The 144,179-nt window shown below is 35.7% G+C and overlaps 1 long non-coding RNA gene across 2 annotated transcripts; it reads left to right on the top strand.

Moving 5' to 3' along the window:
• The first annotated feature begins 38,914 nt into the window (after positions 1-38,914).
• On the top strand, positions 38,915-126,746 carry LOC107078269 (uncharacterized). 2 transcript variants are annotated; one of them, XR_001479210.2, is made up of 5 exons: positions 38,915-39,003; positions 43,499-43,671; positions 89,820-89,893; positions 94,951-94,991; positions 95,316-95,612. It is a non-coding gene; the product is annotated as an uncharacterized lncRNA (long non-coding RNA). The 2 variants fall into 2 exon arrangements; XR_011189862.1 differs by lacking the exons at positions 94,951-94,991; positions 95,316-95,612 and adding an exon at positions 125,935-126,746.
• Positions 126,747-144,179: the final 17,433 nt, after the last annotated feature.

Below are 144,179 nucleotides of genomic sequence, written 5' to 3'. Positions count from 1 at the left end.
GCTTCATAAGCTAGATGGTTTAAATGGCCCCTCTTATTTGTTCAAAGTCTAAGAATACAATTGTGAAAAAATACTACTACTACTACTACTACTACTGACTGTTATATTAGTTCACTCTTGCCAAAAACAAGTGCCACCATCCAAATCTTTAGGCATTCAATCATTCTTAGAGCTATGACATTTCTAGCTCCTGGTGATGCATCCAAATCCGAAACACTGCTCTCTTCACTAGTGCATCACTCATTCTCTCAGATCAATTACTTTTTTCTTGACAATACACCTGCTTTTTTCTGTCCAATGTTTCACGGTTCGTAGGACTGTAGTTTCTGATCATGATCCATTATTCATAAAACTAGTTACCTACCAAGACAGCAACTCATAGCTAACGAATGACATCTCAACACCTTAATTTCTGATGAAGCACTCAATAAATTTATAAGGACAGATTTACAATGCAGTGGAATCAAATAAGCATCATACCAAGAGATTATTGTATTGATATGTGTTCTGTCTTTCTCTACTCTTCGTGCTATCTTAGTCTTTTTATCCTATTTTGAGGCCTACTTTTCCTATGTCACATCCCCCATGAAGTCTGAGATTATGATTTATCAGCAGTAGATTAGTCCTGGACAGCATGGTTGTGCAGTAGTTAGCATTGCTCCTCGCATTGCTGAGGCCCGAGTTAATTTCCAGACCTGGGGTACTATCTGCAAGGAGTTTGTATGCTCTCCCATATTTGTTTAGGTTTCCTCTATTTGCTTTGGTTTACCAAAGTCATACTGGTAGATTTATTGGCTTCTGGGAAAACAGTGGTGTGACTGTGCGTCTATCTGTTCTCTGCGATGGGCTGGCGTCCTGATCAGGGTGTACCCTCCCTTGTGCCTTTTGCTTGCCAGGATGAGCTTGGCTCCCCCATGACCCTGTAAAGTAGTTGGAAAATGGATGGATGGTTTAGTCCCAACTAAAAATAGCACAATTGTGTGGTTATCTGGATTTTTAGCTATTGTGTCTCAAGTGTGAAGATTTGACAAGTTGGCAAAGTAAAAACTAAAACAGTTCCCATTTTGTTTAACTTGCAGAATGGGGTGCTACAATTTTACAAGTTTTAAAATTTTGATACCACCATGATGTAATAGCACTTTTTAGCCTGACCTCTGTTAATTTATTGTACCACAGATGATATTTCAACAATCTCAAGTCTCCCCAGCTTTGTTGCTCTCATATACAGAGCAATTGCTCAAATAGATTTTACTTCAGGATATTTGTCATTTTGATGAAATCCAACTATGTTGTTAGCTTGCACAGAAAATTAATAGCTTAAAGCTATTAAGCTTACAAGAATAAGTGTTCCCTTACAAATAGCTTTTGGATTCTTCTTGAATTTCAAACATTTTTGGAATAGTATTTTAACCTTCTGGCATCTGTGTTGGTTTATTCTGTATCTATCAATATTAGCTGTTCAATTTGTATTTTTTGTTAATTTAATAAATCTCACAGATAGCAATCATGTACTAGATTATTAGTTTTCCGAATTGGAAGACATACTGTAACCTTCCCGTTGTTATATTACCTAGATCAGAGTAAAATGGTAGATGGAATCAGTTTTGCCTTCTCCACATATTTGAGGAGACAAGTGTGCTTAATGTGAAGTGAATTGGTACAGGATTTGTAAATAAAACAGTGGCATTAGCAACTGAACAAAGTTTATCTTTTTGTTTTAATTCTACTTTTGTATGTTTGAACTCCTCAGTAATCCATCACTTACAGAATATTTGTTCACTTTGAATTCCCTCCACAAATGGAACTTCATAACTCCAGAAGTTCATAGTGGAGAAAATATGAAGACTATACATTTTATGTAGACCAGAAAATCTCTTGTACCTGGTACTTTTTCATAACATTTTGTAAAAAATCTTTACTCAGCTCTGCACTCAATGTTATTTTGCACCTGTCTGTGAATAATTCTCTACCTGAGTTGTTTCTGCTTAAATTCTTTGATTGCAAGAAAAGATTCTTAGAATGCAGTTCTTAGCCACTGATTCATTTGTAAATGCTGATGTAATGATTCTCCCTATTATACAAATAGTTTTTATTTCGTAGGTCTGAGCTAGATTAATCCAACAAAGACATTTTCTGTCCTGATGCCTCAGTTTAATATTATTTTCAACATATCTATTTTACATTATCAAGAGGCCACTCAACACTGGAGCCTTTTAATGTAAAGTGGGGATGACTTCTTTCTAGCACTTCATAAATTTAGTTTGGACACACTTTCATTCCCTGGGTAAATATTTATATCCATCCCACTGTGATTCAATTTGCGAAAATTATGCTAAGTTTGAATTATTTTCTTTGAGCTAAGGCTTGGGACCAGGCTGTGATCTGTCTCCCTATGCTAGTGTTACAGAAACAACAGTTGTTTTCTATAGAGTAATGTGTGGTCTGTAATAGGAAAGAAACATATGGTCTCTCTTTGGGCAGATGAGATCTTGTATTCTCTTTGACCAAACCTATTTTTTTTTATATTCCTTCAGTCATCATTTAGATAATGTTTCAGAATACAACCCAACTCTTCACAGAAGTGAAGTGTTTCCTTTTAATCTTAACATGCTGTTTTATAATTATGTTGCTCCCTAAATGGAACATGCTGACAAAACTTGACATTCTGGTTTGCTTTGCTTGGCTAATTTAAACAGTAATCTATTTAATTACTTTACAAAACATACTGTATGTGAAAAATGTAATTTATGTCTTATAATGTTGTTTTTTATCCCACTATCAATATTTCTATTCATCAAGAAAATGTTTCTAATACAGTTTCATTAGCAAATAAGACTCCAAGATTCATACTGTATGGCTAAGTTTTCTTTTTAAATATCTGAATATACTTCTTGGAAGGAAACCTCATTACTGCCACTTTTGTGCTCTTCATATTCTCTCTATTATTTTAATCTAACAGTCTCTCAAAATTTGGTCTCAACCCAAACAACACATTGGCTTATGTCTGTATTTACATATGCGTATGTTTATGTGGCTTTCTGTGTTTTGGATATAAAGAGTCTCGGAGATCTCTGTGCTGTACACTCTTCCACTCACCCTGCAGTCCATGTGGGTCTTAGTGCCCCAGTATAGTGACGGGGACACTATACTGTAAACAGGCACCGTCCTTCGGATGAGACATAAAACCGGGGTCCTGACTCTCTGTGGTCATTAAAAATCCCAGGGTGTTTCTCGAAAAGAGTAGGAGTGTAACCCCGGCATCCTGGCCAAATTTCCCATTGGCGTTTATCAATCATGGCCTCCTAATAATCCCCATCTCTGAACTGGCTTCATTACTCTGCTCTCCTCCCCACTGATAGCTGATGTGTGGTGGGCGTTCTGGCGCACTATGGCTGCCGTTGCATCATCTAGGTGGATGCTGCACATTGGTGGTGGTGGAGGGGAGTCCCCATTACCTGTAAAGCGCTTTGAGTTTAGTGTCCAGAAAAGTGCTATATAAGTGTAAGCAATTATTAATCATTATTATTGTTTTCACTTAATTCCAGTTGGCTAAAATGCTCCCACACATCAATCCAACAAGTTAAATATACTGTGCTGTACAAATTCCTGTGCATTATCCCTGCTGGTCATTTGGTTTAGAACCACCCCTTCTGAAAATGGAAACGTTCACAGGTTCCACCAAAATCTAAATCGTAATCCTTTGATTAGGATGTTTTGAAGTTACAGTCTTAACTCTCTGACTTTTGCATCTCTTCAGGCTATACCTCCTGTTTTATGAACCTTTAAAAATGCTCCACCTTCTATTACCGTTCGGTGATTTGCAGTTTTTTTGACACTCAGAAATATTCACCGCATGGACAAACTGGTAATTCCTATTAGCTGTGCTTATCCTCCTGGTGAATGATCATTGCCTCAACCACACATGCCCCTGTGGCCTTTGCTGTACTATACCCTCTCTTTCATTCATTTGTATTCCTCAGTTCTATAAAATCATCTCTGTTTATGTTTTCCTTCCCCTGTATGTGAGTTTTAAAAATTAATTCAAGTTTTGACTTTGAGGAACAATGTATTCACAAATCCTATATAGTTTTAGTTATTCTTAACAGTAGGATTTTTACGTCCTATGATACAGTATGTGGATATTTCAAATATGTTCAGCGATCTAGATTTTCAACAATACATTGAAGCTTTCATTAAGTCACACTTATGACTTCCTAAATTAAAAGCAAAACGGTATCTATTTCTTTCAGACAGCTCTTCTTCTAATTTGTAATAAGAATTCAATGAATAGTACAGATTTCTCAATGTGTGCTACAGTGTGCAATTGATTTCCCAAATATCTGAAAATTTTAAATATAAAAATTTAAACCAAATTTAACAATAAAACATCTTAGACTGTACAGTCAATTTTACTGCATACAGTATAATGCACCTGCATTATAATTACAATACATATTAACAGCACACATTGTATTTTTGGGGTATATGACACCTTTTCTTCAGAATTACTGTACAGTATTTTCATAGCAGTTTTGCATTGTATGTCTTATTACAGTACATGTCGTACTTAGCAAAGATTTATAAAAGGGATCTTATCAACATAGTACTTTCACACATTAAACATTCTCAATTCCTAAGAGGGCAGGTGTTTGAAGAAAAAAAACACACACATTTTTGAAACACTGTTTTGCAGTAAGTACCCATTAACATTTTTTGTCTAAATGTTGTTGAATACATCAATGTTTTAGTCTGAAATATTGTGCCATCTGCTTCATTTTACCTCACATCTCTGAAAAGAGATTTGATATCCTTTTATCTGCTCATGCAGTTCCCTTGATCTTTTACCATACTTTATCAAACAACAACATTCAAAATATATTCAATGTAAATTCAGGTTTTTATTTTTATTTTTATTTTATTATTTGCTTTAATTGTCAACTGTAAATGTATTTTAACTCCTGCACTATTCATTTTTAACTGAGGACTGGACATTAAAATGAAGGAAACTGTTCATTCATTCAAGGCAACAATTCCTCCATCCTTGTAACATTTTCCCTGTGACAAATTTGCCTGATATCCTGCAGCCATTCTTCCAACATTGTTGTGCATAAAAGGAAGACGTGCAGTTATATGCAGTTTTTTAGTGAGTGCAGTATATGTTTATATTTATGAGACACAATTAAACTGATAAGGATTGTTTTATGTTCTTCTGTGTGTGGATTTATTTGCCTTGATAAAATCCACAGTTCCTTTTTTTCCTGAGCAAATAAATCTCAGGGCAGCACAGTGGTGCACAAAATTGGCCGTGGTGTGATGTCTGTCTATGTCTGTGAGTGAGCCCTACCTCCTGACTGGCGTTCTGTCCAGGGAAATCTCGTTTTTCAGCAGGAGCATTTTGTTTATAATGCATTGTTGGGTCACAAAGTAGGATAGCTTCTGCACAATCATTTTAAAAAAAGCAAAGAAATCCTCTTGTGTTAAGAATGTCTTGTGATTCTGGGTTTGACTTCTTTTGTCAACTACTGTATGTTTATACCTTAAATGGGAAAAAAAGCTGATTGAATATAGTAAAGTACATCCTATAGTACAAAGTACATCTCCTTGTACTGGAGGCTATAACATTGTATCACTTCAGTATCCTTTAATTTTTTTTTTCAGATTCAAACTGCAAGAAATTCTTTCTGTGTCCAGATTTGAACTTGCCAATCATGACTGAACTTGTTTTCGCTGCGGTGAATCTCATGCCAGCATGGAATACATTTTTTCCTTTGGAATGTGCAGTCTTAAGTGTTTGCTTCTTATTCACACTGTGAGCTCACGGTCCCTGCAACATCATCACCAGTGGAGGGGAGATGTGACTGACAGCACTGCAAACCCATGGGCACTGGGCAAGCTGCAGGGATTGATTCCCATTCATTTCTGACAATGCTTGAATCTGGCAGGGCCTGGACTATAAAGCTGACTTTAACAAAATGAAGCGTTAATCAATGGAACAAATGGGTAAAAAAAAAACATTTGTTTGCTCCTTCATTCTCTCCATTCTAGTATGTAACAAGGTGATAAATATAAACTACAGTCTGGTTGCCTGTACGAGGAGAAGTTATTGGGTTGTATTGTGTACAGACTTTTTTAAATGGAACAAATTATGTGTTTATTACAGTCTTTTAAATGATTTGTAGTTGTGATACATGTTTTATACTAATGGTCTTATTTTTCTACAGATGCAGAATAAAGATGTTGGAACTATAGGGGGATAAAGAAAAAAAAACATGAAAATAGATTTCAACTTGGAAAAAATATAAGTTTCCAGGAGCACTCTAGCTATTTAAAGTTACATTTTAGAAAATAAAACTATCTTTGTGGAGTTTCTTTGCTCTCCCTACAGTATGCTTGCATGGATTTACTTCTGGTGCTTCAGTTTCCTCCCACAGTCTAAAGACATACTGGCAGGTTAATTGGCTACTGGGAAAACTGGGCCTGGTGTGAATGTGTGCATGTGTTACGCCTACTGGACTGGACTGTACCTTGTGTTGTGCTTATTGTATTTTGACAGCACTTAAAAGAATCTACTATTTGTTTAAGACCAAAATAAAATGCATAAACTTCCAACTAAAATACACAAGTAATGATCATAATAGTAGCAATGTCAAAATTGTAAATGACAGTAATGAAGAGAACAAGACTTTGGCAGAATGTGTTGTTAATTGCGTTGCTGTGGAGGTGAGCCTTTTTAACCTCCCTGACAGGAGCACATTGGATTTAGAATACTGGGAAGGATTAGTGACCTCAATACACAATAAATAACCTTCATAATGTAAATTGCTGTCTTATGTAAGTTTTAATAAATCAACACCTGCTGACTTTTCTTCCTGAGCACTGAAGCACATTCTATTGGTACCCAGCCAAGGTCACACTATTTGCAAGATTAATAACTCCACATTACGCAAGTCTCCAGACCTTTGGTAAATTTGAATGACAATTTTGAAATTTTACCATGGTTTCCATTTATATGTTGCCATGTTCTACGGTCTGCAAGCCCTGCATTCAATGATTAGAACAGGAGTTAGAAAAAATACACTTCTTTATGCTTCCTAGTCACGTGATTGCAGCTGACCATGGGATACTTAAGAAATGTACTGTAGTTAAGGTACTAGCAAGCAAATGAACAACATAGACAGACTGACTTCCAGTCATTTGTAATCTTTTTTTCTGTTCAGTGCCTTTTATTATACTAGACTATTATTAAAAACAAAATAATACGTGTAACTGTTATATATTGTTACAACTTTAGGTGACTGAGAAGTGTCTCTTTGATTTTAGATAAAATTTGTGACAATTGGAAGAGTAAACATATCTAACTTCAAAGAAGAGGGGATGTTTGCTGATGTCTGGGGTGGTCCCTTGAACAGAAACAATTGTATTGTTTACCTTAGTATACCAAGGTAAGTTGTGGATTAATGATGGTCAAGGACCAGTACTAACATACACAGTATAAGATCACATTAAGAGCACAAGAGGGAGGAAGGAAGAAACAAGGAGAAGATGGGAGAAGAGAGAGGAGTCTGGAGGAGTTGGGACTTGAAGCTTGCATCAGACGAGAGCCCCTACTTCATGATCATTTTAATCAAACCTGACAGGAGCTAAGTATTAGAACCTTGTTAGAGAGAGCATGCTATTCTGTGTTTCAGGGGATCTTTGGTTTTCTGAGTAAAAGATACCTCAGTTAGAAACGTCTTTCCTGCATAGGGTGCATTTTTATTGATGGGGATATAGGCTCCCATTTATTTTGTGGCACCCGGTTAGCAGAGAGAGAGATTTAACTGTAAGTTGCATTGTATTTAGTTAGAAGGCAGCTCATCTCTTGTGTGGCCTCTGTAGGCATATTAAGAGTTTAATGCTTTCTAGCAGTCTGGGGTTTCCTGGGTGACCTGAATGTTAGGTCTCTGAAACACCTTGTTTGTAAATACTGTACATAAAGTAACTTTATGTTGTATGAAAGCTGTGACAGAGGACAAAGAATTTGCGTGCTTCTAATTATACCTGCTTCTCGGGTAATATTGCTAGAAATCGCTTAGAAGTCAGGGCTTATGAATATTTATTTTACTTATTGATTAAACCGCTCGGTCAATTCCTGAGTTTCAACATGTTCGTAACCCCCATTTGTAACAATATTATAGCTACCATACAGTATGTACTGTATCGGTAATGTAATTAATTTTAAGATGACTGATATCACCATATCTGCAAAAGCTGAAACCTAACTAAAATGATAATGTTCTATTTATGTTCTCAAGAATTGGCCTGAGAGTTACTGATCAGATTTTCTAATATATTTTAAAAAGATGTGAGAGTAGCCTTATGAGACAAGTGCATGCTGAGCATCAAAAGTGTTCAAAAAGGGAATGAGAACATATTTTTGTAACTGGTGCTCTGGTATTTCTTGAACAAATATGAGATACAGAAATTCAATATTGTGGCATTATGGGGGTGTGTTCAGTGTGGAGGTGGAGCTCTGGATTAAACGGCGATGCATTGCCTTAGCTACCACAGCTGCCAAGCTAATTAAGGATGAGCTGCAGCTGTGGGAGCCCTTTAAGACACACTGAACACCTCCCTGGAGGAATGAGCAAACCCTCACAAGGAGAAACATCCAGCAAGGTGACTGGAGGTGACTGGAGGGTTAAGGCTCTTGTCCTGCTGCGAGGATTCGCTGGGGTAGGTTGAATTTTCTTTTGTTTTGGCCTTGCTCCTTTTCTTCCAGTCTTCCCGCTAAACAGGGACAGTCTAGAGTGGATACCACTGTTCCAAGTAGTCTTTCTTTTTCCCCAGATTGGACCACAATAAATAGGGACAGTCAAGTCTGGAACGCCATTGTGCAAAGGGGTGTGCTTTTTTTCTTTTTAGCCTCACACTGGTGCCTTCACCCCCTCGGATGAGTCGTCGGCATTTACTTGTGTTCGTCATGACTCCTTCCACTCCCACACTGTTATGTAACATTTAGTAAAAACAGGGCTGATGGGAAAATGTGAAACTGACTGGTTTTGTGTGGCCAGTGTTGGAAGCAAGCTTTGTATAGCTAGCGGCCATATCACCCTGCAACTCACAACTGGCAACCCACTGAAGCTCAGCAGGTGTGAGCCTGGTCAGTACCTGGATGGGAGACCTCCTGGGAAAAACTAAGGTTGCTGCTGGAAGAGGTGTTAGTGGGGCCAGCAAGGGGCGCTAATCCGAGACTCATGTGGGTCCTAATGCCCCAGTGTAGTGACGGGGACACTATACTGTAAAAACAGGCGCCGTCCTTCGGATGAGACGTAAAACCGAGGTCCTGACTCTCTGTGGTCATTAAAAATGGACAAATTTCCCATCGGCCTTTATCAATCATGGCCTCCTAACAATCCCCCTCTATGAATTGGCTTCATTACTCTGCTCTCCTCCCCACTGATAGCTGATGTGTGGTGAGCACTATGGCTGCCGTCGCATCATCCAGGTAGATGCTGCACATTGGTGGGGGTGGAGGGGAGTCCCCATTACCTGTAAAGCGCTTTGAGTGGAGTGTCCAGAAAAAGCGCTATATAAGTATAAGCAATTATTATTACCAGGTATCAGATGGGTGGTTTGCATGTGTTGTACCAGGTATTAGAGACTACTGAACAGACAAATGTTTGCCCCACTCCTCTTGTAGAGCCTAGACAAACGTTTGTCTGCTCACTAAGTCTCTCAGCCCCAGATGACTCAGGTTGATGGTTGTACAGGTCTTACCATTGCTGCCTTGCAATGGGGCTGTGTTGAATTCTGGACCTGTGGTGTTATCGCAGGTATGTTCTCCCTGTTTTCAGGTGAGTTTCCTCCAAATGCTCCGTTTTCCTCCCACAGTCCAAAGGCATATTGTACTGGTAGATCAATTGCTTCTCAGAAAAGTGGATCTGGTGTGTGTGTTTTTGTTTCCTGTGTTGTCTGTTGCTGACCGGGATAGACATTAGCTCCTCCATTACCCTGTATTAGATTAAGTGATTAGTGTTAAACCTGTGTACTGTAAATTCCATTTCTTACCTTCATGCTGCTATGATAACTACTTGCATCTCTATGCGAGCTCAAACTGCTACTGGATCATCTGTACACGGTAAAGGCAATTATCAGTGCCCCATGCCTCTAATTAATATATATTTACGTCGTTATCCATCTGGTTTTTATGCCTCATCCTCTCTGTTCTCAGTCTTCCTGGTTGTTGCCCTGAGTCTCTTGTGTGTCCTCCAATACAGCCTTCCTTTCCCTTGAGTGCTTCCAAGATTCGCTTGTGACCTAAGTTTATTTACCTGCTTCGACCAATTGTGTATAGACCCATATTTGTACCCTTGACCGTGTTTTTGGATTTTCTTGTTGCCTCATTAACCAGTATTTCTGGATCTTCTTTTGGACTACAGACCGTCGCAGCACCCATGCTCACCTACTGTAAAATGGGGTGATGGAACACAAAATGTGGTCCATTGATAACCTGAAATACTAAATGCTTTTAAAAGATGTGTTCTCTTTTCTTTTCACTCTTGTCTTAAGAATGGCCTAGCAATTGGCACACGTTACTGGAGTTTCCTGTGTTAAGCAATTAAATAATTTAATTCTTGGAGTGAAGTGTTTATGGGTTGGGATTTTTATTTGAACCAGAGTTGCTATATTATAGTTATATATTATATTTAAGTGGTTGTCCACTGGTGTGGGGGGGTTAAAACATTCCTCTGGGTACTTTTTTTATTGGTACCAGTGGTTGTATTATTGTACAAAGTGTAAAGTGTACAAAGCTCTTAATCCATGTGGAAAAACCACTGAAAATATTATGCAAGAAAGTACTTTTTTTCTCCAGCTGCCCTTTATCCTTCCTGCATGATCAAAGACATGATGGAGGTTTAAGTATGTCTGAAACCCATCATGTCATGCAGAAATGAAATGCCATGATTTGCACTGAAAATGCAAAGCTGCTTCACTCTTTTAGACTACTTGTCCAGTGAGATGGCTGGTACATTGTGCAGCTGCGAAGCTTGTTTAAAGAGTGTACCCAGTGGTATTGACAAGCTTAGAGGAAGCAGCAGAATGGATGACTTCAGAAAATCCTTCTTGCGCCAATGGTTTACTCATAGGATTTTGAATCACATCAGTACTATTTAGGTTGCACATGGCAGTGCCGATTTCAGAGCAGCTGGAAAATCATAGCAGATGCCTACAAAATTGATGTGTTTGTACTATTGGGATTTAGGAAGCAGATGATTCTGTACAACTGGAAATGGTACTTGGTAATCAGGTTTTAAATGGATGTTTGAGAAAGTCAATACAACTCAGCTGACAATTTCTTGGAACTCCAACAAGGTACACAAAACTGCTATGGTTCAATATACAGTACCTCCACTAACCTGGACACTAGTGACTACTGGATTTTAAATTAATTACTTCTGAAAACAAATCTGAACTATCAAAATTACTTACAGCACTTATAGATGTGTAGTCATAAGCATTTAAAACTAAGCTCCACAATGCTGAAAAAATACAATGACTCAAAATAAGAACATAGCTGTGACAAAATAGTTTTTTAATTGCAAATAAGTCCTGTAAACCATTTGACTACTGCCTCTCAACCACAATCTCTTAATTGGAAACTTTGATCTGTAGAGTGCAAACATCTGCGAATGGATGAGACAGCCACGGGTGTTCATATCCTTAATTTTGTTTAAAAGCTGTTTTGTGCTGCTTAAGGAACTGAGTTAAACAGAAGGTCATAATTTTACAGAACACTTTAACAACACTTACTGTATTCTTGAGAATAAAGTATTAATTGCACCACTGCCCTCAATTTATATTCTGGTTGCTCTTCACTCCTTATCAAGGTTCTGTCAGTTTTTATCTGCATCACCGGTACAGGCTGTCTGAGGTAATTCGCATAAATTCTACTGTTCTATCAGCAAGACGTGGACTTTCTTACAGTATGTAGGCCGTTAACTATAAAACATGTGTCAGAAACATCCAGGTCCTTTCACAAGTACATCTTTAATGTTCACAGTGGAGGCCAGACATGCTGTTGGTGATTTTCCCTTAGGCATTTTTCTTAGTTAAATAGTATTTTTAGCACCAAGGTCTCCAGATTTCATTATGAAATACTTAAGTTGCTGCCATAACTGCATGTTACTCCAACCTCAAAGAGCTTGTGGAATAAATGACGTTTCAAGAACTCTGCAATCTGAAGGAAGCCTCCATTTTATGCAGAGTCAGCCCTAGCTGTCTGGGGGCCGTAGAAGATCTTGCAAAGGGGTCCCCCCAGATCATAAATTGCACATACTGTACACTACTATTATTGTCTCCCACCAAAACCAATTTTACTGTTTTTATCAAGTATGTAAATGAATTAGATAACTAGAAGACTTTCATTAATCAGCTTTGAAGAACAATCAAAGCTTACAACACGAACAAGAAGCACAAATTTTACAAAGATAATGTATTTTTTAACATTGAAATAATAACATTTGCTAGTTATATGGATCTATAAGACTTTAAACCTCATGAAATACAAATGCATTATTACAGTGACTCGATTTGGCATACCTCTGCTTTGAGATTGCTTATCCTACTCTTCTTTTATGTGCTTCCTTCTTCTCAGTACCCACTACGTCCTTTTGGAGGATGATGTGTTTTTAACAGTTGCAGCTACATGAGTTTAAATGTAAACCAAGCATTTACTACTTCACGCAATTAAACGATCAGCATTCGGTGTAGCGACAGCAAGTTATAACTTATAACAGCCTAAATTGTAGGGTTTTGTGAATTTACTGGGACAACTTATTTAAGGAGGTGATGTGTTAAGGCTATTAGAAAATCAATCGATGACCGATGCACGCACAAACATGGATTCAATACACAAGATACATAAATTGTGCATATAAAACCTGGATACAGATTACTGTGAGGGTTATCAAACTGCAAGGTATATAGTCATGAAGAGATGCAAAACACAGATACTGTACAAAACAAAGAATACGCTCCAGTATACTGTTTGGCTATACTATCGTTAATCAGTCTACATTAGCTACTCAAAAGAAAATTGATTACTCATATGAATCGAATTGATAAGCATACAATAGCAACAACAGAACGACCAACTGGAGGGAATTTTGGTCAGAGGGAGGCAGTTACCTCATTCACCTAAGCCAGGACCCCAGGCCCACATTTTGGTAAAGCGTGGGAGCAGTAGTTCCATTTTTGTTGAAACGGGTTGGATTTTGATGTCTGGTCTGCCGAGAATTCAGACCACTACAATTGTGCAGCTTCAAAATAAACTTTACCTGTCTGCAGAGAGAAAGTACTGAATGCAGCCTAAATCAGTCAAACTCAGTTTGACTCCTCTGGCATAGAAGTAGGGCATTTGGGGAAGAATCAGGTGAGCACCCCTGCTAGGACTTGGAACAGCAGATTCTTTACATTAGGCTGGCTCTGCTGGGTAGATCATGGTACTAGAAGCAACTTTTATTATTGGTTCATTACTGACTTCAGCCATGAGAAACCAGGAAATGAACATTAGTTCTTAACATGGGCATAACTGGTCTATACCTATTGCATCCACAGGATATTTGAGCAACACAAGATACAAGAAGATACAGTACAAGATACAGTTTTTAAATGTGTTTTCAATGTATGTTAACTTGATATAAAAAGTGAGTGTTCACCATGATGAAAGTAAAAAAAAAAAATGATTAAAAAATTAATTATATATAATAGTCTATGGAAAAAAATATTTTCCTTTCCACAGTTAAAAATGTTTTAAGTTAACTTCAATTACAAAGTAATTACAAGTCATTTATTTGCCAGACAAGACTATTAAGTAAAGCTAAAAGAAAATTAAATGAGATTTTGCTCCACTATAATTTAGTCTAAAAATCAAAATGATTATCTAGTTAAGTGTAGCAATTATAAAATATTTCCTGGAAAAGAGAGAAAATAATGGGAACATGAAATAGGTTGAAGCTGTGAAACTGAAATTCATAAACAGGCACTTAGGTAAACAATTTAAAGTAATTGAATTACAGAGAAAAAATAACAGTAAAATAGACTACTGTGTATTAATAACAACTAAGAAGACAAATCTATGGAGATCTCAACCCTGAAATTTCCAAATCATCAGAGACATGTAGTCAATGAATTATCCATGGTGCTACCAGCATGTGATGTTTGTCTCCTGAACTTTCTTGTCTTCAAATGCCTCTCATGCTGACTAAACAAAGCCATTAACAACAAAATTGGCTTCACTCTGCCTCTTTTCATAGTATAAAAAATGTATCACAATTACACATAGAAAATTGGGGGAAATACATCTTATGAATAAAAGAATGTGTCCATCCAAGCTGACCATTTTTACATGGGTACAATGACATCCACTTGTAACTTGTCTCCTTATGAACAATTTCTGCAAGTGAATGCATGCCACACCATTCAACGGCACTGTGTTTCAGTCTCCACCCAAACTGACAGAATAGGTTTTTAGCTGCATTTAGGCCTGCCAGCAAAAAAAATGTCATACCAGATGATTGATGGTTACCTGGGACTAGTCAGTGAGAAGGTGCAGTTGAGAACTCAATGGCACTCCCACACCAGTCACATCCAACAGCACATTACTCGCATACACCTAGAAATGCTGTTTCACGGGGCACTGCCACAACATGTGTACAGTAGGTAGCTGCCATGCCCTGATTGTATACTGTATGTGGCAGAGAGTTGGGGGGAAAAATATCTGATATCGGACAGTATGGATTCTATGTGCAAGTTTAAAAATAATGATCTACTACATTTTTAGAGAAAGAAAAAGTATTGTCCCAGACTACAGTCTTGTCGAAACATCCATGTCCTTGTTTAGCTCTCCATTACATTTAAAAATAACAGGGAGGGTGGATGGTTGTATAGATCTGGGACTAATGACCAAGTAGTCACTACAGATAAACTTAGATCAGCCATTGGATGGAAGAGTATAGTTGTGTCTTATGGCACTGCATAGGTAATAAGGTATAAGAAGTGTCTAAGGTGTGGAGTTTATAACAAAAGTTTGGGAGAGATAACAATAGCCAAGTTCAAACAGCCTCAGCTCTCAGTAATTTGTAATAATTTCCTGATCTAATTTCCTCACATAAAAATTAGAAATACTATACATAGTCCTCTTCAGAGTCCAAGGTTGTACTCCCTATTTACTCACGACTGCACAGCAAGACACAGCAATAACCGCATCATCGTTTGCCGATGACACCACTATAATAGGACTGATCAGTGATGATGACGAGTCCACTTACAGGGATGAAGTTGTACAGCTGCTTAGGTGGTGTCATAGCAATAACCTGGACTTGAACATGAAAACGAAAGAGCTAATAGTGGACTTTCGGAGACACAGGCCACACACTCACAGCCCACTCAGTATTGATGGAACGGAAGTGGAAACAGTCACCAGCTTTAGGTTTTTGGGAATTCACATCTCTAAAGATCTAACCTGGACTGTGAACACTGACTCTATCATGAAGAATGCTCAGCAGCGCCTTTATTTCTTGAGGTGCCTCAAGCGATGGGGGATGCCAATACATGTGTTGGTGAACTTCTATCGCTGCACTATCGAGAGCGTGCGTCCTCACCAACGGGATCACCGTGTGGTATGGCAACACCTCTTCGCGAGAAAGAAAGGCACTGCAGAGAATGGTCAATATGGCCCAGAAGATCATCGGCTGCAGTCTCACCGAGATTAAACAGCTCTATGAGGACCGCTGCCGTGGTAGAATTCTGGCCATCACAGAGAACAGTCACCACCCAGGGCATGAGCTCTTCACCCCTGCCCTCAGGCAAGAGATATAAGAGCATACGGACACTTACCACTAGATTCTTCAATAGCTTCTATCCACAAGCAGTGAGACTGGCGAACACATTTAGCCATCCCCCTCGGACCACACCCACACCATCACCATCTACCTCATTGTAATTTATTTATTGTACGTCTCCAGTCATTGTTTACACGTCTGTATTGTTTACATTCAAACTGCCTGCATGTTTATTTGCACATTGTCTATTGTTTGTTTGTACATTGTCTTGATGCACTGTTTGCACTTTGTTTTGTTTTTTTACACTTGTTTTACAATCGAGAGACTTTCTGTAAGTAAGAATTCCATTGTACCAGTACCGGTTACATATGGCAATAAAGTTCACATTCAAGTTCAAGTTCTCTCCCTCACTTCGGTCTTTTGCATTCCTCCTCTTTCCCATCTCCACCTCTGCACCTGCCCCTTGGTAACTCTTCACTCCCCCTGGGGGTCCCAGCCTCCTTAAGACTGGCCCTCAATCAAGTGGGTTAATCCAGATTTACTGCAACTAAAAAACTCAAACTTTTCTACATGTTTCATGTTTGAGTGAAACAGAATAAGAAAATACTGGGAGTAAACCATGCTCTTTCAGATCTTGAAATGCCATTTGTTGCCATTGCCACAAGCCATTGTCTTCAATGCAATTTGTTTTAGAAAGTGAAATACACCTTGTATGTTAGCAGAAGTAAATCAAAAATCCTATCTAATCTTGATAGACTAGATGAGAAATATAAGTTTCCATCTGCTTAGGAAGGCAATACCAGGCTACCAGACCATTAATTGATTTGGACACATTTATTCAATCTCTAGAGACTTAGAAGGACTGTATGGTGTAAATAGTGTATGCATTGGAGGAATATATAGGTTCAGAAATTAATCTGGCTTAAAAAAGATACTGTCCAGAATTTCCTCCAGCCAAGCCATTAGATTAAATGATTTACTTTTGGCTTAAAAATGGCTTGTTGCTAGAGCATTCTAGTGGGTCTTTGCCTTTTTCAAGAAGAAGCAAGAAATCAGAGCTAATTTTTGATCTCTTTGAAAAGAGCCAGTCTCCAATGAAAAATTAGTATAATATACTATCAAAGGGCCAACTTGATCCTACGCCAGAGATGTCAGCCTTCAGAGAGGCCCTGAGGCAGCTCACAAAAAAAGTCCTTCAGGAAAGGGAGCTTTGAGTCAGAAAGCCAAGGCAGTTCCCCTTGTGAGTCATTACTGAAAAGATTGGTGTCTACACTTGTAGTCTGCTGAGTAAAGCATTTCAAAACTGTTTTATCTTTGGCTTTGTGATGGAGGTAACGCACGTCTTGAAGACATGCATATTAAATTCACATGAAAAGCTGCATGAAACATTATTTAGACTTAATTTAAGAAGAAAAAGAAAAGTAGGCAATGGTCTACGAGATACTGTATGCAAGCATCTCAGCTCCCCTTCAATTCTAGCTGGGAAGCTACCAGAAATTACTTTCATGCATTTGTAAATTGTAACTGAAAGCTTCAAGGATATTTTAGTTACAAAGCCCTCATTCATCACCTCTTGGTGTCCCATCCTTAAAGTCTAAATCGGAGTTTACCAGGGAGAGTCAATCTTAACTGTAAGATATATAAAAAATGATGGGTTATCTCCTGTATATGAAAGATAACTACAGGAGTTTCCTATGGAAGAATGCGGGCTTTTTATCTGTAAGAGGAGAATTATCTGCCCAGCTCAATAAATTGACTTGTACTGGATACAGTAAATAAAATAAAAAACAGCCAAAAAAAGCGCTCTGCTATTTTCCTGTAGTTTTTGAACAGGCTGGAGGCACCTCCAAGGGAGTTGATTGAGTGGTTGTCTTAGAATGCAGCCACATTCGTATGCTGGTCAATTACTCAATCAGACTTCCTGTCAGGTCACCTCACTGCCTGATTAAATCCAGGTGTGGCTGATGGGCTCATCAAGCATACAGTACCTTATCGCTGTGCAATCCTAGACGTTCTGCGTGGATAGATGGACAATTCATGCCAGACAGAGCAGAAGTGGCATTTGACTTCTTACTGACATCTCTCCGTAGTGACATGCTGAATTGCTGAGCCAGACACTTTATAAATCCTTATTTAGAAGTAGGAAATAATATATTGCACAATTGTAAAAACATGTGGCAACTGATAGAAGTATTATTTTCCCTCCAATTAGGTAGTCACCAGGCCATTCATTTATTTGTGCAAATATATTCAATCTCTAGAAGGACTGTATGGAGTAAATAGTGTATGAATTGTAGGAATATGTAGGTTCAGAAAATAATCTGGTTTAAAAAAGAAAGTGCCAGTGAATTTCCTCCAGCCAAGCCATTAGATTAAATCATCAAAAGAAGTCTTCTTCCCTAAAATATTTTTAAAAATAACAAAAAATAAACATTTTAAATTTTCCAGAACCTCATGTTTATTTGAATTTGATGTTAAGATCAATATTTTATAGGCCTTTGAAACTGCCTTTGAAATTTTATCTTTGTTGACCACATACAGTCATTTGATATTCTCCCCAACACCAATCAATGCAGCCTTCATAATGATCATATTCTGCTTCAAACTACACATACATTAAAAAGAAACGCTTTTGATTTGCCGCAAGGGTTTCAATTAAAACTTTCTTGTTAGAGGCTATAAGTCGCTAGTGCTTGCTCTGTATTTTGTGATTGTTGAGCTTCAGAAACAATTAACTTCCATTAACTCCATTTCGCTTTGTCGTGTCTTTACATTTCTTTCCGCTGGTGTTATGACCCAATTGGATAAACAGCATTATTTTGATGCTTCAACACCTAAGGTGCAAAGTTCTTTCCCTCTGGATTTTGTCAGCTTTTGTGTGAAAGGGAAACCAATGTATGAAAAAATACATCACTATTTTGAAAACTGTTCTCTTCTGTTCTCATCTTTCACTTTGTACAGTATAACCCATTGTCTTCCTTTTTATTTGCAGTACAGTGCTGTATCTGAATAAGGAACAAGTAGTAGATTTATTCCATGCTGAAAAAAAGAAGAAAGAAAACACAACTTTTCGGCCATGGAGCCTTCTACCTGAAGAAGGCTCCACGGCCGAAACATTGTTTACTTTCTTCTTTTTTTCAGCATGGAATAAACCTATTACTTGTTCCTTTGCAGCTTACACATGCTGACACAGCTACCCACCTGAACTATCAGAATAAAATGAATCATGTATATAGTATATGATGTTAATTTTCAAGGTTATTATTGAACATTTCATATTTGTCTGAAAAAAGGAGTGACTGTGCCTCAGAATAGACCTAGATATTTAGTGATCATGGCATGGCAGAGGAGTAAATTAGGTGGTAAAAACATGCCCCCACCATGCAGTATTGTTGAGCAATGGCTGGAGTCGTATGTTATGAAAGCTGAGAGAGGCCTGACTGACTAGTTCTACTGTACCTAGTTTGGATAATTCAAGTCACAATCAGTTAGTAACATGACTCAGGCTAATACTAATAACAGAGCTTAGTCTGTGCTCCAGTGAACAGATGTACTAGTTGAGCCACTTGGGAGACCCCCAAATGATAGTACCTAAGAACATGTGTGGTCACAAAATCAGAGAAGGCCATTCAGTCTGTTAGGGGGATTAGGAAGTTAGTTGCTAATTGATAATATTTAAAAAAGAACTTTGTCCGTCTTTTGCCTGAGGCATATTGTTGACTTCTTCCTTAGTGAACACTTGGGTGAAATCCTCAGTCCACCAGCCAATTTCTTTCCTAGTAATTTTATTTGAGAATATTAGAAAAAAGGTAAGATGTGTGATGAAGACGTGTCCTTATTTACAAATCCTGGATCAATACGTTTACTCCCAAAAAAGAAGGACAACACCTCAGAAAGTTTTGACACATTTGCTTATTGCTGCTTATCTACAGAATCTTCATAGAAGTACGCATTAACTCATCTACCATCAGCATCACAGACATTCACAAGCAGCACATACAGTACAATCTTATATAAATGTTTTAACAAGAACAGAATATTACAATGCCCTAAATTAAAATGTGATTGATGCAAGCTAATGCTATACTGAACTTAAGAATGGAAAAATGTTACAGTGAGGAGGCCATGATGCCCCTACTTAACCCATGTGATAGTTATTAGTTAATTGTAATAGATTGACCAAAATTCTACTACTTTTGGTATTACTATTGCATTCTGGAATTGTAACATTACTTGTTTAAAATTCTATGGTTCTAACTATATATTCTGTTCTTATTTCACTTCTTTACTGCTTTCTAACATTGTGATGTCATTTTAAATAAAGTATCAATATAAACACTTGTTTAAAATTCTATTATTTTAATCTGAGGCCCAAGTGTAGTTTACTTCATGGAAAGCCAAAAAGAAAACAGTTCTCCCAGATTGTTATTTAACTAAGAATAGCCTTTCCCCCTCCATGAAGATAAATTAAATGTACATAGTATTAAAAAAAGATGAGCAAGGCAGTTAATTTTAAAAATATTTCCTGATTAATAGCCGCATTAGGAAGATTGCATACTGTAATTGCGTACAATTAAAATTTACCATACAGCAAATAAGCTTTAGGCTTTCTGGTTTCATGTACACCAGAACACAGTCGAACACCATTCAGTGTGGCTGACGTGTAAATGAAATCTGTATTTTTATATTTTTATTCAGAAACGGATGATTTTTAGACTGCAGAAAAAGAGACAGGTTTGTACTTTCCAAAAAACTTAAGTTACATATTCAATTAAAGTTGATTCACATTTTTAATTTATTTAAAATGTTTTTAATGCATTACTTGATTTCTTATTTACTTTCCTGAAAACAATTTTCTCTTTCTGTTATTAAAGATCAAAGTCAGACTTGGGTAGAAAGTGACTTTCATTTAATATTTGAAAAAGAATGATATAAGAATACATGCAGCTTTAGGCTATTTTTGGAAGAGACCCTGATTATTTAAAAAGCTATAAAATCAGCTTTCACAGCTTTGACACATGGGTGCTTTTTATATGGATTATTATTTGTATGTGGAGTTGTCTTTATTAAATACAGCACACATGAACATTATATAAATTTGATTTTGGTGAATCCCAGCTTATTTTTTATTCTGTTAAGCCTGTGAATTAATGAGTCAAATCAGGAACATCCAAAGGTTCTGAATGTGACTTTGATAATTCTGCATTAACACTGGCACATCAAAGCTGTGCAGTGTCAGATATGAATCTTTTACATCATGGCCTTCAAATAAGTTTTTTACCACAGCCCATGTGTCACGATAGGGGTGTCAGAAAGTAAAAGGTGTTAAATCAGCGATGGAAAAAAATATAAATACAAATCTGCACATTTTAACCCTTAAAAGTTCTCTCTGATTTTTATTCAATATCTAAATCTTGTACTGTACGTATGGGATGTCGCCTTCACACCCTTCCTTGAAAGGGGTGGCTCTGTGGCTAACAATGTGCGCCTGTGGCTGGAAGATTGCTGGTTCAAATCCCACAGCCAGCAGAGGATTCCTACTCTGTTGTGCCCTTAACCCCAATTGCTCCAGGGGTGCTGTACAATGTCTGACCCAAACATTCTTTACCTGTCTGTGTGTCTCATGGAGAGAAAGTTGGGGTTATGGCTAATAAAGTGATCTTATCTTAGTAAGAATATTACTGTATGTGTTTCAGGTGGGTAGCTGCGTCAGCATGCGTAGGCTGCAAAGGAACAAGTAATAGGTTTATTCCATGCTGAAAAAAAGAAAAAAGAGAACACAACGTTTCGGCCGTGGAGCCTTCTTCAGGTGTGAGGACCTGAAGAAGGCTCCACGGCCGAAACGTTGTGTTCTCTTTTTTCTTTTTTTCAGCATGGAATAAACCTATTACTTGTTCCATATTACTGTATGGTTTATAATCAGGAGGGCTTGTTATTAGGCTGGACAATTCAAATCCCTGTTGCCAGTAAATGTCACAACAACAATGATACTAAATACATCTGCGTATTTTATTTTTATATGCCAGATTATGGTATATTTTCCAATAAAAGCAGTTTTCAGTACAAAGTATTAAACTTAAATACAATAATATTCTCATGAGAAAACTGAGTTTGGTAAAGCAAAAAGAATTAAGTACAATAAAAATAACCAATCCTCAACCCACATGAACCCCCACACCCACCCACTGCCTCAGTGGTGCTCCCTTCCAGGTTCCTACCTAAGGGCTACTAAAATCCAGTCAAATGACTACAATGGAACCTCTAAGTAAGAATGTTTTGACTGCATCAGCAACAGGACTCTGAACCTCCACTGTTCCTCCACTGACACCATGGATTCTGGCTTTGAAAGGTTCTTTTTATACTTATTATGAGACAGGCCAGGACCCAGCTGAGCCTGGAGGCTCCCAACAAAGCACCGACAATTTTTTAGCTGATGTCAGACCAGCCTGTCAGAAACGCTTCTCTGCCAGAGTCCTAGATTAGTGCCATCATCCAGCACAAACGTGAAATAGAACACTTGGGCACGTCCAAAACATGCACTAAAATGTGCCCTTTGTTCCTTGCAGGCAAAACTTACACATGTGATAAAAAATCCTCATTTGATGGTTAAGCTAATCTTTATGTACATTTGTAGTTTGTTTCCTTAAAGTAGTCTTTTTTTTTGTTTTTTAATATATACTCTTGTGATTTAGAATAGTCAATTAATTCACATGGCTTGCCATGGCATCATAATTGACATTGCAGTGAGGGAGTGTGCAATTTCCTCTGACAGGCACAATTATCCATGCCATTTTCCAATTCGTGCTCTTTGAGTCCAACAGTACTTAAAAAGGAGAGTTACTGTTAATTGGCTGAGTGATTCAGCTCTCTGGGAAAACAGTGAGGGTTCACATGTGCCGGCAAGTCACAAGGGTCACTTTTACAGAGCAGACTAAACATACACTGGAACAAGTAACATACGCTGGGCCAACTAGAACTGACTTAGCCCCACTGGCACTTGTCTGTTTGCTGAATCATGTCTAATGAACCCTGGTCACAGATGGCTAGCAACATAGCCCGGGTTGAAAACTAGTGATATTTGGATTGTAGAGCTCAACCCGCATTACAAATGTCTTTACCGACTAAGCCACTTGGGATGCCATTGACTATTTACTTTTTGCTCTAAAAGTCCAGCACTTTTCATCTACTTTATATTGTACAATTTCTGAGAGAGCTGTTAGATAAAGAATAAATTATACCAGTTGCTAAAAATAGAAAACAAAGGCTATAATACAGCTGAGATTTTATGGGCCAAAATTTTGGAAACAGAAATGCTAATTTAATATGATTTAACTAACATTTAACATGGGACCAATTTTCAAACATGAAAGCTGGAAATATTATGCATAGTTGAATAAACCATTTTTCGTTTTCCTCAATTGAACTGGTGTTTTCCAAACACCTCTCGGTGCTCCAAAAATGTGCAGACTGCTCCCCATGGACAGAGATGTCAACCAGATCCCTGCTGTCGCCCTGTTGTCTGCTCTTCTTTCCTGACTTCCTCTGATATTGTCACCCCTAACTCATGCTCCGGCACAACCATTGTCCCTGGGGTAGCTTTTGTCCCTACCCTTGTGCTCTCTCCTTGTTGCGATTCCTACTTTGTGAATATTCTCCCTCCTTCTCTCCTTCTGCTCCATTTCATGATCAAGTGTCCAAACCACCACACCTATAGCCCCTAGTCTTGTCTTTGATGTTGTCATTTCTTCCTTTAGAACAGTCCTCCTTTTGTACTGTCCCTCTAGATGCCTTCCCAATCTCTGATTCTCCCAATGTAGTCCGTGCCTCATTCACAGTCCTCACCCCCCCAGGTGCATAGTTAGTTTCCCACCCTGTTGGCATCTAGCTGAGTGTGGTGTCAAACCCCAACTATCTCTCACAACCATGACCATCCACTTGCAGCCCCAGTGGAGACCCCATCCATCATTCTGGGCTCCCACTTGTCCTCAAAATTAATCTATTTTTCTGGTATTTTCCAGGGGTTCTGACTGGAAATAAAAATCAAGTAAACAGTTATGTCAGGGTCCTTACACTCAATACTGAAAGTTTTTTGTCAGCACCTCTGAGTCTCTTTATGATTATTACTCCTCTGAACTGATTACTTTAGGGCCATATCAAACCCTATGTCCATGGCCCTCTAAAGCCTACCTAACCCATATCTCTATATTTGAATCAACCACATCAATCAAAAACGTGTGTATCGTAAGCTTTGTCATTGACTAACTCTGCATTAAATGTCATGGGGTTCCTTGATCACTTCTGGTCCTGGCAGTCTTGTCCTTCCAGTCAAGTTGCCATTTCCTCAGCCACATGAGTTATAATAATAATTGCTTACACTTATATAGTGCTTTTCTGGACACTCCACTCAAAGCGCTTTACAGGTAATGGGGACTCCCCTCCACCACCACCAATGTGCAGCATCCACCTGGATGATGGGACGGCAGCCATAGTGCGCCAGAACGCTCACCACACATCAGCTATCAGTGGGGAGGAGAGCAAAGTGATGAAGCCAATTCATAGATGGGGATTATTAGGAGGCCATGATAGTAAGTAAGGGCCAATGGGAAATTTGGCCAGGACACTGGGGTTACACCCCTACTCTTTTCGAGAAACACCCTGGGATTTTTAATGACCACAGAGAGTCAGGACCTCAGTTTTACATCCCATCCGAAGGACGGCGCCTGTTTACAGTATAGTGTCCTCGTAACTATACTAGGGCATTAGGACCCACATGGACCGCAGGGTGAGCACCCCCTGCTGGCCCCACTAACACCTCTTCCAGCAGCAACCTTAGTTTTTCCCAGGAGGTCTCCCATCCAGGTACTGACCAGGCTCACACCTGCTTAGCTTCAGTGGGTTCCAGTTGTGAGTTGCAGGGTGATATGGCAGCTGGCCAAATATGCCAAATATACTTTTAATACACTATCCCAATAAACACTGCTGCCACTATGTACTAACCAAATAAACTTTATGCCACACAACTGTAATTGGGGTTTAACCAATTACCAATTTAACATTTAGAGAAGGGTACTAATACTTTCCCCTGCCGCTGTCTGTAAACATACATACAGTACTGTACATACATTTGCCCTAAGACAAATGGTACTTATATAACAGGTTAAAATAATATCAGACTATTTAGCATTATAAAACAGCAGCAAAGTGAAGGCATTTTATTATTGTGAAAGTACTATGCATTGATTCATAGAGATTTTAAAAAGTTTGAAAAATCGTCAGTTTTGCACACCACTAATACAGTAACATTGCTGAATGTGTGGGGTTTTTGGAAGCAAATATATGCTTATATGCATATATATATGCTTTTAGAAAATAAATTTGGGAAATTATACAATTACATTACTTTTATTGTTGCATAAGCTCTAAGTCAATGTGTTAGTGAGAGAGGTGGTTGAGAACAGGCTATGATGTGATTTAATCTGCTGAATGTCAAGGCTGGTGAAAGTCATGGGAAAAAAACACAAAGCAACCAATATGCTCCACTTGTTAACAGAACAATGCCTTTGTACCAATTGTATTCTGGAGGCTGGACTAAGCCAGCACACTGTTGCTTGCAGTCTGGGGATTTCACAGCCAGCAGTTTCTATTTTGGTAAGACGTTACAGTCAAACACTTTTTGTATCATTGTATGATTTGGGAGATTAAAAATCACGATAGCATATCTAGATTGAAAGGGATATCCAAGTGTTGTACTGTAGTCTGGGCAGGAGTGTCTAATTGCTGCAGAGTTCCATCTCTAGTGATTGACAGCAAAATGAGTACATGTCACTACCTTAATTAAATCCTGGGACCTCACTCGTGGGCATTTCTGTGGACTCTTGTTCGTGTAACAATATTACAGTATGACAGCGCACATCCTCATCCTCTTCACAGTTATGCTGTGGATGCCCTGTGCACCAGACTAGACCCCATTGAATATCTGTGGGATAACATTTGGCATCTAGGTCCCAAAGGCAAGTGAACAGGCAATAACTTATCCTGTTGGTTCTACAAGAGGAATGGGACATCATTCTGCAAGACATCATCTGATACCTGAAGAAAACCATGGAGAGCAAATACAAATTGTATTACTTCCAATGGTAGCCATTTACACTACTAGCCCATGACTTTCACAGTAGACCTATTGATCAGCCCTTTTGATGAGAAAGTTTATTTATCATAAATGTATCTGTATCGGGTCTTATTTAATATTAAGTAGTGTCTGGGCACCTGCTTTAAAAAAATATTTTCTTGATTTTGGAGTAATAACTATATTGTAGTTAAAAGATATTTAATTTATTAATATATTTTTTAAATATTTGCATGCTTAGTTGATTTGTAGTGACTGAGGTTTTGAAATAAAAAATATTTCTTAAAATAAAACAAAACCACTGACTTCTGTATACAATTGATAACTTAGAGGAGTTTGATACATTCAGAGAAACTATTGTATAATAGTGTCATTAATCTTTTTAACACATTTGCATAAAGATAAGAGTAAATAAGGTTTTTACTGTATGTACATAAGACATCTTAGCTGCTTTGCGTTTTCAAACTTATCAAATATATTATTTCCATTCAATATTATACTGTAGTTAGATGACTCATAGAAATGTTTCTCTAGCCTAGGAATAACTGGACCTTCACTTTAGCCAAGAATGATCTGAATTCCCCAACAACATTGCACAACTGACAGGGGTATCCTTGTCTTGCCAGGATTTCAGATTTTAGATTTCAAAGCAAAATGTGCATTTTACACATTCCTCTTTGTTGAGATGAGAGCTGTCTGAAGTATGCCATTGATGAAGAATTCTGGAATCCAATTTGCGGGAGCCTCAGAATAAATAAAATGGGTTGCAAACTAAGAAAAGAAAATGAAACCTGAGACTTTTATGTTTAGCACATCATCATGGTTTGTTAAATCCATGAGACTCAGAAAGCAGATGGAATGCATTTAACACCAGGGAAAACAAAATTCCTAATGTAATTTCTAACTTGCCCTTTTCTTGTTGATTTCTTGATGCCTAATGTGAATGATTGTAGGTTTTTATAATAGAGTAGCGTTTTCAAGACGAAATGCACTTTTAATGGACAGATCTGTTTAAATGAGTAGTTTAAATATAAAATATATAAAAAATATTATAAAACAGATATTAAAACAAAATAAATTTAACAAAACGGGTATCTGCTTTACGCAGCTTGAAGCAAATCAAATGTACTGCTAGAAAATAAAAAAAACATTTAAATTGAAAAATATATACAGTAGGATAGACAGTGAATGTTCACCATCACAACACTGTTGGACAAATCTGTTGCTAAGTAGAGATACTGTAGCATATACAGCCACATAGTGTAATGTTTTCATTTTTACGAGGTTAATTGGAAATGCGGTGAATAGTATAAATTCTATATTTGAATTAATTACAGAGTTTTTTTTCAGACACCCACAACTATTTTTTTTTGAAGAACTATCTACTATTTTCATTGGTGTGCTGCTTGCAGCCCTTCATTTTTCATGCCCTTCTTGGAATTTGTCTTTTGACCGTAACTACATAGAACATTCTACACAACGTTTTCCTAATTCTAATCTACTAATTCTAAATAAATGTTCATTTATTTTATCTTCAGAAAATCTAGAGATGGACAATAAATGGTGACCTAAATCATTTTCAAAGGGTTATTTCTTACACATGAATGTATTGGGGTTTATTTTATATTGAAAGAAATAGGAACTGTTCAGACAGGTGTGGTATGTTTCAACAGTGCCACAAAAATTAGTGAACACCTTAAATTGGTCCGTATTCTAGTTCATTTTAGACCTAAATGTGTATTAGATTAAATCTTCACGAATGTCTTAAAAAGATACCTTTTTAAATGTATAACAAAAAGATATAAGATTTATTTGGATTATGTAATTAAAAAAATTATCCAACAGTAAATGCTAATAAGTATGTGAATCTGTAGATATTGTAACTTATGACACCTCCTTCAGAAGCAATTACTTGTTGTTTCTTGTAACTGTTAATAAGACTTCGCATTAGCTTGTAAAAATTTTGTTGGTAACATGTAAGGGTTTCCGTGCATGAAGAGCTCATTTCATGTCTTGCCAAAACATTTAGATGGAATTGAGGTCTGGACTTTGATATGGCAAATCCACGCTCCACAAATTCTTTTTCATCTGACAAATTGATGCCCTAGGATTCTCCTCTTGAATGTGCTGATATAGGTCTAAGTTCATGGTTCTGTTAATAATTGCACTCAGAATCCCGAGGCAGCAAATCGGCCCCAAACTATGATATTCCTGCTATGACACGCCTCCGGAGGACTCGGCATTCCATCTCGCATTCCAACACGGTTCCCAATTAGCCTTTTACCCCAGCCTATTTAATGCTGCTTCACACTTTTCCCGGTGCAGTATTAGGTTTTCCTGGCTAGAGCTACTCCATCTTCTTGTGTCTTGGTTTTTGGCTTCCTGACCCTGGTTTGTTCTCCGACTACGTCTCCTGCTCCTGGTTTTGTTTTGTTTCTTTGATTATCGCTCTGGCTTAGACTCTTGGCTTCCTCACGGCTCACGGCTCCGCTTCTGATTTTGTACTTTTTCATCGGTTTGTTTTCCTTCGGTTTTCTGGCCTCGGACTGTTGAATCGACTATGCCTCTGAAGTTTATCCTGATTATTCTGCTCAGGGTCCTCATTAATATTCTGTAACAATTCCCACTGGGATAAGATTATTCTGTTGGGAGGCAGTGTTTGGTTTTCATCACATAAACATTTTTGAGGTCAAAAGGTTAAACTTTTTACTTTTGTCCAGAGAACGATCTTCCAGCAGTATTGTGGATTATGCAGGCTCTCTTTCATGAACTTGACATTGAATGTCACTGTTCTTTTTAGAGAGCATTGGTTTCTTCCTGACTAACCATCCATGCTCAGTCTTTTCCTGAAAGCTGACACTTGGCACAGGCTACAAGACAGGCCTTAATTTCTCTTTTGTGTTTTATGACTTTCTGGATGATTTTCTGAGATGTTTTGGGGGGGATCCTAGTAGATCTCGGCATGGAATCATCATGGGTTTGAATATTTACCATTTGTAGACTTACCGTCACTATCTGATAAATGGGTATAGATAGAGCTTCAAATGGTAGGAAATTGTTTTGTAACCCTCTCCAGACTGATTAGCATCAACAACTCTTTTTGTGAGGTTCTCTGAAAATGTTTTTGATCATGGCATGACATTTTTCCAATTAATGTACATGTATGATGAAGACAAAACTCACAAAGTTTCTGACTATTATTTATTTGTCATTCTACAGTGCTGGGCTTCCCAAACTCTTTGTTTACTAGTTACTAGTTTAACCACCACATTCTAATTATCCACTTAATTAAATGAAATGTTTACTTATTATTTCACACTCACTTCGACTTATTCATTGTTACTTTTTCATGCAGCGTTGTGTATCAAAAAACATTAAATTTTAAAAATGTAAACCCTTTCGATTAGTTAAAGACTAATTTTAATTAGATGTGTATCATGGTAAAGAAATTGTATTTCCCATAATTATGTTGGGAGGTTCATAAACTTTTTTTCTGTGTTCTGTGCATGTCTACTCAGCTTGCAGTTCTATTATCCTACTCAGCTGCTGTTAAAGCTGAAAGCCAAATTACACTTGGAAACTCAGTAATTTATAAAGTCTTTCTTTCACATCAATCAAAAGCTCAAAATTTAGAGTCCATGTCAAATTGCACTCGATAAGCAGGATAGAGAGTGCATACAGTCTAGGTCTGAGTGAGCTGGTAATGAGACTCATTTCTGACAATGAGCATTCACCTTCACAAACTGTTATCAATAGTATTAAAAACCAGAACAACTGCCACATATAATGAATGCTGATTCCACCAGCTGGTGCTGTTTCATTTATGCCTAATGTACTGGATAGAACACATCATTGGATATGGGTCTTAGTTAAGGTTTTAAAAAAATGATTACTAATTTTATATAAAAATAGTTATAGGTTAATTATCTGATTGTTAATTATCTCATGCATGACATTTGTTTCATACATTATTTATGTCTGAAGTTACTTACCAGGACTCGCATACAGTACTTAAACCTCAATGTGGGTATGAATGTTTTATTTCTGTATCCTCCACCTGCCTTTGAAGATTGATTTATATTTTCTCATTTCAATTTTATTGAAAACAGACAGGGTGTGAAAATCTGCATTCCCACTTTGTAGCCTGATCTTGACAGATCTGAGATACTAAGCAAAGCTGACTGGGGATGCTGTATTGTGGTAGGTGCCATTCTTTGAAATTAGACATTAAACTGAGATCCTGATTTCATGGTCATTAGAGGTCCCATGGCACCTTTTGAAACACTAGAGGTGTTAACCTGATGGCCCTGCTAAATCTCAATCTCGCTGTAGGCTTGCAAAATCTGACCTTCTTAATGTCGATCAGTGAAGCAATTTCTTATTTATCTACCTAATCTGTTGCATAGAGGCTGTTAGGGCATAATGACTTCTATGCTTCACACAGGTTGTGGCTGTATTTTTTTGGGATTCATTGAGAAAAGAAAGTATTATATAATCACAAGACATTAATGAAACAGGCTCTGTTAATTTTGTAAAGAGTATGTGATACTTTTATAATGTTCTATGAAGAAAAGAAGACTGAAAACATACCTTATTTAGTTTAGCAAATCAACATAAATTTAGATGTTTAGAAATATCAGAGATATAGAATATAAGATGCACATTTCATTAAGGAAGAAAGTTTAGTAATGTCATTAAAACGTTTCATTTATGAGTTTAATTAAGAAAAAAATAGATCAACAGTGGATATAACATTTAAGAAAAACAGGTCTACTATACAAGCAAAAATAAACTACAGTACAGTGTGAGCCTGGTCAGTACCTGGATGGGAGACCTCCTGGGAAAAACTAAGGTTTCTGCTGGTTAGTGGGGCCAGCAGGGGGTGCTCACCCTGCTGTCCATGTGGGTCCTAATGACCCAGTATTGTGATGGGGACACTATACCATAAAACAGGCGCCGTCCTTCGGATGAGACGTAAAACAAAAAGGTTGGCACTTGGCCCTTACCAATCATGGCCTCCTAATGATCCCCATCTATGAATTGGCTTCATTACTCTGCTGCCGTCACATCACCCAGGTGGATGCTGCACATTGGTGGTGGTGGAGGGGAGTCCCCATTACCTGTAAAGTGCTTTGAGTGGAGTATCCAGAAAAGCGCTATATAAGTGTAAGTAATTATTATTATTATTATTATTATTATTATTATTATTATTATTACATACTGCTCTGTTTGAGCAATTTACTCCAATTCCATAACATTCTTATACCAAATCAAGTCAACTGTCTTTATTGAATATTGCAATTCATAGATATACAGATTAAATTGTTGTAGCTTTTGAAATGATCATTAAGGACAAATAAAAAACATTTCAGATGGTGATTGACCTATTTGCAACAAGTGATAAACAAGAGCCAATCAAAATCTGGCAGCCTCTCCTGACCATCAAGTTAAATGTGGTATTTTGGAGCTTGGAATGAAGTATAGGAACTATTCAGCTTACCAGACAACTAAACCATTTATGTAACTGAGAGGTTTATTTAAAATGAAGGCCAGAAGACACTGCAGCGCTCCAGCAATAGCCTATAGTGCAGACACACCATTCCAGCGGTGATCATTTTAAATTTGAAATTGAGAAGGCCAGAAGGGTTTTGGAGTGGTCTCTGGTGCTGCTGCCTCACAAATCCTGGGTCCTGGTTTTGACTCTGGTTTGGACTACCTCCAATGTACAGTAGTTTACATGTTCTCCCCATGTCTGTGTGGGTTTTTGCTGGGTGTTCCCAGTTGTCAGCACTACCCTTACCAGTAGTAAGGGGCTTTTTGAAAATGAGTAGACATACAAATAGCATATACAGCACAGTACTTGTCTTTTAGTATATTTGAAGATCATTTTCAGAATAAAAAGATGGAATCATTCAGTTTAAAGATGACACTGTATTTTCTTAATTGTATTTATCTTTTAAGCACATGTGAATCTTCAAAGTGCTGTGTTGCATAAAATAGGTGGTGCACAAGCAATTAAATTGAATCTGGTTTCAGCTGCTTGGGAAATATTAATGCACTATAATAGACATGCTGGTTACAGTTTTAGACAGAGTTAAACTGTTCCATCCTCATTCTTGTCTGCAAATTGTGTATTTGCTTAAGTCCTCCTATGCCTTACCAACCTATTCAAAGCGCACTGTGAAAGCCCTTAATCAACCCTACTGACACTGAGTCACGACCTTGCTATGGCAGTGTGAAAAGGATTTGCACTCTAGATACTGAACAGTCTGGGAACATTATCTTTCACATCATCCTTTAGTGTACTGTATACAGTATATACGCTATCTGTGTGGGACTGAAAGAGGGAAAGTACAGTTCAAGCCATTCTGTTCACAAGATTTGTTTTTTTCATTTTACCTCACCTCTTTCACATTACCTCTAAGACTTTGACAGCTCTTTACATTTCATTCTACTTTAGAGCTTTTCATGCAGACAAATCCCAAAGCACTTTACATATAAAAGAGGAGTCACTTGTTAGAAACTGAAGTATAACACCACTCTTTAGGGTAGCACACAGCAGTCATCCCGAGCCAGCAGCTTGGCACACAACAGATGTTGTACAGTTGTTTCATTTGTGAGAAGTGCTCTAACAGCATTTTTAGGAACTGATGAATTTTTTCCATCTCCATGTCTATCATGACTCATTTCAACAAATTTCTATTGCTTTTCAATATATTTTCTGTTTTTAAAATACGAGGGGTGCACCATGCCTATGAGAAAAATAAAAATAAAAATTAAATTCTGCTGTGATTTTTAACTTTAAAGCCCAACTTCAACAAGAACCAGCTTCACCATTTTTTATGTAAACAGTGTATATGATTACATATAAACGTATGATTATATGGGAACAGCCCAATCATAATACTGTACTGTGTGTGGTATGTTGCAATGTGGAATAGTTCCAATGACTCCAATGGTTTCAATAGATGATACCGTATAACCACCTTCTAACATTTTCAGTAACCTTTAATATATTTTTGGATTTTATTCACAAATCATAGCTAATTAGTTTTCACTTAGAACAGCTTGTGTCATAAACAATTTTTTGGCATTTGAAAATGTCAGCAAAAATTTCCAAAAAGTTCCACAAATCTTTTTTTTTTCTCAAAATAATACATTTTTTCTTACAAATAGCCCAGTTCTGGAATGCTTCCCTTTCTTTTGTCTCCTGGTCTTTTGCCATAGCCTCGCAATGCAATACTAATCTAGCCAGATAAAGCAGCAAAATGTAATCTTTGTAGCATATTGTTTTCACATACCGGCAGTTTCTGAGAATTTGATAGCATGATTCTTTGGAACTTGTTTTCTTTCATCAGGTGAACAAATGCCTCCTTAAACAACATTGATTGCAGGTGTGAGTTTTTGAGATTTCTGAAAATTTTCCATTAGATTGTCCTCTCCCATTACTTCATTGTTAGTTCTTTTGAACTACAGGAAGCTCCTGCAAGGCAAGCAGAAAACATCTGCCTGCTTTCTGAATACATACTGTAAGTGACTGCATTCTAGTGAAAAGGCACAGAATTGCATGTGGAAAAGCGTTTTAGAGTAACAAAGTGACTTGGTACGTTGCAGTGTCACCAAGAACCAAAATCAGAATTTTCTTCTGACTCTTGAAGGAACCTTTCTTCCCATAGATGTGACCTATGAAGGAGAAAACACACAAAACAGAGTAGTTGTATTCAAATGGATGCGATTGTTATTTTTATGAACAGCTTTATCTTGCTCTGTAGTTACAGCTCCACCATGACTATTTGGCAGGAGAAAGAAATCGAGTGTGAAGTTTTTGATAAGACAAACAGGTGTTTAAAATGACCTTTGTAGTAATTTGATGGTTTAAACCCAGTTACATAATCAGAAATTAGGACAACAAATTCAGACAGCAGTTAATGGCTAGGTGAAATCAGTCAATTAGAACATTGAAATATAAACGAATATTCAAAAAATCAATAAACATTCTTATCAATACAATACAATAAAATATAGAAATACAAGAGTATACTATGGAAGTGCAATGATGCCACCAAGGAAAAACAATTTCTGAGTTATCTTGTAATTACATATTTTCAGTGTATGAATAACCTATTGCATTTGCAAGGACAGTGACAATGTAAAACGCTGTGAAATACGCACAGACTGACTTTCCTTTTGTTTTTTTTTGTAATTAAATGTTACAGTTTGCACCTCATGTGAACAGTTTTAACCATGAGGACACTCACAAATATCCTCAAACAAGAACAAGTGTACTCTGGAATCGATTCTACTGCTTAAAACAAAGGCTGATAATCATGATGTGGGTGTAGTATGACAATTTGTGCTATCACGTGATCACATTAAGTACGTGGATCTCGTAATATCAAGATAATCTGTTTACTCACAATAATGAGATAATCTACTAACAAATACTGTATGTAATCACACATTAACACAATTTTCATTACTTTCCTGAATTAATTTTTTATTTAAATAGTCTTTATTGGAAAAAGCCCACAGAGAGAGAAAGTCTTCATCCAGTGACTTTGAGCTAAGAGCTCATCATGCTGAAGACAGCTTCCACAGGAAGATGCAAACAGTCTCAGGACAGGTAAACTGGCGACACGTGAGATTTAGATTGGAAGAATATGTTCTTGTCTATAGTTTGTATTTGTTTTTATTTACTCGTGTCTAGCAAAAGTCTAACTGCAATATTTTGGCAATCAGGAGGCAAAATTAAATTTGGGAAGATGTCACAAAACCTTACTTGTTGCAATGAAAGTCTTCGGAAAACTTTTTGTTTATGAATGGTCTTTCATTCCAACAGTTCATTTTTTTTGTTGCAATTGCAGTTCAGGCAGTGCTGGTATCACTGTGATTAGTAATGTGATTCATTTGCTGTCAATTTGCCAGGTGGTGATCGGTCATGTCATCATTAGGTGCACTGAGGATCTTCATGTGGCATGTTCTTCAATCTGACCCTGTCAGGGCATTTATGGCCGGTGTCCACTAGCTGGGGTATAAGTCCAGATGTGCTTCTCTTTTGGCTGAGAGTTGTCTCCGTCACTGGAGGTAACAGGATCATCCCAATTTGTGTTGTGTTGTTTCATGTTGGCCTGGCTTGTGTTACTGAGTGACGGCAACCAGTTTATCAGCAACATTCCTTAGGATCTGATTCAAAGGAGCTAAGTAAGTCCAGGGTTTTATTTCAAGGCAATATACAAAGATTATTACTAAAACATTCCTAAATGATTAATTGCAAACATAATCACAACTTTGATGCTACACCTCAATATGGAAACATGATTTAATTTCAGGCTTATTTTAACATATATTCATATTTCATCCATTCATTACATACAGTATATCATCCAAAACTAACATTCTGAAAAGCAGTTAATGAGTAAAATAATCTACTTGTTATCTTTCTGACAAGCTGACTGTCACGTGGTTCTTGTAAGGAATTGGTTCTTATACCGTTTTGAGTAAATGAAACTATGCTTCCTCCTTTTTATCATTTATGATTTAGAAATGCAAAGATATGCATAGGAATGCACGCATTTTCATGGGAAAGCTGACACTGAAGCATATTTCAGTAATTGCATTACTGGTCTAGCTGAGCAGAGAACATTTCTATTTCATATGGCCTTACATTAATTGAGACAAACAGGGAGAGATTTTTTTTATTCATAATATTCTCTGTTATCCTAGTGTAAAATGATGAGGATGATGATCGCATTTTCTGATCTGTGTTGTGATTATCTTTCAGCAGGTGGATAACAAATTGTCAAATTTTAAGTACTGGAGTGTGCTGGAGAGTTAATAGGTTTAAAAGTACAATTTAATGGGTGGTGTTTCACCAGATTAACTATAAGGTATGAAAATGATCAAAACATCCAGAATGGAGTAAACATCTGGTTCTAGAGATAGTCATCCAGGAAAACTGGTTTTCCACAACTTTGCAAGTTTCTGGTAGGGTTGGGTTGTAAGAACAAAAACACAAGATGTGCTTGGATTCCTATTACAGGCGATCTCTTGACCTTATTTGGCATGATCCTAAATAGTTCAAGAAGTACTACTTTTAAGAGATCAACATATTTGCCCTGTTATTAGAGTTGTAGTAACCCCAAGAAGAACGGAGTCTTTAACATTGTCCTCTGCTTTAACTGACACGGGTCAGAATTTTGTAAAGGAAAGGCGAAATATTATGTGTCTTTGAACAATCTGATCTGTGTAAAAATGAAACAGCAGTATTTGAAAGTTTTGTCATGAGTTACAATGATGCAAACATGAGTGTGAAATCAATTACTGTCACAGAGTCAATTGCTGTGCTCATATAAAGCTTGTGAACCCCCTAGATTAGTCCATCTTTTTGTATATTTTGAAGATAAAACATAATTAGGTCTTCCTGAAAATTTTAATAAAACATGAAAACCATCTTCAGCATAATGAACCCTATTAAACATGTAACACAAAGACATAAGATATATTTGCGAGTGTGTATGTGAACTTGCTGTGTACCATGGTTTGTCGGTTGCCATAGACTGGAGGGTAGTATTATGGGACAGTCAGTCATATTGTGTTGTTGTGCATAAAATAAAACAAAGGTTGGTTTTTGTTACTCCAGCTCTTTCTTCAATGATTTCTGATTCCCCTTAAGGCTAAGCATTATAAATAAAACAGAACCCAACAAACACTTCCTTTAACAGTTATCAGTCACTTGCATCGTCATTTAAGAATTGTGGCCAATTTTTCCTTATAGAACTGCTTCACATCTGTGACATTTCCTCGCACGAATGGCTTCCTTTGCTTGCTCTCCTTGCACAGACTTTGACTTGGCCAATTAAAGCAGCAAATTTAATTTTGTTTCAACCATTCTATTGTACATCTGCTTCTGTGTTTAGGATCATTTTGCTGCCTGTCCCACTTTTAGCTTATTTAGAGCTTAAAATTAGACGGCCTGACATTTACCTCCAGAATTTGCTAATACAGTGCCAAATTAGCAGTTCCAAGAATTATGGCAAGGCGTTTAGGTCCTGAGGCAGCAAAGCAGCCCCAGACTATTATATTCTCACCAGCATGGTTGATGGTCATGATATGAGTGTTCTGTTGGTACTACATTACTCTAGTACTGTTGACATTACCTACATCTGCATTACTGTGTATATATGATGCATATTCTGACCTATACAAGAGGTCAATCTTTACCAAACCTCTTTGAACATCAGCCTCTCGAGAATGAGCATGCAGTGATGCATTGGTAGATAATTCTTGTAAATTTTTTAAAAGCACAACGAACCATGTAACATATTTAAAAAAAAATATTCCAGTGCTTTGAAAGACACTGCTAGTGACTTAAACTTACAGTGAGATAAATTGGTGGCCTTGATGGCTTTAACTACAGATGGTACCCCAAATATGCATGGAGAGATCAATGGCTTTATTGATCACTTAAGAAGATACATCGGGGTATGTATTGCTTATGCAGTACCATACCACTGTGTTACTGTGAAGCTGTGTGCCTGCCTGTCAACAACAGGAAATGCAGAAAAACGGTAGTACTGTATTTGCACAGTTGCAGTGACTATGTGGCATCATGGGTCAGTTTTGATTTACTGTTCTGAGAATTTGCTCTTGTATTATTCTCCAGGGGGTCTTGTGTGGACAGTATTTAAAATTCAAAGAAATAATGGACTTTTAGCAATCATCAATGGACTTCATTCATGCACTGTGAATAACCAGGAGTTTTTTTTTTTTAGAAACCATCAGCGTATCACAGGTCGATGTCCTTTATCATACTGATGTCAAGTAGCTTAGATGAGAAAACATTTTGAAAATAGTTTTTGCCCAGCAAATGAAATCATATCCTCTCTACAGGAAAAGAGAATAAAAGCAATTGTGATGGAAGACTGCATCTGGGTCTGTGACTTACAGTAGCACATCACAAAGAGTTTCCTGATATGCAGGACTGGAGCTGCCAAGCATTAGTTGTAGAAGAACTGCAGGAGACTTTTTGTACAGATTCATAATTTCAGGATGATAAAACAACATTTAAATTATTAGCCAACCTATTCTCTGTGAATGTAGGGAATGCACCTGACTATGGTCAGCTGTACGGCGATAAATATAAATGATTTAATATAAAATACTCTACAGTACAGTATGTGTATATCTTACTGCCCCTTTGTATTTTCATGCAGGACCAGTCCCTCTGAAAAAAAGGTATACACCCCAGCATTGTATGACTAAAGGAAAGGCTACACCTGTCTAACATGTCAATGTCTAACATGACAGCTTCAAGAGTAGTGGTTGATGAATAAAAATATAACATCAAGAGGTCCCATGATGCTACTGAATCAAAGGAAAACAGATGATTTAATATCTTGTGAGCAGAAACAGACTGTTAAATCAAAAAGAAAAGTTGAGCACTGGTAGGGATATACTTCAGTTTATCGGAGTGTACCTGAAAAACGTTAAAAGCCATGTGCCATGAACTGCAGAAGCATGAGCATTTGAAGTACAGAAGAAATCCACAAACCACTTTAAATAATAAAACGCACCGTCTGCTTCTTCGTTTCACCCCGTTAGTGGTTCTGTGCAAGACAAATTTCTTGTTTCACTGTTTCACTGATGAAAGAGCCAAGTTATGAAGCAATATCTAGACTCACTAGAATATGTGTCCATGTTTATGGCACTAGTTGACATGTCAATACTGAAATACTGTATGTTCTGCTGGTATTTGATAAGGTGTCTGATTATTTTGAACAGAATGTTTCTATGCTGAGAAACACAGCAGTGTCAGCAAAAACCAGGGCCACTCAATAATATTCAAAACTTATCCATATAGTGATTAACCTTGATTCCAATGTTACAGTGTCACTGCAACCTTGGAAATAAGCCATCACCGTATACACAATTCCTGGAAGTGCCTTGTTCTGAAATGCTGCAGGTCGCTACTTCTCATCTCATACAGATTTATGAATGGACATATTTGAACACCCAGTGAAAGTGCTACTAGAGCTGGACCAACTCGCATTACTGGTATGCTTCATATTATTTAATAATGATGCGTATAAAAATGTACTAGAGTGTATGTTAGTATACTTTATCATTAAATAAATGTTTTTTGTATGAAGTAGAATGTTTTCAAAGTAAGTACTGCTATTATGTTTATCGTTTCATTTTTCCCATATTTCTCTGTTTCACTTTTTTTGTTTGCAGTTACTGCATATTGTATTGATTTCTGGTTAATGAATCTTATGAAGAGCATAAAATGATTTTACAATACAAACCAAACAAGGAGTTCCAAATCTAACACAGTTTCTTACTACCAAGTAACACTACAGTATATAAAACAAACACAGGTTTACTAGTTTGTGCACATAAGAGCTTAAATGTGCCATTAACATCCTGACTGAGAACAATAATTCAAGAGGCTCTTCAACACACTTCTCTTTAGGAGGTCCATGTTACTGCATAAAACCATTATTTATTAAAATTAGCTCACCTAAATCAACAAGTTCCCACTAAAGCTAATGAACCTTTGGTATAAATTGTGTTTTCTGCATAAGAATCTGCATACTGTACATCCAATAATATCGCATAATTTGTGTCTGTATGGAAAAGAGCAACTGTTAAGGACTGAGCTGGAGTAAATCCAGTGTCTTTCAAGGACAGTGTCTTTTAAGGCAACCATTTTCTATTACTAAAAGGCACTCATGAGGAACACTCCCTCAAATATGGTATACAATATTTATCTGAGGCTTTCACGAGAGAATTAGCAGCCAAGTAAATGTGGCAACACCTTCCATTTGTAGTACTCAAAGTAGACCATATCTTGGTAAAAGAATGGTGAGTGTTCTCCTGTACAAACACATCCACTTGACTTATCACCTTAGAGGAAAAAAATCATAAAGATGCAAACTTATCTTAACCAGGCAATTCTTTTATGTTTGATTCATTTATAGTCACTCATTGCAGAGGCAGTAATTACTAGTTACTTAACATATGTACAAAGTTTCTTTGATTAACATTGATGTACAGTATTATTGCAATCATTTCATTATTTTAGGACACTGCTCTGATTTTTTTTTTTGAAAATCATGAAAAGCTTTTTATAAGATGAACAGAATTCTTGACATTTGTGTCTAAAATTAAGCATACTGGCAGAGCAGGCTCTATAGTAATGTGAGAAGCATGGTTTCCTTGAGGATATGGCTGTCAAAGTAAGAAAGCAATTAAATCTATCATTATACAAGGCACAAATTAACATTGACTTCTAAATATTCTTTCAAAATGGTAGGTGTGAACTTATAAGTACCTTCAGGGAAAATATGACAAAAACATACAACTATGATTGCCTATTTTGGAACATATCTTTGGTGTCTGGGGAACTGAAATTGATTTATAAGAGTTTGAGATATATATTGTTGGATAGAATAATAATCTCCAAACAATAATAAAAAAATGTCTTATTTATACCCCAGAAATGAAAGTGTAAATTGTTATTAAAGCTATGAAAACCAAATCTTGAAGTTCTACTCATATTGAAAGCAATATTACTGTCCTGCACTCTGTCTTTTTCAAACTTAATCCTTGATGTGAACTGAAGTATTTGTAATGAATCTTTAAGGTGGATCAAGGTGCTTTGAGAGACAAGAATAGCTTAGCAATTCGCAGTGAAAACTTAAGGAAAAGCTGGTACCTGAATTGGGCCAAACAAGAACAGTTTTTTCTGTCATTCTTTAGATTTTACTTTTCTAATGTGTGTATTTTTAAAGCAGTTTTAAAGCCATGATGAAGCTTTTCTTTCTGTGGAAAGACCTGACAATAGCTCACCATACTGTAAGTGGTCATCAAGCAACTTGAGAGATCTTGAGCAAATCGTCCAAGAGGAATGGACAAGGTTGCACCAAGCTGGTGTGCAAAGTTTGTAGAGACTTACCCAAAAAGATTTGTGGCTGGAATTGCTGGCAAAGGCGTTTCCACCAAATATTGAATTCAGTTGTTTATGTAATCAGTATATTTCATTTCATATTTCATTTTTTTTTTGCTTTTGACATATCCTGTAACTTGTCTTTACTTTGAGCATTCAATGTTGAATAAAATATTATAGTTTTAAAATGTGTATGCATCATTCTGTAATTTCACAAAATGTTACACCATAGGAAGAGCCTGGTTATTTTTTGTGAGGCTCTCTCTCTATATATATATTTCATGTGATCAGATCTCACAGTATATGCATAATATTTATACTTAATCATAAAAGAGGGTTTTGAAAAATCTATTGGGTAGCTACCAAAAAAAATGATCTATACTTGTTAAATGGAAAATATTTGTCTTATAAGTGTTCAGTAAAGCTAACAGAATCAAACTGAATTTAATTAAATTAAGTTGAATTAAATTAGTCACAATATACATTATAATCAGCTAAGTATTATATGTATTTCCGTCTCACAGCTGTAGTGTGAAGGGCATTTGTCTTTCTTTCCTCATTTAAGATCTTGCACTTCAATTAATTTCTACATCTGCTGTATTTTATTTCACTGTTATATACAGTATGTTCCATGCTCTTTATTCTGTATGCTGTATATTACTGTGACAATGAGCTGTTCCATGCATTTCAAGCAGGCCTCTTGTGATGCTTTGAATGTATACAAACATTGTTTATCCAACTGTATAAGAACAGTAACAGTACCTTATTAGCATATGCATCTCCCTTGTTGTTATTATTATTGTTATTTTTACATGTATACTGGCTGTTGTCTTTTGTCTTAATTATTTCTTATGTACTACTTGTTGTCCTTGTGGATCCACAATAATTCTACATTGTAGAGTTTGTTGCTTTTTTGCCCTTTCTGCCATTTTGTGTCAGGTTACAGACTGGTTAAAATGGATTTTTACTTCTCTATCGGGGGTAGGTGCGGAGTTGAGCTTAGGCTATTTAACCTGACGGTGACTGGGTAACTCATAGTTTAGTTCTGGTAACTTTACCTTGTCTGTCTTCTAAAGGCATGAATTTAAACTGCAAGTGTTAGTTTCCTTGTAAAGACAGTATCAATGTGTTTATTGTCTAGGATTTGTAGAATGTAGAACTATTAAATTGACGCTTGTTCTGCACCTCCTTTTGACTTACAGTAGGAGGCAGTACTTTATGACTGCTGTGACTACTCCTTGACTTGCATCAGTGCAATTTTGTTCTCAGTTTTATTTATTATAGTAATAAATGACATATTCAATTTTATTTCTATGTATTCCTATTCACCTTATCACATTAGGCCTTTGTCATTATGTAAAGCAAAGCCTTACTTGTAACTTAAACTTGTAGCCTCTGATTGTTTAGGTATTCCAATGAAAAGGAAAGAGACACAGACCTTATTTTTATGCATGTTAAAATAATAACTTTAACAAAATTCTCAAATTAACAGCTTCAATGTAGTATAGCAGATTATGTTGTTGGATGTGAATAGAAAACAAACTGAAAATCTTCATACTTCATTGTGGGTGTTATGCAAAAACATTTTTTTTTTTGCAATATGCAAACTCAGGACATTTATATAGAGACCTATAGGCCAACTTTATACTGTTTTGTGTTACTTGTATTCCTGAAAATATTATTTCATATTCTTTTGGAACACATGCAGTACAATCTTGCACATACTGTACATTTACTGTGCTTCTTTCATAAACAGAACTGGCATTTCAATCAAAAATCCTTCTAAAGGCTTATATTTAACAAAGATGAAATATAACAAATGATTTATATTGTCATACTTCTTTATTAAGTTTGATATTCAGCTCATTGGAAAACCTTAAACTGTCAGGAAGAAGAAATAATGTAGAGGACAATTTCCAACAGAAATTAAATTTGTTTATGTAATATATAGACTAAATGTGCTTTAACAGTGCAGCTGTTTCAGTAAAAAGTGGATCATCCCTCAATGTAAAATAATCGCAAAAGATTAGAGCTGAGCATTTATGAACTTTTTCATACAGTAACTGACAGAATATGAATCTCATGATATGTTTCAGAATTATCATCCATGTCACGGGTTTGAATTACATAAGGACCTCACAGATACAGTATATCTATTAGAAAAACAGTTTCTAGATTAATCAAAAAGAGGAGTGGAAATGCATTATAGTGTTGTATCTAAAAGGTATTCCCACTCACTTCCATTTCAAGGTCGATGTTAGCAAAAATCCTTCATAACTCCTATTTAGTCTAAATCACATGATCCTTCTGAAAACAGAATTATATCCTATTTGGAAAACCAGCCAAGACTTAATTCAATGGCCAGCTTTATCACTTACCCTAGCAGGTTATTCTAAGTCTCTTAATATTGTGAATATTCCCCAAGATCTTTCCGCATCCTCTAATTTGTATTGCAAACTGATTCTTTAATTCTTAAGATTGACAATTTTTTGCTTTAAATAACATCTATATCTCTTCCAACGACTCAGATTAATGGAGGCCCAGGTCAAGTGTGCCATTCCTTCCAGTCTCCTTATTTTCGTTCCTGTTCCTCTCTTCCAGGTCTGGGACCTGCCTGCTCAGCACCCCTAAACATCAAATGTGTCACCTCTGACTGTGTGCCAATTGACAGGTGTCTAAGCAAACAGTGTGCCACTCCATCTGTGATGACTGCCTTCTGTTGTGTTTGGACAGCAGGCCAAGCTTAAGTGGAAAGGGAAGTAGACACCAAAGAGGTAAAATAAACACACAACACACTCAACAAAACACTGGCTATTATATGCATAACTCTGTCACTATAAATTATTGCAAACATTGTTTTTGGTGTCAATAATCTGCATTCCAAAAGTAAAACTTTTAAATGTGTTCCTATAGTAACAAAGTTTGTTTCTCATTAGTAGAAAATAGAAACATGTAGAGATCTATAGAATTAAATTATGTAGAAGTTATTTAAAATATCTGGTACGAAAATCTTATTTTACATATAATAAATGCAACATATAAAATAGTGTGAGAATCAGTAATACTAAAATTGAGATGCTGTATACAATCAGTCAAAAAATGGGCATTATTAAAATGGGAAATATTAATTCTTTATGTCTCATTTTAATTGCATAAAGAAAACAGTGGGACATATTTGTGGGAATGCAACCTGGACAATCAGTATAACCCTCCAAATTAAATGGAGTAATCTTTGATCATAACCTATACATTTCTGAGCTAATGTCTATACCACTAATTAAATATACAGTAAATAGAAAGTATCTTGAAGACTGAACACACTTCATTTATTCAACTTGTGCTTGCAAGAATATTAACTGGAATTGGTACTAATGTTGTTCCTTATGTCTGCCAACATGCTGTAGTTTAAATTGCATGGAGAATAAATTCCGCAACATACATGTACTAGCATACAAAGTAAACGGTTATTTTCTTTTAAAATTGTAATTATTAATTACCTACAAGGTATGGTATATTCCTTATATATATCAAAATCATTTGTTTTGTGGTTCAAAGAATCTGTTCTGTCAAGAATGTCTTCCAATTTATTTTTATAAGGAGTACAGTAAACATTGGTATATTTTTTAAAACATTTTTACGAATAACATCTGTAAATATTATGTGATAGTGTTTTTCTTTGTGTAGTGAAAGATCACACTTTTCTATTTGGAGAACATATTAACACATTGCACTTAAATAATAAATATTTATCTTTGGACACTTTCTATAAGTAATCTTGAACACAATCTGCAAACAATGTTTCTGAAATTTTCAATTTGAAGTGTCAGAAAATGTCCATAAGGAAGTTTCTTTAATGTTGTCATCTTTTTACGTTTCCAATTCAAGACTAAAAATCAACAAGCAATTCTATCAAGCTTTATTTGTATTTATTTGTAAAATGTTTCTATTTCTAAGACGGAAAATATTGAAAAACTGTACACCAAATACTAACTAAAGTAATAATCAGGATTCTTAAAGGATCTTGACTTTTATCTCTTATTCACCGGTGTGGATTCTGTTGTTGTAACCTTGTGTAAGGTACTTAGCCCAGATGATCCAGTTATATAAATAGATACCCCCATTTTTATGTAAAAACATCAGTAATTGTACTGTAACTTCTCCAAGTTCCTTAAATAACAGCATCATTCAGATAAATTAATAATAATAATCTATCATTTATAAGTCCTTGCTAAGAAAAGCTACCATCCATTTTGTTTCTGAATTATTCAAAAGTGACATGGAAAGCTTGATACTCAGCAATATATAATTATATTCACTGCATGGCAAAATGAGGAAGACAAGAATGCCCTTGAGTTATGAAATAATTTCTAAAAACACACTCCAATGCGAATGTCATTAAAATGATTTAAAGGAACTTCTAGAACATTCTCTCAGAGTGACTAAGGAGCAACACAGATGTGAAGGATACTGTGTTTTTATGTATGAACACATATTGTACATTTCCATACACAAACATTTTAATTTTCATTTAGAGTGTTGATTCAAGATATTAACCAGTTTTGTTCCCAGTGCATTCTGACAACATCACTGCAAAACTTGCTCTTAAGAGGGAGATCCTTGCTTCTGTTTCACAGTGCTTCAGGTTTTAAACAGAACGACGGTGCTTACTTTCATTACCTTAAGGGTATTTCTGGGGGGAGCTTCTTTTCAGAACCCACAAGACTTGCTGTTGCCAAATAAAAGCATTCTCAGACCCTGCGTTTGTTGTTGAAATGCTTTGTGTGAGTGTGAGTAATACCCGAGAAGGTGCATGTACTGTATAAGATTGTGTGGTACCTGCTTAAATATTTCAATCATGATAGCAATAATTGAACAGATTTAACAGGGAAATCCACTTAACATCTGTCTAATGGAACTTTAAAGATAGACAGGTCTTTTATTATTTATGAAATATCATCAATGAACCTGTTTCAGCGCAATATGCATGTACAAAACTGCTCATAGCCTCTAATTGTTTTATCTCCTGAGTATGAAGTAACAGATATGGAAATAACACATGTGAGAATGTGTGCACATTCAAAGGTTTACACATGAAAAGGTGATTTGTGCATATTTGCCACATAGAACAGTCATATTTGTGGTCTATCTGTTCACTGTGACTTGACTAGAGCACTTACTATTAACTTAGACCCCATCTAAAAAACAAATCCTATTGTATACTATATATAGCCTGAAGACAGAAATACAGAACAGCTAAAAATGTTAAGAGACCATTGAACCCAATTTGAATCTAATTTAGTCATGTAGCCAGTTCTGCTCATACTGTAAATGCCCCCTTAGCTGTACTAAGAACAACATCTAACCCTGGGTTGAATTAAATGGAGGCAATTGTAACCAATCAAATGCCATTTGAGAGATTGAAGGACACTGGGCTGCCTTCCAAAAACCCATGCAAACAGAGGGGAGTATGAAAAATCCAGGTGCCTGAAGCTTCAATTAAAGCCAGGACCCTGGATCTATAAGATAGTGCTACCAGTAATCACCATGTAGATGTCCTCCCCAGTGATGCCACTACACAGGATCATCAGAATTGGAAAGGAACTGCCTGAAGGAATGCCTATATACTGTACACATACTGATTTCAATGACATTATCAAGTATTAATGGTTTGTTGGCAATCATGTTCAACATATTCATAAGTTTCTAGGTCAATAAAAAAATTGTATTTGGGTGCTTATCCACATTGTGGTCTATCTGTTAAGACAGATACCAAGAGGATATGGAAATATGGAAAACATCCATTTAAATAGACTTTATATGAACTACAAATTGCTGTAATAACAACGGAATGCAGCATTTCCTATGACATTGAAAACTTGCCAGACTATCTCTGTAAGCATAAAGGAAGAGTGACAGGCTTTTCCAACTGTATATCATGCAGATATACAATAGTCTCCCTGAAAGTAAATACAATGTTACAAAATAAAATATAACTTTACCTTCTTTGCATAATTTGCTTTATTTGAATTAATTTTTATTTTTATATTAACTGCATTGTTCTTATCGATTTAGATGTTAATTTGAATTTGAAGTACTGTACCTAAATTACATTTAATTGGAAGTCTGCTATTGACCAACGATAGTATGTTTTTGTTGATCATTGTAAAAAAATCAAATTGTAAGCAGAATAAGATAAGAATAAGCAACTAAGAGAGCCATGTCCAAAGTTTCGCAAACCAACTTTCCTAGAAAGACATACTGTAATTCATACTGTATTCCATAATTTGATAATTTTGTTACTGGTTGTATAATTAAATTAAACTAAATTAGTATTGCAGAATATTGTGTTGCTTATGCATTCAAATGATAAAAGACTATGCTTTTCAAATTTCTTGTCCTATCTTTTTGTAGTTTTATCATCCTTTGCTCTAGTTTACTGCTCCGCAAACTTTACCACCCCACAGTGTACTGACATGAAAATAAAAAAATGTGGCACACAGCCCCCCCCACACAAACCCAGGTCACCAGCTAGAAAGTTTGCTTCCCAGTGCATCTCCTCAACCTGACAGGAACTGATGACAGTTAAACACAGAATCTTTTGCTCAGCAGCTCTCAGATGCCTTTGGTTTTTTATTTTTATGTCCATCAAATTTGAAAAACCTGATATTCGCACCACACACAATTTCCACATGACCAGTCTCAGTATGAGGCCTCTATCTTATGTGAACACCAAATGTGAAAGGTGGGTCTTTGGTTACTCAAGAAAAAAAATGATACATAGACAATATTTAATTAAGTCATTATTCTGCAATAAACTGGTGTCCCATCCAGATCGTGTCCTGTTGATAGGTTTTGGTGTCTTCACAACCCTGTTTTGGATAAAGTGGTTAGATAATGAATGGAAAGATGGATTGTTTTATTTTTGTTAAGTGACCAAAATTCTGAGGCATACCTCTCAATGGCTGAAGGTTCCAGTATGTACTGTAGCTTTTCTTAAAATACTGTTGAAATGATATTCAACTTTAGATAGAACATTGTTAAGTTTAATGCTGTGGTACAATGCAGGGAGTGTTTGGTGTGGATTAAGGAAGACGCTTTGCCGTGGAAACCACACCTGACGTGAATAAGGGAATGAACGGCAGGTGTAGAAGTGGTTTAAAGAGCGGGAAAGATCTAGAAGGACCTCAGTCTTGCTGTAGCTGCAGTGGAGTATAATTGCGGAGGCTCTGCAGTGAGAGAGCTGGGCTGAAGCATGACAGTAGCGGGTGTGAGACACTCGTAGTCAGGGCGATGTTAGAAGAGCATGCCGCTGTGTATGAGTGAACAAAGACTTGATTAGCCGCTGTAGTAACCCCGTGCGAGGGTGGAGAAGAATGACAATTCCGGAGGGGATTGTGAGGAACAGGCTGCAAGGAAGAAAGTGAAAATGTCAGTCTGTGAGGAGACTGACAAAAGAAACGGAGCTTTATGAGATCATCGAAAGATTTCAAGGGACGGCATCCTGCTAGGGTGTGACAGCAGGGCTGTCGTGTCCGCTGTATGAGTGAGTTAATGAGTGGGGACCAGAGTGGGTTGTGTGGTAGAGGGACCCTCCCCCGGGCAATACATGGTATCAGAGAAGTGAGGAGGATCTATCTAGCTGAACCTTCTGGGAGATAGTGAGGTGCGCTGGCGGGTGCAGGATGTAACGCATTGGTGGCTGGGCATGATGTGATGTGTGCTGGCAGCTGTGAGTTCACAATCTAAGGGCGCGAGAGTGAGGTGTGTGAGTGTGTGTGAGTGTGTCGGGTCTTGGCACGGTGTGTAGTGCTGAAGAGACTCTGTGATGTAGGTAGTTTGTGTAACCCAACCTGGTGGCTTAGGGAGAGGATGTCGGGGCTGGAGGCAGACCTGGGAGCCCGGGGCACTGGCTGTGTGTGAAACAGTGTCCTAATGGAGTATGAGAAGGAAGCTCCTAGCAGTGAGGACAACAGGATGAACCTTAGACTCTGAAGTCAAAGGGCCCGGAAGTAATGGAATGTGGAGTCATATATCCTGTTGCCCCGATGAGGGGGTCATTGTGATTACCACTCTTGGAGGAAAGTGCGTCTAAGATAAAGGAGAAAACGAACCCAAAAGAGTTTATAAAGGGGCATGATGGGGGAGAATGAGAGCCTGACCATGCCCAATGTGGTGTCAGCTACCCCCATGGCACCACATTGCATAGAAAACAATTAAAATATCACACAAAAAAAAATCAAAGAATTCTTAAGTTCTCATTGAATTATTTAAAACTACACCTTTACACTTTGCTTTGTAACTGTTAAGTTACATGCATATATTATACATGTATGTTTTAAAATTTGAGTCTTTAATTTCAGTGTACAATATTCCAAATTGCATGAAACTCATAAGATGCATATCAATGACATGAGCTATTGAAGACATTTTATATTTTAATTTAGTTTCCATATATAATATTTGCTATTAAACCTTTTCAAATACTGTTAAAATGTCACTAATATTACAGTAGTTAGTAGAAACTCTTGAGATTAATAATGCTACTTTATCCAAGAGTAAAATACCTTCTTTTTCAGGTACTGTAGGTCTGATAGCATTGTTCGGAATTAAATTTGTACAGTAGTCCTATTTTGAGTAACCTGTGAATAAGAGTAATCTCAATGAATAAAACAAATATATAAGACTTGTCTGTAGGTATTTCCTAACAACACCAAAAAATATGTAAGTCTTATGAGCAGTAAAAGCAATTCTGGGGATTGAGGTGGGGATAATCAAGAGATTTTTACATACAGGTGATGAAATGAACCATTTTATATCGTGCATGTATATTGTACTATTATAGGGTTTCTGGAAAAAACATTCTAACTTGAAACTTCTGTATTTCAGGAGCTACTACACATACAGTATCTCACTCAGTTTGCTGATACACTGTATGTCCAGATGCAAATCAATACTATTTCTTCTATGGAATGATGGGGATGTACAGTTGGCTTGAACTCTCCTTGGCAGTATGGTAGTATTTATTAAAGTGTAACAGAATAGCAGGCCCTTCTTCTGCTAGAATACTACAACTCACATATATTCCATTTTCACTGCATTAGATCATCTGCTATGCGAATTAATCCAAGTACACACTAACAGAGGGATTTTGCATAAAAAAACATTGTTTTATATTGTGGACATATTGGTCCTGTTATTATGTATTAGGTCTGTAATGTACTGTCTACATTGTGTGGTGGTGTCTGTTGTACTGTGTACAGTATGTCTCGAGAGATCAGCACGATTAAGAATTCCAATGTGTGTGTACTGTACTACTCATTAGAAGAAAAAATAGAATATTTTTGTCTAACAAAAAAGCAAGGGATTCAGACTATCAACTTAACATTTCTGTTCCAAAGTTGTAAGATCAGTCTACTGTATATAATATAATATAATAATAATAAACTTTATTTTATATAGCGCCTTTAAAGGTGGCTTCTCAAAGCGCTTTACAGGATGACAATAACAATAAATAAGAAGACTACAACAATAAATAAGAAAATTTCACAAGACAGGACACAATTATAATTACAACAATACAACAATAACAATAGAGGAGACCGTGGAAGATGGTATTAAGAAGAGCAGAGGGGTGAAGAATGGAAGCAGTTAAGTAAAGGCTTTTCTGAAAAGGAGGGTTTTGAGTCTGGATTTGAAGGAGTTTAGAGAAGGTGACTCTCTAATATCCTTGGGCAAGGAGTTCCAGAGCTTGGGGGCATAGCAGGAGAAGGCCCTGTCGCCCATACAATGTAGACGGGCTTGGGGGACAGTAAGGAGGGCAGAATTTGAAGAGCGGAGGTTGCGAGGTGGGGAGTAGGGCGATAAAAGTTCAGACAGGTATTGAGGTGCCAAGCCATGTAAAGCCTTGTAGGTGAGCATGAGGATTTTAAAGTCTACGCGGAATTTGACCGGAAGCCAGTGCAAGGACTCCAGGATAGGAGTAATGTGAACACTTGCACTAGATCTGGTCAGGATTCTGGCTGCTGAATTTTGGACATACTGCAGCTTGTTCAGAGTAGATTTAGATACCCCAGGGAGCAGAGCATTGCAGTAGTCAATTCGAGAGAATACAAATATGTTGATCAGCTTTTCAGCCACAGTTAATGATAGCATAGGGCGTAGTCTTGCGATATTTCTAAGGTGAAAAAAAGATGTTTTGACAGTATGCTGTACATGTGGGTCGAATGTTAAGCCAGAATCGAATATAACCCCAAGGTTTTTCAATTTTGATTGGAGCTCAAGTACAGAGCCATCTACAGACAGGGTTACAGGACTGGCTTTACGAAGTTGATGGGGGGTACCAATAAGCATGACTTCAGTCTTGTCACAGTCTTGTATATGCTTTGTTACATCAGACAGACTGGATAGTGGATGATTAATATCCAACATATAGATGATCAATTGCTATTATCAACAGATCCACTGAGTGAGATTAAGAGATTACTGAGACTGATGAAGTTTTGAAAACAATCGAAGGCAAATGAATGGTAAGCATTTATTCTGCACTTTTTTTCATTCTCACAATCATTTTGGCATTACTTGCAGCTTGAGCTTAATTTCAGCAAATATGCCATGGAAGTAGGTAATCTTTACTGACAGGAATATTTTAACTCATCTGATTTTTAAACGACAGCCAAGCCCTTCGTAGTTAAATTCTAAACTTACAATTCAGTCAGTGCACAATGATATATACACTACTCATTTTGAGATAATTTTTAAAATATAAAATGTTTCAGACTGTAATATCCATCCTTCCTTTTTCTAACTGCTTTAACTAATACGGGGTCACAGTGAAGCTAGAGCCTAAACATGGCACGCAATTAGTACAAGGCTCGATACACCCTGGGTGGGACACCAGTCCACTGCAAGGTACACAGACACAAATACATACACACTAACACCAGGGGCAATTTAATCTACCAGTAAATCATTGGACTGTGAGAGGAACATCTGGAGGAAACCCATGAGAATATGAGGAGAACATACAGTCCACACAGATAACACCTCATGTCTGGAATTGAACCCAGGGCAGATGTGTTGTGCCTTATATTCACAATATTCTTAGCACTTACCATGTGCTACTTGTACTGCATATCTGAAATACCATTGTATGTTCTTATTTATGTGTATTTTATGCTAGCCTCCATTGCTTAGAACACCTGTAGTAATGTGCAACAATGTATGTAATTCTGCAGAGCTCTGAGTTTGTCAGGACCTCCTGCTGTTATTGCTATTTTCTCACATTTCCAACACCCTATAATTGACAGGCTCTGCTGTATTGGGTAATTCTTCACTGCAATTGGCACAAAAAAACATAGACAAAGTCAAAGTTTAGAGGCACATTTTTTGCATGAATAGTATAGAATGTGGGATTGTGCAGAACAGTTTAACAAATTATATTGAAGAAAAAGCTGTTAGGAAGGGCCCTCCATTATGCAATGGTGTGGCATCTCCTGGGGATATTAGTTGTATCCAGTAGTTTTTCAAAATGACAGACAAGGATATGGTAGGATTTGTATTTGGCCAAGTCCATCAGTTTTGTACACACAGCAATCAATTTTGGATGAGCTTTTCCACATGAGACACAGAAAGCAAATTTCATAACCAATATTAATTAAATGGAAAAAAGGAGCCCCAGCAACACTTCACACATGGTACTTAGCCTAACATGTAGTTCATAACTAATAATATGGTAATCAATTACTTATCTAAACTATGAGGCTGGTATACATACAGGAATAAGGAGAACTAAGTAACAGGACAGACGTTTCACAACTTAACTTTAAAATGTTGTCTTGCATCTGCATTTTAATGCCCGTGGAAGTACAGAACAGCTGAATCAGTTCTTTGTTTAGTCAGTAAATAAAACTGAGCTCTGAATTTTGAATCCAGGGCTAGCCTCCAAGGCCAGCACAAAGGTCTTTGAAACCTGATTACGGCAGTGCTATGTCAGTGGAAATTTGTAGTGTACTGTAATTTAACTGAATTTTGGGAACATGTTAAGGTCTTGCTTAACTCTTGGGGTTGGAGGTTCATCACCATTTGCATTGAATTAATTTCTATGATGGCACACAGGCTAAGACCAGGAAAATTGTGTTCTTGTTTAACTGCCTGACAAAGAATGTTCACATAATTTCACTTTGGATTAAATGTAAAACACAGTTTAACACATTTGCCAGTTTATACAGTCTTGAGTTTGACACTACAAATTAACAGTGAAGTGCTATTTTTTTCATTTCTGTTGAAGAAACTTGGCTTATAACATATCAGTTAGATGTGCTGTATGATGCAATTCAAGGACATTTTAGTTAACCAGAAGTGTTTTATGGAGTTCTTAATGGAATACACAAAAGAAATGCAGCACTCACATCCAAGGGCTTAATCAATACTTTAAACATACCGTACATGTCAAACAAAAACACACATGAACAAGAAAGCAGATTGAAGAATCATTATAAGTGTCTGTATACCATTATTTATAAAATTAAAACATTGATTATGTTAACACAATCCAAATAGGATTTCTGCGGAGCCCTGATCAACTTTCTAATAAAGTGCTTTGAAATGTTCTGTGCTACTTTCAGTTGTGCTGTTGGTTGGTGTCACTTCTTGATGGCATTGCAGATTTGGTGCTATTGATGTTCTACTGAACTAAAATCGGGACATAAAGTTGGAGAAGCTAAGACCTCATTGTTTTTCTGAAGTTGTACCATTATAATTCTGAACTGTGTCATCTCACATTGTCCAGCTGCAAAAAGTATATCTGAACTGATTTGTGCAACTAATTAAACTGTTAATGCAAGGTCTTTGTGCATGCATCACTGAACAGTACAGTTGCGCTCAATATGCCTTTTTATGTAAAGAACTTTCTTCCCCACTTAATCATACTTTCAATGCCATAATAATTGACCAGAACAATGGGTAAAACACTCACTGTGATGCCTATTATGCAGATGTCTTAATCTACCGATGACCAATTGTGGTGACCATTGTGTTAACTTTCTGTCTTCTCAAATGAGGCCTTTCTCTGAAAGAGCTGTGTTTCTGGTGTCTTTGGACTAAACAACATATTGTCAAAGAATGTTGCATACTCTGGCAAGTACTCTCGCAGTCTAGCATCTTGAAATAAGGCAGGTTATCATTGTCCACAACTTGGCAGGTTAACATTTTCCATATGCCCACAATACTTTGCATAAAGTGTCTCCTGTTTTTAGTTTTAATTATGTTTCTTCATACTGTAGTTTTCACTTGTGTCTCTAGGTAGGGCTTCATTGTTGATTCTGAACTCAAGTTCACTTTGTCAATGCCTTTGAGGATTTTAAACTCTTGAATCAAGTGCTTTCATAGTATGTGCAAGGTTAAAAAGATTTTATTTTTTGTCTACATTGTCTATGTTACAGTAAATACCACCTGACAGGTACTTGTCCAGACTTGAAATTGTAATAAACTGCTACTTAAGATGAAAGTGTAATAGTGGTTTGTGGATCGAAGGGTGAATCCTTGGAAAAGAATAAGTAGATGATCAACAGGCGAGGCAAACATGCAAAACACAGTTCAGAATCGATGGTCATAGTAGGCAGGGACCCAAGATGGGTGACATGAATCAAAAGGGAAAACAACAAGCCAAGGTCAAAAGGAAGCAGAAACGTTCGTAGCACAGGCAATACACAGTTTGAGGAAAATCCGAGAGAAGAGGTCAAAGCACAGCAGTGTTGAGGCAGGAGGGAAGGAAGCTAGGGAAACAGGGAACTTAGAACTTAAGAGGCTCAGAGATAAGTATGTGACAGCCCTGAGCACTGCTTGGGCCAGCCTTAAATAGCTTGCTTCACCAGGACACAGGGGTGAAGGGGAATAGTTGCCCATAGTTGAAGCTGAGTTTCTGTCTAAATGTATTTTTGAGCCTTCCAGACTGACAGGTGGAAGAGGTGTGACCAGCTGCTGTGGTAGGACTAGGCTATTCAGCAGAGCTCCCACAAACAGGTCTGGCAGAAATCTATTGAAATCCTTGCAAATTTCCTTTTCTGCTTCTCCACTGTTTGTTAATTCACCTATTCTAGCACAATTTCTGATCCTAACTAGCATGCCAACTATACCAGAATCTAGATCATTAATATAATTAGGAAGAGCAATGCAACTAATACAGATTATTGTGGTATTTCACTAACTACGATTTGAGTGTTAATCTCTACTCTTATTTTAATTAATCAATTCAAATGCATGCATGTCCTTACTGCTTATAATTTGAGATTTTAATCTTTTATGAATAACTACTGTATCAAAAGTCTTTTGACAATCTGAATATAATGCATCATATGCTTATGCCTGAGAACCTACAGTATGATCGCTGATCTAAACACAACAAAACACGTTAGATCGGTTGAATACTGTAGGTATTCTCAACTTTCCCTATGTTCTTATGTTCTATAATATTATAATGCAAACTTCACTCCGCCTCATGAGAGTAAGCTATCAAACAGCATTTACTTGGCAAAAAACATTTTATTTCACTAAGGCTACTGTACATATTGTGACGCCAATCATCTTTCACATAATTAGCAAGGTTGTCAAGGGTGCTCAAGTGACAAGCAGACAACAATCACTTTTGATACATTGGATCAATCAACCTTAGAACTATTTCATCATAGTAATAATCACCATATGCCAATCAATAGTTATCACTATAAGACTCACTGTCACTACTGTCATCTTTCATACCATGACGTTCATTACTGCATTCAAATGACAAAATTCTTGATTGCCAATTTCTCCTTTTATTTGAATTCTTCTGATGACCCCTTATTGTGCTTATTTTTCCACAGTTTTTTTTCAGACTTGGATATTTTTTTGGCAGATTTCAGTCCTCATATTGTCTTGAGGGTGATGTCATCACTTCAGCATGTTATGGTGTAACAATACTGTAACTGGGCCCAGAAATGGCAAAGATTGGATAGAGATTTTCAAACAATATTGATTTGACCTCCTTTGTGGGAGCACTGGCTTATTGTTTCAAAGTTGCCTGAAATCAATTTGGATTTGAGAGTTTGGGGGGACTCAACAGCAGTGAATGCATGATCTGTGATTTTATCTCAGTTGCAAGGACCTGTTCAACAAGCATCCAATCCAGGGCCTCTTTTGTGCCTCTTTTTTATACTGTATGAAGTGGTCTAAATTCCAGGCTGGCTTTGGAGACATTGCCACAGCTGAATGAGGCATGCAGTTACTGTATACAGCTCTTTTTTTTTTCTCTCTTGATAAGATGGCAAACAATTTCCTTCAGAACTGAAGAAGATCACTATGTGCTGTTTTTCCCATTTCTACATCCTTTATATGAAATGAGTATATAATGATTATTATTAAATTGTTATTCATATCATAGTTTAGAATATAAACTTGTCTTCAAGTGGTAACTTGAAATATTCATCCACATCTGCTTCATAAATCCCTAGCACTCATGCAGTAGAAACCCCTTTTCAATGGAAATGCACGTGCAGAGTGGATGTTTCTTCATTAACAGGACTTAATAGTATTTTATACAGTAAGTTACATTTTAACCAGTGATTCCCATTTAAAATCCATTTTATGAGGGAGTGCATCATAAAGGGCCATTCTAACAGGATCGCTGCTGTAAAGTGGGTGCATTATTCAGAGTAAGTGGGTGAATCAGAAGTAGAGAAGTAATAACAATAATAGGAGTAGTAGTTTTCTCTAGTGAGTCAAAATGCTATCTTTTCACTAAAAAAAGATAGCCTCCGAAGTATGACTGACATCATTGTTTGAATCCACAGCCGATTGAACAAGGTACATTTTTGCTTTGCCTCTTTTCTGACAATATTAAATATTTTCTCTTTTTTTTTGTAGTTCCTCGGAAGAACCATAAGCAAATGAAGAAGTGATGAGTGTAATTACTGTATTTTTTCCATTCGTTGTTTCATTGTTTTGGCTTTGATAATTTGTTGTGGCCTATGTTACTGATCTTCAAGATTCCATGTCTCTGATTAGCTTTACTTTCTGATATGTAGTGTTGCCTTCGCTGACTCTCAGACACTTACTCTATGACATTGTAAACTGAAACTGAGAAAAATTGCAAATGCTTGGCAGAAAACAGATATGAAACCATAAGCTTTGACCAATTGCTTTGTGTCACATAAATAGGATTTGAATCAACAACAGACATGTATGAGATAGCAAAACAAATGTTCAGATGGTTCAAAAGGGTATCGTGATTAATGTGAATATGAAAATTGGCTTTAAAATCCTAGAGAGCAAGAATGGATAAAAAACTAATGATGTGCAAAGATGGTAATGACTTACTGGTAATTCCTTACACTTACATAGCGCTCTCAAAGTGCTTTACGGGTAATTGGGACTTCCCTACCCTCCACCAATTTGCAGTGATGCAATCTGATGCAATGGCATCAGTGTGCCACTATGCTCACCACACACTAATGGCTTTAATTTCTGCCAAATCTGCCTCTACCAAATATTGACTCAAGAGGGGTAAATACGTATGCAATCAGTTATTTTCTGTTCTATATTTATATTTACTTTATGAAGATCTGTAGGTTCTGCCTTTATTTTATCGATTAATGGCAAACACTCCCAAATAAATACACTATAATTCTGTATTGTAACATAATAAGATATGAAAAAGTTTAAGGAGGGTAAATAGGTTTGATTTCAATACAAGTACACTCTAGTTATTAATAACATGGTAATTTTGCTTCATAAAGAAAATAGTTTACTAGTGGAAATGAATCTGCAACACAAACAGATAACAACACAAGAAGAAGATACTTAAGTCCATTTTTATAGTCTCCGGGACCTTCAAGTGAGTTGAAGAATACTAATTTTAGTTTATGTTCACCTTTTCATAAGTTAAAGGGACTTCTAGCCAGCATGGGAGACATATAGTTATTCTGCTGGCTGGTTTTACCACAAGCTGTATACTGTATAAAGAGCAGAGAGAACTTCAGAATCCCTTTGTAATGTAAACATCTACCATTCTGGTCAGCACTGAGTACCTGGAAGGGTCAGACAGCATGGCAAGATATTAGAGCAGAAATACAAAAAGATAGAAACTTTGAAGAATATATCCCAACCTGTGACAAACTTTTACAAGTTTGCTCTGCAGCAAAAGGCAAGACATTCTAGAAAAGACAATCTACAGTTGATATTTTTCAAATTTTTTTATCTCCCAATTTGAAAGCGCAAATCAAGCTGGCTCCATGCTGTAACGGTTGTGGTTACACTTGAATAAATACCACAGTGTTCTCCAACGTACACAAAGTTAGAAACACTCACAATGAATCTCAAACAAGGAAGATAAACACAAATAAAACAGTAATGTCTAAGATTTAGGTGCTGAGTATTTAATTTTATAATTGTGTGTAATGCAATCTATTAATACTCAGATATGCATTATTAAAGCTTTTATAAAAGCAAATAGCTACTTAATACTTTTGCAATTAATCACCAGTAGATGGCAGTTATCAATTCTGTTAAAGCTCTGTAATGTTACACTTAATAAAAGGATTTCACAGCCTAAGCAAATCAATCTTGCAGTAGCATCTTTAACAACAAATTAACATACTACTACTACTTATAAAAATAAAATTACACCTACTTTAAATATTGTAATGTAATTTCAAAAGGCAGATAAATTTGAACAAAAATTGGTTTAGTGGAGCCGCCAGGCAGTTTTCAGGGGCCTTAAAGTATGTCTAAACTATTCTCCTTTCAGATGTATTCACCCATCCTTCATTGCACATTACTGAAGTTCTTTTTTTCTCAACCCATGGATACCACGATGATTGGATTTTGACATGTGTTGGAATACATCTGAGCATATGCATTAAACCATATGATTGTGAAGCTTTTTTAAATTTAAATTTCTGTTCATCTCCAACTGCTCAGACTGGATTTCTTGATCAATAATTGCACATCCAAATAACAGATGCAGACAGGAGATGTATCTATTAAAACATGCAGTTATACAGTAAGTCTACAAATGATTTTCTGATTTGATGATAAAGGTAAAGCTTTCTTCAATGAACTGCAAGCCACAGTGGTTGGTGCTGCAGAGCAGACTGAGGCTAACCCAGCTGGCTCCAGCCAGGAAATGCATAAGTGACCACTAAGAATTGTGGCTATCATTGGTCAATTAAGAAGAATTTAAATTAGGAAGAAGCAGAACAACAAGAAGAATAACACAAAATGCTGCTCTTGTGGATGCAAAACAATAGCTGGTCCCCAGCAACAGGTAAATAAGTCAGAAAGTACCTTACCATTACCAAACAGAAATGATAAGGCACACATGCACTTAATTGTGCAGTTAAAAAGGCTTCACCTTTAAAAATACCTTTTCAAACAATGGTAAAATGTAATGTTTATGTGTAGACACTCCACAATGTGAATGTACTACAAGGAGAAATATGTTGGTCTATTCACACTGCTATAGTATACAGTATATGTGTTTTGTGCTATTAAAGGTTAAGTGATAATATTCATTATACTTAATGTTATTTGGATCCAATAAATTGTTTAGTTGATTTTTCTGGCTTGTAAACTCTGACAAATGCAAAAAACAGAGTTTTATTAGGAAAATAAATGGGCCGTTTGTACATATACAAGTTTGGTAAATTCTACAACTTGTGATGAGACTAATGCTTTTTCACTATGATTGAAATTTGTGTTTCAGGTCATTTAAAAACTGATTAAATGGGTAATTTTAACACTGATTGAACATCTACTGTGTAGCTTAACAATGTTGAATAAGATCCAAATAAAGGAGATGGCCAGAGTTATGACAATGTTTAAAAACATAACCGAGCAGTTATGACAATGTTCAAAAAACAGATTTTAGAAATATTGAAAGTCAGATAAAACAAAAGGTATGCCTTTTGATTATTTTATTTAAAAAGATGTATGGAGTGACTTGTAATAAAGATAGTTAGAGACATTATAACAATGGGTGAATCATTTTACATTGAATCCAATCTTATCATATACAGTAGCAAGCATATTGATTATATGTTGGCTGCTAATTGACTTAGACTTAATGTGCTGTATAGGACTAAATGTTGTCTTATTCCTGAATCTAGAAAACAAGTTGTTACACAATATCTCTCTTACCACTTACTAATAATTAGGATGTCATATGTTCCACTGCTGTTACGTCATTGACACACACTGTATGTTGGAGGTTACAGTAAATGTAACAAATTATGTAGGTAAAGTACTCATTATTAAGTAACGTTGGTTGCAGCCAGCAATGGAAAGGAAGTTTAATTCTTGTTCTGTGCCTGAAAAATATTGGTTTAAGTAATTTATTTCATTGATTGTTTACATATTACTAGAATTCAACACAAAAAATGAACAAAACATTTTCCTGTACATATTGACAACAGGTCCTTTGATATCCCTCCCTCCTAAGATATTACTTTTTTGCAGATTATTACAGGAACATTTTCTCCTTTTAATGTGTTTGATTATAGTTTGTTGGTTAATGAAGCTGACTTCCTGGCAGTCCTCCATACCAGTGTATGGAATTTGACTTTTGTTCTGTTCATTGTTTTCGACGGCTGTTACTTTCCTCTCAGCCATATGTTTTATATCCACCATTATAAGAAATGTACCCCAGGCAAGTAAAAAGCATGTGCAAAAGCAAGATAACAAAACTGTCCTCCATTAAGCTTGTTGAGGCATGAACTTTCCTTTCTCATGTAATCTCTAAAGTGCCTTTTTTTTTCAAAAAGAATTCTCCTTCAAGAAAGAAACAGGTTTTGTAATTTACTTAAGCTTTTCTTTAAACCAGAACATGTTGAAGAGCACATCAGTTGCTGGAGTTCTGGATTTTTTTGCTTATTTTTCAAATTGAGCATTTCACCTGAGACCCAGTACAAACACACACAGTGACAGACACATACAGTTCATCAATACTATACTGAAAAGTGGTCACTTGGGAAAATTAATGCAAAGACTGAACTGCGGAATTTATTATAGAATGAAAGCAACAGTTGACAATACCATAAAGTCTAACTCACAGTCCTGAATTAGACTTCCTTTTGGGAAATGGTTTCTCACTTGGTCATTTTATTATGCTGAAGAGCTAAAGAAGCACTATTTATTTATGATCTGTGAAACCTGAATCTTACAAAGAACACAAACTCTAAGGATAACTTTGTGAATACTCTCAACTCTGGATCTCAGTCACATTAAGTTTCTTTGAGCTGGATGTGAATGACAAACTGCTAATCAAACCACACATCCTACAGTATCTCTCTGGATAAATACATGACGCATTCCAGAGACTTTCAGAGCTGACAACACAATTTGTCAATACAGAGTTTCAAGAAAGGGACCGCATATTACCAGGAATTCAAGTGTTCATACAAATGGTCAGTGGCTTTCAAGAATATTTCCTCCATATTTCAATATTAAATGTCACTTATTTTCATTGTTTTGTGTATCAAAGCTCAATCTTGAAAAACAGAGCACATTTTGTACAGCATACTTTGGCAGTGTATATGCATGCAGCAGAAACAAAATAAGGAGACCATTCCCCCTACAGTTATGCATTCCCTGGGAATATAGTAGACATCTGTGTAAAAAAAGATATTAATGTACTTAACTTTGAATTAACATATGGGAAATTTTAATGCCTTTTCAATTCACCCCTTAGACTGAAGAACCAGGTGTTGATGCAATTTTAGTGGAATCAATATGAATATGAAAATTAATATTCATTACACTTTAATGTCCAACATTTCACAGATTACTTGGGCAGTCTAGGAAATAGCTTTAGGCATATTACATAGCACGTAAACATGCATTAGTGGTATGGTATGTTCTTATGCATTATTTATTGAAGCATCCATGTGTTCATTTTCTTATCAATTTTCTGTTCTCCTGGCTTTCAGTTAATTTTTTTTTTCATTTGACTACTTTCAGGAAAAAAAATAAATTAGCTTTTCAGTTTTTTTACCTCCTGAAAATATTTTTTTCATTTGCTCATTTTGTTGGAAGATACAACATGGAAACTTCAGGAACACTAGTTCTTCAATTTCATTTATAGAAACCAGCGATAGGTTTATCAATCATAAGCTGATCTGTATCAATGTTCTTCTACAGTATTTGTATATATGAAGATTGGGCTAAAACTTACAGATACTTTCAAGTATAATGAACACCAGTGGCCCTACAGTACATCATTGATTAACAGTCTCACCCTGCAAACAATTATTATACTGAGTAATAAAACAAACTTATAACTGCTAGTTATTGCTAGTAAAATGACAAAAAGACATTTTGACATGATGTGGTGTAATGGAAAGTTACTGAGAAAAAGTGTTTTTTCCTAAAAATGTTGTTTACGGACAGAGCTGTGCTGCAGAAATAGCTGGATACTTAGAACAAAGTGTGATAGCACCCAACTCGTCAGGGGCATGGGATGTTTTAATAATGTTTATCACTGCTGCTTGAAAAAGGGAGTATGAGAAACTATTTGAATAACTGCTCTTCTTTGCTTAAAGCAAAAACCTATAAGGAATGGAAAATTACTGCTTTGCCTGTCCTTGAAGCTTAAAAAACAGATATAAAACAAGGGCTCTCCCTGCTTGCTTTTGAATCAGCTTTCACTTCTCTGCACAGACGGGTGACGGCTTTTTCCCATATTGCAATATGAATAAAGACCTTACTGAGTGAATGAGAACACCTCTCCTGGCTCTTCTTTGATAAAATTCCACGACAGTGGGCACATCCATTATGTTAATTAATATACTGTATGCAATCAACAGGGGGGTGACTGTGAAAGTGTAATGGCCACTGATGGAAGGGATACAAGCTGTACATCTACAATACTTGTGTTTCACGAGGTCATACATGCTGACTTGTTGAAATCTGTGGAGTTTCACTGGTACAGCCTGGGCAAGTACTGTATGTGCCTGTTCATTGGCTTCTGAGTCCTAGATACAGTCCGGCCTGTTGACACAAGGTCATCTTGGTAATTAACAATGTGGCTTAAGTCTGATGAGTAGGGCGTTCACTGTATAACTATCACATTCTCATCTTGCAAAAAAGCCATTGTTTCACTGGTAGCATGATGATTTGCATTGTTAAGCTGAAGTATGGAAACCCAATTGGAATGGCAGCAAGTCAAGTCCTAGCTGGCCCTAGGATCTGTAGCATCAGACAGTCACATTGCCATTAACCACTACCAGCAGAGTTCTGTAGCTACTCCCCATTGATCTTGGTAAGATGTTGTGTCTCCTATAGTCTCCCAGTGCATGAAGAATTATTTAAGGACTTTGTCCTAAATTAGAAATGGCTTGCTGTGAGCACCCTAGATGGAGAGCAACAGTGCATTGTCTGTCCTCTAACATACAGCCGTATGAAGGCATTGTTCTCTATATAAGAAAGGCTTCTTGGTTCCTTTCTGTATTTTTTTCTCTTGATTTTCCCTATGGATGATATTCAATAAGTGAAATCATTCCACCACCTCTGACCAATCAACCCTCTCACAAATTAGGTGATTTACATTAAAGTCACTCGAGCTTATCACACTCAGTCCTGAAGAATTAATTATTCAGAAAATGTCAAAAGCATATCATCATTATAGAAAGATTAGTATGCTTTGTATAGTATTGTGTTTATTTAAATTTGAGCAGGAATTACTTCAGCATGCACGCATCAAAGGATCAAATAGAGGTTAATTCCATGCAAAAAAGTAAGAACGAGCAAAATACACAAAGATTTTACAGATGTGTAAGTGGGAGAAGAACAGATCAGAAGTAGGATTAGGATGAAAATGCATAGAGAAGGAAGGACATGTAAATGATCTGTAAATGAGAGACAAGATGAGAAATAGATTAGTTGAGGTCGATTGTTTAGAATATGTGTGAACCAATTTTAATGATAATTTTAGCTTCACCGTAATCAAGACAATGAGAGGTAAAATGGGGAACTATTATCTTAGAGAGATCTGCAATCCTCACTGCTCTGTAATGTTTCCCAAATTGGTTGGCTATGATTCTTTCCTGCCTTTTACAAGGGACTCTGTAAATACTGTGAAATTAATATACAATATTGAGAAAAATATACAATGTTTGAGGGCTTGACTTTACAGTACATACTCATTATTGTATAAACAAAAAGAAAAGTAGAAACTGCGAGGATGGAACAATAGTTTTAATATACACTATTTGCAACGACAGGAACTGTAAAGGAGATACAGTAACTAGCTGAATTAATAGATTTGTAAGCATTGAGGAAGGATAATGCAGATAATGTATAAAGAAATTACATGAACGATCACTTTGTATGCATAGGTGTTCAACTGCAATTAACAAGGTTCATTAACAGTCTGAAAATTAAAACCTTTAGAGTGATTCTCTACCACCTTTACACACAGGAATGGTGCACTTTTTATCAATTCATTTTTGCTAATGAGCTCATTATTAGTTTTGTTGGGTGGGGATTGTTGATGGACAGTAATTTTTATGTCAAGCCAGATTTTCTATCAGATTCAGTCCAAATCACTTTGGGTCTCTCAAGGACATTGGCTTTCTTCTTGGTCAACCACTTTGCATTTATACAAAAAAGGTTTTGGTTTTGTCGTGTCTGACCACAAATCCTTTTGCTACTTGTTTGTAGTATCACTTAATAGCTTTATGGCAAATTCCATATGGAATGGAAGTGGGTTTTCCACAAATGGCTTTCTTCAGCTTTGTGGAGTAATTTGAATATCATGACTCACAGATAGTGTATTTTTGCCATCTCAGCAATTGAACTCTTAAAGTCTTTCAAAATTGCCTTTGGCCACTCAGTGGCACCCAGCCTGCTTCCTCTTTGCTGCTCAGTTTGGAGGAACAGCCTGATCTAGGCAGTGTCTAGGTATAGTAGAATGATAAACCTTCCATTTCTAACTGATTTTCACAGTGTTCAAAAAGATACTGTACATGTACTGTATTAGTGTCTTTGAAGTTGTTATACTCTTCTCCTAATCTATGCCCTTCTACAACTTTATCCCTGTGATGTTTTGAAGGTTCCTGAGTTTCCATGGTTAAATCTGTTTGAAAGTCACTACCTGAGGACCTTAAGGAGAAGTTTGTTTATTTAGAAATCATATGAACCAGTATTATTGCACACAGCAACATTCTTATTTGTCAAAGTAATTTTGTACAACTAAACTGATTTAGGTTTGCCATAGCAAAGAAGATGGTTACTTACACAATAAGCGTTTTATTTTTTATTCTTCTTTGCAGTTTTTATAGACTTTTAACCTTTAACATCTTTATCCTATAAATGTTTTCAGTCTGAGCATGTTTTGATTAAATATAATATCAATATAAATATCACTTTTTCCATAAAATGTGGCACCATTAGAAGGGGGTGCATACGATTGCAAGGCACTACGTGCACTATGAAATAGCAGGGATAAAACTTGCTGTGTTTTCATTCCCCTTGTGTAATATACTGTATAAATATTTTTCACACTGTAGGCTGTACATAACCAACATTTATAAAGGTGCAAAATCTGACAATATCTGAATTAAAGTAAACAGTAAATGCAATTTTCTACAGTAATAACACCAATATTTAGATAAACTTCCAATAATGTCCATTTGAAGTAAATGAAAATGTACTCAAAACTATGGAAGCCTTACAGCTTTTTATACAGTATACTGTATTACAAATAAATAAATCTTCCACAATGGAAGGCAGGCACAAATATTCAGATGCAAAGCCTGTTTAAGATTTTAAGGTGGACAGAATTCACAATAAAAGTAAAATAATTGTGAAAAATTAAATGAAGGTGTAAATGATCAATTTCTTACCCAGATCTTGGTGAATCAAGACACTATTTGCATCAGGTAAGGTCTTTGCATTGGCTGGTGCTTGCATGGGTTTGTATTTTACCAGAAAAGCTCTTTGCTTCAATGCAGGTCTAGTAATTTTTTCTCATAAAATAGTAATGGTTTTACCCTAGCAAGGTAAAGAGCAATTACATTGACTACAGTATATACAGCTTAGGAATGAATAAATAATGTGTTGCCAAGCTGTTTGTTATAATCTCGCCATGCATACAGTACATACAGTACAACCATGTTGTAGAAGACATAACTATCTTCTGCTTGCTTCTTGCTATCAAACAGGGAGTATAATACTACAATACATCTACCCATTATAGTGCAGACTTTATGTCTCTTTATCAAAAGTAAGCTTTTCTAATGTGTAGTGGGAGGCTGTTAGGATTTCAATTAGACACACGGGTCCCACAAGCATACCACTTAGTAAGTCAATATTATGTTAGCAAGCACTAAATAGAGGTAAATAATTGTATTCTGCCTGTATTATTCGTTGGTAATTAGTATTTAGCAGTAGTAATATTGAAATAATTGCAGCTTTCCAGCGTAACATACAGCCTCTTTGGTGCTCTCATTTGAACGGATTAATATGAGGCTAAAGGTGAAACTTAAAAGACTGCAGCTGTTAAAAAACAAACAAAAGCAGAGCAGGATAAGATATACAGCCTGCGTATGGAGAATGGTCCAGTGCTGACTAAATACACTTTAAAAAAAAAGAAACCTTTCATTATTTTTAATTAATCTACCCCTTGTTAAGACATGTCATCCTGCATTTTATGTTGTGAAGTTTAACTAGAAACTGACCTTTTGCTCCTGTAGGAAGGGAGCAATATGAAAGAGCTTGCCTCCGTTTGCAGTTTACATAAAGCATACTCACACTCATAGAACATCACAGCTTTATGGAAGTCTTAACCTTTTGGAAGCTTGGATTGAAACAGTAGATTAGATCGCCAAGACAAACTCTAATCTAATAAATTTAATTGATAAACTAGGATCCCCGTGTAGATGGAGGAGTCCCAGGGGAAGGTAGAAAGGTGAAGAAGGGATGAAAAAGATGAATGTGAAAGAGAGAAGAGGCTTACATGTAGTATTTATATTTTTAATCTAAGGAAATGACATCAGGAATGATTATGAAATTGAACTTTCATTGTAACCTCCATAATGTATCATTATTTCATTGTATGAACAAATAGTTGAAGACACAACCAATTTTTCAGAAATACTTTTATTTGTAATCAATTGATTAACTTGTGTTACGACAGGGAAGTTGAAGAATACAATGGTAATACATGTAGATTTACACTGCATGTGCCTGTGTAAAATTGCTTCACACAGGCACATACTGTAATGGGAGCCGGTCCAGGCTCCCGCGAAGCGTAGTTCAGGACCCTATGCAGATGGCATAATCCAGAAGTAAGTGGAGAAGGACGTCAGGGGAGGAGACTGAGAAGATCAGGAAGGGTTAACAGACAGGGGGGAGCGTGACAATGGTGCTCGGGGGGCATGGCGATGGCAACCACGTTTCAGGCAGTCCAAGGGGAAAATCCAGGGCACAGTCCAAAGTCCAAAACCGGGTGATCAATCCAAGACAAACACAGTTAAAATCCAGAACGGGATCTGGAACAGGGACAGGGAATAAAACCAGGAAAACACGGCCAGACGCTCCTAGCCCCAGACTCAGATGGTCAGAATGTCGTGATGAAGCCTATGCCGTTGGGTCTCTCCTGCACCCGCTGTTAGGTGGGCTTCCGGGCGTCCATCTCCCAATGCAGAGCCAGGCATAGAGAGAGCACGCGCCTTAAATAAAGACGGACTTAACAGGGGGCAGGTGCATGAAATTGACTAAAATATGAAAGGGCTGAAGTGCCCTTAAGAGGAGGGATTCCGATCGTGACACGTACAGTACATCAATTTCTATAAACTATACAAATATATTAAAGCTTTAAACCAAATAGTTTAATCACTCTAAGTTCTATAAAGAAACATTTAACAAGAACAAAAACTGGAAAATAGTGGCTTTCATAACAAATTGACCTACTATAAATGCTAGACAGAATTTCCAAAACCACAGATCTTTCTAAAAAGATTACTAAAAGGTACTATATTGGCTTGACATAAAGTAACATATATAAAACGTATCCTCTCTATGGAGTTTTAAACCGAAGTCTGTGAGAAGGTCAAACCTTAATCTCACTGTATAATGTATACTGTATACTGTAAACATCGGTTTTCAGCCTTACTTGGTTGCACGTTCTGAAACATCTGATTTTACAATTAAAACTTGTTGTAGTTGGAACAAATCCACCCTTGACAATTCTCCACGGAACGGGACATTTTTGAGGGAATGGTATTTAATCTGTATGAGTTTGTAACATGGCAAAAACAAACAAGAAATCTGGGAGAAATTGAATCTTGGACCCTGGAGCTGTGAGGCAATAGCACTGATCATCATGCAACTGTGCCACCTGTTAAAAGTGAGGTATTTTTTGCCGAAAGCATTTCCTAAACAAATTCTTATCAGGCATATCAAACAGGCTTGGATATCCTCTTACATTAATATGTTTATCTACTGTATGTTCAGGTGATATGATTTACACATGGCTTCAATAAATCTGCAATTAATCCCATCCAATCTTTAATCCATCAATTAATTCAATCAAATATGTTTTCGACTTGCATCAGAAAGACATGCAAAATGAGAATGGAGTCACATTGGGCTTGTTATCACTGGAAATGAAGATAGATGCTGGTGAAAATTTTCTCTCTGCCCCATTTTTAAAGAAATTATTTGAATATAAAGGCATGGAAACAATCTCTTATATCAATGCAACACATTCTAGCCAATTTGTGCAGATTAGTATATAGCTGCATACCAAAAAATAACATTGTCCTCATACGGCTTTAAAATATCTGCTTGGATATTGTGCTTTATCTGCCTCTGGTGGTTTCTGTGCAACATTCTTATAATGATTATTGACTTTCTGAATAGTGCTGCTTTTCACAGAGTGACTCAATGTCATTTATATTCCCAGTTACCAAGTCTGTTTTAAAATATTGCAGACTTTCTCCAAAGTTTGCTACTGACCACAAAATCATCTGGGTTTTACAAGTACAGTATACAGTTTGCTACAAAAAAATCTGAATGTCTAGAATCTGTTTTTTTTTTAAACATCACCCAGTGATTAGATTTCATATGGTTAATCAAGGAGGTGATTTTTTCTATCCTTGCTGTATTTACTTGAAAGATGTTGCTAAAATAAAGTGTCACATCCTATGTGGACTTTTTCCACAGTGGTTAGCTGCTGCATACTAGGAGTTGTTGTTGCATACTGGCATGCAAACAGCAATTGTGTCAAGTGATGTGTTATGTACATGTATGACCTACAGACCTCTTTTAATCAAAACTCCAAATAATACCTCCAGCATTTCTGTACATCATACTCAGAAAAAAATGCATTAAACTACATCCCGGAAATTCACAGATTCTGGGAGATGCTGTTTGATTTGTATAATAAAAGTTGACAAATGTTAATTTTTTCTGTCAAACATAAGGTCTCTCCTCTTCTACCAACAGTGTCATTCAAATATCTTTGCTCATGTTATTGCAGTAGAGGCAGATTGTGAAAGGTCAAAGCTGAAACAAGATGTCAAACATCCAGCATAGGAGCGTAACTCACCTTGGATTATCTATTTTAATAATTCATTTCTTGCCAAATGTCTTCTCAATCCATTTTGAAATTACAGAAGCAATATACCCCTGTAAATCAGTTTTAAACAAGATTACCATAGTATTTCTGATGTGCTGCTGATTTGTTCTGGCATAATTTTATTCACTAAGTCTAAACAGCATATTCATTTCATTGGACTTTTGTAAACCTGAAGCAGTATATTTATTTTTTCAGATCTTCACACAACATACAGTACACATTTAAAAAAACAGAAATGGGAATATTTGAGCAGAAAGGGAAATAAAAGAAGTTCTGAATGTAGGTTAAAGAATAAATAAAATCTGAGTGTAATAATTAAATAAATACAGAACTGGAAATTCCATTTTTTATTTTTCTTAAGGAAGTACTGATTTTTTTGTTTAAAACTATCTGAAGAAAATATGGAATATTATTTGAAAGTATTGGGGATTGATGAAAAAAATAAATCTTATTTTTCATTAAAAATTCACTTCTACAACTGCTATTGGTCTTTAGAAAGTAGATACCTGTTGCATGAAAATCAAACAAGACAGGTTTTGTTTCACTTTTACAAAGAACTATCAACATTTCCTTTTTTATTTAACCACACAGCACTGTTTTTTTCTTTTCTTCAGTAATGTAATTATAAAGCCATGTTGAAAATATGTATAATTCCCCATGTGCTTCCCTTAAGTATTGCATTCTAGAGTTTCAAAATTTTATGGAAAAAGAAGCACATTTTAAATGAAATTTTCAATTCTACAGTATGAAAGGTCAGCATTAGCTCATTTTATTTCCACACCCTTACATACCTGTATCTTTTTCTTGGCATCCAGTTGAAAATCTGGTCTCATTGTATACTGTAGGGTGTCTGAAATGTTGTAGATTGTGTTTTGGCCCAAAAAGTAAACAATTAATTTATAATTTGGTGTTCAGCAGAAAGACTCACAAAAAATAAAGTTGTAGCATGGCCATTTTCTTATTTTTCATAACACCTGAAGAACAATCTTACTTTCTCTTTTTAACAGTGAAGTGCCAAAGGAATTCACATTAACTTACATTCACATTCTGTTTTCTATGATGATGGGTTTCCATTCATTCTAGAATTGCCATGTGAACTTTTGAGTTTTTTTTTCTATATTTACAATACATCTCCATTCTGCAAAATATGTCTCTGACACTCTACTGGGGGAAGAAGGTTGTCTTTGCAACTAATGCATATTGTTTTTTTTTATATCACGGTAAAAAAGAAATTGGTTTCTTCTATTTATGAGGTTTAATTACAGGCTTCATATAAACCCATAGCAATGATCACTGAAACAGAGGTTGCTGGTTCTTGTATGTAAATGTGCATATTTTCTATGATAATATTTGGCAAAATACAAAATCTGCCTCCATAAATTCTATAAATCGTAACCAGATAATCATGGAATATACCAGTAATTTGGATAGGATGCTTCACTCATACTGTATTGTACCATTCTCGAACATTTGGGAAGAGCAGAAAAATGAGACAGCAGAAACAAAGCTAGGGGTAAAAAGGCAGAAGGAATTCTTTAGGGTATTGCCACAAACTATATCACCCAAGAGCACTATTCCACTCTTAATGAAGAGATCCATAGTTTTGTAGATCTACAGTAAGATCAGTAAGTTGCCAAATAAAGCCAATTTTGTACTGCACTTCCTTACCTTTTGTTATTTGTTCCAAAATGTATTAAGTGACACAGGATTTTGAAGAGTTAGCACTAACATGATTTCCACTTCTCATACTAGTTTACATAATGAAAAACATCACAATAAACCCAGGACTGCTGGTATGTTGAATGTAACATAATTTGCTACATTTATGCAACCATACTGTATATGTATCATATACAGTTTTTAACATATCTGTTTACAACTAAATAAAACAGTGAAGGTGGGCAATTCTACCATCTCTATATGATTTATTTAACAGTTATGTGGATGTTAAAAGTGTGCATTCTGTTGCTTGGTACATAGTGACATAATGATTAAAAGTTTCCAATTTGGAGCTGGAATGGTACTGTAGAAATCTGTTGGTCTACCTGTCCTGATCAGTGTTGCCAACCTTAATTTTGCAATCACTAAAAATACTATTGGGTGTAGGCCATAACCAAAGATTGTAGAGCAGTTAAAATAGGGTAAACAGAGATATTAACTGTTGGTTCTATCTACAGCAAAAAAATCACAAAAAAGTTCAGCTTAAGGTTCAAAGGTTTCTAGGGCTCTCATATGTTAGTTTAAGTCAACCTATGAAAAAGGCTGCCTCATACTAGTAGACCAAATTGAGGAAAAGGTTGTTCAATGCTTGTAAATAAAAAAATCACATTTTACTAATTAAATCACAAATAAAATACATTATGGCAAACTACAAAACATTAGCCATTTCTGAGTTCTCTGTGTCAACTTTTAGTGGTGTATTAATTAGGTGATTGTATGTACTCATCACTTTGAGTGAGTTTATTGTACTGTATGTACTCACAAAACATTTTACTTCAGTTTCATAAGAATGTTTTTAAGCTATCAAAACCACACATACCTTTCACAGAGAATAAACGTTTATGATTATATATATCTGCAGTGTCAGTTAAAGTGGGTTGCTGTTCTTCATCAAAATGGTATTTGTCTCTGTGCCCCTTCATCAAAGCATGACATTGTCATACACCAGACATCTGTGGGAATTTCAGCCATCGCAAGCTTCTTAAATCTTCAAGAAGACCTGTCAGCTTTAGTTCGATCTACTTTGAAATACCAGAGAAATATAGCTGCATCTGCAGCCAGAGTTTAATAAAAAAAAGACAAGCTAACTGACTTTATTGAAAAAACTGGGTCAGCAATGTCATCGTCTAAAGAATATACTTTTTGAAGAATGAATAATTGCTTCTCACGTTGGGTGAATTTTGCCATTTTGAAGGATTAAACTCTTATTAGGTATGTGTCATTTAAATGCTGCAATTTCCTAATTGTACTCTCATTCCATTAAAGCAATGCAATTCTCATTAAAAGTAAGACCTCGTTTTGCCCAGTACATTATTTCTTTCTATTTTAACTGCTTTATCCAATACATGGTTGCTGGTGAGCCAGAGCCTGTCCAAGGAAGCAAAGAGTTCAAGGCAGGATAAACTCTGGACTGGACACCAGTTCATTACAGAGCACTTGCAAACACAAACATGCACACATTCACACCAGAGCTATTTTTTTTCCAGAAACCAATTAACCTACCAGTATGTTTTTAGAGTGTGGGAGAAAACTGGAGCACTAGGAGAACAGGGAGAACATACACATTCAATGCAGATAGCACTCCAGAATTGAACCCATGGCCCCTACACTTTGAGGCAACAATGCTAACCACTGCACCACTCTAAACTCTTTTTTCCAAATAATATATAAATATGATGTATTTCCTGAGGTTTTGCTTTTGCACGTTCTAGTATTATGATTATAAATGGTAATTCTTCTCCTTTGTAAAAAAGAACAATTACTTTTAGCAAGCATGAAAAGTTTTTTCTGAACTATAGTATTCTTTCATATTTCAAGGCTATGTTTTGCCGGATTGTGCATCATTAATATTTCTCAATGTAGTTTGAAGTGTGTGTACACTCTGGATCACTGAATGCACTGAATTTATTCATTAGTGCCCGGGGTCTAAAACACCAATTAGCTGGTGTTGTGACAACTGAAATTCCACATATTTCTACATCAGTAAGTCTTACAGCAGAACCAAGCTGCCAGAAATGTTGTACAAATACTGTACATTTTAACATGGCTAAAACGCACAGCATATTATTAATATGCGAATAAACCAAGGGAAAAAAACAATTTTTGAGTTATAAACATTCTCACATATTCACACCACAGGATATGATTGCTGAATCAATTCTCATATATAAAAAGAATTAATGTGATAAAAAAATACAAATTGGTCTAAGTTGTTCGGTTTATCACTGCAGTTTACAGTATTAACTAAATCTAAATACCGAACACAATTGAATGGGCATAATAACAATGAAAATGTGAATAACAAATGAGCTCGTAACACTTTATTTTGAATATTGTGAACAAGTGTTATTACAGAGAAATTATATACATTTACAGGCTTAAAGAAATATTTTACACTTACAAACAACAGAATATTTTTACTCTTAAACATAGACAATTATTATAATTATAAGATTATAAGATGTGCTCAACAGAGGCAAGTGGAGAAGAGCAACCAAAGCAGCTGACCCCAGGACAGTCTGAGACTAAGGCTGTGAAAAAGAAGAAGAAGATAGACGATTATGAGGTGACCTGATTCAAGTATTCCAACTCCTCAAAGGCATTAATAAAGTTTCTAATCTAAATTTCTTTAGGATTAAAAGTGAAAAATGAGCCAGAGGGGACAAGTAAAAGCATATTTATATCTGAGAAAAGGAGGTACTTTTTACACACAGTTGTATGAATCTGGAACAAGCTGACTAACAGTGCTGTTAAAGGCTACCAGAATTGTTGATGAATTATACTAATTTTACTATCCTTAGAAATCAATAAGGCTATTCACCCTTCAAGGTTGCAGTTTTGATGAAGATATCTTCCCATTGAATTCAAAAAGGAGCAGAGTGTGCTTTAATATAAAAATATATTCAGTACTTACTGTATTCAATATAATGGGAGTTCATTGATTGCATATGACTTTTCACACGATTCTAAATAACTTAAAAAAGAGGAGATATCTTTTGTATAGAGTTCTAACTATAAATAAACTTATTGGTCTTCTCAAAGAGAATGTCTGTTTCTTTCATAGGTTTCTGGGCAAGACACCACCAATTCATCATGGGTAGGTAATGGATCTGGTTTTAAATTCTAAAGTAAGGATGCTGCACTGTTTAAATTCAGTTATAATTTCTATTCTATATGTTCTGCAAACTGTCATAGATGTTCAAGTGATTAATAGGGAGATTATTTCAGACCAAACAGTCATTTCCTTATTTTTCTTTGCCTTCAATGAAATATGCTGTAAATTAATTATTTTTCTCTTATAAAAAGAACCTTACACTCTGGTCCTTTTGAAAAACCATGTTTTTGCTCATGAAGAGATTTCGAGTCCTGAAAGCAATCATGTCCCCGCTATCCCAACTTCATTACTCTTGTGTTTGAATGGTGCGATCACAGCAGAAAAAAGTTGATCAAGAAAACTCTTCATTGGAAGAATAGTGAAACAAGATTAATGATTGATTTTTAAAGTATTTTGCAGAATCTGATCATTTTTGCCAAAAACAATTATGCAAGTGTGAGAATGGCAATCCAACTAGAAACGCTTATTACAGATGTTGAAAATGAAATTAAAATTAAAATCTTTTTTTCTTTTAAGAAGAGCATTGTGACTTTGTAAGCTCTCTATGTGGGGAGAAGAAAACGAAAGAGAACTGGAGCTGAGTGTTCTGAAAAGTTGATATTCAATGGGCTCCCACTTAAGGTCACACAAAATTGCTGCATTTACAGTGGATATTTTCAGAGCTTCAGAATAACTCTTATACCCTGATAAAATCAATAAACCTATGGGGCCTGTCAATTGTCAGTCAAAAATAATTCAGTCAAAAACATGTCTTACTGTACTTTTCAGGAAAAAAGATACATGCTGTAAAAAAACAGAGGAAAATAATAGAAGACATGCCAAAAAATCTGGCAAGAATTAAAGAAAACACACATTACATCACTTTGACCCATCTCTTTTACCTGTAAACAAATGTGTCTTATGTCTTATGCATGGTTCACTACAACTAATACATATTTCTACAATAAATATATATTTGTAATAAAAAAACACCTTTTAATATTTATTGTACAGCATGGCATACAATAGCCAACTGTCATGTGGATATACTGTATGAAATTAGGTTTGATAGCTACTGTAAATAAAAAAGGTAACACCTGTAAGAGATTAAACAAAATGTGATGCAATGGTTTGAGCTCATGTTAAAAGATATTTAACAAAAACAAAATTTAATACAATAAAATGGAAATATTTCATTAAATACATTGTATTACATTATATACTGTAGAATTACATGGGTTATGATTTTAATTTTGCAGGAGATTACAATGCAGTTTAAAAATGTTTAATGGCCAAGTCAGATTTAATGCTGACTGTATTTCAATGGGGATTTATAAATAATTTTGGGCACCCAGATAGTACTTATTTTTGCTATAAAACCTTTACATTTCTTACTTCTTACTTTTATAGTTAGGAAGAGATAAAAGAGAGATGTATACTGTATACTGTATACAGTATATCAATGTGTCAAGGTCAGTCATCTGTTAATATACTATTTCATGGGCCTTATTGGTCTATAGGTAACATCCTCCATGTGCACTAATTACAGTATGTACTGTACTTCTATACAAAAAAAACCAAACTTGTATATTTAATCAGTGCTGACAGCAACTTAGGTAAAATGTTGCATTAAAATGTGGCTTGAAGCACTTAGAACATTACTGTACTGTACATGACATATCTTTTGCACAGTAATCCACTATAGTACAGTATGTACAGTAGTTTCTGAGAGGATGTATATACAGTATTTGATCATGTTAACAATTGAAGTGGTTGAAGCTGAAACCCCAATCTATCCAGACATGATGATTTTGAGAATAACCTTCCTGTTTCTGTTTCTCAATATCTGTGAAGAAAATCTCTATATACTGTACTGTATGTATACTGTATATTATACAGTACAGTGCTGCAACTTGCATATGGGAAAAATGTCAGCAGATACTAAGGAATTTTAAGATGCACAGATCAATTAAGAATTGTCTTGTTTATGATGTTCATGTAAAATCAATATATTTCTAGATGGTTTCCTATTCTATTAGTTGTAATATCCATTCACATTTTAGCTTATCTTAAGAATTATTTTTGTTATGTCAAAGCTTGTGAAGTAGATGTCTGATCACTTCTAAGAAAAAAAAATTACAAGACACAAAATAAGGTTAATACAGTATAAGTACTGTATGAATTACTTTGATAGCAGAACTAAAAGTAAATATGGTGTGGTTTTGTTGGTATTAGTTGCACGTTATTCCAGCTGTTTTGTTTATGGTACTACTGGGGAAATTGCCATAGCTTAGTTACGAAACCACCTTAATCACAATTTAAATAGCAACTGCAGAAGTACTGTAACAGCACATAAACAAATAATTAATATTTATACTCTAATCTAGTCTTCTGAGGTATACAGACATGTTTCCTGGGGCATGAAATGCATGTCAGCTTAAATCACTGTCACAAAATCCACTCATGCAGAAAGAAAGAAAATCTTGTCAGAGTCCGAGAGGAAAGCCACATACAGTACACCACTAGTTATGTGACCAGCTTCTGAAACATTGAATTTCACTACAGAGAAGACCACATTAATTGTAGAATTGTAGTCTAGAAGAAAGTTTCTGGCTTCTGTTACTATTTTGTAGTGCCCCGACCTTACTATTCACAAATAAAAACCCTTTTATGTAAAAATAAGGGTGTTGCTAAACTGCAATACTTAAGCTATGTGTATCCATGTATAAGATAAGATATAAGATCATTTTATTAGCCATATACAATTTCTTGTATTAGGAGCTTGTCTTTGCCCATACCCTAGGTTGCTCTCCATGAGACACACAGGGACAGAGAAGCTTGGGGTAAGAGCGCAGGGTCAGCCATTTGTATGGCGCCCCTGGAGTAGCTGGGGTGAAGGGCCTTGCTCAGGGGCCCAACGGAGTAGGATTCCTCTGCCGACTGCAAGATTTGAACCTGCAACCTTCCAGCCACAGGCTCAGATTCTTAGCCACAGTGTACAGTAGATGCATTAGGTAAAATTGGCTATGTTCATAAACACCACAGTTAACTGTGACTGGAGTTTTTCACCTCCAGATAATGGTACCGCTACTCAAGGAGTATAACTGAGTGATCAAATTTGAAATTTATTGTTTTCTGTCAGAATTGTTTTGTTAGTTCTTAGTTGATTGAGGTTAAAGTTGATCAAAACATGGATTTTGATTAAATCTACAAAACTTCACCCTCACAGCATAAAGGTGCACAGTTGTGCTTCAGTGCAGGAATAATTTGATGCATTTACTTGAATAAGCATTGACAATAGGAAACAATATGCTAGATAATTCAAGCCAAAAAACAAAAATACACTTTTATCGACCAAAAACGTCAAGCCTGGATACATTTCCGCTCACTTTGTCTTATCATGCAATGAACTGCATTTACAATATACATAAGAAATACAATTGCATTATGACACAAACTTCAACTGGAAGAGATGCACCTGCTTGGACATATACATCATGTACAGCTTGATGCAGAAAGGCATACAGAGGACTGGCATGAATACCGATAATGACAATTTGAGAGAAACAAAGTGCACTTTTGTGCAATACTGGTTTGTGGAGAGAGATGAGAGGGACTGATCTACAGTATATGTTTTTTTTCTTCATGATATTTCCTTAAAACATGTTTACTTTGAGTAGTAAGGCTTTGGCCAGTTCCTCCTCTGGGAGGTTGGACACACCTGGATTAATTGTTTATTTAGTATCTTGAGGTATTGGAATTCCACTGGAGGAAAAATAATCAATAGAAGTGATTAGTCCAGCTGGTGATTCAAAATTCCACAGGATTGACTCTTAGGGTATATTAGTAGCCAGCTGTGGAGAGGCTTGGGAGTGTTTCTGCTCCCCAGGGAGAGTGTAGTGGTGGTAGAATTGAATGTTTTTTGATAGCATAGGAGAAATCTTATGATTCCTGTGTTCCATCAGCAGACCACCTGGAGGTCTCATTGTTAGTGTTTTGCAGCACCGAGAAGGTTAAAAGACAACTTGCAAGGATTTTCGTTTCTTATGGATTGGTTCTATTAGTGACAATAATTCAGAGGGGAGTAGAATTGATTTGGTTGTAAAAGGGGCTAAGCTGAGTAATGTGTACCAAAAGGTTTCCAATGAGACACAGGATGTGAAAGTTTCCAGAGAAAGTCTGACTGGAACGAAGCAAAGCCAGGTTATGCATGGCAGGGTGTTCCAGGACATGAAAATACTGAATTTGTTAGAACGGAGGGGTCTTTTTTTGGACCCTTAAAAGGGGCTTCTGTTTTGGTCTTTCCTGGCATTTCTCTGAACATTGAAGATGGGGATCAGGAGAGGAAGAGGAACCATGCAAATGATGCCTCTGAGAAATGGGCTGGTCTTGGGACTGTGTAGGTGTCTCCACAAGGGGACCAGTGGTACATCACAGGTGCCTGGAGGGGCTCTGAAAACTGAAAGGTGTACTCCTAATCTGAAGTGCTGACACTGCCAAACCCAAGGGCACAAAATGTAACCCATTCACCACATAGTGTATTGACAGATGTGCTGTATATCTCTGAGTTGTTAATGGGTATTGTCAGTGCTGGAGTCTGTGAAGACTTTGTCACAGTTCATGTGATGCAATGATATCATGTAACCCTTTGTTGTGTATTTTTTGTGTTTGGGAAGACTTGCATGTTTGATTCTGTAGCCAAAACATACACTGGCTTATGTACAGTACATATTGTGCTGAGGTCTTGTTATCAGAAATTGTTAGGAATTAAACTAATTTTGTGCTGCTTTAGAACAACCCTTTATAATGTTCTCAAATTTCAGTCATGTATTATGATCCTCATCTGTGGTTTAAGTGTATTAGAGGTGAATTAAGCTCATGGTTAACTAGGTTGAACAATCCTTCAGCTTGTGTACTTACCACTGCTTTCAGTGAGTGGGAAGGTGAAATATGAATTTACAATGTGATTATCATATAGAAATTTAAAAAGAAAACAAAGGGAAAGGTACAGACTATACTTTTTCCAAATGCATAACTTGTGTAGCTTTGTAGTGAGAATGTGAACAAATCTCCTATGTAATAAAATTGGACTACCAGTACTAATGTGCATAAAGATGGTACTTAATGCAGTTATGAGACATGTCCTGGTTCTATGTGAACAAACTAAAAGAAAAACTGAAATCCTACACAGTTGCAACTCAGCTGTGTAACTGGCAATGAAAACAGTTATAAATGACTCAAACCAGTCTAAGCAGAGCTGCTGGCTTTATAGATTCATATACTAATAAAAAAATTGTAAAGTTCAAACTTTTTTGCACTACGAATGTTTTCACTCTTTGGTGAGGAATCCCTACTGACACTGCAGTAGCTTAGAAAATAGAGTGGACATTGTATGTTTTTTCTACTACTTAAAAGTTGGGTGTTAACACCAAGCCTATAGTCTACAGCTATAACTCTTCACATACCAATGTCATAGGTCAGAAACTTCCATGTAATATGAATCCAAGTGATTCATATGCTCCATTATGCTCCTTGATATGTTTCCTTCTTCTTGATAAGGTTACTTACTGTATACTCACCTCTATGTTGTTTTCCATTCCTCACATTTCAGAGTTTCTACCTAATATTTTCATGAGAGGGTCTCCATGCCTGTATCTTGTGTATTAATTATAATAGTATCTAGCACTTTCTTAACTTTCTCGTGAAAACAAGCTCATGGTTAGTGATCCTGTGGAAAAGCTTTGTTAGAGTTTTTTGTTAGTCAGAGATGTCATGTTTCCTATCTAATATTTTGGTCTGTGCCTGTGAAAACATACAGTTATGGAAATGGAATATTTTACTTATGGTTCTGCATTTACTGTATTTGGATTTTTTTTTACTTTTGTAATTTTTCTGATCTTTGTAAATTATGCCACCATTCAAATAACTGAAACATCCTGCTCTGTACTTGATCCCTGAACGGTGTCATTGGCTTCCATCTGAGAACACACCTCTTTAGGCCATAATTTAGTCCATAAGTCAGAAAGGGTGGACTTTTTTTGCCTTTTCTTCTTGGTCATGTTGCTAGGTCCATGCAGCTCATCAGAAAAAGGATATTGCACTTCCAACTTCTATCTCTAGGAAACATTCACTATTATAAAGCTTGAAAAACATGGAAGACCTACTGTATGACCAGCCTAGACACAATAGACAATTTTATGGTATCTGATGAATTCATACAGGCACTGTAACAAAGGCAAAATACCTCACATATTTGTGTGTGCCATTTAATTCCTAGTTTGGGAGTGGTTTAATTTGTGTTCTACCAGAGTCTATGCAAGAAAAGTCAAGGCCCTGCAAGAATCTACTAGATATTACACTATTTTCCTGTTAGTTTTCCTGTTAATTTGTGACTTTACTTTAAATAACCATGTGCTTGAATGGCCTGAATAATTGGTATAGTATATGCTATTATTTTCTGCGTCTGGGTGAAATTGCAGTGCATTGGTTCTATTGTGTTGACATCTTGTGGAACTATGCCCCCATTCTTAACATATATTACAGACTAGAATAAAGTTGTTCCTGTTTGTTCCTTGTTTCTCAGTAAACCCAAAGGAGGAGTGTATTCCAATGGTTTAAGCTTTGTTTGCTCTGTATTTTGGTGAATTGGTATCTGGGGTTCCTTTGTGGCTAGGCGTCTCTCCACAAAGTTAATGAAATCCTGAACCATGTTGAGAGCCTTTGCTCTATATTTTGCATCAAGTCAGAAGGTAGAATCCTGAGGTACTGTATGTGTACATAGCTAATACTCTAACTGCTTTTGCTCCTGTTGACTTCAGGTTGAAGCCAATTTCCTGGATGAATCAGATCAAACAACATGAAATGGGCTGGTACAGTACCACAGAGTGATATTTCTGAGCACAAAACCTTTAAATTACTATATATATATAACTGGAAATATCTAGCCTAGCTAATATCTTGTTTTTTAAGACCTTGTACATGAAAGGTTAGGCAGAAAATAAGCAATTGTGGTTCATCTATAAAGAACAGAGCAACTATATCTACCCTCTGATCTTTATGCGAACCTTGACTCTGCACTGTCAATGTTGCTATGACACAGGTCTCAACATCATTTTTTGGAGACATTTTCTGAAGAACATATGTGTGGATTTTATTTCAGTCCTGCCTTGACTCGCTCAAGAGCCTTGCACTAAATTACTGGCAGTCTCTTATTCTGTATAATATGTGCAGCCTTCTGCTGTTGGCCAAAGTGAACCTTAAACCAGTAGCTTAAACTGAGAAAAATGGCTAAGATAGACAGCTGCTTTATTGTCCTGATAATACAAAAATATAAAGATTAGCAAACTGTCAAAGCTGTAAAGGAAATTGAAAAAGACTGAAAATTCAAGATGAGTCCTGGCAAATGACATTAAATGTAGACATGCAGAGCTTTATATACAGGTACAGTAGCATAAACATAAGGTCTTCATGTAAAATGAGAAACATTGTACTTAAAGAATTTGATGTCTGGATCTACGTATGGGTTTATGTCGAAACATCATTTTAATCTTCTCTAAAAACATTTTCATTGTTACAGATTTACAAATAATGATTTATAAATGCTTTGTAATAAAGGAACTTGTATTTAAACTGTTATTGTTCTGTGTTAACAGGGCCGTAACTTAATATGCAGTATTTCTTGAGAAAGGTTTTCCACTCTACTGTGATGTAAAAGGGAATAAAGAAAGGCCCTGGTTAATAATGAAAAGAGATGGGTTACAGGTAGAAGGCCCTTAATTAAGGTGGTTCTTATCAACCAGATAACAGTATACTGTTTATCATTATTTTATATGGTGGAGGTCTCCTTAACAAGCCAGGTACTGTACATCAATCAGATTGAAGCCACCTGTGGATATATAGTGTGAAACTAGATTATCATAATTATGAAAGATAAAAGGAAGTGTATTTACTTTGGTTTTTAATATATCCTGGAGCAGTAAAGGAGCAAAGTTGCCTTAAACCCAAGGCATCAGCTGCATAGGTTTGGTTTTCATCAAGAATTTCTAAAACAGATCTCAGTAGCTAAACATGGTTTGGCATAGTTGGTTCAGGCATGAGAGGTCTCAAAGGAAAACTAGGTTGCTACTGCGACTGATGATAGAGTGCCAGAGGGTAGCACTCTTACTTCTGTTTGTCACGAACAGTTCTTTCCGGGACCTACAGTATGCAGACGACACAGTCCAGAGTAGTGAGAAAACACTGGGGGAAAAGTCATGCAGGAGACAGGGATGGAGACAGGGGGTGTGTCCTTGGTGCACTGGTGTAGGGAGAAGGTGTGGCCGAAGCAAACAATCCAGGAAGAGTCCAAAGGGATATCCAAAAACAAGAACAAGCATGAGTCCATGGCCAGGCAATCCATCTGAGTCAGGAGGTTAAAAACAGGAACCGGGTCGGAACCTGCTGGGGGAACGGGAACAGGAACAAGAACGGAAAGTTAAAAGCATAACGTAGCCAGACGCATCAGGACCCGGGCTCACGTGAAACGGGAGCCAATGTAGAGCCCCGATTATCGTCTGCGTCTGGGTTTTAAGGGGGAACTGAAAAGGGGTTGGAATAAGGAACAGGTGTGGGGAATGAGGAAATAGGAAGGGCTGGAGCGCCCTTAAGAGGAGGGGTTTGCGATCGTGACACTGTTCACTCTTCTGGAACAGAATGATCAAACCAATGCCCTAGTCTGGAGATAATAAGTTAAGACACTATTTGGTAATTGATCTTCCAATGGTAACTTGTAATGGAGCAGGGGTATTAACCCTAGTATCCTGGCTAAATTCCTTTCTGGGTTTGTACTATCTTACTTTCCTATATTCCCCTTTCTGCTCTTTACCAGGTGGGTGCTGCACTTCAGTGGTGCATGATAACCTATGAGTACAGTAAAGCATTCTGACATTTTTTAGATGAAAAATGTTATTGGGATGAATGGAATTATTACTTTCATTATACTTTATATATTAATTTTGCAATATTTTACTTTTAGAATCTGTTAAATCATGCAGTACTCCAGTTCATCAAAATAATAAAATCAGCTATATGAACGAGAAAGGCCACATCATTTATTCTTGAGACAGGAGCAAACAGAAAACTCACTGAGATAATTAAAAGCCAAAAAGGTGCTATTGATCACACCTGCACTTTCAAGGTCAGAATTGATCAGAAGTGAGTTTTGGTGTTGGTTCTGCATTTTATTTTATGTTATTTATGATCAATAAAATTATGTGTGGTGGCATTTTACCTCAATAAGAAACCAATTTGGGTCATGCTTGCTACGCTATACGGTGGGGTAGTTTTTTATTTTTTAAGATGGATGCCATTCAGATTTATTGTTTTATACAGTATTGGAAAAACTTATTGGTTTAATTTTAGTGATGAATTACTATCAGATTATCTCATTAAATTCAATATGTGCATACCATTTTAAAAAGAAAACAATACATTTCTAAATGAATGTAACTTTTAACAACATATATACTGTATACAATATATACTATTCTAAATAGCAATATTTTGTTAATGTGAATATACTGATCTGAAATACTGCATAGAAATAAATAGGATCTTAGACTTGGCAATGTACTTTATTTCTGCCGTCATGTCTTTACTACTTTTTCTTTAAAGGTTTCCAGCTAACTCAAACAGTAAAATGTAGGTTGTAGCAATGCTGAATAATGTCAAGGAGCCTGTGCTTACAAGGCCTGAGGGAACGTGCACTATGATCCTGGTGGTGAAGCAAGAAAGTATTATATGAGAGTTAGCTTGGATTATGAGGGTCCAGGTCACAGGAACAGCCTCAGAAGTTAAAAAGTTAACTGCTTGTTTTTCAGCTCACTGAAAAGGATGAATCAAGGTATTAAAGATAAAGGTCACTAGTAACACTTGTATATCTGCAAACCTCATAGAAGTAAGAATATACTGTATACATATACTTAAATATTAACGGTACCTTGCAAAAATATTCAGTTCTTTGCACAGTTTTCCCACTTAAAAGCTTGCATTCATGACATTTTGAAGGAACAGTTTTTTGTTTTATACAGTACACAAAATACTCTGCAGTACTATGCTGATACTTCTTAGTGTGTCCCATTTTGTGAAATTACAAACTGATGCATGCACATTTGTTTAAACTTTGTTTAAAGAATTTTATTGAAAACCAGATTGCTCAAACTGCACACTTTAGTATCTCTGAAGAGTACAGTAACTAAACAGAAAAACTCAAATATGTTGAATGCATAAGCATTCAGACAATGCACTGTAGATTCCCAGATTATAAATTGTACTGTTCTGTCAGTCAAACAATAAAATAACCAATAAATTATGTTAATCCCAAAACTTGTAAAGATATTGTAGTTAATAGTATTTTTGATTACATCAATTATAAAATTGGATTTATGTAGACCAGAGTAATGGGAAAAATATACCTATAAAAATACTAATTTTTGTTTTGACAGAGGAAACGTGTTCGGGAAATGTCTATGCCAGTAACATTGTCAAAGTTGCCACAGTATCAGTACAGAGCCTATTGAAAGAGTCAGGTTATTGGTCAATGAATAACACCTCTCATTTCTTTGAGTGTAACTGGAAAATTACTATAAGGTCCATTTGTTCTTAGGACTCCTTGTCCCTGTAGCTCTTTGGCTTTCAATATAGTAAGACAGTTCAATACTCAACCGCATACTTCTTTTACCTGAGGCATGTCATTAATTTTTAAATTGGTGGATTAAAAAAATAATTTAACTCATTTGTCTTTTGAATTGTCATCTTAGAATCATTCTAGTGTCGTTTCGCTGTTGTAATACTGCAAAGTTCTTTCTTATATTAGTTTTAGGCTTCGGAACAATATTTATTCTCTCAACCTTCCAGATACCTTTTTGAAATCTCTGGAATGAAATCCTGTTGTCTTTTCTATAAAATGTTTTCTTTTTCCTGTTTGTCTTCCTTAAGGTATTTATTAAATCACTTATGCCACCGCTTTCTTGACTTTAAGTGACTTGTTTTTTAAAATGTAATGATCAATTCTATATTTTTATGGGCCTATTTTTATGTACCATAAATAGAGCCATCAATGGCCATGATGAAAAATCATAAATCTTACAGGATAATTTTGTTTTAGATCGGTGTTTTATTAGCCAAATCTTTTTGTATCATTACTTAAATCTGGGGTAAAAAGTAGTGTATTTGCAATTTTAGGTTGATTAGGCTGTGGAAAGCATTACATAGGCATTCTATTTGTTAGGCCACACCCATGGATGGAAAATAGGGCGTGGCGAATTAATTATCGTCAGAGTCAGTTCAGAGGTGAAGGTTTTATGGGTTTAATGGATAATTAATGGAGTGATAAGGAAAATAGGGACAGGGACAGGGACAGGGACAGGGACAGGGACAGGGACAGGGACAGTCCTGGGGGGGACAACTACTCACGCTCTTGCAACTCAATGTCTGAGCCCCGAGGATTGACTCCTCAGGGCTTAAATAATGATTGAGGCTCCCTTAATGAGGTTGATAAGCCCGGCCTGATATCGTTTGAGATGATCTTGATGAGCTCCTTCCACATGTGGAATGTGGAATGGAATTTGGTGCAGGTGCATTGGAGTTTGTCAGGGCATCACATGACTGGTACAGTTTTTAGAGTTTGCAAGGAGGGTGTTTCTGTTTCAACACACTCAACTGTTTTTTTTGTACACTGTGGTATGGTGGCTTTGGGGTGCTCTTCCATGCTCTTTTAAAGTATTTAACTAAATGAAGCTCTAAATAAGTTGTAAAAAAGTTCACACTTGATTTTTCTATTTTTCTTTTGTGCTCTCCCTACATGCTGAAAATAATAACCAAGGTAAGATACTAAGTAGATTCTTTTCAAAATAATCTATTGATTTATTATGTAGCTGTCTTAGCTATAATATCCTCAAGCATGTGCAGTTGCAGTCAAAAGCACTTTAACTATTGCACCTTTAACCTTGTATCATTCAAATTAACTTTTGTTAGACAAATAAAAATTCTACATTCTTGATGGAATACAATTAACCTATTCATAGAATTAGGAATGAAAGAGACTTTCAAGGAGGTAATACATGTAAATGTCATCTCTATTATTTATTCTTTCTACTTTTAGCAACAGTATGGTAGTGAGTGGCTGTAACTACTATATTTACCTCATATTGAAATGTTTATTTAGGATCAAAACACCATGTTACAATGTTAAAAATTCTCATTTGTTATTATAGTACTGTAGGTATGCTATACAGTTATTTACCATTTTCATTCTATTACCACCTCCGATTAGCTAAATATTTCATTACGTGCACTACTTCAGTAGCTTACAGTATTTATCTTTTCAAATATCTGGTCCTATGCCTCTGTTTTCAGTGTTGAATGGAATAACATCTTTCTTACTATTAAAGTTCAACTGTTATTACATACTGTACTATACAACTAGAAGTGTAATTTGTGATTATATACTATAAATAATTAGTGGTTTCTGATTTGTGTGAGACATTACTATTTTATTTCATTAGTCTTAAAGTAATGGTATACACTACTTTTGGATTTAATTCTGTAGCCAAATTATTAGAAGACAATGACATTTAAGGGTTGGAATTTAAAGTCCAGGAAATAAAGTTAAATCCATCCAAGGCTTCAACAAACTGTATTGAACTAACACACAATATTAAAAGATTCATGTATATACTAAAGGAATGTAAAGAATAACATATCCACTATTACAGTACTGTACCTCCCATAGATGCAGATAATTGCAGACATGAAATTGCAGCATAGGAGTGTTTTGGCCTAGACAATCATGGGTACTAGGGTTGACAGTCAGGCCTGAGGTGACAATGTCCAGGAATGGGGACATGGTGGAAGTGCAGATGGAACCCACAGTGAAACTTAAAAGAAACAGAAGAGGTGTATTTTGACTAGTAGCCAGGACCCGTAAGCCTTATCTTTTACAACAAAATATATCAATGTCAGCTAGCCATGTCTAACACATTGGTTGCACAAAATACATATTTGCAACAGAAGCTTGTGCAGCACAAATGTGTCTGTATGGGGAAACTGGAAGCCACAGGTAAATGGTGTCTGATGGATTCCCGGCTTTCAATTCAGTACGCATTCAAATTAATTGGAATTTGTAATGAAAGTTCGGGAGGGATTTCAACAGCCAAGTTCAATTAGACTCAGCTGTCAGTAACTAACAATCACCCCTGATGTAATTTCCTCACATAAAAAAACTATAAATACTGTATGTGATTCCCTTCATTCTGTCACTTATGTTTTTTGCATCCTACCTCCACGTCATCTCCACCTAAGTAACTACCCCTTGCTCACTCCTCACTCTGCATGGGGGTCCCGGCCTCCTCATCCTATGGCCAGGAGATCAGCCCTCAGCCAAGTGGGTTAAGCCAAATTTTCATTAAGCACTCCATAATCCTTTCAGCACACTTTATTCTTGAGTGTTGTTATTCCCAGTGAATTCAAATTGTATCAGATAAACCTCACCTCATGACTCTTAGTTTTGCTCATATCCTCTGTGTTACAGTTAAGATTTTTCCACTAATGTAATGATGCTTAAAATGTTTTTCAGCAGTTTAGTCAAATCCTAATCTTTGCTACGATATGAAATGAAAAGAGATGAAACTGGATTGAAAATTGTTTTGGTATAACTCACCTGGCTGGTGGAATGGTAAACTGACTGTAACAATGAGGCTTACTGCTGCAAGAGTGAAAAAGGGGTGGGAGGAGGGGTAGTAGAAAAGATGTACAAAGTATGTGCTCAGGACATAAGATTTTATGTAAAAAAAGGACAAGACTGGAATTTGACCTCCTGAAATTCTGCTTAACTTTATGGGGACAGTGGTCAACTATTTTGGTAGTGTGATGCCGCCAGGGGCATAAAAGTGGGGTGGGTAGCTGCTTACAGGCATTCCCACAAAGCAAGCAATTCTTTATTAAGTTCTGTGGTGGTTACTCACACAGTCTTTTCACTCTGAATCTGGCTCCTCTCAGACTTCAGAACAGCACAGGAAGTCCCTTCCACACTGCAGCTTCTCTAACACACCGGTGTTCCAGCACTGCAGAATCTCTTTGGCAGGCGGCCCTTTAACCTCATCTCGATTCCCTCACTCTATAGCTCCTCTTAAAACGTAGCTGTCTGCATTTCCCCTGTTGTCTGATCGATCTGTCTTTCACTCACAACTTTCACTTTGTTCACAGACAGTACTTTCATCTCATGTGGAGTCTCTTACTTCACATATTATTCCTCTTTAACACACAGAGACTGGCATTTCCCCTTTCTCCTGACTGGCCTGTCTTTTACTTATGGCTTTCTCTTAAGCGTTCCCTAGTGTATCTCATAGGCCATCTGCCCTATGCACACACAACTCTCTGTCATTTATTCTGGGCCCTGTCCCCTTCTTCTATCTCCTTTTCCCTCTCTGGCACTTTCTCTAGAGCTCTCTGTAACACTCTTTCCTCCACAGTCTATGGCGCTGTCTTTTCTCACAGGCTTATTTCTATTAGTGAGGAGAAGACACTAAATTCAAGTAGTGAACTGATTTTTTTTGTAACCTTCTTATTGTTAAAAAATGAACAAATGATTTTTTAAGGATAATTTAGTTTATTTTTAATGTATTCACTTGAATTGCAAAAGACGTTCAGTGGTGTGATCCATTTGATATTTGAATATCGCATATTCTGAACCAAGAAATCAAAATCCTCTACTTGGTGAACAGTATCAATAGCGAAACATGAACCTGAAGTGGAAATTATGTGGGAGTGCATTCAAATCTGAAATAAAAACAAGGCATTATTTTATACAAAGGCCATATTGCTGAACCTGATATCCTTGCTTCTTTCAAGCAATAACTGAGGAAAGTCTTCAGATCAATTAGGTTCTAACTACCAAATGGGCTAGATAGAAGATATTGCCTCTTTTATGTTCTTCTGTAATGGTGTAAGGGTTTGTGGCATTTCTTTCAGGCTACTCTTCCAAGGCTTTGCTTTCAATTGAAAAAATATAAATCTGAAGCTAAAGTCCTCAGCTTCAGCTTCAGTAACTACTGTATATAAAGTAGCTGAAAGGGGGGTCTAAATGACCTCGCATCTAAAAAGACTTATTGGGGGCTCAGCTGAAGACCTATGAGTCATAAGTATAAATTAACTAAAAAAAATCACCCAAGAAAAACAAATGCTTCCAGCATTGACAATGCTTCCATTTAATGGTAGATATCCAATACTTGTGGACAGCATTTCACTGTTTTCATGGATAAGGTAACCTCAGTAACATATAAAATAATGCACTGTATTCACATCTTAAAAGGTGAGTATCTTTAAAGAATCTTTTTTACACATCTTTACAGATGTTTGATTGTTTAATTATCCTGTATATTGCAACAAAAAACAAAATCAAACTCATCCAGGGATTCTTCCTGTTTTGAGTATTCATCCTCTGTATGATCTGCTTGCTCTTGCAGTCCTCCATAAAAGAGGGAAATTCTTGGGGTACTAAGTGGATTACCAGAAAGGTACTGCAACTACTGGATAGATGGTGAGTTAATAACTGTACACGTACTGTACATCCTTTGATATGTGACTTATTGTATCTCCCTTCATTATTTCATCATGAAACAAGTATAAGCATACAAATCACTTAAGAACTTCTACACATTGAAAAGATGCGAGAGAGAAATTTAAAATATTCAGACGTTAATGGGAACAAAAGGATAGTTACAGAGTAGTAGTAAGGGGGTAGGAGTTACATCAGAAAGTGAACAGTTCAATTCTTCTAGTATGTTGAACATTGTTTTGCCCCATAATTTAAGTATCACTGTGTCTCTGTGTATGATGTAAATTAAAATCTTGGTTTCTTGTTTTGAAGAATTTAGAATGCATTTGGAAACAATATTCTGCAACAACATGATGCAGCATTATTGAATTTAACATGTTGATACATTCTAAATTTAAATTATAAGTCTCCAATTAAAATGGTAATATTCATTCAAGGAAACGGACTTCAACACTAATATTCAGTGAATAATACAGGCTATTTTCAAAGTATTGTCATCTGGATTATAATTCTGCACTCTGAGCATTTTATTCAGGAATCCTGGTAATACCTTTCTATCATCAAACATTTTCTCTAAGACAAATGTTACCCCCTGTCATTTGTGTTACATTATCCTAAATTAAACAATCTAGAAATCCCTTAAATGGGATATAGTACATTCAGTAGAGACTTCGCCATGAGTGATTGATGGTAACTTTGTCTAGCAACTAGAGAAAGTAAAGCATTTAAATAGCATGGTATAAACAGGAGAGACTTAACCTAGGGACCAGAATGATGTTCCTTTAATTCAGTGTGAATGTTTAGATCTGGATTAATCACAAGTGCTAATGTGTAAATACAGTATACTGAAGGTAGAGGAATGTAATCTAATCCGATTGCCATTGGAATGTGGCATTACAATATTCCTTGAGCAACAATCCAAAGTACCCTCTTTCATTAAGCTATGCCATGTGACAATATTTAAAATACTAAACCTGGGTGTTTTGGCCATATTATAGCCTCTCATAATGTCATACTCAAACAGACTAATCAGTTAGTATGGCTATAAAATAAGCATAAATTAATCAGCATAGGTGAGAAGGTACAGAGCAAATCATGCAGTGTTACTTCAACTCTGCTTTTTGAATTAACACTGGGTGAGTTTCTGTATATGGATTGTGAATTTCTAAAGCATTTCAGTGTGTATATATGTATATATAAACACTCACACCATTTTGTTTTGAATAACTATTGAAATAAAGCTTCACTTAATTCAACAGGAAGCCTTTTGAAAGCAATATGAGAAATATATGGAGGTGTAGATCAAGTGTTTATAACATGACAGCTGGGACAAAGAGCGTTACATAGCAGTAAAGACATTAATATGCATGTCAGCATTCCCACGCTCTCGCACAGGGAAAAAAACACTATAATTTATTTTAATAATTTCCTTTTACCACTTCTGTGACTAACTGTAATTTTAGAAGGTGTCACATACTGCAACTAATTGACCACAAAATGCACATAGGGTGCTCTAAGTAACATGTTTAGTTTGAAAGCTAAACAAAAAAAAACAAGTTGTGTGTTTTTTACTTTGAGAATAAAATGTATCTACATTATCTAACCAAGTAAAACATTCCATTCAATGTGCTGCATCTGTCCCTTAACCCGAAGGTTTCTATTTCAAATCAACAGACTCCCAGGATACTGAAACTCAAATAGATCTTTGACAAGTAACTTGTAACATCCTAAAGACACATGGTTGGAATACTTTATTTTTGTGGGTTGGGATTTTGGAAAACTTTTGTTTCGAACAGAAGTTATATTAAGTTTAGTATGCTTAAATGCAACTATACAGTAGCTGTCTTTTATTAAGAAAAAAATAAAAGCAGTAACATAAATTATTTTTTGAAAAATATTGTTCTCTTTCATGGAACTAATATGTAATATATTGCTTAGTTTGTTAGAGCCTTACCACATGTTCACTTCAGGCAATATAAGCACGCAGATCAATAAATTCCATTTTCTTTCAATGGAACTCCAAATTAAATATTTATTGTTGCTTTTAAAGCATTTACTCAGGAATAGTCCACTTTAAATTCTTCTGTGACCTCACAGGCTCTGTTGTGCAATTTCTTGTACTCTATATGTTAATATTATTTATGAGCACCTATTTCTTAACAGCTGTTAGACCTTAAAGGTTTGTCCTTATCACAACGTTGCCAACTCTCCACAATTTTGAAAAACATTAACATTAATATGTAACCCATGCATTTTACTTTAGTTTGGAATATTACAGTAGCTTTTGTTTTTTTACATTTATATTAGTTACTGGAAATTTTTCCTTGCGAACTGGTTATTTTATGCTTCTTATAAATATACAGTACACAATTTGTCTACTCAGTCTATAAATACATTCCAGATTTACAGCGTAGTAAATTCCTTGCTGCTGTGAGATTGGGCGATGTCATTAGCTTATGGTTACCAGGCACCCTCACGCAACGGCATTTAATTGGCATCACCAGAGTAGGATAAGTATTAGTCTACTAGGGCCTTGCTTTTATGAGTTTTAGGTGTCTGCAAGTTTGCAGTAATACCAGTGATAGATGCTCTGCTTCTCTGTTCAGTGGTAAATCGTTTGTAGGGCACTGTTGAGCACAGAACATGTAAAACAATGGTTAGCTCTTATAGGTGTACAATAGAGGCATCCCCACAAAGGCTTGCTTTCTCTATGTAAATATAAGGTACTGAAGGCATAGCCATAGAATTCAACTTTTAATAACTGGATTCTATGTTGGTGAAAATATTGTGTATTTAAAGCTGGATGGTATGGTGGTTCATTGGTTAGCATTGCTGCCTTGCTGTGCTGGAGCCCTGGATTCAATTCCAGACCTGAAGTACTATCTACAGTATGTAGAGTTTATACTGTATGTTCTCCCTGTGTATGTGTGGGTTACCTTTGGATGCTCTGGTTTCCTCCCATAGTCCAATAACACACTAGTTGGTTAATTGGGTTCTGGGAAAATTGGTCCTGATGTGAGTGTGTGCATGTTTGGGTCCATGTGTGCCCTGTGACGGACTTGTGTCCTGTCCTGGGCATATCCTGCCTTGTGGTAGATGCTAGCTAGGATTGCTCTAAAAATAATCCTCCTATCAAATGATATAGCACACAAAAATCCAGATACATCATACATCATACATCATACATCATACATCATACATCATACATCATACATCATACATCATACATCATACATCATACATCATACATCATACATCATACTCTCAATTCCAAAAAGAGGCTGAACTGCAATTCACCACCTGCCTAACAAAAAAAACATTATGATGTTTTCAAATATCACTGCAATTTTGTGATTAGGTTAGACTGGCTAAGATAAAATGAAAATGGAATTTCTTCTTCACTTCTGAATAAGGCTGAACAGCCGCAATATTGTTCTTTTCTTTTTTTACTTTTCAGTAGCACAACTTTTTCCCTTGTCAGATAACGAGGAGATAAACAGCTTTACTGTACAAAAGGTATAATTGATGAATGAGTTACTAAACTTTGATATGTTAAAATTGTAGCCCACCATTTTTAAGCCTATACAACATAGAAATATGACCAAATCATTAGATAACCGTTTTTTTGTCCATGCATGGTACAACAGCTTTTAATGCAACATTCAAGCGATTGGAATTACCATGAAGAGTATTCCGGCTGTTTTGGATATTTTTAACATGCTGTGGTTTGTTTCCAAGTGCAAATGGGATGCATTTTAATATGATTTGCCAGACAAAAACTGATCTACGTGTATACAAACTGTACTCGCTTCCATGAATCTATTTCAGCGCCTTCTGGTCATCTTTCCTGTTGCTGTTTTTTGTTTTACCTCTAACAAAATGAAATGTTTAAATTTTAATTCTTTAAGAATTACCTCTCTGTCATCCATTATTGTCATGGTTACAGTATAACATCAGACTTAATCCTCTGCTAATTTACCTGTCACCAAATCTGCCTTTGGTCAACTAGGTTCTCAAAACATGCCATTTGGAAAATTCACATTTTATAATGTTTTAGGAACCAATTCATCCATTAGATAACCAAGACAATGAGGACTGAAGGTAATAGTATGCAAATTTTGCAAATTAGTAGAGTAGTACAATGACATTACTTCATGTTTTAAAAAAGGATAATTTTCCTTATGGAAATTAACTGTATAGAGATAAGGGACAGACCCGATACTCACTTTCAGAAAATATAAGCCAAACTGAGTGTTGCATGGTGGTACACGACAAACTGTGCTAACTTAACTTGGATAATGTTTCTTTAATAGTAACTTAAAATGTAAACCAATGGCAATTCTCGAAACAAATTAGCATGTTATGTGGAAAATTAGCAGTACAAGCCATAAAGTACTCTTCTCTTGAACATTCTTGACTGAACTTGTTACACGCTGTTCAATTCTTGGGCATGAAAAACCTCGATCTAGAGTACTAAATACTCTAAATATTCATTATTCTGTGGAATGATTTACCTTTTAGAATTAACAAGACATTTGGAGTGCAGTAAATATTTTAAAAGTTATCATGTACAGTGTAAGTAGTGTCTCTGTAGTTACTATGCAAAGAAATATAATAACCTAGTGAAAGTAATTCAAGTAAGTAATGTCTTATAAAGGAAACTTTAAATTGTAATGGACAGTTGGCAGTGACATTACCAGGAATATCTGGGTTGAATGGTGAAATATTTTTATTATATGTAGATTGCTCAGTGAAAACATTACAGCATTATTCCCAGAATGAATTCTAGTGGAAGAGAATTTATTAGGGATCATCTACTGTATGTTTCTGTTAGGCAGAACACTAGGGACTCTTTTTCCTCTGTATCAGGGAGAAAGACTTTAATTTTGTCTAGTATTTGGCAAGCAAAGCTTATATACTTGATTATGGAGTTTCATTAATTCTCATTTCCAGTTCACAATATTATAAAATAACCTTTTCTTTCTTTAATCCAATTCAATCCACATCTAATAAAACAATGCCTTGTTATCTTTTGACAGGATTCATTGTATACTTGCCTTGAAGGCTTGAATTGCGTGAGGTGAGCCATGAAAAATTACAAACCTGAAAATCATATGAAGAATAATGCGTTTCCTGAATACAAAGGTTACCATTGCTTGGGGTTAGCTGTTTAAAAAAATAATTTGAGTATTTTCATTTTTCCTTTTTAAATGTTTAATTCTAAATTTAACTTAAATTATTTAGTTTATTTAGAAAGGATTAGTGTTTCTATTCACAGATGACTAAAATATTGAAAAATGTGACAGCAGAAAGGACTAGTAGTTTCAAAGGATTTAAGCTTGAGGGATAGAGAAAGCAGCAGACTGAAAACAAAATAGAAAAAAAGTATTTTTATTCTTATTAGAGACCATCTCAGCAATGCAAGATTCAATCAGAAAGCCATCTAGCATGACAGAAAGCAGACATCAACAGAAATGAAAATCTGCATTTGTGTTCTAGGTATCTAGCAATGCCAAAGGAGAAGCTTATTGAACTACTTCTGTAGTGGTATACCCAAGTGCACACTTCCTCTGAGCTCTATGAATGATGTGTTCTGGTTAGAAAGAAAACTTGAGTAAAAGATGTTAAGATGTTTCGGTGCGACAGAGAAAAGACATCTCACAAGCTTCTTCATTTACATCTTTGAAATGTGATTTTCATTTAAGCCTTCTAAACTGTTTTAATTTATTTCACTATAATTTAAAGATGTTAATGGATTTTTTTTTCTTGCAAGAGGCTTTTGAACTAACCAGGCATAAATGAATGATGACTTGAAGGTACATATCCCAGGACAATACCTGGATAAAGGCAACTGTAAGAATGTAAGCTTGAACTAGAAAGTTCTTCACCACATATTGCAAAAAGCTATAAAAACAAGTAAAGCTCTGACTAAAGATTCAAGAAGCCAACAGCCTTGGTGCAACACCCCCTTACAGTTAAGCACAGCCCTCCCCAAACTGGTTGACAGTTTTGATATCTTCCTAATGTATTGTGTCTATTCAGCTCTCCTGTACAAATCTCTTAAGTTATGCTACTGTATATGTATTGGAATGCTAACCACAGTTTAACACACAACACAGAACATGCATGAATAGTAAACACAAATGCACAACAAATAGCAAATCTGTAAAATATTTCCATTCATCCTGGCCTGTCAAACCAGTAATAGAACTAAACTAAACAGTTTTTTAAAGGTGAAACACAATTCTGTTCAGTTGGTGTAAGGGGCTGTTACTGCAATAAGTTTTTATTTTCATTTGGAAACTTCATCCAGTGTGTTTTGTTTCCCATGACTTGTTAGTGTAATTATCCAGAATTTATAAGTATATAATTATTCTTAGCAATGTGTACGTAAATAATTGTTTAGAAAATGTATGTATTAAATGATCTTGTATTAAATACATGCACAAACTGCATGATTATATACTGTAAATAGTATTCATATACCCTAAAAGTATAGAAGTAAAATAATGACTGTACTGTATGTAAGTTGTGTAAATAAAAGATCTCATAGTACACTTAACATGGATAAATATCCTAATTTCATAGCACTTCATTTCATAGCAAATCTGGATACTGCTCAACCAACGCTACAACTAATGTTAATCTGATACATCAAACGCATCAAAGGATTAAAGGATTACACCTACATTTGCGTTTAGTTAAATTAAAGCAAATGAAACTTAATGTATTCAATGCTCCATCACATTTGCTTTCTCCATGGAAGGTGGATGCTGCACATTGGGGGTGGTGGAGGGGAGTCCCCATTACCTGTAATGCGCTTTGAGTGGAGTGTCCAGAAAAGCGCTATATAAGTGTAAGCAATTATTACTATATGGCACTTTTCCTCAAGGGGCAACATGGTGATGCAGTGTTAAGTATTGCTGCTTACATTTCTGGGGCCCTGAGATCAATTCCGGACCCGGGGTTTTATCTGCATAGATTTTGGGTGTTCTCCCTGTGTTCTTCTGGGTTTTGTCTGGGTGCTGGGTGCTTAACTGCATTAACATTTGCCCCAATTAAAAAAAAAAAAGCATTGTGTTATCGGCAAAAAGGAAAAATACCCTGGTTCTCTTTTTGAAAGCATAAGAAACGTACAGATTCTGTGAACGAAAAGTAGAATCAGTGTACTTCAAAATAGTCCTCTCAGGATTATTTGTTAGCTTATGAAGGAAAATAATGGAACAATGCAAACTGTCTACGATTTCAAGTTTCTTAATTAACTGGACAAATTAAACACTTAGAAGGAGAGCATGGTGGTGCGGTGGGTAACATAGCTGCCTTGTAGTGCTGGGGTCCTGAGTTCAATTCTGGACATGGGGTGTTAGTTCTGTGGCATTTGTATGTTCTCATGCGCAGATGGGTTTCCGGTTCTCCGAAACATGCTGGTAGGTTAATTGGCTACTAGGTAAAATTCTCGGCATTTGAGTGTGTATGCCCTGTGACTGGTGTCCCATCCAGGGTATATCCTGCCTTGCCAGAATAAGCTCCAGCTCAACCTTGAACTGAAAGCTGTGGTATGAAATTGACTAATGGAAATATTGAGAAACTTCTAAAACTTTCAATTCTGTCCATTAGAGACCAGTGTTTTTCAACCAAGCTATAGGCGTATCACAGTATCATTTTTTGACCACTCAGTCAAGTCCTTCAATTTTCTGATATTTCTTGTTATTGCTGGACTTGTGTTGTTACTCTCCAAACAAGTAAATTCAATAATGTTTCAATGGAGTCAAGGTCAACACAGTACAGTGTTCAAAACATCCTGGTTTTCCTTACAATTTAAGTTTTTGTTTAGGGGTTCTTTCATGTTGGGAAAATAAAGCCTTCACACAGAGGTCACCCTCCTGCAATGTGAATAGGAAACTGAAATACTGCATGCACTGCTAAAACTTCAATTTATATCTGATTTGTAAGATTCAATTAAATATTTCCTGCATTGTTTTCATTCCCCAGAACCACTACAGAGCATTTACAATAAACATAAATGATCAGTGTAGAGAATGTAAAAAAGGCTTATAAGTATCATATGAGGAATGTTTTGGTTTTTATATTTTGAATTTGAGTCATATTGACTTTGTGGTCTAGCACAAGACATTTAAGAACTAATGTGGCATTTAGCTAGAGGTGTTCTTGGTAAAGTATTTAGCTTTCCTAAAATAAGGAAGGATCATATAAGGTTACGGTGATACTGCATTTCTTTTATTGCGATTTTACAAATCGACTGTACCAGATGCCTAAAATTAATACATACTGTGCCTCTATATAAAAGCACTCGCTATTTATAAATCAATTGGTTGATATCTTGGAGCAGTTATTAATTTGTTCAATTTGGCCAATACTGTACCATACTTAAATTAAAGGATTGGGAGGATTAGGAATGAAACCAGATGATTCTGTGGAGACAGATGTACCTACCAGTATGTAATTATTTAGAGAAGAATGTTCTGCAACACAGAAACATGTATAATATAAGCCTTGTTCAACTTTTAAATGTATTTTATTCAAACAAGTAATGCTTTTGAGAATTCCAATGTCTTCCAAGCAAACATGATCAATTTTCATATAGCCACAGATTTTGGCACATTAGTAATGGTAATAAAACTCCTTATGTGAATGCCTGTGCAATAGGCTGTTCTGACAGAGTGAGACTAAATCTATTGAATTTTAACCTATGTGAACAGATTTCATGACAGGTTTTCTAGCACTCTCAAGAGAAATGGTATAAAAAAACATCTGTTAATTACATTTGGTAAGGATAAAATGTGGAAACACCTGGTGAAATACTATTTATACCTGAAGCACTTTAAGCACAGTTCGGCCTACTCTAAGTAACCCCTTGTAATACTGCAGTACTACCCATGATGTTTAGTGTAGGAACATAAAGATTACAAATGAAACGATTTCATTTAACCCATCTAGTTTTTTTGGTAACAGTGATTAAAGAAGTTGAATATCGCCACAATTCTGAGTCAGGGCATCTACTTCAATGACATGGCTATAGAAAGTAGCTTGTTCTATATGTCCACAACCCTTTGAGTAAAAGATGCCCTTTTGTCATTTTTAAATACAATTTCACATGGCTCCCAATGATGTTTTCATTTCATTGTTGATTCCAAAGAAGTTCTTTGATTTGATGTCACTGGGCTTGAATATCTTGAGAATATGAACTTTAGTCTCCATGTACAGTAGTATTTTCCAAATCAAGACTAAAGTTCAAGTTCTTTAAGGCCTTCTATCTAGACACTTCATTTAGTGATATACTGCATCTGGTTGTTCTCCTTAGTTTTTATTCCTGAGAGGTAATATATTTCTTTTAAATGTATTGACCAACATTTTACCCAATATTACAAAATGAGCAATTAATTATGCAGTCAATTTTAAGAAGTAGCATCTTCAAGCTAATTTTTTGTCACATACCAGGTGTTTGCCCCATCTTGAATTTTATCTGAATCTTTTTGAATTTCTTTTGCTGCTTCTATAGTGTTTTCTAATCATCCTGCTTTGGCATCATCAACCTGCACTAGTTTATTTACACTGGAACCATTGATTGGTTTAGACATTGATTGGGGATGTTTCTGTACTAAGTTGTATGATTACTGTACATACAGTATGAAGTAATATAAGGGTTAAGCACAACTCACAGCAAATATTTTATGAGGGGTTAGAATTAGGGGTTTGGATAACTGACTTTTCAATCCAACTTTTCTTTACATCTTCAGCTTAATATTTTTTTATTATTACTAGGGGCTTAATGTATTATCGTGTGTGTATTTGAAATGCATCTTTGAATTTATCAATCTGAAACAAGTTGCATTCACACTCATTTGGTTTACATGCTACAAGGATTGAATTCTAATCCTCCCCAAAATTGTTACTGTCTGCTTTTCTATCTGAAAATGACAGTAACAAGTAGCCATAGAAACTCCATTGATATTTGAATTGCATCAATTACAGCTCATGGTGCAGGAATTCTCTTATATGAACTATCTGCCTTACATGGTACCAATGGGTATTTACTGTTTTTTAGATTGCATTTCTAAAAGATTTGCAACTGTTTATTGCAGATTGGAGCAAGCAATGTTCTGTCCAAAAAAATGGTCAAAACCAAAGGTGTGTAGCTCAGTTTTCAAAATTATCACGAGATTAAAATGAAGCACTCATGGACACAAAGGCTGAATAGCTAACCAACAGAGTGAGTGTGATGCAGTGGGAGATGGCCACTTAGGAAATCCACTTTTGAAGCTTAAAACATCTTTCGTTCTGTGGCCTTCAGCTTGAAGGACACTTAATTGAAAGAAGCTGCAGAATTAGAAATCCTTAGGCTAAATGAGTTTAGAGCACTCTGTGTCAATGGAATTCCATGAGTAGGGTAAGCTATACACAGTATTAGCCATGCATTTGAATATAGTTAAGAGGCTTATACAAGAGCACCCGGTTATGAGATATTTGGTCTGTGCCTAAAATCCAGCAGGGAAACATTAAACTGACTACTGCCACATGAGAGACATCTGTGTTTGTTGTTCAGGAGCATCTCTGACCAAATGGGATCACTGGGAATGAGAATGAGTGAGGACTTGATAGATGGGTAACTAGACTCTAACTAGACTTTATAACAGTGGGATGTGGTGAGCTTGAAAAGTAGCTAAGCTGAAGAAGATGTTAAGTAGCAGAGGATGTCCTGAGTTTTACTAGGTTCTGGAAGGCTTGCTTGGGTTTTAGTTTGTTTGCCAGGTCCAACCAATTAATTTTGAGAAAATGTTAGTTTATATTAAATTAGATTAAAAACGGGTATGCCTAGTAAAGAAATAAGAAAGACCTGGGTAAAAGGAGTAAGTTGGAAATGCTAATAGTCAGATTAGTATAGTGATTATGCAAAAGACAGAGTTAAAGTGCAGCCTTCTACAGCCTCATCTATGGTTTCTACAGTGGTTCTTAGTGAAAAATTGTTGTACATCTAAGAAAACTTTTAAATGATTCAGTAAGCAGAATGTAAATATATAAACTGTATACATATGTTTTTAAATGAAATGTCTGAATTTTATTTGCGAAACTGGCAAAAAGTGTCCTCACGTTGTCAGAAGGTTCCAGTGAAGCTCCTTTACAATGGTATTATTTTGTTCTCCCAAAAAGGTTCAAATGACCTCCTTATATTACATGCAATCAATTTATACACATCTAAAGATAAATGTTATAAGACAATAATAGTGATGTTGATCACAGTAGTCACAAAGCAACCCATTATACAAAATAAAATGAATGTGGCATTACTAGATTTTTGTAAATCGTTTGTGATGTATTTTCATGATATCAGTTCATTGGAAAAATCTCTCCTTAAGCACTGACATATAGACATATAGTATACTGTAGCCACAGCTGGTGATCTTGAGGTCTGTAGCCCTGTCAGTTAACACTGAAACTAAGTCTGAAAATGTTGGGTATAATCCTTGTTTTAATTGCTGTTGAAGTTAAATTGTATGGGAAAATCATTTCCCAGCTGAATGTCATTACATGTTATAATATTCTGTATTTTTAATGGGAGAGGACTGGTGCAGATGGGCATAACATTTCATAACAATGAAATGTGAAAAGTCCCGTTGTAGACTAGAAATTTTTTAATATAAAGGACATTCCTTCTCTGGGACCATTTAAAATAACAGGCTTCACTGACTAATTTTTTGTTGGGTAAACGGAGTCTATAATGAAAGTTTGGGAGGGATGACAACAGCTAAGTTCAATCAGCCTCAGCTGTCAGTAATTTATAATCCTGATGTCATTTCCTCACATAAAAGCTATAAATACTACAGTGTATGTAATCCCCTCCGTCTGCCTCACATTCATCTTTTTCATTCCTCCTCCTCCCCATCTCCACTTCTGCAGCTGCCCCTTGGTCACTCCTCACTCCCTCTGGGGGTCCCAGCCTGATTGTTTTATGGCCAGGAGGTTGGCCCTCAGCCAGGTGGGTTAAGCCAAATTAACCATGCCTAAAACACTCTATAAACCTTTCAATATACATAATTCTTGGGTGGTGTTATTCCTGGTGAAATTAATTGGTCTTCAAGAAAGTTCAGTTTTACAGCTTTCACAGATTTAAACAATTAAAGCAATTGACCACAATCCATCAACTCCTACATTTGTGCCTATTAAAATAAATACTAATCTTCTACAATAAATCACAAACCTCTTATTAAGTAACAAACAAATCCTGATTTTTTTTTAAAGTGCTGTAAACATTACTGCCAAGCTTTTAAAATTTGTCCTATCCCAAAGAAATGACATTTGTAAAAGCCTTGCATTTTGTACTGGACAACTGTCTATGGTAATGATACTAGAAAGTATCCTGACATCCTTATCTTCTAAATTCCATGCTGAAAAGAAAGGAAAAGCAACGTTTTGGCTGTGAAGCCTTCATCAGGTGTGAGAAAGACAAGGCAGACGGCAAAGATTAAATGGCACAGGAGAACAAAAGCTGGCCATTTAAAGGGAGAGGCCACTCAGGAAGTGCAAAGTGGAGAGGGGTGAAGAAAGGTGTGAAGTCAAAACCTGCATGAGAATAGAGAAGATTACAATAAAATGTCTGTCATTGAGAGAAGGGGGAAGGTGTGAACCTCATTTCAGGATGAGTTCTGTTTCTGTACTGTATATAGCAGAGTATATAATACTCTGACTAGATTAACATTCCCATAAGAGGCTTATTGTATTTTCTACTTTTTCTTGCTGTACTTACCGTATAATGCTCACTACAGAGTAGTTGAATTAAGATTCCTTAGTTGCATTTTTGAAAAATGTCTATCCTTTGTGCATATAGAAATAAAATGACAAAACATCAATCGCCTTTCAGCTTTCTACCTTTTCACAAAATTAAAAAATAACTTGAGATACTTCTCAAAACCTGAAGTTAATGGACAAATCAACATACCTAACAAACAAAGAAATTGAGATTAAGCAAAATGCTGACAATGTTTGGCAAAGGTAGGGTAAGTAATGGATCACTACTGTAAATTGCAGCAGTTTTTGAAGTTTTGTTAAAGTACAAATTGTCAATTATTTTAACATACAGAATGCATTAAAAACAATGGCTGCAGCACGTATTATCTTCTGTTTCAGAAACCCTGCACAGCAAATGAATACAGTGAAAGTATTACCTGTGTATTTTAACATTACCTTTGAAACAGAAATGATTCAATATTTAATATTCATTAAAGTTAAATTATTATATAGCTGCTTTTGTTCTCAAATGTTAAATTTCTGTTGTACGGGTAGGGTTTTTAAACTTTGACAGCCCATTAATGAAAAATGTGATGAAGGAAAAAAGTACGAAATCACCGTACAGTATATTAGCAATTTTTTTTTATTACGGCATAATGGGTATGGGAATAGTTTGATCCTTAAACAATACTTCTCAAATCTTTAGTTCTCTATACTGTAGATGGTGACTGGCCATTCCACCATCTGTACTTGGTGTGAAGACTGCTGTCCAAAACTTCACTAATATCTCTAAAATATAAAGTGGACCAATAAAAACCTTAACAGGTATCATAATAGTGTAGAAACAAATGGACTCTTTCACTTGCATAAACATGCTGTTGTGCATTAAGCTATACTTGAGTGGCTCATATGACAATAGCTTCCTGTGAGAGGTTAGATGAAGCCTTATTTTATTTATTGAAAAAATAAATTGTGCTTAAAAATGATAAATTACAGTTAATTTGCATGACGGCCTTAAAGCATAATTATATGCTGCCACTGAAAGTATCTCAAATATGACAAATGACACAAATATGACACTGACTCACTGGAGACTTAAGACAACATAAGCAAGGAAAATCCATTCCTTTTAACTATAGCAAAATGAAACAAACAAACAAAAAAAAACCCATAGTATTCCAGTTTTCAGTGTTATATGTTACTGTTTGGGTGGTGTAGTAGTCTGCCTGCCTTCCAAAGTTCTTCAGTCTTGGGACTGATTCCAGCCTGGGGTGACTTCTGTGTAAAGTCTGAATGTTCCTCACATGAGATTTTGTCAGATGCTTTGGTTTACTATTACAGTCCAAAGATATGCTGACTAGTTGGCATCTCTGAATTGTCCAATCCATGTGTGTGTGTCCTTCAATGAAATGGCATCCCATACTGGAGCTCCTGAGGGATGTGTGACAATGCCACACTACAACCTTTCATTAAACTAGGAAGTAATAGAAAATGGGTGATTTTATAAATGTGTACATTTTCCCTTAAAAAAATTAATCATTAATTCCAGAACTGACTATCTGTTGATTACCTCATACACACTGTTCTATTCTGTATCTACTGTACATAGAAGTCTATAACTATTATCTAATAAAATAAATATTGTGAACACAACTGTATTTGTAGATTTAGCCATTTGACTGTCTAGGTGTGTATTTGTTTATAGCCATGTATTGTTACTTGCCTTGGATTGTAAGATAAGAGGGCCTGTGTACAATATTGGGAATTGAGAAACAAAATTTTGCGTTTCACTTTACAGTTTGCCTGAGCATCATGGCCTCAGTAACTAGGCCCCAATCTGCTTTTGTCATTACTTTTTTGAATGTGCATGTAAAGTTTTTTCTTCATTTTTCATTGGAGACGATGAAGCAAATGTGAACATTCTCCAGTTATCTGATGAATTTGAATTTTAAAACAACATCCAGGTGTTCCAACGCATCTTCTCATTATCGGGACTGAGATAATAAAATAGGAAGAGTAACGGTTACCGTAATGCATTAATTCAGAGTGCATCTGCAGAAAACTGTGAGGCACTGTAGCAAAATGACGACAATACAAATCAGTAGCAGTGACATTTGAGAGCTGGAACTGTTGCTGGCTTTGTCGGAGAGATGATAACATTCCCAGGGGTTAAACAGAGTAAGCTGTATGCTTCGTTTTCTTATATAAAACCTAAACCCTGGGGATAATGGCATTTGTACAAATAAATCCCATTTGTGCTTTTATCACCATTCTACACCTGGCTGTGGAAAATGTCTTGGAAATAAATAAAGCCATCAGGAAAACAAGTTATAAAAGCCATTCACTAGGCCAGCTGTACAATAACCTAGACAAACCTGAGGTACTCATCAGGTCACATGGAGCTCCTAAATCAGTGGGGGGAAAAAAAATAATAAGAACCATTGTATAGGAGGATTGTATATATAAATATTTTTTCCCCTATTGTATAAGTTTTAATATGTTGGGTCACTAGGTTTTCTAGCATTCACCGTTCTGGATTTTTTTTTCTTGCTCTTCTGTAGATCCTACTAAATATCACAGTGCAACTATTTCAAATACCTCCCATTTCTTAGTAAATGGATCAGGGACGCTTTTGAAAAAGGTTAAAACTATCAGTTTTCACAAAGTATATAAACTTAATGTGGTCAGAAGGAGCACGTAAAAACGTTTCCAAAATAACCACGTGTAAGACTTTGATGCTTAAAATGTTTAGGAAGAAAGTGGAATACTGGTGTGTATTTTATCTTTAAAATACCAATACCAGCTATATACAGTTCACCTAATGTTTATGGTCCTAAATTAATCGTTTATGACCATCAGATGCGTTATGCTCCTCTTCTTTTTATGATCAGCTACTAAAATTTCCCTTTAGTTGTAAAGTTCCATATAAATATTCAATACTAAGAGGATTAAAATGTGCACAGTAAAGAGATTAAATCTTTTCACTACTGACCAATGCGCCATGAGTGACCCTGTCGGTCATTTTGGCCAGCCAATCACGTACTGCGATACGCCGCGGTGGCTTGTGGGTAGTTGCATGCAGTATGCGCTTGTACCACGAAGTTTGAATGGCTGCATCTGTATCAAAGGAGGGTTGCAGTACTAGACGGAATGGACCATAAGATTTTTGTGTAGCAAATGGAGATGATTGGTCTTTCCAAGAATGTAATGGGATGGATGAAATGTCAAGATTCATGAAGTTACTACTGAAATGACTAGTTTAACAGTATAAGCAAGTCCCAAACGCATCCAATTTCCAAAAATGGATATAAAAACAACTATAACGGAACATACTTCAAGATGTAAGAAGCAATTCATACTGCTTTGCATGAGGATGTTTGTTAATATTTATATATCTTAATTTTATTTATGTATAAGATTCACATCAATGACAAATATTTCTTCAATGTAAAAATTCAATTACTCTTTCTCATTACAACAGGTGGTGTAAAATTACAATACCATATACAGTACAAGCATGTCTTCTGCAAACATTTTGGTTGCATGGAAATCACATTCATGAGAATACAGGAACTAAATTATCAGGAACAGAGATCTTCAATCACATTTCAATATTTTCTAAAGATTGAAAAGCTAGATTTAGTCTGAAAAGTAGTTTCTAAGATATGAGTCTGTAACTATTTGCTTTTCAATGGGTTTCTATGAAATATTGCAATTATTTTCTTGATCCATACACAAAATATTTTGTTTCAAGACTCATAAATTCTTCAGCTTTAAAATGCTTTATTTTAGTTTATTTCGTGTCATATGAATAAACATTTTTGTCAACATTTACATTTGTTGGTTTTAATCTTTTTTTCATAGTTCAGGGAAGGAGTGGCAACTTTTTCAGACATTTTCTAAATTATTTATTCTCTATCTTTTTCCATCTGTTCCTTGTTTATGGTTTCCTTGAAATGTGAATACCTCAGCATTAGGTACAGTACTTACAGTACATACTGTATTTTTAAACGTTTGCAATAATTAGAACTTTTTAAATGTAAGGGAAATGGATGAGATACTATATAAATCTCGGGTGATTCCAAGAAAAAATACTCAGAAAATGCCTCTGGCTAAGCAAAGGCAAAGTTTTAAAATCAAATAGTATGAATCTAGAAGAGACAGAACTGTTATGGTTACCAGAAACATTAAAAACTCATGTGGTGATATTTTACCTATTGCGTTTAAGAAAATAAGCTGCTCAAGGGACTCTGCAAAAGCAGAGTAAAAATAGACCATTAAGGGCTTACTTCTCTTAGCTCAAATCATGATGTCCAACATTGCTGATAAATACAACATACAAGAAATTATAAAAAGCATATTTTTTATGCTCTGTACTGTATATGCACATTATATTTGTATTTATTAGCACTCAACTAGTTATCTTTCAATATGTGACTTAAAGGATACCATTAAAACTGTCACCAAAAGGCCTGACTGGTATCTCAAATGTTACGTTAGTCACAAATAAATCCCTTAATTATGGCTAAAATAAAGCATTATGAAATTCACCACCCAGACCTAATGTACTGTGCATGGTCAATCTTTTTCAGATTAAATGTTGATAAATGGAAATTGCCTCAGTGGGAAGGTCATTGTAAATCTCATCCTGAGATCTTCTGAAATTTAAGAAGACTTTTGAAATAGTTTAGCAGGTCAAAGCCAGCCCTCTGCTGAAAGTCAAAGTCTGTCATAAGCATCCTCATGATCACATTTGTTTTTTTCCTTAGATAATAATTCCACAAAAGCTTCAGCATACTGTATATTGACTTTGACATTGACATCAATCAAAGACCACTGTAGGCACAGTAACCGAGTTAATTAAAACAATGATTCAGACAGGGAATACAATTCTTAAATAAAAGGAAAACTGTTTTATGTCAGGATGCAGATGGAACAGAAGAAAACATGTTGTCTTTATTTTATATTATGACCAAAGCATCACTATTCTTTTTTTTTAGTCAGTAGTGCTAGTAATCAATAGGTTTTGCAGTCCCTAGTTATTTGGCAACATTCTTTTATGATATGCAGTATATATAATGTGTATATAGGGGTATATAATACTGTAAATGGCACTGTATATACAGCATTTATACCTGCAAAAAAATAAATTTACTTTAACCAGATATTCCGTACAAGGAGAATTCAGTTGTATTCTAGTCACAAAGCCTAGAAGTGCTTTTAAGTCAAATACTCACTCACTTCTGAGAAAAGACTCAAATTTAATCAGAATGTTTCTGGAAATATATTTTCAGTTTTGCAGCAGAAAGTTAATTTTCCTTCGCTCACTTCATTTATAAATCACATAGGTGTTTTTTCTATTTAAATTCTAGCATCATATCTCAATATAGTCTCTTATCATGCATCATATCAGAAAAATGCTTTTCCCAGAAATTAATTCAATTACCATTTCTGTTGAGCAGTGGTCTCACTGACCTCTGTTTTGCCATATCACCATGGAGATGGTCTTTCTCAAAGCTTACTCCACATTTGTTGGAAGAAAGCAAATGTGATATTTAAGACTTTTCTCTTCACAATATCAGAGGTACTGTTTATGAGGCTTCACAAAATAGTGAGTCCTAAAGATTTAGCATTTCTTTGCAGAACTTTTCTGATATACTGAGAGGTATTATAACCATACAAATGCTGTCTGTTTCTTTTGTATTATGTGGTATCTCATGGAAAAAGTCATTTGAATCATAGGGAGATATGGCAAAGCATTATAAACCACAGAATATCAGCAAATAAAATGAATTGTATACATATGGCCAACCAACATAATTTGCCATCATAAAACTTTAATAAAGTTGTCCAGACAGTAATTACTGTGACATCCAGAGTATTGCTAAAGTGTGCAAAATTCTGTTTATCCAAGGGAATATAGGCCTCTGTTTACAAAATGGCATTTAAACAACATTATGTAGACTGCAGTTCAGAATGAGCTTTTAAGAAGCTTGTTAGAAAAGGTTTTTTTTTCCTATGCTGACATAATAGTTTACTTTCTGTAATAAATATAATTTGGTTTTATTAGAAAAGAGCTTACCATAGTATACGGAGATGCACTAAAAGTGCAACAAATAAATGTGCTGGAACTAGTAGCATTTGTAGGGTTTTAAGTGTATTTTATATAAAGTAATTTTATAATTGAGGTAGGAAGTCTTGAGTATATTGTAGCATTTAAGAATGTTGCCTTTCTAAATATTACAAACGTACAGCACCGCTCTGTCCCTTAGTGGGTGTTTCTACTTGGGGGGGGGGGGGGGGAATCATATTATTCACCTATTTAAAGTGTCCCAGAGAATGGGTAATTTCGTTTTTCCCCAAAGTGAACTTTAGCTTTTAACTCAATTTTACCATCATAATTGATAGCTCCATGGCTGTGCTTCTATAGTGATTATTGTGATGTTCTGCAAGCTGAAAGGAAATTTCAGGCATTGTCAGTATTACTGTTGTATCACTGTTTTGTTTAGAAAATGGCCACGTTCTTGTATTCATTTGTATGCTGTACAGTTGATTAAATACATATTACCAACACGGTGTGACATTCCAAAAACCAAGCTCCTTTTGCACCCTGTGCATGAATAAAGTTAAAGTATAAAGTTAACTACAGGTACTACTATCTGGTCAAGAAACACAACAGGTAAATAGTAAATACAGTAGTTTCAAAAAATTAATTCTCCAGATACTATATCACTAAACGTTAGTTTTAGAAAAAATGCAAGTAAATGAAAACGTTGTAAGGTGAAAAAATGTAGAGGGCAGATATAATTCTAGCAGACTAAGTGTAATGGAGATAAAAGGTGTCAGGAAATTACAAGATCCAGAATTCTTAGTTGTCAGGAAAGGAAATAATTCCCAGATGAACTCTTTTACCTTACTTTACCACTGAAAACAAACCCCGAAATGTTTTTGAGAGAAGTAACTAGATTTTTTGGAAACCTGACCTATTCCTGTGCAGGGAAACTTGCCTTGTATTTTGACCCTGATTGGAAAAAGGAGAAAAGAAAAACCGAAGAATTGAAAGGAACCATCTGGTAAAGCATTTGTTTTCTGTTTGTCTTGTAGATTTTACATGCTGGTACACAATTTAGCTTCCCAGCTGCTTGTAGTAAACCAATAAAAAAAATGCTAGCTAGGTTTTCCTTTTGTTTGGGTGGTTTTGGCTTGTATTTTGTTTCAGGCACACAATAGATGAGGTCCTGCAGATTCCAGTTATTTACTAATTTCTGTTTGGATCTTGGAGTTTTAGTGTTGTGAACATCCAACTTAAAATGCAAAATAAAATAATGTAACAATCTTTCCCTCAGTGTTTCACAATATGCTCAAATAATTGCATATTCTTACAATTTGTTGTTTCACTTTCTCCCTGTAAACATCTTAAAATGAAATGCTGCATATTTAATCCTCTAATACTTTAGAAAGTAATAGTTTCACAAGTCTCACAAAGTTTATAGTCACTTCTTGATGCCATCTTGACTATTACTGGGTATGAAAGGAAGCAGGGCATTCAGTGGTTTTCCATCACAGGAAAACTTTTGTGGTGACCATCATGAAGAAGTACAAAGCTAATCGGATAGTTGCAACCCCATCAGAAAGGTTATGCAAGAAAGATTTAGCCAAATCCAGAAGTCTGCCAGAAGATTTAGCCAAAGTGCCAGAAGTCTAGTCTGGGACAATAATTCATGCTCAACAGCATCAACTGGGAATCTTCAACATACTGTCATAATCTGACTAGTAATTGAAGCTGAGCTCACAGATCTGGGGCATGTAACAGGGTCCATTGCAAAAACAAAAAGAAAAGACATTAATTTGCTGCACAACATCCCAAGTCAAAGGGTTCCATATGATGTAGCTGGATTGAGCAGTCACACTAGCAGCATGATTAGCATAAAATGGTCAACTTTGTTGAAAATGTACCGTGACCAAATATTTACTTCACATGAAAACTGGAGACAAACATTCAAGTTTGACATTAGTCCTTGAGTTGCATGTGTAAACTGTAGACTAATTTACTTAAAACATGCATTAATTGGGGCAGACTGCATAATTTCAAGATGTCAAGATTTTGCCATAAGTGACTACAGTCAAGTACTAAGTATTCTTTCAAGTTGGAATATCCCAACAAGGTGCAGCAGGCTACGGTAGAATTCAGAGAATAACCATTAGTGCACTTCAGAAACATCACAATGCCAATTATAATGTTAAAGATGGAGAACATGATGTCCATCTGGAATGATGCCAGCTCAAAGCAAATGGATCAGGGTTATGGAACTCTGTAATTGATTTTAGACAGCAGCTGCACCAGACAACACTGCCTAGCAACGAAAGAATCCATCATCATCAACAATGTGAACATGGCTTTGCAGATTTAATTTTCATATCCCAGTGAGATATTATGGGTAGTGAGATGTAGAACGTGAAGATTTGTATGTTTGATGAGTATACACTTTATTGGTAAGGCTTGTTTCAGCATAAATTCAGTTTATTTCTAATATCTCAAATATTGAATTATTTATTGCATTTTAGTGTACTGCTCCTTCTTTGGGGCAGTATAGCTTTCTTTCTCTGTTTAATGATGTCAGTAATTGAGCTCTATTTTATTAAAACATGTGCAATAGAATACAGGAAATTGCAGTTATATTCAAGAACTCTGCAAGATAAAGTTTGTTTGAGCTAGAACTTATTGGGATTCCACAGATTTTTTATTTTACTTCTGATTAACTTTTAGTTATTTGTTAAGTACTGAAGGTAAAAGCTATATTTGTAACAGTTTTCTGCTGCTTTGGAAATAATTTTGATGTAGTTTTTTTAATACAATTCTTCTATACTTTTTGTAATTTCTTTGCATAAGTAGCATAATATTTACATACCGCATAATTAGTGTTGCCTCCTTCAGCATATTTAGCTATTTTCAAAACTAAGGTTTTAGCAAATATGATTTTGATAAGACCAAATTCTTAATGTCTTAAAGAAATCTGTATTTTTTTGCAATAGTTAACAAGAACAATATTGAATTGCAGTATACTTTATTACAGTGAAGTGATCTTTTAATATGAAGTTTTAACAATCTGTGCTGGCTTGCACTGTAAGTTAGTATGCACAAAGAATGTTATGCTGAAACAACTGAACTGTTGAAAGGCTACTTGTATTAGCAGAACTAAGCTAACTTTAAACAGCAAATGACTTAAATTGCTTATTGAAAGTGGTATTCTCTCTTATACCTAGACTGGTACTTTCGATGTGTCTTTTAACTCTGCACACATAACTTTATCGAATTATTTAATGCATGATTATAATTTAGACAGAATTCAAAACCTGAAAAATGACACAGTATGATATAGACAAGCATTAAGCGTTACATGCAGGTAGTAAAAACATACTGTAAACGGCAAATACAGTATATAATGGGAAATAATGAGCTTCAAACTGGTTTTGAAATACTTTATTTTGGTTGATTTTATATTGAGACAATTTTTATCCTTTAGATAATATGTAGAAACAAGAAAAAAGGCAATCAGTGTGTTAGGCTATGCAGTTAGAAGCACATAATTTAAATTAAGAGGTGTTCAAATTATACATTGTACTTGTAAGACCTCATTTAGAATAGTGTACAATTCTGGCCATCATGATAAAAAATATTACTGCTCTAAACTCACCCCAGAGACAAGCAACAAGACACATTCCTAGGATTAAAGGAATATCCTAGACTGACAGGACAAAGAACTAAACCTTTTAAGTATTGAACAAAGAAGAAGATCAAGGGGTTTGATTCAAGGATTCAAAATCCTAATGGCCATTGACAAAGTTAACTTAATTGATTTCTTCAGAATTAGCAGTGAAACATGGACCAGTGGACTCAAGATGAAACGAAAACAGTAGGTGCGTTTTAAATCTTTTTTTGTACAAATGGTTGAGGAATTGATTAAAATAATTCTGGATTGATTAAAATTATGGATTACACTGCTCAGTTACCATCACTTCTTTCAAGAAATGGCTGAATGAGATCCGTGGATCCAATAGCTTCTTAAAATCAAATAAGCTACAATACATTGGCTACATGGTCTTTTCTTGCAAACATCATGTCCATATGCAATATGGGATGAGTTGTAATAAATATTCTTAGTTTCTCAGACAAAAATCAATTGCCAGTTTGTCTCACTATAACATACACACAGCATTTTTGAACTCGTGTCATTTAGTGTAATCAAAAAATAACTAATTTTTGTGGGTAATTATTTAATCTTAGTTATGATTGATCGATTTTTAATGTACTTAGACTTTTCCCCTGCCATCTACGCTGTCATTAATGCATTTTTTCATTTCTTCAAATAGTCATTAAATCTTTGACTTTATTTTTATGACAATTGAGTGCAATTTTTTTCCATTAAGCATGACTGAAAGATAGTGTTCAATTGCTCATGAGCGCTTAAATTACTTTTCTTTCTAATGACAGTTCTGCTGTATTATATTCCATTATTAAATTTAAATTGTCATTGTTGTAAACATTTTCTTCATCAGGGAATACTTTTCTACATCTTAGAATTCATAGTATTTGTCAATAAGGACAAACATTTCAACTTTCCTTGACTACTGTTTGTGCAACCAACAGTAGATGAAATAAATGAGTTTTCTTTCAATTATTCAATTACATTACTAGTATCCAGATCTGGACAACAAAAGTCTTTCACAAGATCTGGACAAATTCAATTACTGTGATTAAGAAATGAATCTTTATTAATATTTTTACTTTAACCAGTTTGTTTGGAAGGCCAACAGCTTTGCCATATAGATAGATAAATCAGATGGAGACCTATATACAGTAAGTAAGAAGGCTTCTGTAGAGGTCAGAGTGATGAGGTGAGGAAGGTTGTGCAATGAACATTGTATTTGCATCTTAGTGCCAATGATTAGCTGAGATTGGAGTTTATCCCCCCCATACCCCAAACCTTTGTTATGAAGAAATGTTTCCTAATGATGGTAATATTTGGTGCTTCAGGTAGTTTTAGACGTACTTCCTGCCAGTTTAAGAAAAATCTAAGGTAAGTGGTTTACTGTATGTAGTGATTTGCTGACTCTGAACCTTAGTTAACATTTTTTCTTTTTGTTCTTAAGGGTCTCTTTGGTTTGTTTTCTTGCCTTTATTTCAAATGTCTGTTAGCAAGCAAATACTGTTCTCAGAGTTCGTTTTTTTTCTTTTTGGACAAAACTGCAAATACTTACTGTACATATTTGTTTGAGTTAGTTGAGTTAAGTTAGTAATTCAAGAAAAATAAGTTAATCTATTTTGTATACAATATCCTATTGTCCTCTGTTGTAGATAGTCACTGTAGATTCGTCACACATTCGTGTGTGTGCTGAAGGTGCTATGGATAATTTTGTCCTTTTATACTTTGTGATGTATTGTGGGGTCAACAATCTAAACTGCATTAAAGTGGCTGATGCAGTGGCAGCACATCCATTCTTCAGCCCAGACTTGTAAAGCAGCCATAAGCCTGAGGTCTGCAGGTCCATGGCTATATTAGGAGGGGAGAAGTGAGCCCTGCACTTTGTCAAAGTGGCTGCTGTGGCAGAAGTAACCCTTTCTCAGTCTGGAGGCTGGGAATATACCGTTATAATTTACGTCCATACTAAACCTGACACTGAAGTGGCTGTCTACATTCCCCGTCATAAAAACCTGGATGGCTTGAAATTTCCTTCATTTAAACTGACAAGACTGAAGTCATGTTTCTTGGCATCTCCCATCAGATTAATAATCATCAAATTTATACTGCTTTCAACAAGCTTATTCCATACAGTAGTATATCAGTGTGTTTAAAGTCAGACCAATGGAATAGCTGTTTAAACAATTACAGAAATAATCTTTTTGTATCAAATTTTTTGTTGAGTGTGGTTTTGTTGCATTTCATTATTTGGCTAATAAACAACATTTTCTTCCAGAAGGAGCACAAGTATCCTACAATAAAATACAACATTCTGAAATTGAACTTTGGGAATCCTTCAATGGAGATTTTGAAGTTTCCATTGCATCAAGGACATTTTGCGAGACCCATTTGATATTTCATGTCTTTAAAACAGAATACACAATAACCATGGGGGAGGAATGACTTATCCCTTGTTTCTGATCCGAGTCACCACTGAGTCAGTTTGATTTTACCTGTGGGGATACCTAAAAGCAGAAGCAGCTTGAAATTTAAGCTAATGGGGAATTGCTCATCAAATTTGTCATCGGAACTGAAAAACTTAACTTTTATCTGTGCAGCGATCCTTGGCACTAACACAGTAAAGTTATAGAATTGTTTGCCTGTGAGAAAAAATAACAATTAAAAAGCTTTGTTAAAATTAATTTCATGCTATGTATTACACATTTTATCAATATTATTTAACTTTGTATAAGATAACATTAAAACAAACAGCCTTTCTACCCTGATATTTTAGACCGCTGGCTGTGACAAAGATTTATGAGTATTTCTATAATAGCTTAAGCATACATGAACAAGAAGCTCTTTAATAATTCTTAAACTGAATATAGTTTATTTGATGTTGTTTGGTCTAGAGATGGTGTGATAAATATTACAGCTTTCAGAGTGTCAGTGCAAAATTCACATATTCCCTTCAGTTCCTGAATCTTGTCCAGGAGTGTCTCCAAAGCAGGGTTTCTGAATTATTGATTCATTTTTGGACATTCATTTTAATGAACATACTAAAGTTTACAAATGAGAAGACGCAATTTGGCCCATTTATCTCAATTGGTTATTAATTACAGTCCTAGCAAACCATGATTAAAACTTCATGATGTTTTTATAAACATATACTGAAATAATCAGTCCTGCCAAATTAAAATGAAAATACAGAAAAATGTACAGGACATTAATGCTTTTATATACTGTATGTAGCTGTTGTGGGAAATTCTGGACATTTCCAGATACTAATTTTTATACAGTAATTACAGTACCTGTGTCAAAAACTACAGAATAAACAGCAAGTTTTTTCACATGCAAGCTTAATCTGTACTATAAAATCTGTTTTCTCAATTTTGCCATACTCCTGGGTTGTGGTTGGTGAGTTAATGAACAAGATGGGCCAAATGGCCTACTCTTATTTGTTACTGTATGTAGGCTTTGGAACTTAAACTTTTTGCCTGAAGCACTGAGTTTGAGAAAGTCCTACATACAGTAAGACAGATTCTGTTTCTGAAGTGCCTACAGTACCACCGTGCTTTCACTTTATCACGGGAAGACTTCATCAACATGCCTGAATTACTCATTATTCAACAGTAGCCTCTATTCTGGTATCAAACTGAGTTTTTGTATTTGTGACATGCCCTGCCAGGCAGTTAACCCTGTGCACAGAGTTTGTCCTAGTTAAGCTAAACGCTAACCTGGATGTCCCACTGAAGAGAACTGTCAATGTGAGGCTACAGTAGAATGCCTCTTCTCTCCCTAATACTTTGAGCCACATCAGGACTGGAGTGGCATCAAGCCAGCGAAGAAAGGTTTTTACAATGCTTTAGTGGACCCAACGCAGACAATGTTTTGGCTGTGGAACCTTCTTCAGGTGTAAGAAAGATAGGGTAGTCATCCAAAGTAAGCTTGTGCACGTTATTGTTACAATAGTCAGTTAAGGCATGCATCTCCTACTGTACAGTTCATACAATAAGCTTCAACAAGCTTATTAACTTACTGTGCTTGGTGTAAAAAATAATTATCTTGCTCCAACTTAAAAAAAATATTAGCTTCCATTTATTTAATCTAGTTCAAGTTTCACTATTGATTCAGAAGTCCAATGAAGCTTTGTCCATTCCTTAGAAGATCTTAAATACTGAAATCAGATTCTCTGGTAGCCTTCTATGTTTTAAACTAGAAAGATTCACTTGTCCAAGCCTGTAGTGAAAGACGGTGAGGCATTCCTTTGAGCCTGTAAATTGCAAACGGTAATTGAAACGAGATCTTACTAGTGCATTTGCCAATTTGAACAATTTATGTAAATCATCCATTAAAACAATGCACAACTTTTTAATTGCTTCCCCACAATACAGTACAGTATGTAGAAGATGTACTGTAAGGTTTTAAACAAACATTTCTTTTTTATAAGCAAGTTTACTATTTCCCAATTTGTCTCTAATTTGATTTTGGTACTACAGTAGCTTGTAATTCTTTGCACTTGTCTACATTCATTTATACGTTTCACCTCGCCATCAGCCTATTAAATATTACAAAAATGTAGGGAAAAGTTACAAATGAAAAAGTTTATTTAAAGTAACTTATCTTGCAAAAAAGTGATCGAATGATATACAGCCGTTTATTTTAAAGAAGCCAGTATGTCATATTTTGTTTCTCCACATTGTCCAGAAGATGTAAAGCCTGTCATAAAACAAATATAAAACAAAATATCTGTAACTTATAGTACTTAAAATAAGTAGCTTCTTCAAGCACTGTTTCAAATTTGTTTACTGTTTCAAATTTGTTTATCACAGAAAAGAGCAGTATTACATGTGCTACCGTACCTGCATGTAATACTGCTCTTTTCTGTGATAAATGTCATCTCCCAAGTGGTTGCCCATCTAGAATGTTGTCTAAATCAGTATGAATCTGTGAATTTGACTTTATTTGCTAAATAGGTAGTTTGACACTGTAGATTAAAGATGGTGTATAAATCCTTCTTCAGACCTCCATGGTACACGGATTTAAATTTGTTTACTCCTTATTGATTTTTGATAACTAAAGCCTTGAATGTCTTGCCTGCAGCTTGTGAATTATTCTCAATGAGCACCTTTATCAAATATAAATGTACTGCATTATGTGGTTGTATCCATCATTGCTGCTGTTTATTGAAAATTAAAGCTAAATTAGTAGGAGGATTTGCCTATTCTAAACCCCCATTGACTACCTTCAAAAAACTTTAGAAACATAGTTATACAAAAGACATGTTTTTAGTTCTCAATTGTCCTACTTTTCATACCTGAGAGGTGGATTAGCAAATGCCTTACTTTGGGGAAAAAACTTGATTGATTTGATGCCCTGAGATATATACTGTATTCCACTCAAATCAGTTGCATGACTTCTTTAAAGAAAATCTGAACCCTAAACCTAACCTGCCCAAACCCAAAGCTAGGGTTAGGGTTAGGATTCTTAGACAACATAAAGAATGTTTGATGGTATGGCTGTGTTGTAGGATAGAAATAAAATTTAGGAAAAATGATATTTCAATGTTATCTTTACATTTTGTTCTTGCATACAGTATATGGCTCTATAGACTGCTTTGCCCATAATGGGATTGTCTTAATTGCCATCAAAGCAGGAATTAAAAAAAGTGGTTAAACTTTACACTGTTGCATTTCCCATTGAATGCACTGCAATTTTAACAGATACAGCTTAAAATTGTTTGGTATTCCTCTTTAATTTATTTAGCCCTGAAACCGTGAGAACACCATTCAACACAACATTTTCAATAATGGAATACTTGTCAAGAAACAAATTGTACCATAGCTGATAAATTCTTTGGTTTGGAAGGGTTGCATAGTCTTTTCAAACTAATATTTTGATGCCCTGAGTTAGTTTAGGCTCAAATGAGTGGAAAGTTGCATTAATTATTTGAAGAAAGCCTGAACCCTAACCTTAACCTGCCCAAACACATAGCTAGGGTTAGGATTCGTAGTACCAAAACTGATACATTTTCATTGGTTTGGCAAGATTGCTTAGTCTTTTCAAACTAATATTTTGATGCCCTGTTATATTTTTTGCTCAAATGAGGGGAAGGTTGCATTAATTCTTTGATGATAATCTGACCCTAATCTACGTAAACCCTTAGCTAGGGTTAATATAGAAGAGGGGCATTTCCCTTTTATGATCAATGATTCCCATTTATTCACCGATTTATGAACCCTCAATGTATTAATATTTTCTCCAATAAGCCTCGATTGTGGTTTTGTGTTGTAGTGAGCCCAAGCTCTTTTATTATATTTCATTGTGCATTGTCTGTGCAATCAATATCCATCATAGGTCCAAATGTATGAAAACATCTCAGGGTGGTGCTATGAAATCACTGAAAGCAATAACCATGGTAGCAAATGGAAATAATTAAGAGACTGGATAGGGATCAGCAATCAAAAGACATTTGTGTTGCTATAAATTTGGCTAGTTCAATAATCTAAAAGATCTTTTTATAAAAGTACAAGATAGTGTTAATGTTGTGTTGGTGCTGTGGAATTGCATCACATTATAAGGGCAAGATTTATTCTTTATTTCCATATTTTAATGGTTAAGTTGAAGTTTGAAAAGTAAGTAATTGTTTTTTCTTTTAGAAAAATGTGAAGTCACTCTTCTTTAAGGATCCAGTTGACATTGAAGCAACTGTCAGGAGAGATTTGTGGAAAGAAAGTGTATTCAAGATTAACACAAGCTACATTCAACACAGAGTACCAACAAATTACCTTCTCAAATAAAACAATACAACTGCAGTTCTTTTTTTCCCCTTTACTGCAGCATGTATATTTTAATGTGAAATTAAAGTGTACAGACACTTTAATGTGTAGGAGTGAGCACTCTTTTCTAGTTCAGGTTGTATTTTTGTTAAAAAAGAGATGTAAATTCTTACAAAGAAACAAGTTCTACTGAGAAGTGATGCTGGGACTGTAGACTGCAGCACACAGCTGGAGAGAAAACAGTCTTAAAAGGATATGGAAAATACAATGACAGCAACGCTTTTTACCCCAGGCATTAGGTTATATTACTCTGGAGGCGCACAGTGTGTAAAAGAAGCAGTCTAATAATAAACATCCCATGAGGCACTTTAATCCAAAAACCCTTTCTCAACGTGAGTTTCTAGTACTAAAAACATCATTAGTTGCTTGGTCTACAGCAATGACAGGGGCCCCCAAATTAATCAAAACAGACCATACAAACTATAACTCATCTGCACTTTTACCAAGAGGATCATATTTAATAAATACACTTTTTAAATGCCTGGGATTCTACATTATACAGGAAATCAGATAAAGCATCAGGAAAATGAAAGTTCACTGGGGTGCTGATATCATTATGAACTCTGTAAACAGAGTAAAGAGCATGATGACTATGGTTATCAATGGTACACCATAGTAAAGTAACGAAGGGCACAATTTTATTTTCAGAAGCTTACAACACAGTCCCAAATACTGTTAATGTTTAAACCATTCACAGTAATGTAGCCTATTTACTGATGCCTTCCTATTGACCTGGTTTGAGCCCAGTTTGTACAGTACTGTATATTAGTGCTTTCAAACCCTTTTAATGAATTTCAACTCTTAAATTCATCTGTGACAAACCTACAGTACATAACTATGAACATGTTTCTCAAGAAAATGCCAGAGGAGTCACAAAAATAAAATGTTTTGCATAACCTACACCTTGCCTGTAAAATTTTTAGGATCTTTTCTAAAAGCTCTCTGGGGTTTCATCAATGATATAGCATAGTTAGAATAACCTTACTGTACAGTACATCAATCCATTGTCAGAAGGTCTCTCATTCTTTATCCTATCGTACTTGCATAGAGTGTAAGAAGGGACGAAGACCTTAGAATTGCTCTTCCCAGGAATGGGATACCAGTCCAGTGCAGGACCGGAACAATCTGAAATAGCCAAGCACAGATTTTCACACTAATTGAGGTACAAATTCAGTCATTTAAACTATGAGGTTTTAAAGTTTCAATTGTAGGAAACCTGCTAGAGTTTACATAATGTCTGAAATTCTCTAAGTAGAATAACAAAAGCACTGGAAATGGTTGCTACTTAATTATCAGTAACTTATTCATGGTGTATTTCACGGGGGAAAGCATAGGGCTGTGAATAATTGAGGGAGTGTACTGTAATCAATTTGTATTTAAAATATTCAGACTTGTTCTTTTTAATACGTTTCTTGTTGAAGTTTTCTCTCATTTCTTCTATACAATATCCACATACATTTCTTAGTGAACTTTGACTCTGCCACAGATAATCAGATGGTGAAATTGGCAAAGAAATTATGAGCCCAGAAGTTAAACCCATAGCCATCTTACTGCACTGTTAATAGTTTTGTTGTGAATTTAATACACAAAATAGTTGGTTCAAATGTTAAACATCAAGCAATCCTTTCCAAATTAAAGATAAAAATGTAATATTTAAATATTTAACTTTCTTTGGAAAGTTTAATATTTAAAATACCAACTAACTAAAGCCTTTCAGACGTGATGACTGAAAAGAACTGAGAGCTAACTAGTTATTTTCTGCCAGGTCAGAGAAAGTGAAAGTATGGTAAAGAATGACATAAACAGGCCTATTTGTTGCAGAGCCCCTGACTGATAATACATTTCTAAATGCCAGGGCAGCTTCACAAATGTTTGGATTACATTTAAGTTTACATTTTAAAAACACACAACTGGAGAAAGTTTGGGGCTCATTAAGAAATACAGTAGTTGTCCAATTATTTTAGAAATGTTTGTTCATAAAATACTCTATTGTTCTGTATACTAGATTTTAAATGAAATGTCTTCATAGCAGATGCAAGTACAGCAATTCTAAAGATGTTTGTGCATAATATGATGCCAAGAAAATTAAAATGAAACACTGTTGAAGAATAAGAAAGAACTTCTATAAAATAGTCTTAAATGTATTGCAAGAAAAACAAAAAGTTTGATATAACCTATGAAATGGTCTCTAGTGGGATCTAACATAACACCAACTGTTCAACAGAATTAATAGTGTGCTTCATGGTTCCATTAACAGTTAAGTCTGTACAAACATTTACTGTATAATTTGTAAAGTCATTAAGATATAAATAGAATTACTACTTGAAAACATTATTGAGGCCCTCAAGAGATATTGGAGTAGTGTGTGGGACAGAACCATTAGTAAAAGACAGATTACCATCTGCTTTTGGTGCTACGAGACATCTGACCCTCTACCTCATGTGTGGTCTGTGCAAGTAAGTAGAGAATACATTAATATTGCATGATCTGCCTCTATCATTGCAAATTATTTAGCTGCATGCTTCTGTTTTGCTTGAAACAAACTTTCTTAGTCTCATATAGTATATTTTAGGACTTGACTAGCTAACCAAAATGAACAAGATCTCGATGGAGCCTCCAAGAGTGAATTTATGTATTGTGTTGAAAGTAAATATGACACTATATAATCCACAACATCAGATATTTAACTTTTCAGCAGGGGTCTGGATTCACATCCCAAGTGGGCACTGCAATTGTACCCATGAGCAAAATGCTTCTCTGAGTGCTCTAGCAAATACCCTGCTGTATAAATCAAAACCAAATAATTTTGGATAATGGTTTAAGCTAAATAAAGTCATTATTGTATCATTAATCATATGCTCATTTTTTTTTCTTCCGTTACAATTAGCCTCAGTAGGGTGGATGGGCTATAGCCAGAATTTTCCAAGTGGTGTAATTGGGTGGACTTCAGTTTCCTGCAGGGAAATCAGTGAGAGATGTTCCACTTTGCCAGTAGTTGCTAAGAATCTCCTTACAAACTTGACAATGACTCTGACAGGTGGTTATGGTGGAGGAGTTTGTTCACAGGTCCTGATTCTCACAGTGAGGTGTAATGATTGTCTGAAGTTGATAAAGAATTGCTAATTTAAAAAAATGCAGTATTATATTTCCACCTTTGTTGTTTAAAACATGTGGATAATAGATTAACATGTTATTAATGGAATCAAGGTTATCCATACGAGATAAATACTTTTTAGCTTTATCAGGAAAGTATGTGGTTTCTTATTATATAAAGTATCTAGCAGGTTAGTAGAAGAAGGGAATCTGTCACTTCTATTTCAATCTTTAAGGTGTATTGTTCCCACTGGAACACTGCCGAGTGAGTTAGTGTTGCCATGTCAGACAGACACCTCCACTCACCAGTCTGTGATGGATGCCAAAAAAAGTCTTCTAACAGGACACCTATATCACCTGTGAGCACTTTATAACCATGCCTGCCTCAGGTGGTTCAGGACATTTAAGGCATTTTAAGGTCTCCTCTCAGAATATTCATGGTATAGAGTTCGTTCTGCGGGTTCCTTGGAGCGTCTTGAGTTTATACTTCCTGTGTTTCCTCTCATGCTTGCTTTTGATTCCTGATCCTGCTTTTTTCTCTACTATGTCTCTTGGATCACCCCTATGCTCGTTACTCTCTATAGTGTCTGTCTCGGCTTGGCCCCTGGCTTGCTTTGACCTTGTCGCCCGGATATTCCCTTTGTGCTTCTATTGTGTCTCAGCTTTGAACCTTGCTAGTTTTGAAGAATTACCCTGCACTGTTTGCCTACATTATGTTCTGCTTGTGGCCCTAGCCTGCTACCACACTGTGCTGCTTGCAGCTGCTTTTTTGTTTCTCTTGCCCTGCATGTGGGACCACTTTATTTATCAGACTGCCACTTAGTTTCACCTTAAAGCTGCAGATACTGCATGACAGTACTATTCTCTTAGTTATGCAGAGTGTCAATTAACGTTCACTTGAAAGTGATTAAGAAGGCTGTGAATGAAAAATATTTATGGGAAGTATAACCTTAAGCAGTAAATGTATTAAGAGGATTGAAGAGAAATAAGCTGTATTTATTCTCCAAGATTTTGGGGAATGGATGACAGAGTCCTATAGCAGTGGTATGACTTGACTGAATCATTCATGCAGACAAATGGATTTGTTTAAGAAGCAATTAATAAACTAGTGTACAAGCCTTAAAGAAGATTGGCAATAAATACTTGCAGTACAAGAAAGCTAATGCAGTGCTCTGAAACTTTACAGTTTATAATCTGCAACGATATGATATTATGAAGTAGAAGAGCATTATTTCACCACATACTGTATAATAGTTGGTAAACATGGAACAATTAGCTAAAACCTCAAATTTGCCACCAGACTAGGCAACGTCTCCCATACTGTTCCTGGCATATGAACTGTTTATAATATACAGTACTTGGTCTAACAGATAAAGTATTTTCCCTTACCAGTTAAGGTTTCAGTGCACAAATACTGAACATTGTTGTTCAAAAGGGTTTCTCAGAAATGTCCCTGCAAATGTCCTTCTACTTCATGATAATGCTAGAATGCTTATTGTGCAACTGGGAAGGCAACAGCTTGAAAGATGACTGTTGTAAATATTCACAGCCTTTAGTCACTGCTGTCTGCTGAAACACAATGTACTGAGCTTCCTCACATGCCCTGCTGTCAATCTCTAGCACTATAGTGACTTTAATCAATTAACAGTTTTGAAAAGTTGCTACTGTATGTGGCAACATTTTAAAATGCTAGCACAGCAAGCCCACAACAAGTCTTTGCCAAGCCCACATGGCGCCTCTTCCTTTACTGTAGAGGCCACACATTGTGATGGAGTGGAATGTAAAATCGTGCAATAAGTGGTGTTATATTTGTCACCTGGCACATACAGTGTAACACGAATAAAAATCTAACTGATGCACATGCACATTATTTCATTATTAGTACTTTTTTTTCAAAAAATGGTAATTGTTTCATTGTAATGTCTACCTACTTCCAGTATGCAGGCATTTAAGCTATTTAGATGTTTTTGTACAGTCTAAAAAGTAGATTTATTTCAGTGATAAAAAAAGTGCAGAGCAACAACATCACTTTTGGCATTTCCTCCGCAGACTAAATGTCTACACTAAATTTAGCCCCAGCCCACTGCACTCCCCACCCCGTATATTTTGTTCTTTGATGTACCACATTTGAAAATCCCTGCTAAGTATACTAAAGTATGTAGAGTATAATTACTGGGGGGCAACGTTTTTCCAAAAATAGGAAAAATGACACCAAGCAGTATTATAGTTTTTGGAAATCAGTTATTAAGGCTGGAAGTCTGTTACAGAGGAATGTATCAAAATAACACAGACAAGTAAATGGAAATTTGTTTGAGACACATGTTTTGTAAAACCACAAGTCTGAAAACTATATGGATGGCTTATTTTTAATATAAAAAAAGTCCAAGTACCAAACTATTCTTGTTTTAACAACATTAAGGTGTACTAAAAGTGATTACCTTAATTTTAGTTTCAGATGGTTAATCTCCTAAAATGAAAAGCTTCATTTTCTACAAATTGTAATCAATACATGCTTTTAATATCTTGTCTGCAACTACTGGGACAGTGAAGAAGAATTTGTTCTTTGATATACAGTGTCTAGTAACCATCAGTAATTCATTACAATCAATGGAGAGGCTGTTCTGCCTCATGGAGAGTGTGTGACATCGGACAGAAAAATAAAATAAGCCACTCTAAATGTTAATAAAATAAAGGTTGCCTTCTCTCACAAAACTTCTGTGAACATTCTAGCTACTACATCTGGCAACAAGGATAAAGTGGCTTTGACTGCGTCAGACTACAAGTAGATTTTACTGTAGCTTCAGGGATCTACAATTGCCAATGGAGATGCCCTGAGCTGACTCCCATTGCCTATTCCTACTTAACAAGTTCCATTACCTCTCGTAGGTTGTTTGTGCTGTGGGGCTGCATATGGTCAGGGAAAGATTTAATGGGACACAATAATCCCCTTGTCATCGCTTGCAGTTCGGGTAGTGCATCCCAGACCTCTAGAATAACTAAACAAAATCAGAAAAGTATGAATAAACTTAACATTCTGTTTTCATCTTAGCATTTCAGGGCAGCAAACACAAGTTTAGGATTTAAATACAGTATCTCTAAAAATCCGTTATAACTGTATTAGTTTGCAGTTTTTTCACATTTGTATGGTTATGTTTACTGTATTAATGTAAACATATCTTAAAAAACAATAAATAGGTAGTCCACTTTTGAATTGATGACAGAAAAATAGGATGACAATCATAGCATATTTTAGTTTTTTGCAGAAAACAATGGAGCTTGAAAAGTACCTCTGTAATAAAGCACATCTTAAATGGAGAATACATATTGTACATTATGGCCCCTGGGGGGGGAAGACTGTCTTCATAGCTGCCGTGTAAACTGTTTGGTTTGTCTGTTATCATACAAAAATGCAACAGCTAAAAAGTTAGTGCATGCAAGATTATAAGACTGTTGTTTTTTATATAGAGTATTCTTCCTCATGTTTCAGGGTTCATCTGTAGGTACACTTTAAGTTTTAGGCCAATGGAGCACTAGTTGTTTAAGTTCCTTGTGTATTCAATTTTGTAACATTAAACAAATCAACTGTACATCTTAGGTTGTTAAAATGATTGTCACTTAAGTGGGTGATCAAACTCATAAAATAGTAATTTGTATTGCTGCCTTGTAGGATTGGGACCCTGGATTCAATTCTTGACCTACAGTAGGATGCAGCCTACATGGAGTCTACAAGACACAGATGCAGACTCCTACAATACTTGCAGGTGAATTGGTTTCTGGGAAAACTGGCCCTGGTGTGAGAGGGTGCATGTCTGTGTGTATACTGCTTTGCCCCTTTGCTTGCTGGGATAGACTCTGTCTCCCTCATGACCCTGTATTGGATGAAGCAGTTAGAAAATGGATGGATAGACATAGTTGGATGGATTAGAATAGCACTTTAAATAGGCAAGACATGACAAAAACTCCAGAGATTTGTTTTGTAATAATTAATAGTGTGGACTTTTATTCAGAAGAAAGGTTCCTTCCATTAATAAAACAGGAGCCATCTACTCCCCTGGGAACAGTTTTGACAAATGGCAAGGACTATGCTTCACAGAAGAATTATTGCTCCTATTGCAGATTAATTATTTTCACATTTATGGTACATTGCTATTTTCAAAAAACTAATTAAGGGTAGGGAAACAAGGTAAGACAAATTCATTTGCTCCCCCTTTTTTTGCTTAATGTCCTTTGGAAACATTGTAAACCCCAATTTGTGAAGCTAAACCCAAATTTTTTAACTAATATGCCATCCATGCTACAGTACATTTACTGTATGTGACATAAAGACACTTAGTGGTAAGTGTAGGTTAACATTTAATATTATTTGGAATTACATAAATTTGTAGTTTTTTCAGGACATAAGATATTTTTTCCATACAATGCAGTATATGCCTTTGATACCTACAGTAGGTCCAGTAACTGATAATTCGCTATATCAAAACGTTCAGAAAAAATATCAGGTCCTAACTGGTCAGTAAAATACCCACTTTATGGTGTTATGAATCATGTTTTAAATATGGCACAATATTTTATTCATTTTTACCATGACAAAATTGCTAGTATTTTAGGAAAGAGAGGCCATAGAGTCTTAGTCTAATACAACCAGTCCATGATTGCTACTGTATATCCTTTTGATAAAATAACTAAGGAGCTAATTGTAGCAGAACTCTAAAATTGAGCAATTTTAAAGACTCAAAAGCTGAATAGCCCTGGACCTAAAAAGAACAGGTAACATCTCAACTCGTATACAGTATAATTGGAAAGAATAATAAAAAAGAAATACAGTAGCATGGTCTGCAAAATTGAAGCTACAGAATAGAACTGGGTGGTATGATCTGAACAGTTACAGTAGTTTTACATTTGTGACAGCGGTCAAAAGCGCAGTGTTTAAGAATGATGAGGAAAAATGTTTAACAAATGCAAGACTAAAGTTACAGTGATGAATGGTGATGGATCTTTGAAGTTTTGCATTTCTCAAACTTTGGCTAGAGATGAAAATTGATTATAACATGTCAGCCAGCAAGCTAAACTCATTTTGTTGTCAATTAAGCCTGACCAGGAATTATTTCAGCCAAGTGCATTTATTGTGAAAAAGAATCACCATTATGGGAAATTAACTATATCACAAAATCATTGCATTTCTCAACCATATTTAATTTATTCATCGTGTTAAACCTGAACAATTATTGCCAGTCTTTAATAAGGCCTCTATCCCATTTCATGAAAAAACATTTTGGTGGTTGACTACAATTGCAAAAATGTTTAAGAAATATTTAAAATGTTAATTTAATGTCACCAGGTGAGACAGAAATAGCTTGTTCCATTTTTATATTGTCAACACATACTGTATGACCTATTAATATTTTGTTATTGAGAAACGTGTTAATCATGTTGTAGTGCAGCCATTTCAAAGTACTGCAGGAAGATATGTTGCTAGCAACCAGATGACAATGTCTTATCAGCCACTAGCCAAAATACAGACAAATCCCATTTCTGGCTGTCAAATGCTGTCTTCCTCGCTTCACTTTAAAAACATTACAGCTTTGCAACAGAGGGATTAGAGTGAAGTGATTAACAACAAAGAAATAAGAGCACAACTGTCCAATCATGGTCCCAGAGGACTGTAGACCAGCAGGTTTTATAAGGCTCTTTAAATTGCTGACATTTTAAGACATGGGAAAAGATGTTAAACTGCTATTCCCGTACAAATTAAAGACAATTAGTGCCATTGGGCAGTTAAGAACTTCTCGGATCAGGATTGAAAATACTCAGATTAGAGTCGCAGATGAGCTAATCAAGTGTTTGCAGTTTAAGATTTGCATTTTGAAGTAGGTAGAGGAGGTCTCTCTGCTGATATTTACAGTATGTCACATATGTAAATTTCAAATGTGGAAAAATACTGGTAGAAAAATATTTCAAATTGTAAATTTTGAATGTTTTTCCTTTTTTAATGAAATGTTCTAAGGTGTATATAAAAGTATTAGTTGTATTTAGTATTATTGCTGGTTTCTGACTCAACATTTTAAAAATTAGTTGGTTGATAAAAATTATAATGTATAGTATCATATTTAATATCAATTGTAGCTAATTAATAATGTGATTTGAAAAAGCATCAATACCAGAGGTTTGTGCTGCAAAAGCATGTTGATTATAACAGCTTACAAATAATACCATTATAACATTTGTAATAAATGATACTGTACTGTATAATATCACAGATTTACTATTTTTATAATATAATTTAAAAAAATACGATGGAAAATGCTTGCAAGGATACTTAGAAAAAAAAGTTGTAATGGTTTTATAGTATTTTTACCCATAAAAACCGCATTACCCAGTGTCCTGCAAATAGAAACTGATAATTCATTAACCTAATTTGATGGTGTAATGGGACAGAGATTAACCCAAAAAAAAAAGCTTATGCTTCTCTCTCCTGGGCTTTTTTAAAAAGAAAAAAAATTACAATGCGGTACAAGTTAAGCTGTCAAAGAAAAGTAGAAAAAGACTTGACATAAATTTTGAAAAGCATTTAGAAGAATTGATTTTAATGTCAAAATTAAAAATAATTCTCAGTTTTTAAAGCTAAATAAAAGAAAAAGAAAAGCTCTATATGAATCCATGTTTAGTCTCAAGGCATACACAGCTGTTGTAAACACTGCAGGATGATTGATTTGAAAATGTTAATTACTATATAAGAATTTACAATTATTTAACTTCTGCTACTGATATACTGTACCTTTTTATTGTCTACGTAATACAAGATCACTGTAATTATTTATTTTCTCATTGCTTTTTTAATGCAACAGAACAAATGTGACTGTATAGTAACATGTAAGTGGTTTCCAGATGGTGGAGTATCATTGGTTTTCAGGCCTAACAAAATGTCATGAGCCTTGTTGGGGCTTATCTTTTTATAACTCACACAGTGATACCACAGTAAAAAATTGGGAGTGCTACATAATTGTGGGTGGGTTGGGTTCCCTGCTAAATCATGGCTCTGATGTTTTTTTTTCTGTAATATTTGTTATCTTGTGTTATTTAGGATGCATTTGGACAGGTGGTTAATGTCAAGTGGGTTTGGCCCCATTCTGCTTCCCATGCAACTAATAACACAGTTTTGTGTGATAAAAGAAGCACCAGTTACAGTAGTTTTAGTTTTAGTCCCAGATGATTGATGACAGAGGCTGTGAGCCAGAGAGAAATGGCACTTAAGGCAGCCTGAGCTCACTGTCTCTGTTTCTGTCTCTGATAATTTAGATAAGTTGTTTATGAGCTTGGTCTTGGTGTCTTGGTGCCTGTTATATACCTCTTCTGTTACACAATTTCCATGCAGAATACATTCTGTTGGAGCCCCTGACATTTTCGATTAATAATTAATTTCTAAAAAAATTGAATATGGCAGCATTGCACTGTTTTTCCCACTGAGAAACATTATGAGTTCCATCAAGTCAGACTATAAAAACTGACATTTTATATATGCCATGGAGGAAAGAATGGGGTCAGTCCTATGAAGTGTTCCATCATGATAAAAGATATGGTAAAGCTTGGAGATGTACTGTATGTCAACGCATGCTACAGACAGTAGGGAATGGTATAATGCTAAATTTTGTCTGGCATAGACATAGAAAAATCACAGGAAATCTGCTATAATGTAATAATAATGCAGCAATTTACCTCTGTAAACAATCGTAAAGGACAGTTCAGTGTCGGCTACTCTGGGAAATGAAAAAAAGTTCTTTCTTTGTCTGGGTGTTGTCACGTGTTTGTCAAGAGCAGCTCAAAGAGTTGCTCACAAATTCCCATTTACCCCTTTGTAAGGTTGATCCATAAGCAGGCTGTAAAGTATTGGCTTGATATGCTAATAGAATGTAACCCAGGGAAGAATAAAGCTATTGTTTTGACTTTCTCTTAATAAAAAAGGTTAATAAAAAAAATGTGAATCATAGAATCAGTGCACAATTAAAACGTATTTTATATACAAATTACATTTCATAGAAATTGTGTGGTTTCTAGTAATGATGGTCATATAAAGTAAGTATTTTTAATTTAAAAAAATTTGGGAAGGTAAAAAGATTGAAAGACTTTTGGTAATGTGGGGAAAAACTCATGTGGATTTGTAAGGTTTCAATGGGGGGAGAAGAAAAACAGCACCTGAAAACACTTAACTTGTAATTATCAAAGGTTATTCAAGTGCAGCTGTTATTATATCTTCACTTTTCTCATCCTTACACTTCAGGCTGAGCAAAAGAAATTTCTGTATCTTCCTTGTTTTGGAATAATTCCAGCTATGCTTTTCTTTATAATATACAGTGGGAAGCTTTCAAGCTGCTTAACCATGTGTAATTGCTGCTTAAATGGAACAGAAAAAAACGTAGTTTAAATGTAGTTTTATCCCTGCTTTCCTTCTAAAATGCAGTGCTATAGTATACCCTAACACTAGGCAAGAAAAAATTGAACTATACACACAGGTGGCTATATATATGGGATTACTTGGAAATGTTTGCCAAAATGTACTGGGAAATCACAGCTATCTTTGAATTATTGGCCTATACAAAGAATATATACAGTAAATATGGATATGTTTAACTCATACTTTAACTTATGACAATAAGTAAAAAGGTATATACTGTATTGTATGTAAATCTGGGATAAGACTAAAGCTAATATATTGGGCAAGAGCTGCCGGTTGATTCACAGAAAGCCTGTGAGAATGAGAATACTATAGTTATACTGTAGTTTATGTACTTTCACAAAAAGTTGTCAATTTGTTTTAAGCCCTCTGACCAGCAATACAGCTTGTGCAGTGAGGCATTGCAACTTGCCAATTACACGAAAGCTCGTTAGGTGCCCTTTTACCCAACGAGGTTCAGGTGGAACAATACCTGATCAGGTCACCTTTAAAAAGGCCTTAGTTCGAAGCTTACGTTACTGTAAGAAAAGCGCCACACTTAGTCAGGTTTCTATGCATTCTGTAATGCCTCGAATGTCACCAGAAGCAAGGGAGAGGGGCATTGGCATGCTGCAGACAGGCATGTCATGTGCAAGTGTTGCCAGACACTATGGAGTAAGCCACTCCACTGTGTCCCCACTGCAGGGAACGTTTCAGCAGACTGGCAGGACAGATGACCGTCCAAGATCCAGTCACCCCCAAGTGACCACACCAGAGCAGGAACCGACACATCAGACTGGTCCATCTGAGAGATCGTTTCAGATCTACCACCCGTACTGCTGCTGAAACTGCCGGCAGACACAATGCCCACATCAGTGACGGGACAGTGAGGCTCCATGCTTCTGGCCTTAGAGCAAGGTGACCTGTCAGAGGCCCTCTGCTCATATCTCCTAGACGTCACACTGAACTTGCTTGGGCCTGGCAGAGGCTGCAATGGACTCGTCAGCAGTAGCATCAGGTCCTCTTCACGATTGAGTTAGTCTTCGGCCTGTTCCACACAGACTGGAGGGTCAGAGTGTGGAGAAGGAGGTGTTGTGTTTTTTTCCATCAGTATATTATGGCAAAATAATAGGTAAAACAATTTGCAGCACAGTAGTGCAGTGGTTAGCATTGCTGCATTGCAGAACTCAACCCTGGGTCAGTTCCTGGGATGCTATCTGTGTAGGTTTGTATGTTCTCCTCATGGTCTCCTGGGTTTCCACCAGATGCTCGGGTTTCCTCCCAATTCAAAGTTTAGTGCTTCTAAATTGGCTTCTGAGAAAATTGGCCCAGTTGTGTGTGTTTGAGTATCTGTGTAGACTGCCTGAAACTGGGGGTGTCATCTGGGGTGTTTCCTGCTTTGCGCCCGTTACCAGGATAGGCTTCCCCAGGACCCTTTATTGCATAAAGCAGTTAGAAGATGGAAGGATGAATAGAATATTTTAGTGCCTTGAGGTTCCACACTAAATCAAAATAGTTAGGTCAGATCCTTGAAAAGCAAAGAAAAATGATAAACATGTCTAGAAATGTCTTAACTTTAAAAATCACACAAGCTTCACAAACAGGTCCAAAATAATTCAATTAAAGTTGTACAGTCCTGGTGTTGATGGGTAGATTCTGTACTGAACATCACTGGGATTGGCTGTTAAGTAATGGTAACCTTGACTTTCCATGCAATATCAACCTTATGTACATGTGAACTTGAATTTTTGACAGTGAGAGCTGCACTGATCCATCTTTTAAGACTAAACCTGTTATCCAATACTAGTTAAACGGTGTAACTAGTCTGTCAAATTGTGAGTAGTAATGCTGGATAGGAATATACACCGTCCTTGTTTTCCCTCTGACAAGAGTTTTATTATTGTACCATGTTGAATATCAAAAAGTGATTTACAAAAAACATAAAAACCTGAACCTATTTATGTATACTGTATGTGTACTTCAATCTGTAAAACAAATTTTAACACTGAATAATTTAACATTGTCTTCAGTCTAAACTGATGCAATGCCATCATTTTTGCTCCCAAAGCTGAGCTAGACAAATTAGTCAGTTTGCCAACAGATGTGCATCATTCCTATGTATCAGAACTAGGCATATCTGCAAAGCCTTGATATAAAAACTTTTATATCAAAATTAAATGTAATTTAGAGGCTTAAAAATGGTAACTTTTAGCTTTTAGCTAACATGGTGTTACAAGAATTCAGGAAGACACGCTCATGGAAACACTGTAAATCCACAATTTTTACTTACACTGGGAACATTTGTGAACTGTGTTTAGTGGTTGCCATTCTGAAACCAAACGATTGAGCCTACATGCACACCATTAATCCATCCATCCCCAAATCTAATTTCTAACTGCTTCATCAAATTCAGCATCGCAGGTGACCCAGAGAGTACACCCTTGGACAGGACGCCAATCCCTTGCAGATTAAATGCACACATTTCTTAATTTGTTTCCACTTTTGTTTTTTATTTTATATTTCATTATTAATGGTTTTTATTTAATTATTCAATCAATTTTATTATGACAGTTTAATACATTAAAGAAGACAAACTACAAGGAATTAAAAGCTAAAAATGAAATAACACTTTTTTCATCAATGTGAGTTTTGAGTTCATGTATTGGAAGCAAGGTGTTCTGGAAGCAAGGCTGCTCTGATTTAGTCTGAGACTATACAGTATTTTGTATATGCCTGTAAGATATACCAGGTACCTCAATAAAATAGAAATGTTGCTGTTAAATTGTGATTGTGATCGTTTAATATGATTATGTAGTCATTATAAAAAAGAATTCAATCTACCTGCAAGCCTATTTTTAAACCAATATTAGAGAGCCGTGCTACTAGCCATATGTCTCTGCATATACAGACTACACTGCATTGCAATAGTGACTCCAGAGCTTAAAACACCTAGGGAGACCTGTAACTGAAAACGTAGACGTTAAGACTTTATTGAAAGATTTAGTGTGACACAACACTGTGAAACTCGGCAAAATAAAAATCCCAGAAGAAAAGAGGCAATCTTTGAAATAAGCCAGAGAAGACACAACACAATTTAAACTCCAGCAAATGCTCATGAGTACAAAGAATCTATATACATGGCGTAATGTACGTGCTCCGCATTTATAAAACTTCCTTCACCATAAATAGATTCATCACACTAGGCAAGGACCATGTTTGATGTTAACCGAGCCATTGTAACAGTGTGTTATGGCAGACTCACATTGGAGCATTGCTGATTTTACTTGTGACTAGGTCTTGGACAAAAAACATTTCCCTTTACCTTGAAAACTCTATCCTCAGGGGAACAATAGGGGTGATGTAATACATACAGATGCAGCCATTTAGAATAGGTACCAACATTCATGGCAGCAGAAAGCACAATGCGGTATATCACATTCCTGTCCGGCATGCCACTTTCAGCCCTTCTCAGCTCAAAACAGATCAATAGGTAGCACTTGTGTTGCATTAGATGTTACCAAAATGGTAGCTTCATTTAATCTTTTTCTTCATGAGATACTCATTTTTTTTCTATTCTATATAAACCTAAAATATATAGCCTAGCTACCGTTTTTAAAATGTAACGTGACTGTACATATTTTTAATGTGAAAAGGGGATTGCATGCCACGAATGGAGCCTGGATCCATTAAATTGAAAGCTCTTGTATTAGACCACTATGTATTGTACTTTGAAGTACAGTACTGTAACTTTCATGTAGTGAAAGACTACTTTTGGTAGTTGAAAATAAAAATAAGAAAAATACAATGAAGTCTCTGAATAAAATTAATTATATTAATATATAAATATAATCTACTGTATGTAGATAGTAGTGGTATCCAAAAATAAATGAAAAAAATATATGTGCAAAACAAAATTTCACCTATTTGAACTCAATCATTTGCTATGGTTATTTTTGGAAAGTTTTTTAACATGCTGATTTTAACTACATTTCCTATGACCAATTGCGAAGTTCAAATTAAAAACAATAAATAATATATGATTTATATATGGCTGGGTGTGACCTGTAAGACCCAAAGAAGCAGAAGTGTGATTCTTTGGGAGGTGTAGTTTTTGCGAGTACTAAATGGACAGGACATCTAGATGCATGTTTTATGGTTATTTTGGGAAGCTGAAAAAATGAGAAATACTGTGGAAGAGTTTTCTTGACAAACTGTTAGTCACACAGGACACAATTACAAGCTAGTGGGGAACAGTGTTATTTATAAGTTGTAGGAGCCTGAAACTTCGAGTCATTCCAAAGGGCTCCTGATGGAGTACGGTGTGTTCAGAAGAGAACAACTGAGACATTGATCAGCCAAGGAATGAATATTCTAACTGTCTGTTTGTTCAGGGTATTGAGTGATGCAGGCTCAACTATTTTACAGTACATTGACAAGGACACTGCAGACAAAGCCTCAAGTCTACCACTTGTACTCCTGACAATCCAGATTCATCAACACTTATCTCAGAGAAGATTACATATAGAGATGTGAGCTGTCTGTGCTCAGTTCAACCAGTGCTAGAATGTGATTGCTTCAGGCTTCACAATTAGACTTCTACTTTGCTTTCTCCAGAGCCACCTGTTATTATCAAATTAGTGGTTTCTTCTCTGATTGATTAAGTTCTTAATTACATATCCCCTCAATTATGAAAAGTAGTTTTTTTCTTGAACATTTGTGCAAATTTTAATATTCAATTATGAATTATTTTTAAATTAATTTGAACTAAAATTACTGTTGTCAGCTGTTACTCTCATGTTGGCTGTGTTACCCTCAAGTCAACTGTTACTTACAAATGTATTTGTCTAAAATACAGTTAATAGTATTTTAATTTAATCTATTTTGTTTGATTTGCACACAAATAGGAATATCATCTGATTTACAGTACACAAATGTATGTTATTTTGCATTTTACGTTACTTTTGTAAGAAAAAGGTACCATTATTATTTTTTGTGAGTTTGAAAAATTGTGTTGCTACAATCAGCTGATAAAGGTACAGTACTAACCATAACATTTAATTTTGAATCGCCAAGGTACCTATTTGTCTGCTTACCACACACAGCTACAGTGTGCGCTTAAGGTAACTAGTGCAACCTTTTTTCACGAGCACCAAACTTTATAAAAGTATTTAAATCTCACTACACACCATTTTCTCAGAAGCCAAACAAATAATAAATTATTTTAACTGCCCCATTCATTAGGTTATCAGAAAAAAAGACAGCATTCTAAATACCCTTTTGAGGTTTTAGTTACCTGATCTCGATTTTATTGACAATTTTTTTGAGTGATATTTATTAGTTTTACATGTTTACAATCATTTATTTTCTTTTTTTTCCACATACATTTGATCTGGATAGATAGCACACCAGTGGGCAGTGGGAAATTTAAGTCTTCACTGTGCCACCTGTCAGTGTTACATCACTGAACTCATCTGTCTTTCTTGTTTGGAAAAACCTTTGGAATGGAGCTTTTCTTGGCCAGCCAGTAATTTGTTTTTGCTTATTTGTATTAGTCAACCACTATCTAATGCAAATAAAGTACTTAGGGGGCAAATATGAGATATAATTTGATATTACCACCAAGTCCTGAAAGACCGGACTCGGTGGAGAGGGCAATGCATGTTAATACATGGTTATTAACCGAACCCAGCCACATTCACTGAATTTTCCTGACATGATGAAGCAATGGATGATACTGTATGCCTATGAGCTAGCAAACCACCAGAGGTAGGACTGTTTACCTTCATATGTCTCTCCTCTGTTGTTCAAGATGGTTGTCTGATTCATGAAAAAGTTTATAAAGAAGAGGAAGGCATTCAGTTCATCTAGTGTCTGGAGAATCTCATCCAGCCATTTCTAGAAAGAAAGTAGGGTATATTATTATTATGCCTGGGTACCTTGTACCATACTGATTTATTGCTAATTCATTGCGCTCTTGTCCTGTTATCAATTAAATGTATTTATCTTTTTAAAAGAATGTAAACCAAAACCCTTTGCATAAAGAAACGTCTTCTGTTCATAATACTAAATTCACTTTCGTGTAGTTTCCATTTTTGTTCTCTGATCCACATTTCGCTGTATTGGTCAAAAGGCTTTGTCTTTGTCTTCGAAGAATATGAATACTTGATCAGGTCCTCTAGTACAATATAGAAAGCTTCTGCTTTTTTAATCTGTCAGCATAGGCCATTTCTTTAAACCCAGATATTCTTCTCTGCCCTGGTTCTAGAAATCGATATATATATTTTATAATGTGATGATGTGGTCTTATTGTATTGTACAATTGACATTTTGAAGGGATCCTCTTCAACCTCAGTATTTCCCATTTATGTACTGTGGCAGTGGAGCACACTTCCCAGTTCTATCCATACTCCGCGGTTTGTGGGAATGTGTAGCTACAGCACCTGAGGCTTCTCAGGTTTGGTATTTAAGATCCCCACAAGATCGCGGACGTTTTTCAAGCTCTGAACTAACGTTCGAACAAAACAGCTACGAAATTATTTTCCCCTTAGTGGAAAGACTCTTCTTTGTATTTAGTGAAGAGGTCTTGACTTATGATACATCTGCACACCACTCGCTCCCTGGTTAAGGAAAAGAAGCACTCTGCTGGTGCTCAGGCAGTCCACGCAAACCCACACTATTACAGTACTTATAGTTTTTTGTTTTTGGTATCTTCATGTAACAATCTGCACTTAAACATTAACTGCAAGGTTTTTGTCCAGTCCTGAGTGTTATCTACTCTAAATCTTTGGAATTTGTTGCTGCTCTTACATTGCTTGCTAATCCTGCTAGTTTGGAAATTGTCCCAACCATACAAGAATCTAAACAAATTATATAAATAAGGAAGATATGTCAATTAAACAGTTGACCAGATCTCCACCACTTGTACTCTGAGAATTAATTTTTGAGGAGGTATTTAATCTAAAGTCATCTGAAAATTTTAATATTCTATATTAGATGCTACAGTATGTGTGTGCTCATTTTTGCTGACCAAAGAATACAAATGCGTAATTTAAGCAAGACTTACCTTTTCTAAATTCATGCTGACTAACCCCTGTGACCTTATTTCCATAGAGGTGAAGCTCTAGTTTAGTGCTAATTGTTTTCATAGTGATAAACTGCATGTAAATAAAACTCACATATGTGTCTATAACTACATAGTTCAGTTTGGTCACTGTTTTTATGGATAGGCATTATATTAGCAATTCTTTACTGCATGGTTATGACCTTTGTCTCCAGAGATTTGTATGAGATCTTGACTGTTCTGAGTATCAAAAACACTTCTACCTCTTCTCTGTTGCTGAACAAGAACTGCTAGCTCATGCTGGTGTTACCCCTAAACACAATTTCTTTTGACACAACTGACAGTGTCAAAGCCACTGCACCAAAATCATGTTAAGGATAAAAAGGAAAGATAGATCATGGTTAGTTTACTGTTACTGTATGTTATTACTTTTTGTTGTTTTACCTTATTCTTTGTTTATTTTGTATGATCCTAGTTCTCTTGTGACCATAAGAGTGAAGACTCTTCAAGAAGATTTTTTTCCTTTTATGAATCCATTATCTGAAACCCTGAGTGACCTTAAAACAGAAGTCTGTCACATTTGTATCTAAGGTTGAATGTATAGTTTTCTAGTACAAGATAATTCTCTATATCTTTAATTTTTTTAGTTATTATTTTCCATACCCTCATGCCATCATACCCTAGCCTGTCCTTTATTTTATTATTCATTATTATTATTATTATAATTATTATTATTATTATTGTTCTTATTACTGTCAGAGACAGTAAGATTTAAACTTGTCTATCATGTTGCATCCTGTCAGTTACTCACCAGGGACTCATTTTAGATTCTGCAAGCCCTGCAAGAGCTTGGTGTTGGTCTTTGATGAATGATACTGTCAGAAAGAACAACCAAAGTCATCTTGCATGCATCCTATTGGATTCATATTGGGCAATACAAAACTCCAAAACTGGGTGTACACATCAATATCTGTGTAAGTCTGGCTGTTTCAAGAATTTTTGCGTTGAAAAATTAACTGTGATGCACTGACAATGAAAGTTATAAAGATTGTTCACATAGAGTTGTCAGTAATTCTACCCAGTAATGATCAGAACTGTTCTGATCAGAAAATAGCATTAATTTCCCCCACACACCATTACTCCTCCTTTGTTAAACTGCTAAACATTAATGTGTACATTATTTTCCCTAGCATTTGTAGAGACACTTGGTCATCAACAAACCTCAGGTATTTCCTTTTGAAAGTATAACAATTGAGTACACATAGAGTTTATGATTTAGCAGTTGTTTTTTATTCTTGTTTATTTGAATAACTGTGCTATATTTTGTAAAACGCTCAAGGTTTTCTTTTGGTTATAATTTTTATTATTTTTTAGCTGTTATTAAACTCATTTTGGGATAGCAAGTCACATTTAATTCAATGCTTCTGGTCCTTATCTGAAAGTTGTCTAGCATACAACTCACAATAAATACATCACTGCTATCTCTGCTGGTTTAATCAAAGTAATTTTTGTCCTTTTTCAAAGCTCTATTCCTACACATTTTATCTGTTACTGTATGATATTGGCAGTGTGAAAGAAATGTCTTTCCTGTCACCTGTATTATTTGGTGGACTACAATCTATTTAATGTCCTTTTCAATTCTATTTTGTATTCCCCCCCAAAAAATTAAATAATAAACTAAAAGAGGGAAAATGTAGTGTCTAACAAACAAAACAGAGCAACACTTGAAAGATGCAAGAGTACTGATTCATGATCTGACAAAATACTCAATCTAGATTGGAACATTAATGACTTAGCTGTTTAAAGAACACACTTTCCACAAAGTTAAACATCTTAATATTACATTGCTAGAATTATTTACTGTGAATAAACATATTACACTGTATGAACAAGTACATATAAAGTCATTTTGAATCAAGGTTTGTATTGATTTGAGTGAGTGTGGTGGTCCAGTCCTGGTACCCGACTTGTTGCCCTTCCTGACTTGAAATCATTCAAGTAAGTCAATACACAGTCTCATGCTGAACTCTGTAACAAGACCTTTCTTGCAAGATGCGCATGTGACTGTTTACTGTGGATGCTCTACTTACCAAACATGAACACCTTTGATCATGTGTGGGATGAGCAGGGATAACATATGGCATCATCTTTGAGGCAGAGCAAATAAACATCTCACTGAAATTCACTGTAACTTCCACTACCCCCATATAGTGATTTCCCTTCACTTTTATATTTTGCAAACCCTCTTTCATTCTTTTACAAATAGCCTAGTGTGAATATTGACTGCTATGCTTCTGGCCATCACATCAGCTTGATGCTTTATGGTCAGTCCTTCCTCATTTTTCGTGACTACTACCCTGTCTGTAGTCACCGTCGTGCCGAATCCTAGCCTTGCTGCCTAAACCCTAGCTTTCTACAGCAGCATTAACCTGCTGGTAATGCTGGGGGCCTTCCCTCTCTTCCAATTTGACTGATACCTAACAGGCTTTTCAGTCTCTGTGCCTTGTCATGGTACACAACACACACTTTTGTTGTACTATGGTCTTTACGTTTTAGGTTTTTTCCTTCAGGCTCTGAACATGAGCTGGGCACACTTCAAGTACAGGCTGGCTAGATCATCAAAGCTACAGTATCTGCACAACGCACTAGATCTGTTGGTCTTTGCCCTCCTGGGGGACTGAGTGGTCATCCAAGGATTTGAAAGGGTTTTTAAGGGTTTTATTCTTTACTCTCTTAATAGAGCTCTCTTATAATACTGTACATTTCCATGTCACTTCACAGCTTGGTACCAAAATGTTGATGATTAGGGTAAAAGGGTCTGTTGTCTTGCGGACAAGTGTCTTGCCAAGACACAGCATCATGCATATTTCAAACATATTCATCCATTGTTGTTCTTAAATGCATTTGTATAATGTATTTATGTAATAGATTATTTTATGAAAATGCTATAAAATTGGAATTCATTTTATTTAACTGTATAAAACAAAGGAATGATAACTTTGAGTTCTGTGAGAGGCCAATGTGAAGTGAAAGTGGATTTTTCATTAAGATCGCTCAGTGTTTCTGCCTTCATTGTTTTTATTTATCTTTAAAGCTTTGGGCAGCAATGCTGTTTACCTACATTACAATATTCCCTGAAACTACAAAGACAACAGCATGCAGCATTTATTTAAGGAAGGCATTATTTCCCTAAGCAAAAGGACAGGGTCATTTCTCGGATTATGAGCACATATAATAGAAAATTCAACTTTAATATTGTATTGATTTTATGATATATTCTACAATTCAGCTTTTTGCATACTATTTGTCCACAAAATATTTGTATACAGGGTTTTTTTTTTTCATTGTTATTATTTGATGTTGTTAAATCTTTTCTTTCATTGTCTGACTGGTCACTTCCAAATTGTTTTAACTGATTCCCAGATCCTGGCTGTTTAAAGTGTTAGGTAATTTGTAATCACTCCAATGTTGACCTGTCAACTGGTTTCAGGTCTCTCATCCATAGTTTTTCTAACTGTGACTTCAAATTCAGGATCACAGGGGTGCTTGAGTCTATCCCAGCCAGCAATGGGTGGAAAGCAGGATACACCCTGAATGGGGTGTCCATCCAGTCCATTGCAGGGCAGACACACAAACATACACACACTTTCACCAGGGCCAATTTTCACAGAAGCCAATTAACCTACCAGTATTTTTTGGAACTATGGGAGAAAACTGGAGCACTTCAAATTAATCCGAGCAAAGACAAAGAACTTTCATATTGTACTCCATGCAGATAACACCCCAGGTCTGTGTGGCAGCGACCCTAACCATGATTCAAAGTATCCTGAAAGGTTATAATTACTGTACATGGAATCAGAAACAGCTTTTGCTGTCAAAATGTGTTGGTACATCATAGAAAAAAAAGAATCAAATTTACATTTCCATAGGTTGATTTCCTTTGCACTTTCACAACAGAATCCTCACTCAGATTTTTTTCTGCAATAAAACTTTTTCATCTTGAAAAAATAAGTATTATAGTGTATTGTGGTAACTACATAGGCACTGTATAAATTCATATTCTTCTTTTGTTTCTAACATTATACATAAAGATTTAAATGCTTTGAATGGTGGCATGAATAAAAAAATACATACTATAGCATATAGTGCTTTTTATCCCAAAGGATTCCAACAAGTTTTTGCAAAAGCGTTTAACAATCTACTGTACATCTGTTTGATATACCAGCACCTGCATTACACAGAAGATTAGGTAGAGTGAAAAAATGCTTTTAGGAAAGCCAGATTGCATAAGGCCATGGACGTTTGCCTGTACTATATACAGGGTTAACACCTATACTCTTAAGAACAGTGCCGTTATTGACCAAAGCAGTCAGGATCTCAATCTGTGTCCTAGTCATCATAATGGGTCATTGCTTTAGAACTATTCGCTAGAGGGATAAGAACCTAATGGTCCTTCAACACCTCTTACAGCAGCAAGTTTATTTCCTTGGAGGTTTCCCTCCTCCCATTACTGACCAGGCTCTGACTGGCACAAGAAGGTAATAACGCTGCTTTTGTTGAATATAACCATACACTAAGTCCAAGAGAGATATTCATGCATACTGTATGTTGTACAGTACAAGCTGCTTTCTGATAATGGATGGATAGACGAGAAGCTAATAAATAACACAAAAGGGAAAAATGAAATATGGCTGTTGAAATTGATATGAGGGAAATAAATTGTAACATAAGAGCATTCCTTTTGAAAGGTGACAGTATAACATACCAAACAAACCCCTTTACAAACCTGCTGAATACAAAGTCCTTAAATTTTGATAAAACAGATGGATGAAAGCATACTCAGAGATTAAATCACTTAAATAAACCCCTAACCTATCTAAAGCAGTTTTATTATTAATCATGAAAAAGCATCTTCCTATAACTACAGTAGGATGCAGACATCATTAGGAACTCTGCACCAATTTTTCTCCTGTAGCTCATGATGCTTTCAGAAGTTACTGTATCATACTTTTTTTGTTGTTGATCTGGGTTAAACCCATCTTAATAGAGAGAGCACTGCTTTCCCAGGAGCTTTGCCTTTATTACTTCAATTATTCATTTCATCACATTCTTGGCTGTCATGGCTGTCAGCAGGCACTTGCTATATTCTGCTGCACAATACTTTACTCTTGTTCTAAATCTGAAAACAATCAGGAAACAGAAAACATTAAAGTACTAATGGTAATAACAGGCCTAGCAGGATCAAGCATGCAATGTGTGCACGAGTGCTTAATGTTCTAGAGTGTGGCACTTAAATTCAGTGCACAAAATGTCTTTATTAATGAGTAAAAAGCTTGGTGTATAAAAAAAACAGCAAAGTTAATTTGACTAAATAAAGAGAATCTTTCACAATGCATTTTCCCCATCACAAAAGATCATTTTGAATAATTTCCTAGAGCACTGGTTTTGTAGGACATACATTGAAAATACCAAAAATATAAACTATACTTTTATGTGATTTAATCAATATTCAGCTATTAGTAAATGCAATTAAGAGAGAGAGTGCGTGTGATTTAGATTAATAAATAAGATGAAGACCAGATGTAGATGGTTTATTTTCCTCCTGTAGACACTAATGTCTCCCCATATATCTCTGTCAGTCTCACAGCTATCTTTTCCTGGGTACATTCACATACTTCCTTCCTCCTTCTCATACTTGTAATATTACATATTTGTAACATATGTTTTATGGGACATTCCTGATGCTGCTATTTCAACAATGTTACAGAGTCTTCATCTACATTATTAACAACAATTCTAAACTACTCCTAGTACAGATACTCGTCTGCCTAGACTATGCCTTGGGCCTGCTGACACCATCTGTCCATGCCAACTCATTCAGAATTCTCCATCTTTCATTGTCTTTTCTCTTCCTCACTTTTCTCATGTTACTCCAGTCCCTCCAATGCCTCTGCTGCTATATACATCTAATTAAAAAGTCTTGCCTACCACTCTGGAGCCATTAATCTGAAGTCACCCATCTCTCACCACCTCCTTTCTCCACTATTCCTCTTACACTGAGATTCTGTACCCCCTAATAAGCAGAGGAAGAGACTATCTACTAAGGGACTCAAGTGAACTTCAAAAACTGAACTGTCAATGTAACACATGGTGTGCTGAAGATGGCTTTAACTTTTGTGGCCATCTTAAAACCTTAATTGGTAAAGGCCACCTGTACAGACAATTGATTACAGTTAACTGAGTAGGGCCCTAGTAAGCCAGTTGTTTCTTCACAAAAGAAATTAAACTAGAAAGGAAAGGAGGATATTCGAAAAATAAAAAATAAAGATAGACCCACAGGGTTAAAGGTAAAGAGAGACCAACAAAACAAATAAGAACATGTCAGGAACAACATTTAAAAATAGAAGGTACTCTACTATCATAA

The sequence above is a fragment of the Lepisosteus oculatus genome, chromosome 6 (genome assembly GCF_040954835.1).
Source record: "Lepisosteus oculatus isolate fLepOcu1 chromosome 6, fLepOcu1.hap2, whole genome shotgun sequence".
NCBI classification, from domain to species: domain Eukaryota; kingdom Metazoa; phylum Chordata; class Actinopteri; order Semionotiformes; family Lepisosteidae; genus Lepisosteus; species Lepisosteus oculatus.
The sequence above is the reverse complement of the archived record's forward strand: the minus strand, read 5'-3'. Positions and strand labels throughout refer to the sequence as shown.